At 36.5% G+C, this 144,179-nt stretch overlaps 1 protein-coding gene and 2 pseudogenes across 1 annotated transcript; 2 read left to right on the plus strand and 1 right to left on the minus strand.

The window, feature by feature from the left end:
• Window positions 1-53,115: 53,115 nt before the first annotated feature.
• LOC150040232 (ribosome biogenesis protein NSA2 homolog) lies at window positions 53,116-72,943 on the minus strand (annotated as a pseudogene).
• An 18,569-nt stretch (window positions 72,944-91,512) lies between these two features.
• LOC150040233 (peptidyl-prolyl cis-trans isomerase A pseudogene) lies at window positions 91,513-91,824 on the plus strand (annotated as a pseudogene).
• Window positions 91,825-94,268: 2,444 nt separating this feature from the next.
• Window positions 94,269-95,270, plus strand: LOC150040234 (igE-binding protein-like). The gene has a single exon (XM_090327316.1). The coding sequence runs from the start codon at window positions 94,269-94,271 to the stop codon at window positions 95,268-95,270; it is 1,002 nt and encodes a 333-aa protein (XP_090183442.1).
• The last annotated feature ends 48,909 nt before the right edge of the window (window positions 95,271-144,179 follow it).

The raw sequence follows: 144,179 nt of genomic DNA on the forward strand, positions 1-144,179 counted from the left end.
AAGAAATTTATCACTTTATTTGATTCTGTCATTTCACTGATTTTGTTTGATTTGATGGATTGTCATTATAGAAAATATTATTAAAAGTATGGAAATATTTACACAGGGCAACTCCAGAAGCATATTTTCAAACAGTAGCTTGATCAATTTGAAATGTTCAGTTCTTTCCTATATAATTCAAAATATACTGCATAAACCACTCTATATCCTTTACCATTGACAATAAAACAAAGGAAATTTAGGTTAGAATAATGGGCTGCATCTACAAAGCTATGTAGATATTCAAAAAGACAGATAAATAGATGAAAATACATATTCAGATGAAGCTGTCTGTATTTAATCATAATGTGAGCCTCTCTTTTTTATTCTTTAGTTTAAGAAAGATGCTGAGAAGATTAGTTAAGAAAATACTAATCTGATTGTTTGTTACTTTATGTGATGGCAATTAGAAGATATGTGTTAGGAAGATATATACAAATATTAGGGAAATATGCAGGTAAAGAAACACCATGATTTAATGAAGAGTTTACATAAATGTTCATCTTCTGAGGCTGGGAGTTTGGCCTAAGACCCGGGTTCAATTCCTCGGTACCACATACATAGAAAAAAGCTGGAAGTGGTGCTGAGGCTCAAGTGATAGAGCTCTAACTTTGAGAAAGTTCAAGGACAGTGCTCAGGCCTTAGGCTCAAGCCCAGGACTGGTAAAAAAAAAGTGTTCATTTTCTAATGGAGTAAAAAGTTATCCCAGTTGAATCTTTCATGGTGAGATTGGTTTATCCCCTTGCATTAATATCATTGTTCAAAATGGAAAGACTTGGAAAAAAATATTAAATAAAGTAAGCCAGACCCAAAGAAACATAAGGAACTTATAAGATCAATGGTTTCCACCAGTGGCAATGATTAGTACACATCTAGGAATCTCCTATCAGAGCATTACAATAGCGGAAATCCTAGATTCATAAGGTCATATAGGATGAGACTAAATGAATGTATCTCTCAGATATGTGAATGATTGTTGTTCTTAATGTACTATGTTACTTCTCCTCTCTTTTTTTGCCCTTTGGTCTACCAAAGGTATATTGTTAATATACCTGACTCTCTTACCTGATACATTATATATACATTTGATTATTTGAAATAGGAAAGAGTGGGGGAAAACCAGATGATTGGGATAAGTGGGGGAGGCAAACGGTGAAAAAAATCCTGAGAAGGAGTATCAGTGTGTGAGAAATAATGCTCCTACTATCTGGTGAGTGTAATCATAACCCCATTTATACGTTATTATTAAAAAATTGAAAAAATTTGTCTTTATTAGGCACTTTTCTTGGTCTAGAGGAATTTAATGTACAATTGATTCACACACAAACTGTTCTTAATCATCAAAATTCAGTGTTTTTCAAGATATCGTGCTTTTAAAATTGAACAGATGAAATTATGACTCAGCATTGAATCACTGACGAGGTGTGTGCAAAGAAAGCATACAAAGATGTGGTCAGAAGCAATTAGAAATAATGGGTGGTGTGGGGATGAAGTGGGGTTGCATACTGTATGAAAACATTTCACAGCATTCCTCCACTGAATTCTGGCATGTGTCTATTAAATTGTTCCCAAGAACAGAGAGTCAAATGAAGAAGGATCTTGTTTTCTGACTTCCCAGTGGAAATGAGTCTGTCCACGGAGTTATGCGGGAGTGGGCCAAACTTTCGGGCTGGAAACACTGGAAATGAGGTGTATGCTTTCTTTGCACCCACCTGGTCACGTGAGCTGCATCACAATCACGGTGACCCAAAGCAGAGGCAGCAGGACAGAGGGAAAGGTTGCTAGGGGAAAGCCTCCTGTGTCTTCTGCCTTGGCGGTGAAGAATGGTCCTCTACTTCCTTGGTGAGTCCAGTGAGCTCTCAGAGACCTCTAACAGCCCCTTCCCTTCTCTGCCTTCTTCTCCCTGCCCGCCGTATATGTTAACTGCTTGGCACATGGATATTACTTGATATTTCTGTCCTGATCTTGACTTTTCCCTTTCCATCCCTAAAGTCCCACCAGGTAGTACCCAGAGTTTCCTGAAAGTAGTTGCTCGTGTACAGTGGACAAATTAACCAGAATCCATTACCTCTTCAAACTTCAGAAAGTACCAATTTCCTTCCTCTTTGACATGATATGTATAATTCTCTCAGACATGATTATGTGTTTCACAACAAAAACGTACTATGTTCTGGCTCTGGTTCATGATCAAAAGACACTTTATGCTGAAATTTTCTAACAAATGAGTTAGAATAACAGAAAATTCCACATAAATATAAAGTTCCTGAACCTCTTTTAATTTAACTATTGAAGGAATTATTAAATTAAGTTATATTCTGAGATAAGCATCAAATTTGATGTAGAAATTATGTGGGATTTGTTTCAATTTTTCTTCTGAATATGTAATACTCTAATGTAATCCTATTTTTCATGAATAAGAGGGGAAATGTTACCTCATAATCTGCAAATACTGTGGAGAAACCAGGTTCACTATATTTCTAATATTAATTTCTAAAAATACTTCCAGTATATATGAAATAGAGAAATGAAAGTATTTTAACTATGTGTACTTCGGGTGAGGAGTGTGGCTTTTTGATGGAGAGATAGAAATCTGTGCATACAGCCCTGCTTCTGTTGCTTGGAACCATATAAGAAGTGAAAGACAGAAGTGGTACTTTGGTTCAAATCTCAGAACTCAAATCCTTGAAAAGGCTCAGAGTTGAAATTTCCGAAGCTGAAATCCGTCCCAAGGGGGGCATCAAAAATGTGACTAAGAATGAATAATGAAATGGCTCAAGGCTAATTAAATCTATTGGTTTTCAGACTACAACAGTGATAATGTCTCTAATATCTGGTTTTGAAGCACTTAGTCATGGTTCTACTAAGAGAATTTTTATCCCCACAGGATTTGTGGAAACTAACTTACCTGTCAGAATGAAAGAATGTCCATATTGTTCCCATATCACTTAAACAAAGCACTTCAGTTAGTATTATAAATGTTCTTTTTCTTTTCTTTTGGTGAAACTTAGTGTACACTGTCAAGAGCCCACAAACGATGTTTCATAAAATAGCATCAGAAATTTTAGTGTTTGATAATGAATTTGAGCTTCATATGTGAATTTTGAAAGTAAAAAAGCAAGTAAACTGAGAACCTTTATGACATAATTAAATGAGTGAAGAAATATCCAAAAATATTGAAAAATGAACTCCCTAATAGGAGATGGCTGTATCTCAGAAATGAATTTCTAGTACTATTGTTTGTCCTACTCATTTCCTCTAGTGCTGTTCTTTGTCCTGTTTTAATTCTTGTCATTCTAGACATTCTAAAGTAATGCAGCATTGTAGTAAGTAATAATATTTAAAGGATTGTATTGTCCCAAATAAATTTACTGCTTCATCATAACCATTTCTTTTTTGGAGGAATTATGAAAGGTTATTGCATTGACTGTATGATAATTTGGTGAAATGCAGAACGGTAATACATCACCTGAAAATGGTGGTGTGACACAATTTCTCAAGTGTCTGAATCAATTAGTATATTGTTTTTAATTAGTAGCATATGTTAGTAAAATAATGGTATAAATATCCAGACATAAAGAACAATGAGATTTTTTTTGCTTCTCTGACCATGCTGTCTATATTGGATTCTAAGACAACTGCATTCCACTCAGTGTATAGAGTGCTACACTACAGAGCCTAAATAAGATGTTTTGTATTAGACAAGTTATTTCAATGAGACCCATATTTGAAAGTATTACTTCTGTTTTTGTATAATATTTGGCTATAAGAAAAGTAAAATAATAGTAAATTTGAAGTCATATGTTAGAACATCTACTGTGTTTTCTTATGACTGGTTATTGTTATAGAAGTGTTTCTCAGTAAATGGTCCCAAAGTGAGGACAAAGAGAGATCACATGTATCTCTTTTGTCTCCTTAAGAGAGTGACTTGGTAGTTGTGCTTCATCAAAAACTACATAGTATTTGAAGGTTGGCAGCAATTTGGGAACTTAATCCTCTTTCTCTTCAATTAGCATTTCTAAAGTCAAACTCCCTTGCACTTTTTATGGATGCCATAAATATGGGAGGCACAATGATTGGAACCTTTACAAATATTCTATATTCTGTAGATGCAGTAGACATTTATCTATGGTATATAATTAATTGGCATTTGAGAACAGGGTCATTGAAATGAGTGGCTAAATCTAAAATAAATGCTAATGGTAGTTTGGTGTATTTGAAAATTTGTGGCACATAATCATTCTGTTATTCCAGCCAAACTGGCTTCATATCCCTTCAATGCTTGCTATTTCCCTGAGATTAATTCAGTACCCCTATCACAACTTGTATGGAAAAATCATCTGTTGAAGACAAGCTAGGTAGCGTTGATATCTAAAACACAATTCAAATCAGTGCAGGCCATTGAAGATTATGAACTTCATTTTGATGTGACATATCATGTTTCTAGTAGCAAACATCACTTGGATGGAGAGATATTAAATATCTTCTAAAAATAAAGGGCAAATTCTTTTCTCAGAGGAAGATTGGGATAAGGGGAAGAAGTTGGCTCTATCTCTCATTTTGCCCTTCCTTCGTCCTACTTTAACTAGTATTACAATACTGTATTATTATCTAGAGAAGTAACATGTAAAATATTTGATAAGTATGAATTTCCCTTGTGGTAATAGATACATAAGGGCATTCATTATTAGACAGGAAGACTTGCGGTCTTAAATGTAGTAAAAATACCTGTCAAAAATCCAATATCACAGGGCAATGAATTTGGCTGACTGATAGATTGCTTGCCTAGCATGCATGAAGACCTAGGTTCACTTCCTTGGTATCACATACATAGAAAAAAGCCAGAAATGATGCTGTGGCTTAAGTTGTAAATCTCCAACCTTGAGAAAAAGAACCCAAGGACAATTATCAGCGTCTGAATCCAAGTCCAGGATTGGCAAAAACAAAAAATACAATATTTCTGTACCAATTATTAGTAAATAACATAGCCTATTGAACTTCTTGATTCTTTAAATTATTAATGAAATCTAACAATATGCAGTGCATTATAAGTTCTTCAATAGTAGAGAGTATGAATTTTTATGTAAGTTTTTTATGAGAGTCTTTGGGATGACTTCAAGAAGTCATATACAAAATAAATGCATACGTGAATGTCCTATTTCATGATACTGAGTCAAGGGTAAAATAGATATGATACAAGGAACTACAAAACACAAAAGTAGTCAGTAGCATTAGAAGTGATATTGTATTACTATATGACAGTAAAATTTATGAGTGTGTTTTTCAGAACATACGTGAATTAGCTGTGCAATAGAAAATTGTGCACAGGCATTTACACATTATAAAACCTTAACACAATATGCCACTCCTAATGGCAACATTAGCCAATATTATAGTAACAACTTTGTCATGATATTTTTCTGCATTGTTTAGAGAATTTCAAGTGTTAGCATCTACAATCATTTTTTAGATGTTACATCAATTAGTTTTAAGTGCTAAAATCATGTTTACATTTATCACTACTAGGATTTTTCAACACCAAGAAATATTTAACCTTCTTCATCTGATATTTGAATCCCCTATGTTATTTGCCTGCCATTAGTCACTCTATATACATTATAGAAACTCACTGTAATGTATATAACAGAATAGAAATGCAGTTTTTCTCTGCATTAGGATTATATTTAGAGTCCATCAGTGGAAAAACAATTGCACATTCATTTATATGTGTATACTTATACTTTATTTATGTATTCTGACATGGAAATTATTGTGGAATTATGTGGAATAAGTGCACTTACTTCTCTGAAATCCCTTCAAACTGTGATTGTCACTTCCTTATACTCTTTGTGATTTTCACACATACAAATGAAAAGTAAGGTGATGTTTTGGGGGGTTTTTTTTGTATGGACCTGACAGTCATGAGAAATGTCTCATACTTTACCTAGACACTTTTGCATTCCATCCCCTCTAATTGTCTATACCTTTATTTCATTATTTTTTCTTTTTTAGAGTATTTTATTGTTGTGGTGATGAACAGATGGATTGCAGTTACATTTGTTAGGTAGTGGATATATTATACCTTGATCCTAGCTAACACATCACCGTTTTTTTTCTCCCACTTTCCCAATCATCCTGTTTTTGTCCTTCCCTTCCTAAAATAGTTTTGTATAATTGTCTAGAACAATTATCAAGAACAAACATTCAGTAACCCAGCATAGTATGAACTTAGAACACAAAGATGATTCATTTTTTCCTCATATATTTTTATTTTAAGTAATAGAAGGTTTACATTATATTCACCAGATAGAAGGTGCATTAATTCACAAACATTGATAAACTTTCTTATATCTTGGTCCCTATTTACCTACCCCCACCCTCACTCCTCATTTTGTTTCCCCCCCTTTCCTATCCTATTTCAAATAAATAAGCATAAGTACAATATACCATATATCAAAGTAAAATAACAATATGAGATAACCGAGGGTAGCAAAAGAGATGAGAGAACATAGTACAATAAGGACAACAATAACTCATTATATGGCTTTTGTTTCTATATCCTAAAGGTCTTTCATTTAGCATCATTCTATAGGTTTTGTTCTATTGTAAATCTCTTCCAGGAGAGCCCAAAGTTTCTACTGATTATGACAAAAGAGGGAAACCATTGAGTCTATATTGCTTTGAGTCTGGCTTACTGCACTTCATATGATTTTTTAAGTCTTTCCATTTCCATACAAATGGGGCAATGTCATTCTTTCTGACAGAAGCATAGAATTCCATTGTGTATAAATACCACATCTTTTTGATCAACTCATCAACTAAGGGACATATGTGTTAGTTCCGTATCTTTGCTGTGGAAAATAGTGCTGCCTATATTTAAATAAATTGTAACGTGGGCTGTTCTTTCATATAAGAATACAAAAAATGACAAAAATAAAAATACAAACTCTGGGAGATTATGGTCCCTCTTGCTAATAAAATAGAGCATTAAAAAGCAGTCTATTTCTAGTCACTAATTCTTTAGTTATTGAATACCTAAAACATATCACCCATGTACAAATAAATACATTTGGGGGGTTACATTACATTCACCAGATGGAAGGTGCATAACTTCACATACATTGATACCTTTTCTCATGTCTTGGTCCCCATAGCCTTTCCCCCTACCCCCACCCTCATCTTGTTGTCCCCCCTTTCCTATCTAATATCAAATAACCAAATATGCATATATCCAATATATCAGATAACAAAGTGAAATACTGTAACAATATGAGATAAAAAAGGGACAGCAAGAGATGAGAGATAACATAGTACATTAAGGACAACAATCACTCATTATAGGGCTTTTGTTTCTATATCCTAAAGGTCCTTTCATTTAGAGTCATACTGTATGGCCTTATGTATCTAGGTTTTGTTCTATTGCAAATCTCTGGTAGAAGAGTCCAAGGTTTCTACTGATTATGGCAAATGAGGAAAACCATTGACCCTATGTTCCTTTGAGTCTGGCTTACTTCACTTAATATGATTTTTTTCTAAGTCTTTCCATTTCCTTACAAATGGAGAGATGTTGTTGTTTCTGAAAGCAGCATAGAATTCCATTGTGTACAAATACCACATCATGTTGATCCACTCATCAACTGAGGGACATCTGGGTTGATTCCATATCTTTGCTATGGAAAATAGTGCTGCAATGAACATCATTGTGCTAGTGGATTTAGTATGCACTTGTTTCTGGACAGGTGGGTAAATACCAAGTAGTGGAATTGCTGGGTCATAGGGGAGCTCTATGTTAAGTCTTATGAGGAAATGCCATACTGCTTTCCATAGTGGCTGAACAAGTTTGCACACCCACCAGCAGTGCAGTAGTGATCCCTCCTGGCCACATCTCCTCCAGCATCTGTTAGTTTTCTTGATCGTGGCCATTCTAACTGGAGTGAGGTGGAATCTTAGAGTTTTTTTGATTTGCATTTTTTTTTATGACCAGATACATTTCTTCATGTGTCTATAGGCCATTCTTATTTCTTCTTCAGTGAAGAATCTCTTTAAGTCTTTGGCCCCATCTTTTGATGGGATGGTGGTTTCTTTGGAGATTAGTTTTGCAGTGATTCAATTTTTTTGAGTTGTTCATTTATTTTAGATACGAGGCCTTTGTCCTTTGTATGGTTAGTGAAGATCTTCTCCCATTTGGTAGGCTTCCTAATTAATTTACTCGCTATGTTCTTTGCCATACAAAAGCTCTGCAGTTTAATGAAGACCCACTTATCCAGCCTTTTTCTGATTTGTTGTGATTCTTGGTCCTTACTAAGAAAGTTTCCACCTGTGCCAAGGAGGTCTAGTGTATCTCTTATTACTTCTTGTAATGTTTTCAGTGTGTCAGCTTTTACCTCGAGGTCTTTGATCCATTTGGAGTTAATTCTAGTGCAGGGTGACAAAAAAGCATCCAACTTTAGTTTTCTACAGGTTCTTAACCAGTTGTTGAAGAGGCTCTCTGTCTTCCATTCTATTTTTTTGGCTCCTTTGTCAAAGATTAGTTAGTCATAGGTCTGTGGTTTAATAACTGAGTCCTCAGTTCTATTCCACTGATCTTCTGGCCTGTTCTTTTGCCAGTACCAAGCTGTTTTGATTATTATAAGGCTGTAATAGTCACAAGTTTGGTATTGAAATTCCTCCTGTGCTATATTTTCTGCTAAGAAGTGTTTTTATCTTTTATTATTCTTTATGAAATTTTGGATTGCCTCTTCTATTTCTTTAAAGAATGACATTGGAGTATTGATGGGTATTGCATTGAATTTGTAGATAGCCCTTGGCAGGACTGTCTTTTTCTTGATGTTGATTCTTCCACTCCAGGAGCATGGGAGGTTTTTCCATTTCCTCATTTCTGATTTAATTTCCTTTTTCAGAGTTTTAAATTTTCCGTCAAAATGTCCTTCACATTTTATGTTAAAATAATTCCTAGGTAATTTATTTTCTTTGGAGAGAGCGGCAGAAGATGGCAGTGATTCAGTTTGGTAGCATAGGGGACAGTACATACCTCAAATTGATCCTAAGTAAGCTTTAGTGACACAGAGATCTCAGAGGAAAAAGGCAGAAATCCAACACAAAGAATACAGAGGGGACTAGTGGCAGCCACTCGTAGTAGCCGTGGAGACAAAGCTGCTCTTCTGAATCTGAGCAGCAGTGCTTCTCGATGCCAGTGACCCACCGTCTGCAGACAGAGCCACACAGAGCCTGCATGACCCCAGAGCCGACGGCCATGCATGGACCAGCCAGCTTCATGGAACCAGAGAATACAGCAATTTGTGAGTACCTCTGAGGAGCAATTTCCACGTCTGATCATGGAACTGGCATTGGGAGGGAGCCCCTCCCCCCACAAGCTGAGAGCAGCGCCATCTTGACTGCTGGCAAGGCCTGGCCAAAGCAATTGGATCCTGAAAGGTGTTGCTGACATTGCCATCAATCTATACAGCAAAGGATTTCCCAGAGATACCTTAGCTGGATATCCAGCCCCAGGACTGCTGAAGTCCATCCCCTACACCAGGCCACAAGCCTGGTAAACAAAACGTTCCACAAATCTTTCAGCTTCATTTTCTCAAACAAGCAATCAGATCCGAAAAAATCTTAAACAAAATCATAAGAGAAAAAGACTTTCTGAAGTATTCGGATGCCAAATTTAGTGGAGACATAAGTTTCCTATCCTGCCCTGACCCCCCCCAATAAAAACCCCTGAAGAATTCCCCTTTTTTCCTTTACTTTGATTTTTTTCTTTTTTTCTTCTACCCCTTTTTTATTTGCATTTTTAGATGTTCTTATTTTCTCTTTACCATTTTACCCCACATTTTTTTCATGTTATGATTCTTTTCTTTTCTTTTTTCTTTTCTTTCCCACATCCTTCTGTCACTGTGGATGTTCCTGGAAACATAGTGACAGCTCTGGGTATATTGATACACTCACCTGCTTTTTAATGTCCTGTTCTCAACCCTAGTATTTCTTACATAAGAGCTCACAATAGTGAGGAATCTCCCCCGACCTTTTTCTTTTGTTTTTTTTTTTGTTTTGTTTTTGCATTTTTTTTTGTTTTTTGTTTTTCTGTTTTTTGTTCTGCATTTTGTTTTTTGTTGTTGTTTTTGTCTTACTTTGCTTCTTCTTTTTCTTTCTTTCTTTTTAAAGTTTTTCATCATTGAAATCTCCTGTATCTACCTCTAGTCTCAATATATTCTTCTTATTACCCCTCTTACTTTCATAAGTTTTATCTAATCATTTCGAAGCTTTGTACTCTAATACTCTACCTGCTTATCAACTTAGGTCAGTTATCCTAATGCCATATGTTTTCTTCATTACTATAATAATTTTACTCTCCTATGTTATTCTTTTTGTACCTCCCCTTTTTTTCTCTCATACTATTTTTCTATCTCTGGCCCTCTGTTCATCCTTCAACTCTTATAATGCACGGATCTACATTTGATGGTTGTTGAGCAATACTGTATATCTAGGTATTCAATTATACTCTAGGTCCAGAGGGACTTAATTTCAATAGAGATTGGATTGAGAGGCTTATTGTTTTGGTCATAAATAGGTTATCAGTTGTTGTATTAGACTGGTTTGTAAGAGCACAAAAAGAGAGAGTGATAATACCAATCAAAAATTGTGAACATCTAGTGTCTGCCAGCTAAAGAGGTCTAGGTTGGCTATAACTGAAAAATTATAATATTGTTTAGTATTAATCTTACTTCCATTTCAAATGGGAAGAACAAGAAACTCAAGAAAAATGTCAAACCATGAATAACATCTCCCACCCAATATAAACAGACAATGGAACCATCTTCCAAGTGCTATACAAATGCAATTGATAGACATCATTAATGAAAAGTGTGAAAACATAAAGAGATAAGGGAGGAAGCCATAGCTAAACAAGAGGAAACCATAAACAAGGTGATATGTGAAAAAGGAGAAGCCATAAAGGAGGCTATAATAAAGGTTTTTCAAAGAAAACTGGATGAATTCATAGGATCCACAAACAAAAAGGTGACCAAACACCAGCAGACGTCCAAAGAGAATAAAGCTATTGAGCTAACTACTCAAATGGAAATCAAGGAGTTAAAGAAATCCATACATGATCTAAAACAAGAAATGCAATACCTCAAAAATGAGCAATTAGAAGCAGGTTAAACAATGCAGAAGAGTGAATTGATGGGCTGAAGATAATTTAGTTGCTATAGAGAAAGAGCAGAAAATGAGTCAATCCAAATCTAGGAAATATGAGAGAGTACTTCAGGAGGTCCAAGATGCAATTAGGAAGCCTAACTTAAGGCTAATTGTTATAGAGGAGGATTTGGAGAAAGAGTTCAATGGTATTGGAAATATATTTAATGGAATCATCTCAGAGAACTTCCCAAATATGCAGAAGGGCAGGCCCATCCAGATACAAGAAGCTTTTAGAACCCCAAACAGTCCTGACCAGAAAAGAACATCCCACTGCACATTATAATTCAAACTGGAACAATAGAGACCAAAGAAAGGATCCTAAAGGCAACCAAGGTGAAGGGATCAATCACCTAAAAAGGCAAACAAATCAGAATAACCCTAGATTTCTCAGCAGAGACCATGCAAGCAATAAGAGATTAGACGCATATATGTTATGCCCTTAAGTCAAATAACTACCAACAAAGAATACTGTACCCACCTAAGCTTTCATTCATAGCAGAGGGAACAAATAATGTATCTTAAGTGCACATTTTTCTCATTTTTATGACACATACATTTTTCTTTTCATCTCTTTCTCACAAAAGTGCAAAGATTTAATGGACAGTACAAAAATGATAAAAAAAATTTTCTTTCAAGTCATATAAATGATGTCTTCTTAATATGAGTGGTTTTCTTTTACATTTTTTTCATTGTCAAGGTCATAATCATTTAATTTTACAATGAGTGTTATACTTTTTCCTCCCAGTTCTGGGCTTGAGGTAAGGGCCTGAGCACTGTCCTTGGACCTTCTCAAGGCTACACCCATTTAAGCCTCAGCACCACTTCTGGCTTTTTTCATCTATGTGGTCCGAAGACTCAAGTCTTCATGGATGGTAAGCAATCACTCGTTCAAATTCCCAGACCTGGAATGCATGTTTTTCTAAAATTTTAATCCTTTAAGGAGGATAAAACAAAGCAGTTGCTTTATGTCTAGCACTGTATATATGCTAAAAAATCTAAGCAAACTGAATATGATCTCTTTCTTATACAATTTCTAGTATTTCAAGCAATCAAAATATAAATTTAAAAATAGAGAATAAAAATACTACATGAACACTTCCAGTAATCCAATTAATAAGATAAGAAATCAATACTTCATCCTAAATGAGAAGAAAAATCGCTGAACAAACACGGATTCATTCTGATTTTATCTATTAGAAATATGAGATCATAGGTCATAGCAAAAACTAGAGGGTGATAGGTATCAAAAATCACATCTCATTCAGAGTATGGGAGAGAGGAAAGATACAAAGTTACTGTCTAACTTATAGAAGCACTAGTATTTCCTTAAAATTCCATTACATTCATTTTAAAGGAATAGCTAAAAGAAGCTGTTACTAACACATGAGTAATGATTAAAAATACTTATAATAGAAATGTGTAGATATAACACATTTATTCTTTTTTTTATTATTGAGGTAATGCATGGAATGATTACAGTCATGATCAACAGATCGTGAATGCATTACTTCTCACTACTCAGGGAAACCATAAGCCTATGTTCCTTTTGGTGTGCTTTATTTAATATGATCTTTTAAAAAAAACTTTCCATTTCCTTACTAATGGGGAAACATCTTTTCTGTCATTTGTATGGTTGCTCAATCAGAATATATTCTGCATACATTAGGAGACATTTTGAATCACATCATGAACAGATGATTTTTCTCACATAATTTTAGAAAACAGAAATTTTCACTAATAAAATCTGATTACAAACTACTTTCTGTTTCAGACATCTCATGTAAATGAAGGTGCTTTGCTTTGCTTTGCTATACTTTAAAATGCATTTTGTTGGGAAGGTTGATTCAATTTGTGCGACACATAATTCATTGGGCATAATTGAAATATAAGATTGTATTAGGAAGTAATTAGAGTTAATTATGTTCAATCACTGCATTGTTCCAGAAAAAAAAGTAAAAAAAATTAAAACACCTAGACTACACTTTATAAAACTAGTATTTCCATTGAAAATACACAATTTCTAATTGAAAGTTCCATGTCTGTGTTGTCAAATGAGGAATCCACTTGGTTCCATAAATAAACTAGATCCTTTTTTCAGATGTGATAAAGATAGCCTTGAAGTCACAGACACACATACATACACCACACACACCCCACAAAACCTTAATATTATTAATGACTACATACAATGACCTCTCTCCATCTCTGTGTGTGTGACAGAATGCATCACTCTTTCTGTTGTTTCTCTCAATGGATTGACCTCATTCTCTTTTTGCTTGATTGAATTGAAAATAAAATAGGAAATATGTATAATAACTTCTATTCTGTGATGGATCTTATGAAACATACAAATCTTCCCATGGTAAAGAATCCAAATTTTGACCTAACAAGAGTTTCCCTTTTTTGCCATTACCATGAAAGTTAGAGCTCCTCTTTTTCCATTACCACGTGAAATAAGCTGCTCATTGCCATGAGCTTAACATATGAAGATTAGTTTATTTTTTGTCATTCATGGGACTTGAACTCTGCTCCTGATTTCTTCTGTTGAAGGCTACAGCCCAACTGCTTGAGACACAATACCATTTCCTGTGGGATTCAAGTTCTATTCAACCCATATTTTCCAAGAATTTATTTGAATTTGGCCACTGTTACTTTTTCCAAATTTAGGGAAAGTCACTTACATTTTATTTCAGTTAATGGTATTTTGGTTTTGTTGTGAAAATTAAATCAATCTGATTTCTGTATACACAAGAATATAGGTTTCCAAAGTTAATTTCCAGTCCTGTTCCTAAATTGTATCTTCTAGTTGAATAAGGAGTCTGCCAGAATATTACTGCTTACAGTTTAGGGTTATTGTGGGAAAAACAAAAACATTGAAATGTAGCTATGATAAAGAGTAGAATAATACAGCTTACCAATGTTAACAGAACTCAGCAATGCATATATGGTAAAGGCTTTTTGTAATACTCTGGAGAGCTCACAAATACAAAGAAAATAACTATGATAATTTAAAGTATTGTGAAGTAGGCACTCAGAATTGATAACATTCTTTCAATAAACACTGGCAGTGTTATAAATATTTATTGTTCAAATCATAGAAAAAATTCCCCTACAATTTGAAAGAATGTCTTTGCCATGTAAGCCAAACTTTCTTGAATTTTAGTCTAGCAAATTCTAATTTCACTGACATTTTTTGATCTGCAATAACTTGACCAATTTGTTGGGATTTCAATTAAATTAAGAGGGAACACAGTGATCTCTAGAAAACTTCACTGGCATGTAACAGATGAATTCAGAAAAAAATGGATAAACTAATAAGTACATTTGGAATAAGCTTCAGTATTTTTGGAAAATTTACATTTGGATGATCAATGAGTCCTTCTCTCTGTGTGTGTCTGTGTGTGTGTGTGTGTGTGTGTGTGTGTGTGTGTGTGTGTTGTTTTGGAAGTAGTCACTAGTGACGGAAAAATGAGAACACTGCCATGTACTCTCTCCAAGTTGTTGATGTCAAAATAAGAAAGTTTCTGACAGGGGACATACTGCCTGGAATTTACTAGATTTTACATTGATTCTTCTCCAAAGCAGTTTACAGGAGAAACTCAAGATAATTCCACATACATATTCTTACACTGTCCTTCACTCAGAAACTACATTCCATGTGTGGTCTAACAGGTTCTAGAAAAATAGAACTTGTAGAACCAATATATATTCATTGAAACTAAGTTCCAGTCAGATCTAAAATTTTGATGTGAAGTGAACAAACACATTTCAGAGAATGGGACAATTTCTGTGATTGGAATATGCAGAAGTGTGATTAATGGAATTATCCTCCATGGACACCATTTTTCTCCTCACATTTATAGACAGAAAAATCACTCCAAGGACAGGCCAAAACTGTTCGTACAATAATGATCAACATATGAAATAAGCATATAACATTCAACTTGCAATTCATGCAAACCTGCCACCACTATGGTTTCTATGGTTTCTGAATTCCTAAAATCTTAAAACAATATTGTACAGTGCCAGAACTTGTCACATCTGCACTGCACATATTGGTAAGATCTTTTTGTTGTGCATTTCCCCCAGGTTAAATGGAAAAGTAAACTTTTGTGGATTAGGCAAATCCTTTGTCTTGGTAAAGCACAGGAATTTCTTTAATCACATTGTGCTCCCTGGGCATCTTTTACCTTGAATTTGCACTAAGAAATTCACCACTGCACAAGACCATTTGTCAAGAAGTATAGAGGCTTGAAATTATGTTCATGTGGCTTAGGAACTTTTTGAAATGATTCTACCTATATTCCTGGCATTTATCTCAAAATACTTCCTTCCTTTCATTGTTGAAGAGAGGAGAATTTGCTTGCCATTCTGCAAGTTGACTTTCATTGCCCCGCATACCTGAAATTTTGCTTGTATATGTCCAGACAATTGTTTTAATTATTCAAGGCATGAAGACACCAAGGCATTTGTGTTTGCATATAATGCTCTGTAAAGGCAGTTAATATGCTTTAACCTTGCCAAGAATCTCGCTTCTACACATTACCATTTTTTTCTTATATAGCCAGTTTTAAATTTAACCCTTCTGTGTAATACACTGACAGTAACTTTTTTATTAATAGACCCCAATTTCCTAAAGGCCTGCAGTGAATAGTAACATCAGATATTGAATTCAAAAATGTTATAATTGGCAAGATTTCCAATCTGAGACAGTACATGAATAGTTCACTTTGACATCAAATAAAATGTGTTATCTTCATACAAAATGTAAGATGCTATTCATCAGTGTGAATATTTTGAAATTTCTAACCATTCTTACTGTGAATGCCTATGCAAATGGTTTTCACTCAATACATATTCCAAGCATTAATTACATCTAATTATTACAATAAACAGTTAGTTTAGATAAAGCAGTCCTATATGTGTAGAATAATTTATAATTTGTTTCTTTAACTTTTCCTCCAATTATTTGGTTTTCATTTTTCCAATGAAAAAATGTTCAAATACAGAAAGTATTACTTTTCATTTCTCACGATTTATATATTTTCATCACATGCTTCAGAGTCAGGAAAGCATCTTCTACTTATGTCTATTCCCCCTAAATGTCTCTATTGTTCTTAAAAATGAAAGTTGATTAAAAGAAATTCATGATAATATAGGTAGTGGCTCTTTTATGCAGTAGAGCCTCATTATAAGTATCTTACTATTCTTTACAAAGTAATGTTGTAATGTAATACCGTAGATTTATGAAAGGTATTGATTGGTAGAGCAGGATAGAGAATCCAAACTATCATGCCATACAGTCCAATATTGGGATAGTTACAATAATCTGGACGTAATGAGTTTAATGAGCCTAAGTTACCCAGTATTATGAAATCTCAAAAAAGTTTCCAAATTATTTTACCTGTTCATGAAATGGTGTGCCATTTCTCATAGAAAGAATTCCATGACAATTCATGGGCAAATATCTAACATGTGACACTTCCCTGCATTTCTGGAGGGAGAAGATTTGATCCCCATTATGAGCATTCAATACTCTGCTTTTCAAAGGTAACAAAGCAAGTGAACTGCATGGTAATTAGTAAGAAATAGATATTCTGTAAAAAAAAAAAGATAGTACTCAACAATAAAAGGAGTGATGCCATGAATTGTAATGATTCTGTTGGTAGGAATAACATAAAGGAACAATTTTGGAAATAATTTCATCTGTAATGTTTGAAGAACCTAGGTTTGGCCAAAAGCACCAAGGTACCATTTTTAGCACAGTGGTTTAGGTTCAATGGTTCTTATTTGATTTAATACTAACTGGAGTTTCCAGTTATATAAATATTATGAACAGCAATTTCTCTATGAATCTAGGTTTTATCAATATTAATGTGTTATAGGAATTGCAAATGTCATATGAATATGGAAATATAAGACTGATTTGAGCAATTTTCTGAAGCATATAATCATTAGATCATTTTGTATTTCTGTAGAAGCTTTCAATATTTATATAAAAAGTGGCATTCATGTCTTTCTGTAATTAAAACATGTTTTACACTGTTACTGTATACACTTCTGTTTATTGGCATTACTTATTTTCAAAAAATGAGTATTTTATTAGCATATAGTAACACACATAAAGATGTTCTTGTACCAGAAGTTTATATAATTGCACATTTGTGTATTCTCCTTTCCTTATGCATTGTTGAATTCTTCTACATGACTTGTCTAATGTCAATAATTCTTATCTCTTTGTAGCTTAGTGCAGGCATTTTCACTTCAGGAAAGATTTCAGAAAAGGAAAAATCAGGTTTATTTGCTTTCAGTATGTGACAAATTACTTTGATTCAATCTGTAATGATGACCCTTCCCTGGTGAGTATTTACTACATATTTCAGAAAGTGTTTCAATGTTAAATAGGACCTGGTGGCCTGGCAGTAATAAGACAATTTCTAAAAGTGGACTAAAATAATTATGTGCCTGATGTACTGGATGGCATTTCATATATTCATTTCAGTTTAAATATTTTCAAATGAAGTTAGATTTGCCTATGGTAAAATTTCACATGATCACCTAAATTGTTTTGCCCTGTTTGGGCCTTGAACTCAGGGTGTGAGCATTAATTATCCTTGGACTTTCTTGGGGCTAGAGCTCTACCACTTGAGCCACATCACCAGTTGTGGCTTTCTTTCTATGTATGTGATACCAAGCAATGCAACCATGGTCTTTGTGCATGCTAGGCAAGCACTCTACCACTAGGCCAAATTCACAGACCTTGATCACCTAACAGTCTACACAGTGCTGAGAAGCTGGCCATTCCATAACAAATTTCCTTGGAATGGAAGTTCATAAAGTATTTTTTTCTTGGAAAATGGCAATTTGCCTTTAACATTGTAGGTATATCTACAACAACTAATGAAGTTGTTTATTGGATAGGAAATACAGAGACAGATGTAAATTTCTTTTCCATAGGAATGAATAATTGAGTTATTTCTTATTCCCTTGTAGAAATGATTTGTAGGGCAAAACCCAGGAGTACAAAACTTTCTTGCACTTTTTATGCCTTTTTATGACATTGTATAGAGGGTGACATTTTCATATTCATTTGCAAACGATGCTCTGCACAACATTATGTACATTAAATGTATTACTGGAAATTGACAACCAAATTGTAGTGCAGAAAATTTGTATATTTTAAAGCATAAGGTTTGAAATAACATGCCAATTTTGAGTATTTTAATGTGATTCCACACACAGATGTACTTCATAAATGTGCCTCCTATTTTTTTATTTTTTGTTTGTTTTTTATTAAAGAATTTTTACATCACATTTCAAATGACAGGTTGAACAAACAATTGTTCAAGAAGGGAATATCTATATACAATCACTGGGACTTAGTTTTTAGCACTTAATCCAAATTAGGCTTAGGGTTTGTATGTCATAGAAACATATTAATTTATAAAATAAAACATTATATCTATACAGTCATAGGTTTTTATGTCTATGTGATTATGTTTATATTTTCATTGCCATGTCCATAGCATTTTTACAAGTATTCATTGTTATCAATTTTACAGGTTTTTGCCAAAAGCACTATTGCTATGATAAAAAGATTTATATTTTTGCAGGCTTTTTTGAGCCTTCTACCATTCTAGAGAATTAGAAATTATATATATATATAACCTAAAAGAAATGAATGGTGTTTTGTTTACAATATATATTAATCCTCACTAATTTTACTGAGAAATACATGGCTCACAGAAAATCCTTATTGGAAGCAGGGCCTTGGGTGATCACAAGCATAATCCTAGCTATTCAAGAGACTGAAATCTGATTCTTAAATTTCAGAGTCAGGTGGGGTATCCAAGTTTTTGAGCCTCTTATCTCCAGTTAATTGTCAATAATTTGGAAGTTGCTCTGTGGCTTCACTAATAGAGTGGTGGGTTTGAGTAGTCAAAATCATGGACAGTGCCCAGGGACATAACAAAAACTATAAGTGAACATCTTGAATGATAATTTTTGATATGCTATCCATGGTGTTAACGAACACCCAAGGCTGTAAAATTTAACTGACACTGTGTAGAGGATGACTTTTTCATATTCCTTTACAAAAGATACTCTGTACTTCATGGTATACATTAAATATTTTACTGGAAATTGAAAACCAAATTGTAGTGCAGAAAAATTATATATTTTACAATAAATTTTGAACTATTATGCCAACTTAGTTATTTTCACGTCCCCAAAACACGAAGATGTACTTCATAACTGTGCCTCACTATTTAAGACTGATTTTTATAACTATCCACTATTGCCATAAGAACTATGGCTGTGGTAATAAGATCATGTTGAAGAATGTACACATTGATTGTTGTGTGCTTTCTCAGGCAACAAAATAGTATTCACAATGTAGTATCCAAGAGAGACAGAATAGTATAGAAATTTTGGCCAGAGTGGAAAAAGTTACTTTAAGAGAACAGTTTTCAGCACAGCTTGAAGGGAAGGTGCCTCAAGTCCCAGCTGTGGGGATGGCAGCCATTCCTAGAGCAAGGCCAGTGAGATAAAGCCACAGGATCTCCTATGCAAGGCTCTCATCGTTACCTACAAGTCAGACAAGGTGACTACAATTAGAAATAACTATCTTGCTGCCTAATATCAGACACACATTGTAGGCAGTTCTGAATACCAAAGGAAAGTGAGTATTCCACAAAAGTCATTGTCACTTCTCCAAGAACTGTGAAATCTAGAATAATTAGGACAAGTTGTCATATAAAGATGTCATTGCTTGGTATGTGCCTGAGAGTAGTGACACATATTAGTAAACCAGTTGTGTGCAGCTGAATAAAATCAAGTGGCAAAATATGTTCTTGAAACCAGCTAGGAATTAGTCCACAACCCACCAAGGTGAATTCCTGGATACCAGGGTGGAGTGCAAATCTGTATAAGGGAAGAGAGAGGTTCCACGGACAATAACAAATGAGCTGATGGAGGTGGGTAAGTGTGGGAAAAATGAGGAATGAAAAAGGAGAGAGCTGCAACAGGAGGAGCTGAGGGGGTGAAGCTGTGAAATGTCCTACATAGTGCAGTGAAGACTTCAGAAAAGCCATTAGAGTGGTCATGCACCAAGGAGAAGAGAGCAGTACAACATGAACAGCGTGTGGTTACTTCATCTGGAGCTCCATCTGTGTCATCACATGACATCTGGTCTGAGTCAATGAGAAAATCCCTCATCTGTGAGTGCCTCACCACTCAGGGAAGGCTGCTGAGTGACATATCATGGCCCTGAGATTCCCTGAGCATTGTATATTTCGTGAGGATCAAGTCATTGGGAAAGACTGTGAGCATGATTTGTGCAAGCCTGCATCTGGGGATCCTCATTAGAAAGTTGGACATAACACTACTACCTTGAAAAGTCATCTGGATCATGTGTAATGTGTGGGTTGAATATAAGTGGCTAAATGGCTGTTCATTTCTAGATCAATCTGTATTCTCCTACGGTCAACTTACTATACTTTACCAGGGTGAGGAAGTGCAAAATCTTCATCCCTGGTGTTTCAGAATCACCAGGAAGTCATTTTCTGATGCACACAGTATATTTCTATGCCATCAGTGCCTTCAATATTAAGATCCTCCTATACTAGAAGTGGTTCATTCTACAAGGGTACAACTAATGAAGATGGAAAAACTTGGGATTGTGTGTGGCTATGTCCTAAGTGTATCCTTTACACTTAGTGACCTCTGTGTATAGGGGTTGTAATTTCCAAGGGGGAAAGATTGCTCCTTATAAAGGAAGAAAACTAGAGACATAAAGGTGGAAAGCAGAAAGGGAAAGATACATGGAGATAGCAATGGCAGGAGCTGTGAGAGTGTAGCTATGTACAGCCCTGAAGAACAGGTGGACTTGACTGCATGGATTGAAGATTGCCAAGGAGAAGAAATCAGTACCTAATGACTTTCCTGTGATTATTACAAAAGAGAACCTGGAAGGTAGCTCATACTCCATCAGCTGAGAACAGTTCCATAATGTGGACTGGCAAGGAACTAGTCACATAAGCTAGGAAATACTGCTAGTCTGAGAAACAGGTTACACAATCCCATTGCTCAGTGGAGCAAAACAAGCTAACTTGTGTCAGCTCTGCCCTGGTAATGGGAATATGCATTAAATAGAGACATATCACCCAGGGTAAGACAGCTTTTCTCACTTGGTAAATAAATCCAGAGGCCATCCCATCCATCAGATAGTGTGAGATGAGTAGGTTCTAGGAAACAGAAGTGAATAATTGCTACAATCTAAGCCTTAGATTCAGTAGAACAATCACCTACAAAGGAAAAGCAACCAGAAGAACCACAGATTCCTCATCACAGACCAATCAAGCCAGAATAGCCTGGATTGAAATATGCCATTCATAGACAAGTATCTACCAATCAAGAATCCTGTACCTATCTCATGGCTAAGCCTCAGCTCATGACTGAAGAGAAAAAGGAAAACCTTTCAAAGCAAGGAAAATTGACCAAATCTGCATTCCAGAAATTTCTCAAAGATATTTTACACATTGAAACCAACAAAATATGATAATGAGAATGAATTGGTTTATAAATAGTATACCAAATAATTAGAGCAACTAGTGACAAGACACAGTCCCTAATGAAACATAAAATGGTAGATACTAACAATCACCTTCCAATTCAAACCCACAACATCAAGGAGATTAACACTTCAATTAAATCACATCGAGAGACTAATTGAGTCAAAGCTGATCCGTCATTTTTCTGTCTTCAAAAGACACATAAACTTTCACTACCCCCACAAAAAAATACTTGAAACGGAAAAGCTGCAATAAAATCTATCAAGCAATAGCACTATCACAACTAGATATATAGCAATGCAAAACTTCAACAGAATAAGCTTAGAAATGCACAACTGTAAAGAAGAATTAGACCTAGGAAATATTTACAGATCAATTTCTGAACAAAACAAAAATAATTTTTCTCAGAAGCACATAGAACACTTTCTAAAAGAGAAAACATTTTCGAGCACAAAGAAAATCTGTATAAATTCACAATATTGATTTTATCACCTGCATTCCATATGAACACAATGGTATAAAATTGGAAGCTACCATCAAATGACAACATTGAAAATCCTGTCACTCATGGTGATTAAACAAAATATTGTTGAATGAACAGTGGATGACTGAGGAGCTCAGAATAAAATTCAAAACTTCATTCTATTTCAAAAAAACCCCAAAACCCCAAAAACGTAGCTATGCAGTTCCTGCTATCCCTTGTGGTTGCTACCTCCATGCCATGGTCAACCTTACCATACTCTCCAACATTGCAGCTGACCACCTCCACGTGGATCTAGTTGCACATGAAGTTCCAAAGACTGCAGAGAATTTTCATGCTCTGAGCACTAAAAGAAAGAATTTGTTTATAATGGGTCCTGCTTTCACAGGATTAACCCAGGATTTATGAGCCCAAGTGATGACATAGCATACTATAATGGCACTGGGGCAAATCAAGGTATGGAGAGAAAGTTGAACCTGAGACTTTTACCCTGAAGCATAAAACTCTTCATATCTTGTCCCCGGCTATTGCTGGGCCAGTCAAAAATGGCCCCCAGGTTTTCATCTCCGTTGTCAAGAGTGATAGGTTGGATCACAAGAATGTGGTCTTTGGAAGGGGAAAGCAGGCATGATAGTTGTAGAAGCTTTGTACCTGGAAATGGCAAGATCAGCAAGAAAAACACCATTACCCAATGCAGATGGCTCTAATATTTTTTTACTTTGTTTCTCTTAACCATCAGAATATTGCTTCTGTAGCTAAGGAAAGCACCCTTCTAAACAATATAATTTTATTATTTATTTTTTCATATGTTTTTGTTGTAATTAATAGGAATGTTACATGATATTTTCCAGATAGATGATGCGTTAATTTCCATACATTGATAGCCTTTCACATGTCTTGGTCCCCATTTCCCTCACCCCCAAACCAACCCCTCACCTTGTTTTCCCCCATTCCCTATCCAATTTCAAATAACCAAATACAAATATATCCGATATATCAGGTAACAAAGTGAGATACTGTAACAATATGAGATAAACAAGGGACAGCAAAAGAGATGAGAGATAACATCATACCTTAAGAAGAACAATCTTCATTATATGGCTTATGTTTCTATATCCTACAGATCCTTTCATTTAGCATCCTACTATATGGCCTTTTGTAACAAGGTTTGCTCTCCTGCAAATCTCTGCTAGAAGAGTCCAAGGTTTCTACTGATTATGGCAAATGAGGGAAAACATTGAGCCTTTGAGTCTGGCTTACTTCACTTAATATGATCTTTTCTAAGTCTTTCCATTTCTAACAAATGGGGCAATGTCATTCTTTCTGACAGCAGCATAGAATTCCATTGTGTAAAAATACCACATCTTGTTAATCCACTCATCAACTGAGGGACATCTAGGTTGGTTCCATATCTTTGCTATGGTAAATAGTGTTGCAATGAACATTGTTGTCCTGATGGATTTAGTATGCCCTAGTTTCTGGATGGTTGGGTAAATGCCAAGTAGTGGAATTGCTGGGTCATAGGGGACCTCTGTTTAGTCTTTTGTGGAAATGCAATACTGCTTTTCATAGTGGTTGAACGAGTTGGCCCTCCTACCAACAGTGTAGTAATGTTCACTCCTGGCCACATCCCTTCCAGCATCTGTTATTAGTTTTCTTGATCGTGGCCATTCTAACTGGAGTGTGGTGGAAGCTTAGAGTTGTTTTGATTTGCATTTCTTTTATGACCAGAGATGTTGAGCATTTCTTCATGTGCCTATAGGCCATTTTTGTTTCTTCTTCAGAGAAGACTCTCTTTAGGTCTTTGGCCCATCTTTTAATGGGATGGTTGTTACTTTGGAGATTAGTTTTGGATTGATTCCATAAAGGGGATCCAAATAGGGAAAGAGGGAGTAAAACTTTCCCTCTTTGCAGATGACATGATCCTGTATTTAAAGAATACTATAGACTCTATTCCGAAGCTCCTTGAGCTGATTCAAAACTTTGGAAAGGTAGTAGGGTATAAAATTAACTCTCAAAAATCATCTGCCTTCCTCTACGCCAATAGTGAGAGGAATGATGCAACAATCAGGAAAGCAACTCCTTTTTCAATAGCCTCAAAGAAAGTAAAGTACCTAGGAATTACCTTAACTGAGAATGTAAAGGACATTTTTGTTCCAAACTTTAAAACCCTGAAAAAGGAAATTAAAGCAGAAATGAGGAAATGGAAAAACCTCCCATGCTCTTGGATTGGAAGAATAAATATCGTGAAAATGACAATCTTGTCAAGGGCTATCTACAAATTCAATGCAATACCCATCAATATCCCAATGTCATTCTTTAAAGAAATAGAAGAGGCAATCCAAAATTTAATATGGAATAATAAAAGACCCTGTATACCAAAAACAGTTCTTAGCAGAAAGAACAGCACAGAAGGAATTTCAATACCAAACTTGTGACTCTATTACAGAGCTATAATTATCAAAACATCTTGGTACTGGCACAAGAACAGGCCTGAAGACCAATGGAATAGAACTGAAGACCCAGATATTAAACTATGGCCACCTAATCTTTGACAAGGGAGCCAAAAAAATAGAATGGAAGAAAGATAGCCTCTTCAACAAGTGGTGCTGCAGAACTGGTTAAGCACATGCAGAAAAGTAAAGTTGGATCCTTCTTTGTCACCCTGCACTAGAATTAACTCCAAATGGATTAAAGACCTGGAGGTAAAAGCAGATACACTGAAAAGTTTACAAGAAGGAACAGGAGATGCACAAAACCTCCTTGGCACAGGTGGAAACTTTCTTAATAAGGACCAAGAAGGGACCGGGAGTTTGGCCTAGTGGTTAAAGTGCTTGCCTAGCATGCATAAAGACCCGGGTTCGATTCCTTGGTACCACATACATAGAAAAAAGCTGGAAGTGGTGCTGAGGCTCAAGTGGTAGAGTTCTAGCCTTGAGAAAGTCCAAGGACAGTGCTCAGGCCCTGAGCTCAAGCCCAGGATTGGCAAAAAAAATAAGGACCAAGAATCACAACAAATCAGAGAAAGGCTGGATAATTAGGACTGCATTAAACTGCAGAGATTTTGTATGGCAAAGGCATAGCTAGTAAATTAATTAGGAAGCCTACTGAGTGGGAGAAGATCTTCACCAACCATATAACAGCCAAAGGCCTCATATCTAAACTATATCAACAGCTCAAAAAATTGAGGGTTAATTTTGTACCCTAGAACCTAAATATATATAGTTTTGTACCCTAGAACCTAAATATATATAGTTTTCTTAGGTAAAATGCTTGAAACATCTTAATCCAAATTTGATTTTACCACAATAAAAAACTGAAAGAACAACAGGTAAAGTATCACTGACTTCTGACAATATGACTCCATCAAAAATGAAAGTAAACACACAGGGTAAATGAACATCAAGGATGTTAATTTGCAGTCAAAAATGCTGGGATTTTCTTCCTCTCCCATTCTGTGGTTAATAATATGATTCACGTATGGATTCAATATATCTACTAAGCAACAACATTATCAAAAGTAGTGAATATCTAGGGCTCAAATTCCTTTTTTCTGAATGCTATATTGGAGTTCAAAAAATTGTTGGATAATGTCCATTCTTTCAGATATACTAATCATTATGTTGTCATCTTTTCATAGTCCACATTGCATAGAAATCTTATTTTGTTTGATGTACTTCATAGTCTTTGGCTGAAAAATCTTGGGATGGCCAATGTTACCTGAGCTCCTCAGCAGAAGGCTAGTGCTGTCTTTTTTGGCCACAAGAGCACCTTCCAGTTTCAGGAGGATAATTATAAGATACTCATGGGCTGGCTTTGATCCATGAGCCCCATATTTCAATGTCCTACGTATCTATGACATCAGTAGTGAGACTCTATGGCCCAGCTCATTGCACAAAATTTTAAAAGGAAAATAAGTATGCCACCAAGTATTATTATTCTTTGTGTTAGTCCTGAGCTTGAGCTCAGGTCATAAACATGTCCTAGGACTATCTCAAGGCTAGAGCTCTACCACCTGAGCCTCAGCACCACTTCCAGCATTTTTCTGTGTATATAGTACTGAGGGATTGAAACCAGGTCATCATGCATGCTAGGCAAGCAGTCTATCACTTTGACAAATTCTAGGCCGCTCTCCAAGTGTTATTAAACAATATCACCCATTGTAACCCATGGAACTATTCAATTTAGAAAATAACTTCTGAAATATGATAATATGAATTGAATTTAAGTTCTTCACTAGTGTATACTCTCTGCATTTTTATGTAAATTCCTTATGAGTGTCTTTGAGATGATGTCATATTTCCACTAGAAGAAGAGCCATATGAATCAAATACACACCAGAAAATATTTTACCAATAATTTCTACATGCATTACCTATTTGGTGATATTGAATGAAATATGAAAATATTTATGGAAAGTAGGAAACAAAAATGTAGTGAGCGGTATTGTGAATGTACATGGAAATACACAACACCAAAGGAATGGGGAGTACGCTGTGTGTGTATAAAGGTGAATTCATAAGTACTAGACCTTAAGTGTGCATTAGTACAACATATACACAGACTCAGAGAAAAGGAATGAAGAGAAAAGAAATACAATATTAACCTCAATGACCCAATCATCATAACTGTTTGAAAGTATCTTAATTATTCACAACCTCTGAACGGCTTTAAAATCCTCAAGGTCTAATCCAAATTTAAATACGTTTTTTTTGCATGAATCCACACAGTTAACAAATTGTTTTTAATATGATGGCATGTCAAAATAAACAGGTAACAGATCTGTGAATGAAAAAAATGAAAGTCCTCAAACTGCAAGACCAGTGCAAGTGATAAACATGATCAGTGATAAATAAGTTTGAACGCATGAAGAAGGCTATGTATGACTATGTTGAAGCTAAACAAAGATGAATGGAATTCATCATATTCACAATCAGAAAGCAAAAGGAATTCCAACAAAACTGCAACAAGAGTGCAGCCACCAAGCTAAATGCCATCAAAGGGACTTTCAATTCTAAATCAAATCATGAAGAAGTCAATACAACATCTCAAGAGATGCAAGCCATCAAAAAGGATACAGAACAAGGTAGAGAAAGGAAAAACAAAGTAGAAAGCATTGATAGCAGGTTAGAAGGTGCAAAAGAAATGACTTGAAGATCAATTGCAATTTGTAGACAAAGAACAAAAAATGATTCAGAACAAGTAAAAGAAATATGAAAGATTTTATCAGGTGATCCGAGATACAATTATGAAGACGGATTTAAAATTAATTGGCTTTGAGGAGGGCCTGGAGGAGGAGGTTAATGGATTTGGAAATATACTTAAGGGAATCATTTCAAATTCCAAAGATTAGGTCTACCCGGATAGAAGAAGTTTTAATAACCCCAAACAGACCTGATCAGAAAAAGAAATCCCTCTTCTACACTGTAATCTATAAAATCAATACCAAGGAAAAGATCCTTAAAGTAGTCAAGGACAAATGTAGAATCACAAACAATGGAATCAATCAGAATATCCACAGATTTATCGGCATAGACCATGTAACAAGAAATGTTGGAATGATGTGTGCCTTTGTCTAAAGAAAAAATAACTTTGAACCCAGATTCTGTACACAGCTAAGATTTTATTGAGGAAAGAAAAATTAAGACACTATATTGACCAAACCAGCATTACAGAAAATTCTCAAAGATGTTCTTCACATTGAAAGCTGCACAAATATAGTACTGAGAGAGAAATCATATCTTAAAGGAATGCCCGGTAATTATAGCAAGAATTGACAGGTCACAGTTCCTCAAAAAGTACAAAAAATGGCAGGAACTAGAAAATGTTTTCTACATTAAACCCTCAATATCAATGGACTTAACTCTGCAATTAAATGACACAGACTGTAGTTTGATCCAAAACAAAATCACATTTTGTAATCTTCAAGTGAGACAACATTCTCACTAAAAATAAATATTCTGAAAATGAGAGGATAGAATAAAATGTACCAAGAAAGTGCTCCCCATAAACAGGCTGGAGTTGTGAATCTTACATCAAGTAGGGTGGATTTCAACCTAAAATTCCTGAGAAGACACAAAGAACGTTGTAACATACTACTCCAGGATCACTACTTCAGGTGATAACTATTCTAAATATTTACAGACAAAATGCTAGAGCTTTCAACTTCACCAAACTTTTCACACACTAAATATGTATATGAGCCCACACACAGTGGTTGTTGGTGACTTTAACAGTAACACTACTGTTACTTCTGGATAGATCAACAAGGCACAAACTGATCTGAGTAACCTCATAATTGAACAATTGTATACATCAACTAGACCTAACAGACATCATCTGCTAACTATTCCATTCAGCAACATGAGAGCATACATCTTTTTTTCAACAGTAAATGGAAGATTTTTCTGAAATAGCTCACACTTTACAAAGGAAAGCAAATTCTGTACTGACATTATAATCTATATTCTATCAGCCAAAGAACTTTTTCTTGATTAAATTTTTATTTATTCCTTCTTCACCAATTATTTTCTCCATCTCCCCCACCCCCTCTGTTTTTCCTTGTGGATCTGCTTACTGCTAGAAACAATGTGAAAGCATTTTGTAGATATCCTCATTCATTGTGTGCTCACATGATACAGAGTATATTTTTGTTAACTCAATGCAATGATTTTCAATCTTAGTTTATAATCTTAGTATTTCTTTTTTAAGTACTCATAATTGTGAATTTTTTCTTGTTCATCTGTTTAATATGTTTTTCCTCTTTTATATATTTAAAAATTTTCATTTTTTTTTATTGATTTCTGTTTTCTTTCTCTCCATTTAAGTTAGTTTTCTTCACTCTATTAATTAAATTCTCTACATTTATCTTATTTACTCCTATTAATTTTCACTTTTTATCACTTGTCTTCTTTTTCCTCCTTCTTGGATATTCATGGTTTGTGGCACAACAGTTGACCATTGAGCCACACTTTATATGTATTCATTGCCTCATTGTAGGTGCACAGTGATTAAAATCTCATAGCATTTCATTGTTTCTCTTTTGCCTTAAAACTGCTCTGTGGTAGTGTAGGATTTATTTGTAAGCTCAAAAAAGGTGAGTGCAAGGGAAAATACCTGTGTAAGATTGTAAACCTATGTAGTCTGGGCAGCTACAGAGCACTAGGTTGGTTCTTCTCCTTAACTCAGAATCTTGTTTAGCATGTCTTGCTCTCATTTCCAAATGGGCAGAAGAAGAAGCTCAAGGAAAATGGCAAGTCAATGAATCCCATCTCCAAATAAGCAAGTAAAAGAGCAGTCAATGGAAAAACTTAGATGAGAGTCCTCAAGTCTAAAATGACAATGGTAAATATAATCAATAAACCTTTGAAGCATGAAAAAGAATATTGGTGAACCAGAATATGAAAATCAGAGAGTAATGAAGGAATTCATAGTCTGCACAAACAGAAAGCTAAATGAATCCCAACAAAATTGCAAGGAGATTAAACCTTCTAAGCTAAAATAGTCCAAAGTGAGCACTTAAACTTAAACCAAAGAGGTAAAAAATTCCATACAAGATCTAAAGAGTGACAACCCTCCAAAATGACTGACTTGAAGGAAGGAAGATGAAGAACAAAGTAGAAAGTATTTACAGCAGATTAGATGATTCAATAGAGAGAATCCTCAGAGTTGAAGAGTCAATAACATACAAAGAAAACCCAGAAAATGAATCAGGACAAATGCAAGAAATATGATAAATTTGTTTTAGGTCTTCCAATGTGCAATTTCTAATTTCCTAATTATTGCTCATCTGGATTGATAAGGCCCTGGAGAAAGGCCTTAGTAGAATTAGAAATTTATTTTAGAGAACCATATCAGACAAATTCCCAAATATCCAGGACAGGGCCATTCAAAATCAAGAAATAGACTTTAATAGAAAAGGACATAACACTGCCATTATAATCGGTACAGGATTAATAGAGATCAAAGAAAGGATCCTTAAAGTGGTCAGGGAGAAGAGAACAACCACCTACAAGGAAAGCCAATCAGATAATGTCAGATTTCTCAGTAGAGACCATTCAAACAAGAAGACCTTGGAATGATTGTCATGCCTTAAATCAAATGATCCACCAATCAAGAATACTGTTCCCAACTAAGCTCTCATTAAAAGCAGGAAGGAACAATAAAAATCTTCCATACCATGAGAAAGATACAACATTATATAGTGACCAAACCAGCATTAGGAAAAATCCTCAAGATGTTCTACATGTTGAAAATCAACACAAAGTGGTTACTTACTGTTGGGGACTGACTGTGGGGTCAGTGATAGACTGTGGGGTCAGTGACCTTAGACCCACACAATTGTGTACACAAGGAAGTAGTTCTTATCATGATTACTTTAGGCAATGTCAATCAGTTCTTATCATGATAGCGTTAAGCAATGTCAATCACTTCTTTTCAAGATGACTTTAGGCAATGTTAATCACTTCTCATTTATCCTATTTGTGACTTGATTACTATTTTGAATGAATGTAGCCTCTGGCAGTTCCCTAGTTTTAAGAAGACCATTTAAGGTCGGAACATGAAATAAACTGGGCTACAATCTTAGACAGCAGTCTTGAGCTCCCAGCCTTCTTGGGCTGCTGACTGGGCTGTAGTCCTCCCGAACCCCATCTGTTTGTCTCTCTTCTATTTTTTCCTAGTCTCTGCCCCCTATTTCAGGAATCCCAATATGCAAACCCTGGTTTGCTGCCAGCTGGCTCCAGCAACTTACAGAGAAATGGAATCTTAAAATCCTATCAGCTAAATACAGTAAGAATTGACAAGTTGCAGGCTCTAACCAAATACAAAAAATGGTGGGGAATAGTAAATATTATCATCTGGACTGGAACAATAGAGACCAAGGAAAGAATCCTTAAAGTGGCAATGGAGAAGAGAACCATGACTTGCAAAGGAAAACCAACTAGTTTCAACACAGGTTTCTCCACAGGGACCATGCAAGCAAGTAGAGCTTGGAACAATGTATGCCATGCCCTGAAGACAAATAACTACCAACCATGAATACTGTACAGAACTAAGGTCTATTATAGAGTGAGAGAAAAATTACTTTCCACAGCAAGGAAAAATTGAAAGTGTATAATGACCAAATCAGCTTACAGAAAACTCTTAAAGATGTACTACACTTGGCAAATCAATGCAACCATGATATTCACAGAAAAAAATGAGACCTTAAATGCATACCAGGTAATTACAATAAGAATTGAAAAGTCACAGGTCTAATGACATAGGAAAAATGGCAGGTACTAGTATTTTCCAAATCAGACCCTCAATATCAATGCACTTAACTCTGCAATTAAATGACATAGACTGTCTACTTGTATCAAAAAGAAAGATCCATCTTTCTGTTGTCTTCAAGAGATACCTCTTGCCTCCTAAAAGAAACATTCTGAGAGTGAGAGACTGGAATAAAATCTATCAAGCAAGTGGTCCCATAAATTGGCAGGACTATTCATATACCAGATAAATTAGACTTCAAACTGAAATTAGAAGAAACAAATAAGTTTATTACATACTAAAGAAGGGAATTCTCCTTCAAGAAGTGCTAACCATCCTTAAGTACTACATACTAGAGGGTACATCCAACATCTTCAAACAAACTATTTACATTAAAAATGCATGGATTGAAACAGAGTGATTTTAACCCATCATAGTCACCTCTGGATAGATCAACAGCAGAGAAAGCTCACAATTTAAGAACTGCAAGACTAACTAGACCTAACAGACTTATGCAAAGTATTCTATCCAGCAACACCAAAATATGCATTTTTTTCACCAGCTCATGAAACATTTTCTAAAATACTCTGCATTTTAGGCCATAAACCAAACCTGTGTAATTTAGAAACACTGAAATTATTCCCTGCATTCTTTCAGACCACTTTGCCATAAAATTAGAATTATCATTCTCCACCAAGGAAAACGCTGTAACTCATGGAGATTAAAAAACACATTGTTGAATCACCAGATGTTGATTGAAGAGATTAGAAGCATAAAAAGTATCAGCTGCTGTGAGACACAGAACTATATTCAATGGAAATTTATATCACTAAGTATTTACATTAAAAAATACAAAAAATCTCAAACAATTGAATGATGCACCTTTAAGCTCCTTGAGAAAGAGCAACAAACCAGTTCTAAATCCCTTAGGAAACAAATTATTAAAATCAAGGCATAATTAAATGAATCAGAGATAAGAATCCATTGAAATAATCTACAAAATGAGGAGTTAGATATAATTTTTTTTAATAAAGGATCCTAACTTACCTGAGCAAAAAAAAATAAAAGAGGGCCCAAGAGTATGGTCTACTGGTAGATTGCTTGCCTAGCATGCACGAAGACCCGGGTTCAATTCCTCGGTTCCACATACATAGCAAAAAGCCAGAAGTGATGCTGAGGCTCAAGTGGTACAGTGCTAGCCTTGAGAAAGTCCAAGCCCAGGACTGGCAAAAAAAAAGAGAGAAAGAATATAAAAGAAAAAAATTGGAGCATAAATAAATAAAATCATGTATGAGAGTGGAAATATCATGACAGAAATTTCCAACAACCAGAGCAACAAAAGGGAATACTTTTCAAATCTAGAATAGATGAACAAATTTCTAGCAAATATTGAAAAACCCAAATGGCACCAAGAAAATCAGACCTATTTCAAGTAAAAGCAAGGAAAAAACCCAGGATCTGATAGGTTCAGAGCTAAATTCCAAAAGGCCTTTAAAGCAATACTCCTCAAACTCTTTAAAGTAATTTGAAGAGTAGGATGTTTATCACAGTCATTCTATGAAGCTGGTATAATCTTCATACCAAAACCAGACAGGTGACTCATAAAGGAAGAGAACATAGACCCATATTTTTAAAAGTAATACATCTGGTTATCTTTTTTACTTACTATGTTATGAATGCAAGTCTAAGCAATCTATAAATTATCATGAAAATAAAATTTTAAAGAAAGGAAATATGAAATAATGAACAATATTTTTACAAAAAGAATGTGAAGCAAATATAATTATTGTGATTTTATTACACTCATTTCTGTCAAATGGATCACACTTTTATTTACCTTCAAACACTTGATATTTTGAGAAGGAAAATTTTTGTATGCAAGCTTTCCTTCATGGATAGTACTTGAGTTAAATGTTATAACTACACTAGTATCGATAGAAAGAAAATGTCCATAAGCTCACTTTTCCAAATATTATTCCAATATGCCTAGTTTTCTTGAGTGTTGTCACTATAAATTCCACCTGATTCAGTATCAATGAAGTGTGATGACTAATTTTCATCTTTCCTCTGCAATTACTTCATGAATTATTTCTACTTTGATTTGTAAAGAACTTTTGTGCTATCATAGTACCCTCTCATTAAGTAGGAATGCAAGATTGAAATGGATTTTCTAGAGACCTAACATTGTATACAGAGTTAAATATCAGGCATTTGTTGAATATTTTAATGTGCCCAAATAATAGATGTTCAAATAATACTGCATTGCTTGAGGGGCAGAATTTATAAAAAAAACTTACACTTATTATTATGGACCAGACATATAAACATTTTTGCCACTATTAGTCGAAGTGGACCTCCAATTAGAGAAAAAAACTTGGACTTCAGATTCTCCTTTGAAGGTCAAACCCTTATACTATGTTTAAATATTTTTAGTTCACTGGGATGCTATTCATTCTTTCTTTAATTATTGGAAATTGGAATTTCTAGTAGAAAAGCCAATAATGTGAGAGCTGGTAGTACTATTTTATTATGCATTTACTGGACCCACCAAAGAAACATATTTCAATAAATAGACAGAGGAAATGATATAATGTAACCCAAATAATCCCTCATCTAAAATTTCACCTTGACTTTATGTTGCAAAATCAGATGGAGAAATGGAGTATATATGGCGATCATAAAGTGACTTTTAAGCAATTCTTCTTTCCAGGACTTCATAATTTTTTTCTATCCATTTATGTATCTATATATTTAATAGCTGTGTGTTATGTATTCTTAATATATGTTCATTTAACTTTAAAGATACATATTTATAATAACACTTGTAAACATTGTGAATATACATTGGTGTACCATTTAAGTCATTGAATTAAAATTGCTTTTTAGACCATTCCTGAAAGAAAGCAGGCTTTTGCATTCCTAGAAACAATGTAACACTCACGTTTGCATAATATTTTCATCATTTTCTTCTTTTTTTCAGTCACTGAAGTTGAACTCTGGGCCTGGGTACTATCCCTGAGTTCTTTTGTTCAAGCCTAGCACTCTATCATTTCAGCCACAACACCACCTCTGATTTTCTGAAAATAAGAGTCTCACATTTTTTGGATTTAAACCATGATCCTCAGATATTAGCCTCCTGATTAGCTAGGACTAGAGGCATTTGCCACCAGTGTCCATTGGTATTTTCATTTGTATGTAGTTTTCCTTTTGATCCCAGAGCCTGGTTTATCTCTTTGAGGGTTCTCATAGTTTGAACTCTATAGCTTGAGGCACATAACCAATTAAGACTCTTAATATATATGTTATATAACATATAATATATATGTTACTTGCTTTCACAAACAGTAGGTAAATACTGTACCAGGATTTTATAATACATGGACATGCTTATTTACCATCTGAATTTGTAAAAAGTCACATTTAATATATAACTGTGCAGTGTGCAAACCAAATCTTATCTTTTGGCATGAGGTTTAAGTACTTGAACCTAGGCATTCATTATTGAATCAATGAATAAAATGAATAGAATACAGGATATATATTTCTGCACATCTTAAATGTGCATGTGATAAGGTATTAAGATGATCATAAATAACAATGGCAAAAATATTTTTATAAAAGAATATAACATTGATATTTACATCATATTTCAAATGACATATTTAACACAAAAGTATTCAAGAAAGGAATCTCTATATGCAATCACTGGCACTTATATTTTAGAACATAATTAAAATTAGGCTGATGGTGTGTATGTCAGATACATATTTATCTATGTAATGAAACATTGTCTATAGAGTCATAAATTTTTATGTCTATGTGGTTGTGTTTATATTTCCAATACCATGTCCATAGCATTGGATTCAAAAATATTGACCTCTCTCTTGTATCGTTCAATAATAAATATTTCTTAAATTTCAAACTGAGTTAATCAGGTGAAAACATAGAGGGGAAAACATTTGTAAATAGAAAGAGAAATAAAAATTACTAGAGTAACGACTTTCAATGCATTTAAAATAATGTCTAAGAAGCCACTACTGAGTGAATATCAGAAACAATTTTCTCAACAAAATAAGAAACTGCATAAAACATGTCAGGGAATTTACTTCAGACAATATGGTGGGAGTTTTGTTTTCTCTGAATATTTCTTTTTTGTTTTTCATATTTATTATGGAAATTTAAATCAAAGAAATGATGAAATATACGATGTAATATAGTATTACATACTATATTACATAATATATAGTTTAATATTGGGATTGAGTACATATTATATGCTATTAAGGTCACTGCAAATACTTATTTAATATATCATACAATAGAGTATTGCATATATGAATACTACATATTAGAAAAATATTATGTAATAGTACTAGTAATCTAACAGTATTACATATACCAATACTATACAATATATTAAACTGTAAATGCACCTATTAAATATACATGTTTTATATTATATATAAATGATATATTATGCTATATATAACATTAAGGTTCTAATTGTGAATTGATCTTTTTTCTCATTTGAGGTGTGAAATAAGCCATTGTCTTGTTTTCCTACATTCTTTTTTCACATATTTTTAATATAATTAATAGAAGGGTTATATATATTCACCAGATAGAAGGTGCATTACTTCAGAAACATTGGTACCTTTTCTCATGCCTTTGTCTCCATTCTCCCTCCATTCCCACCCCTCATCTTGTTCTCAGAATATTTTCAAGCATTTATCACACTTTGTCTCTTGACATTTCATGCTAATTTGGGCCTATTGAAATGAATTATGGAGAACATTTTTACTCTGATTAAAACCACTCGTAGTTGAGAGCACAAACCTGTTGTTTTCAATTATAGACGTCTTCAGTGAAAGAATATCAGAGCAAACATTTCATATCCAAGAGACTTTTCCTTCCAAATGTTCTACATTGACTTCTTGTATGTTTGATGTGGACTTTTTACTAGTTTAATACACCCTAGTCTGTGCTAAGTGGATAAGCTAGCAAATATACCTTTTTAAAGAATTTATTAACATAGATCTTTACATCATATTTCAAATGACATGTTTAACAATGAGTATTCAAGAACGGAATATCTACATACAATTTCTGGCACTTAGAACATAATCAAAATTAGGCAAAGGGTTTCTATATCATAGATACATATTGATCTTTGTAATAAAACATTATATCTATGGAGTTATAAGTTTTTATGTCTATGCAGTTGTGTTAATATTTCCAATACCATGTCCATAGCCTTGGGTATACAAATATTGAATCCTTGCTCTTGTACTGTTTGGATCTAATAGCCACATATTAAGATAGCTTTACTATTAGAATTATCCTACATTTCCTCCATTGTCAAATGTTGTTCACAAATGTAATTCATATATAGCACCTGTGGGGAACCCAATGAAAGAAAAGAAATCAATGCTACCTAAGTAATAATAATAAGAACTATTGATAAGGTTAGGTTGCAGGCTGCTAGAAAATAGGAATTCCTTCCAGGGAATAATCTCCTGAATTGTAGCTCAGTTGTTATGAATTCCAGTATAGAAGATATCATTGTATAAATTTAACTTTACTTCAAATTTGAGCCCAGAATTGCACATTTCAATGAACAAAAGCAAAAGTTGGCCTAAAATCCTCATATCCTGAATACAAACTGAACTTAATTTGTCATCTCAAAAAAACAGGAACATAGGCAGAAGAGGCAAAACAAGTCATTTTTTGAATAGCCAATTTTATTGACTCCTTGGTTTCTCCTTAAAGAAGGCATACAGCTCTCTTTTATGGTATTTGATTAACTTACTCAAATATCAAGAATATCCTTAACTTCTTTTCAATTTTAAACATACGTATCTGTGATTTGTTTGTCAAAGCCATGTGACCAGATGATTTCTTTGCAAGATACATGTTCATCTCCTAATTACTCATATTCATCCTGACTTTGTTAATAATGTTTACAACTATAGTGATATATTGGTATTGATATGTTGCTACTGAACTATCTGAGGGCTACAGAAAATTCAGTGGAGATGCTGAAAGTCACATTTTATCTATATAAATATTTATTTTTATATGTATTTAGTTTTACTGTCCTGAGCTTAGGTCCTGAGCACTGTCCATGGATTTTTTTCTCAAGGCTAAAACCCTACTATTGAACAGCTAATGGAACAGTTGATTTTCCTTTCTATGTATAGACACTGGGAATCATAGCCAATTTTATGCAATTCAACCTGGAGGTCTTTGCATTCCATCCTTCCTAATTTCATTGCCCTTTTGTTTCATTATAATTTTAAACAATTTGTTGTAGCTGAATCAGCCAGCTTTCTGCATCCTTTATTCTTTCCATGCCTTCAAATAGGAGTCCAAAATTGATCATAGAAGTTTGAAAGTGAAGGAAATCCATTCTTCTTTCAGATGATAATATGATAATATCACTATATTTTTATAAAGTGTCCAATTCATTTCTTTACTTGTTCTACTTTTCTTGCTGGAGAATGAATAGTCACATTATTTTCATTTCAGAAACGTTTGTGTCTGAACATAAAATGGCATCTTATTTTTTCATCTTGTAGTAAATGGCAAAATATAATGATACTTATGCCCTTGCACAAATTTCCTATAAATTTCTTATTTGGAAAGTTTATAAATATCTAAAAACCATATAGAACTTGCAAAATGGTCTAAAAGATTCTGATTTGCATGAGTAGTCAATTCTCTCCCCAAAATCAGTTACTATTTCTGAATAGTAGTTACAGGGAAACATCAGACATTCTATGTATACAAACAATATCATCTAAAATTCATAAAATGTGTGGCAATGTGAATTTCCTGAGATTTCATTTTTGCTGACAGCCTGACAAGTGAACAGCATTGATGGGACAAGAAAAAGAGTGTTGTTTGATAATTCATAGGTATCGTTCTAAAATGTTTAGAGTAGACTCTCTGTAACTCTTTCATGAATCTTTGTATGCTGACTTTACTTTCATTGTCAACTTTTCTGTGATTTTGCCCACATATTTTATCTATATTTAGTGTAGGAGGATTTGAGATCCTCTCATACTCACTTGTTACTGCTAGCAAGGATAGCTTTCAATATGTTGTGGGAAGTTCAAAATTGTCAGAATATAAATAAATCTTAAATTTGATAAATTCATCTGTAATCATTATTGGTGAATTACTGGAATTCAGATGAGGAATATACATGTATGAAAGGCTTTATCACATTCATCATTGTTAAAATGTAATTGCTTCTTTGTATGATCGTATTTGGCCACAAAGATTTCTTGGTTTCTGTGACTTCACCTACGTTAGCAATCTCTCAGTATGTATGATCATCTGTTGTAGATTCAAGGATAGAAATGTGGTGCTTCAATGATGGCTTGGTACCAGTAGCCTGAAAATGAATCATCTGCCATTTCTACTACTGTAGGAATATACACTACAGAATAATCATCATTCAGCTGGCATGGAATCAATGTGGAAATATAGAGAAATTGAAAAGTTTATATTTAAATTTCTGTTTGTCCTTTAGGCCAGTATCCAACAGACATACATATCATTTCACCCAACATATTACCTATTGAATGCTGCATGTGATTAATAAATCTTATTTACAGCTATTTGTGCACTCACACAAAACCATATCAAAAAAATTATTGCTTTTTCAACTTCAAGCCGTTTACATGGTAGAATCCTGAATCTATTTGGTATTGAAGTGACATCTACATGAGTTGAAGAATTGGAATTCAATTTTCTGAAACAAGTTGAACGACATTCAGACTTGAGGAGGAATGCAGTTTCTCAATCTTCATAAAAATATTTCTTCAGAACAAAATAATCAGGCAATTTTACGGTTAATATTGGTCTCTACTTACTGCAGCTCTATTACCTTCAGTCTTTTTTACCCCTCATATAGATGTTCTCTCAGACAATAGGTACTCACTGGGATGTCAGGGTAAATGTTCATTGAATTTTTCTGAGTTGAGTGTCCTTAGAAGCATAGACTCCCATTATTTCTAAGATATTCTTGGGTTCAAACTTAAACAAGTATGTGAAAATATATTCAAAGTGCAACCAAACTTCCTAAGATTTTCTGATAAGAAGACAGTTCAATGAAGATTGAAACAATGTCTCTTCTGTAATTTGTATGATACCACAAGCAGAATCCATTCTGCATACATTGGTAGACATTTTGAGCACCATCACATACAGATGATTCTTCTTGTACTCTTAGGAAATCAAATTTTCCCCAGTAAGTGTGGTCACAAGTAACTTTATATTTATGATAGGTAATCCCATGGTTGATGAGAAAATGAAGGTTCTCGATACTTGATTTGCTGTGGCTTTAAACACATTTTTCTGGAAAACTTAATTCACTTTTCTGAGGGAAAATTCACTAGGTATAAACTTGAGTTAGGAAATTTAGTGGGTTTAATTACATATGATCACTCCATAACAATACCTTTTGGGAAATAGAACATTGAAATATGATTGTGAGTGTTCCTGAAAATCAGTAAAAATAAAACAAACAATAATCCCTAGAAAATACTTTAAAAAGAAAGTATTTCCATTGAAAACACGCAGTTTCTCAATAACATTTCCGTATTTGTGAGTTCAAATGAAGAGTACACGTTTGAATAAATAAAACAGAACATTTTTTTCAGATATGAACAAGTGAGGCCTCAATTATGCACAACACACAGACACACAAAAACTGAACAGTATTACTCCATATTCTCTAAGTAGTTACTAAGGAAATACCTCATTATCTCTCTCTGTCTCTGTGTGTGGATGGGGCAGGAGTCTTTTGATATTTTCTGCACTTTCTCTCCATGGGCTTGACCTCAATCTATTCTGGCCTAATGAAATTGCAGATATGATAAGAAATGTGCATACTACCTGATATTCCTGGATGGGAACTAAAGAAGGATAGAATATTTATTTCCAATCCAGATATTAACCTACAGACCTATGGCCACCTAATCTTTGATAAAGGAGCCAAAATATAGAATTGAAGAAAAACAGCCCTTTAAATAATTGGTGCCTAAAGAACTGGTTAAGCACCTCCAAAAACTAAAGTTGGATCCTTCTTTTTCACCCTGCTCCAGGATTAACTCCAAATGGATCAAAGACCTGGAGGTAAAAGCAGATACACTGAAAATTTTACAAGAAGGAATAGGAGATTTACTAGGTCTCCTTGGGACAGGCTGAAAGTTTCTTCATAAGAACCAAGAAACAACAAATCAGAGAAAGTCTGAATAAGTGGGACTGCATTAAACTGCAGAGCATCTGTATGGGAAAGGACGTAGCTAGGAAATTACCAAGAAAGTGTTCCAAGAGGGTGAAGATCTTAATTAACCATAAGATGGAAAAAAGCCTCATATTTAAAATATATCAATAGCTCAAAAAATTGAATCTCTCCAAATCTAATCTCTAAAGAAACAACCATCCCATTAAAAGATAGGCCACTATGACCCAGCAATTCCACTACTTGGCATTTACCCAACCATCTAGAAACAAGGACATACTAAACCCACTAGCACAACAATGTTCATTGCAGCACTATTCACCATAGCAAAGACATGGAACCAACCTAGATGTCCCTCAGTTGATGAGTGGATCAACAAGTTGTGGTATTTGTACACAATGGAATTCTATGCTGCTGTCAGAAAGAATGACATCGCCCCATTTGTTAGGAAATGGAAAGACTTAGAAAAAATCATATTAAATGAAGTAAGCCAGACTCAAAGGAACTTAGTCTCAATGGTTTCCCTCATTCGTCATAATCAGTAGAAACCTTGGTCTCTACTAGCAGAGATTTGCAATAGAGCAAAATCTTGATACATAAGGACATATAATGTGAAGCTAATTGAAAGGACCTCCAGGATAGTGAAACAAAAGCTATATAATGAATGATTGTTGTTCTTAATGTACTATGTTGTCTCTCATCTCCTTTGCTGTCCCTTGGTTATCTCATATGGGTATAGTATCTCACTTTGTTATCTGATATATTGAATTTATTTGTATTTGGATATTTGAAATTTGATAGGGAAGGGGGGAAAACCAAGACGGGTGGGGGGGTGTGGGGGGGAGGAGGGAAACGGGTACCAAGACATGTGAAAGGGTATCAATGTATGTGAATTAATGCACCTTCTATCTGGCAAATATCATGTAACCCTTTTACTAATTACAATAAAAAATTTTTTTAAAAAGTAACTGGAAATGGACAAAGAGAATCACTATAGTAACAATTAATGTTAGCAAATCTAGCAATGAATGTAAAAGCTGAAGAAAAGCAGGCTATTTGTCTTCAAATATCTCCCCTACACTTTAAACACAAAGGAGGAACTAGTGGATTTTCAGTGGAGAAAGCATCAGACATTCAGAGTTACTACCACCAATAAGAAGTCATGTTAATGAGATGTGATCAATGAGAAGTCACATTAGTCATGAAGAGATGAAATAAGAAATGTGGGTTGTGTTCTTCGCAAACCATCACACATGCCATATGGAGGATGGAGGACAAAACACCAGACTGTCACAGACTGGGGAGTCCACAGAGATGGGAATGGATTTCAGGACAAAAAAGAGACATAGGTTATTTATAGACTCATGCTAATATTAAGTTCTTGATTTTTGATCCTTGTTGTGTGGTTGTGCATGATTCACCATTACAGGAACACGGTGTGCTCCCTTTGGAGTTGTTATATAATTCTGAAGACTGCTCAAACAAAAAAGTCTTAGTTAAATGGGAGACAATACTTTTGAGCTTCACATCTCATTCCCCATACCAGACTTTTGAAGAACCTCTACAATCTAGTGCTAAGGGTGGAAAAACCCTGCTTTTGAAAGGATGAACAAACAGAGATTCTTTTCTTGAATATTTGTTAAACATGACATTTGAAATATGATGTAAAAATCAGTATTAATAAAAATCTTTTAAAAATTTAAAAAATAAATAAATAAATAAAAGATAGGCCAAAGACTTAGACCCTTCTCTGAAGAAGAAATGGGAATGCTTATAGACACATGAAGAAATGGTGGACATTTCCTCTACACTTTACAATACAGAAAAAGAAAATATGAATACCAGGTTAGATTATGCAAAGCAAGTCCTGAAATCCTGCTATTCTGAAATAGAAATTAGCTGCTTTTGCAAACTCACAATAACATGAACACTGGCAGGACAGACACATTCAAGTTGTGATCATCATTTCTGGTGACTCAGTTTTGTGGACTCTGTTCTGTACTTAAGGAAGGATTACTTCTCTGTTTGGGTGGCTCTATTTTTCTTCTTCAGATACCCCAAATTCCCTTACCTTCTTTTCAATACATTTGTGTCTAACTTTTTGTATAAGGGATTTAGCCAGATTATTTACTAGACCTAGGTTGGCATCCTTATTCCTAACTCCTGTATGGTTTTTGCTAGGAGTGCTCAGAATATTTTCTTTGCAACTTTAAATATTGATACTGAAATATCTCTATGCTTCAGTTAACAGAAAATGCACAATTCAGCCAGCGGAGATGGTGAAATCCACATTCCTTTGCTCTCCATTATGGATATACAAGTACCCATTTTCCCACAGCTTTCTTGGTTGGTTTGTATAGAGTAAGCATGTAAATGTAGAAATAAATTGGGAAACAGACAAACCCTAGTACCAATATCATAGGTTCATCTCAAAATTTCCATTTCTTTTTATTTAACTAAAATAATTTCAATGAAATTTCCCATTTAATGTGATTTTTATTTCATTATTTCTATTTGATTTGATGAATTATTTCAGAAAATACAATTCACACTACAAATCAAGTGATATAAAGCAACTTTTGTTATATATATCTAAGAAATGGTTTCATATTGGGAGAATATTTTGAATAATCAAGTTGAATTGGTCAGTATGTTCTTAAACAACTAAAAAATGTTATATTAACCTCCGCATGCCCTTTCATATTGATAATATCTAATTTGATAATTTCTGGTTTAAATAATACACAACAATGTTTAGGTGAAGTTTTCTGTATTTAATCATTGTGTGAGCTTCTCTTTGTCATAATTTTTATAGAAACAGTCTGAGATGATTTGCTGGGAATATCTTAATCTGATTAGATATTGCTTTACATGATGGTGATTCAAAGCTATGTTTTAGGACGATATATACAAATATGCAGCTAAAGACACAAAATGTTTCACTGCAGAGTTTACATGAAGTGTTCATCTTCAAACCGCACTAAAAAGTTATTCCATCTGAATCTTTCATGGTAAGATTGGTTTGGGCCTTGTATTAACATCATGGTTCAGTAGGCACTTTTCATGGTCTAGAGAAATTTACTAATGTACAATTTTTTCACACATAAACATTCTTAGCTATTGAATTTCCATGTTTTCCTATATAACTTCCTTTGAAAACTGAGAAGAAAATATGACTAAGCACTGACTGAATCAATATCCATATGAGTGTCAAGAAAGCATAATGAGGTGTGGGAAGAAGCAAATTAGAAATAATACGTGGTTTAAGGATGCAGTGTGCTTGCACACTGTGTGAAAAACGTTCCCAGCTTTCTTTCACTGAATTCTGGCACGTGTCTAATAAATTGCTCCCAAGAATGGAGAGTCAAATGAAGAAGGACGCTGTCTTCGGCCTTCACAGTCTTCCCACAGAGTTTTGAGTGAGAGTGCTGAACATCTGGCTGGGCGCACCGGAAGTGAGGGTGATGAGCTGTGTCACAATCACGGTGACCGGACGCAGAGGTGGCAGGACAGAAAAGGAAAGTTTTCTAGGGAAAAACCTCCTTTTGGTTCTTCTGCAGTGGCGGTGAAGACGGGGCCTTCTTAAAGCCCCTTCCCTTCTTTGCCTTCATCCTCCATTTCCATGTGAACGTTAACTACTTCTCACTTGTGAACTAGTTTTAAGTTGGATATTTCGCAATAGACTCTTCTCCCTTTCTATCCCTAAAGTTCTGGATGGCAGTGCCCAGAGATTTCTGAAAAGTACGGAAAACAGCAATTTACACCATTCCTGATGTAATATAACTACTTCTGATTTGATTATGTGGTGGTAGTAAACACATTGCTAACATGTTCTGGATGGGTTCATGCACACGAGACACATCATGCTGAAATTTTCTACCCAGTCACTTTGAAAACCTCTTGATATCCACTTGAAAAAAAAAGTTTTCAAGAAATTCTTAATCATAACTGTTCAAAGTAATATTCAAATTAGTTCATGCTTTTTGATCAATGACAAATTTAATACTAATATTTCTTATATCAAACCACCCATACCACTTTTGGTTGGTTCTATTTCTAAATATATTTTTTATTTGTAATATTTTGAAGTTACTTGTACTTTCCTTATATAATTCGGGAAATGTTATTCCTTCATCTTTTGAAGGGTGTAGAGAAATAAGATTTATTAAGTTTCTATTAGTTATTATGAAATGGACACTAGTATCCAGGGAGGGATAGCAATTCATGCATGAAGTCCTGGGTTCCACTTTTTTGAAGCCTATAAACAGATAAAGCCAGAATAGAGTTATGGTTTAAATATGAGAACTCTGGCTTTTAGCATGCTTATGGACAATGCCTAGAAACAGAATTCAATCCCTTTGGGTGGCCAACTTTGGAAAGTAAGTAAATTCTATTTGCATCTTTGATTATTAAAATGAAAATAGTTCTAACAACAGGATTTGAAGTTCATAATAATTGTTTTACTAAGAGAATTTTTATCCCTACAGGAGTTGTTGAAAGTAATTTGCCTGTCAGAATGAAAAAGGTACACATTTTTTTCCAAGTTCACTTATATAAAACACTTCAGTTTACACCACATTTTTTTCAGAAACCTAGTGCATATTGTCAAGAGCTCCCAAGGAAAGTAGGTTTTATAGGGACAGTATCTGAAAGTTAAGGTTGGTAAAGTATTTGATTCAATTTGATTCCAAATCATATACAACTTTGGAAACTTACAAAAGCAAGTAAACTATCAGCCATTATGATCATATTAATGTAAAATGAGAAGGAATTTTCTAAAATAGTGAACTACGTATTATCAAAGTGAAAAGGATTATCTCATAATTTCCAGGAATATTCTTTGTCCTGGTTTGTTTCTTGTCATTATAGGAATTTTAAAGTAATAATAAACTTTAAAATGGAATGGTGGTGGATGGATTGCAATTCTCAAATATGTTTTCTATTTTGTTAGATCCACTTGTTTTCTGATGAATCTATGGATTCTGAAATGTCTGTGGGTAGAACTGGTCAGATCTGGCTGAGTCAGGTAGAGGAGCAGTAGAAGCACACTTCCTGCTCTTAGAGACATGACCCACAGGCATGCCTGCCTACCTGAAGGGCCATGATCTCTCCATGCTCCCTACACTGCCCCCACATACAAATCGGTACCCATCTCAAGTGCCTTACATCAGCTCCCTGCTAGGAAATTGGCTGGGAGAGACTCAGGAGTTTAGGGTGCTTGAACAATATAATTCCTGATCTGTGTAATAATAAAAGAGGCTTGCTTAGGCTTGTCCTCCCCGTATGTGTATTTCGTTCATGTTTACCTCCTGCCAGAGATATAACCCCACAAAAGCTATTGTATTTCCCCTGTGATAACAGTCTAAAATATATTTTAATTTCAGAAACTCATGCATTTCACACTTTTTATATAATTATTGACAGCTTGTATAGAAATACAAGGACTGTAAATCTTTACAAAATAGATTGCTGAAATTGGTCTCACATTTATAATCCCATTTATATGACACATTAATATTTTTGTTTGTCTCAGTTTATTTAGCAATAGGTAATATGAAACCAAATTTAACAGTCTATAAAGTGATCCAAAGTTCATATTTATAAATAATCAACTTTAATTTCATGCTTTACAGAAGTTGAGAATTTTTACTTTGTATATCCAAGTTTTACAGAAATGTTTCCTATGTGTGTGTGTGTGTGTGTGTGTGTGTGTAAAAATCATGTAAGAACAAATGAATCTAAACATGTTGCCTTGAGGCTTTTGCCACTCCCAGGGTCCTCAAGAATCATGGATAAAATTATGCACAGAAATGATTCTTTTTTCATTGCTGCAAAGAGAAACACAGACTGCAATTTTGACATCTCTTTTTTTTTTCAATGAGTAAAACAGGTTATTTTTTGTTTTGTTTTACCACGTATATAGTTCTTACTATTGACTATGCAATTTGTTTTCCTTGAAAAGTAGAACATTCAATATTCATGACTGACATTGAAACTTCTCTCCCAAGAAATGGTGGGTTGTGTTCTATGGTACATATTAGCTTCTGAATAGTAATGGAATTCTTTGTACAACAAATTGCACAACCATTCATAAACAGGTAATTTGGAAATGTTCTTGTGAGAGTCCATAATAATTGGAAACCTAGGCCCATTAAACTAATTACATACAGGTTATTGGATTCTATGGCCTGATATTTTGGATTCCATGTACTGCTGTCCACACAAATGCCATTCATAAATCTAAGGCACTAAATCATAATATCATAAAGGTAATTAAGAGTCTCTACTGCATCCAAAAGCACTACCTACATTACCATGGAATTTTTTTATGAATTTATCATTTTTGAGAACCACAGAGGAATTTTGAGAGGAATGTACATGGATAGAAAACAATTTGCTGATTGGCAAAATGTAATGGATATAACAGATGTAGCTTCAGAAATGGAAAGAAGTGGTTTATGAATTTGAACATTTTTTTCATTTGAAAACTGAAAACTAAAGTGAAATTTCAGGAACAGTCATAGGACCAAGGTGTAAATTATTCTTCTCATGTAAGAGTACTTTATATGAACTATGCACTTATTGTAATAATTAGAGAAAATATATGCCTGGAATTCATATTGAGTGACACACTGCCTGGTTGTAGTGTACATATTTACTTTATATAAGACTTTTTAAAGTCATCCCAATAACACTCATGAATCACTTACATAAAAATCATTCAGGATCCAATATTGAAGAACTTACGATACACTTCATACGATTAAATTTCATTACATTAGTTCTCAGATTTGAGCCATTGACTCTAATGGGCCATGTTATTTACTAGTACTTAGTAGCATTCCATATTCACTTTAAAAACCATTGCAATAGGTTGCAATGCAGAGTGCTGAAAACTGAGGATTATGGATTAAAGCCAGCCTTGGTAGGAATAACATTCACTGAACTCCTTTCCTCAATATAGCCTAAGAAAATTGGAAATCGCTCTGTGGCTCAAATAATAAATCCCCGGACTTGCATTGAGATCCTCCGGTACATGGGCCATGCCAAGAGTTGAAGTCAAAGAGGATGAAAAACAGAAAAAAATTCTGTGAACTTAGAGAATAAAAACTGAAAAGAAAAAACCAAGCTAATTATATCCAATGTTTTCCTCGAATCCAGTTGAGCAATAGACAAGAAAAGGACTTTGCCCCTTCTTTTGATGATGGTGATTTTTAGTAGCCATTATGAATCCACAAGAAAACCACTTACTGTGCTGGTGAAAAATGGCTTTTTTGAGAGGATATTTTTTGGTTTTTTAGGAAAGGAAATTCATGTGCATTTGTCATCCTATGCTTACTAATTTCTTTTTGATTGTTAGGATAATATGTAGGGAGTTACAGTTGCATTCCCCAGGCTAAGCTCATTATTCTCACACATTGATACACCTCATGTTTTTGTCCCCATTTTTCCCCCTCATCTGTTTCCAATCAGCTTTTCCCACATTTCCTTTATTATTTCAAATGAATATATATATATATATATATACATATACAATACACCTGGTTACAAAGTCAATATCCTCATGAAATTAACCATAAGGGCACAAAAAAGAGAAGAGAAATTACATAGTACTTTAAAACAAGAACACTGGAGAAAGCTCTTGTTACCATATCCTAGACTTTCTTTCATTTAGTCTCATCCTATATGACCTTATATACTGAGGTTTTGAGCTATTGTAATCCTCTACAAGAAGGGTCCTAGAAGTGTACTATTTATTAGAAATGAGAGTAACCATGGAATATATATTCCTTGGCATCTTTATTTAAATGTGATTAGTAGAGTCACATTGTTTACAGTTTTTCCTGCAGGAATGAAACTTGGACTACCAAATAAGAAAATATATATTTAGTTGAGATTCAAGAAGAGATTATCTTTATGTCTTTAAAAGAAAAACAAACACATTATATATCCATCTTAAGGCACAGACAGCAAAAGGATCTTTGAAAAATGAACATAAAAAAGAACAGGCTCTCTAGAATGGAGAGAATAAAATGGGATTTGTAACATGTATTTTTAGTTCATTGTAAACTGAAAGTCTTCATATTTAATTATAAGTAAATTTACTTCCTCATTACTGAACAGGAAAAATACTTATTTGTTGGAGACATTGCTTTCAGCCTCCTGAGGAAATAAGATTGTAAGATGGCACCTGGAAACTCACCAAAGACTCAGTACTTGCTTACCAGGAAAATTCTTTCCATTGGTTGATTTGTTTCTTCCATGCTTGTAGGTAGAGCGAGATCACTAGATTTTTCCATGTATGCCTGCTGCGTGCACAGATGACTTTTATTGTGATTGGCTGCTGTATGATATAAATGGTGGAAGATTTCTGGGGGAGGAGAGAGAAAGAAGAAAGGAGAGAGAAGTAAAAAGACCTCTGCCTTTCAGCTACTTGAGTCTGTGATCATTCCCAGTCTGCCTCCGAAGTTCCACGGTGTGCAGCAGGCAGCAACATTTCTCAAAATATTTATTTATTTTTTTCATATATTTTTATTGTAATTAATAGAAGGGTTACATGATAGTTGCCAGATAGATGGTGCATTAATTCCCATATATTAATACCCTTTCACATCTCTTGGTCCCCATTTCCCTCCCCCACACTCCTACCCCTCATATTGTTTTCCACCTTCCCTATTCAATTTCAAATAACCAAATACAAATATTTCTGATATATCAGGTAACAAGGGAGATACTGTAACAATATGAGATAACCAAGGGACAGCAAAAGAGATGAGAGATAACATAGTACCTTAAGAACAACAATCATTCATTATATGGCTTTTGTTTCTATATCCTAGAGATCTTTCATTTAGCGTCCTATTATATGGCCTTTGGAATCAAAATATTTAACATGTTATGTCTCTAGATAAAAATAAAATATTTCAATCCTAGTTAAACTAGGACTCTGGCAATACAAGAAGAAATGTATATCCAACTATTTAGCTTTATCCCTTTTTCCTCAGAGGAACGAAACTGCCATGTATTTTCAGGTGACCTTTCATGTCTTTCTGTCCATGTGATGTTTGCCAATAGAAACAACATATACTACATCAAGAGTAAGTTATAGGCCTCAATGTCCCACGCTGATCTGAATTTTGTGTTGGCAGGTTTACCTAGGTCATACAAGTTGTGATATTGTTTCTGAGTTGATCTCAAGTAAATAGGTGGTGAACATTGAAGGGACAAGTAGTCAGTTTGGCTGCAATATCAGGGTATTTATGTGAAAAAAGCTTCAAATACAGAAGCATCATAAGTATTTATTTTAGATTTGGGGAATTATTTGTACTCAAATCCCAATTATTAATGTATCATAGATGAATGTCTACTGAATCTAAAGAAAATAGAGTATGTGAAAAGGCTCCCATGGATATGTCTTCCCATATTTATGTCTTCCTTAAAAATGCAAAGCAGATTGTGTTGGCCCAAAAATTCTGGAGTTGACTATTGGAATGTTAGTAGAAGAAAAAGAGAAGTTAAGTCCCAAAATTCTGGCAACTTTCAAATATTATGTAATTTTTGATGAAACGAAAGTAGCTACTATAAATCACTCTCAAGTACAGAAAGGACATATATGGGATTGCCTCTTTTTCCTCACTTTGTATCCATTTCTGAAATGGAAACACTTCTGTTCAAATAACCAGACTTACAAAACTGTAGTAGATGTCTTAACTTTTTACTCTAATAAGGTTATTTTTATCTTTCCTTTAAAGACTAGCCAAATAGAGAACAAAAAAACATGAATAATACTTTGAATTATGGGTCCACTGTTAGAAATCACTGTGCAAAAAAATCTTATTTGTGCTCTGTATTGCTGAGATCAATTTATGCACTACAATTGTCAAAGAATCCAAGATACACAGGTGAGAATAAATAAAAAAAACTCTCATTTGCCCTTTCTATCTGGACCTATTCACCACTATTTTACTCATGTATGCTACTACTTAAAAACAATATACAAGTTTCTTCATATACTTAAGAAATTGTGATACTTCATCATTTTCAGACAACGTATTACCTTTTGCATTTCCTCAGATAATATGGAAAGCTGGATGATATGATCTTGTGAGATATGTGCACTGCAAAAACATTTAAGTACCTTCTGAAAAAGAAAAGGTTCAAAGATATTATGTTATCTCTCATCTCCTTTGCTGTCCCTTGGTTATCTCATATTGTTAAAGTATCTCACTTTGTTACCTGATATAGTGGATATATTTGTATTTGGTTATTTGAAATTTGATAGGAAAGGGGGCAAAATAAGATGAGGGGTGGGGTGGGGAGAGGGAGATGGGGTCCAAGACAGGTGGAAGGGTATCAATGAATGTAAATTAATGCACCTTCCATCTGGCAAATATCATGTAACTCTTCAATTAATTATAATAAAAATATATAAAAAAGAAAAGGTTCTAATGAAATGGTAAATATATTTGGGCCAATAAAACCTTTAACTATTATTGCATTTTAAACCTCTGCCTTACTTGAGAATCTGTATAATGCAAGCATCAAACAAGAAAAAAGAATAGCACTAGACAAATTCAGCCAGATAAAAATAGTAGTGGAGAAATTCATTTCTATGGTACATTCATCTCCTATTAGATAATTCATTGTTCAATATTGAAACTTACGTCATCAAGTTTCGCAATTTACTTGCTTATTCACTTTCCATGAACACATACTAAATTAAAATTAATTACAGAAATTTTAAATTTGAGACGCTATTTCTCTGAAACATACTTTCTTTTGTGAGCTCTTGACAATATACATGTGTGTTTCAGCAAAGCAAAACTAAAAAATATACAAACTAAAGTGCTTTGTTTAAGTAAATTTGGAAACATGTACCTTCTTCCATTTTGTCAGGCAAATTAGTTTCCATAAGTTCTATGGGGAAAAATTATCTTAGTAAAACTATGACTAACTGCTTCAAAAACAGATGTTAGGTACATTTTTATTTCTATAATCAGGTTTCATACTTACTCACATTTTTGGTCAACCAAGGGATTCACTTCAGCTCCTGGTCATTATAACTCAGAGCCGTTCAAGGACCAGAGTTCTGAAATTTGAACCAACGCACTTCTGGGTTTCTCTGGTATATGAATTGAAGCAATAGAAGCTGGGGTCTGTGCATGCATTGCTATCACAGTATGACAAGGCCTCACACTGGCCCAATTTACACATCCTTAAAATACTTCTATTTCACTATTTAATATGTACTAGAGTCATTTTCAGGAGTTAATATTAGAAATACAGTATATCTAAGTTCTGCACAGCCTTCGCAGATTAAATCAGGTGACATTACCTGTGTTATTCAAGGAAAAGGGGTACACTTCAAATATATAGAAGTAAAACTGAAACAAATCCCACATGATTTCTACATCAAATTTGATATTTATCTCAAAACATGACTTCATTGAAGAGTTCTTTCAATAGTCATAATAAAAAGAGGATCAGGAACACTGTATTCATGTGGGCTTCACCATTATTCTAACTCAGTTGGTAGAAAATTTCAGAATAATGTATCTTTTACTCATGAATCAAAAACAGAGAATTAAAATGGATGGAAGTTGGTACTTTCTGAAGTTTGAAGAAGTAATGGAATCTAGTTCATTTGTCCACTGTACATGAGTGACTACATTCAGAAAATTCTGGGTACTACCGTGTGGACCTGGGGGACAGAAAAGGAAATTCCAAGATCAGAGCAGAAATATCAAGTAATATCTATGTGTCAAACAGTTATCATACACAGTGTGCAAATGTAAGAAGACCCAGAAGGAGGCTTTCCCCTAGGAACTTACCCTGTCCTGCCGCCGCTGCATGAGGTCACCATGATTGTGACACAGCTCAACATTCTTACTTCTGGTGTGTCCAGCCAGAAGTTGGGCCCACTCCCGCAGACTCTGTGTACAGACTCATTTCCACTGTGAAGGCAGAAGACAAGATCCATCTTCATTTGGCTCTCCAATCTTGGGAACAACTTAGTAGACATGTGCCAGAATTCAATGCAGGAATGCTGTGAAGGATTTTCACACAATGTACAATTCCACTCCATCCTTTCTTTTTTTATCATTCAACTTTATTAACATAGAAGCTCTTAACAGTCCTACAAATAAATATACCTTTGTAAAAATAGGCCATTTTAATTTTTTTTACAACTTAGTCACTATTGTTGATTTCAGATAAGTAAGCCTCCTTGATAGTACTCAAGAACAAAACAGTGATGTCAGATTTCCTGATTAGTGTGCAGTCTTTAAAAATTGTAAGGAATTAATTGTATGAAATGTCTGTCAAACCAGTGATTCTGCATGTATGCATCTATCATTTCAGAATTGTTGGTAATCTGGGCATATTTACCCCAAATCACCTTGCCATTTTTTATCACTAAGACCAGCTCACTCACATTCTCTTTGGGAATGACACCCAAAGTTGTAAAAGGCAGACATGAGGGGTTCCTTTTACACCAAGTATCACCATGCAAAAAGTGGCTTTCAGGTCAGGATGTTTTATGCAGGCCTTCTTAAAATTTAAGCTCATTGGCAACCAACCTTAATCCCAGTAGAAGGAAGCAAATTATTAAAATCAAAGTAGAATTAAATGAATTGGAATCCAAAAAAACTATAGAAAGAATCAACAAAACAAAAAGTAGGTTCTTTGAACGAATTAACAAAATTGACAAACCCTTAGCAAATCTTACCAAAAAAAGATAAGGGAGCATACCAAAATAAACAAAATCGCAGACGAAAATGGTAATATCATGGCAGAAATTACCAAGATCCAGAGTATAATGAGGGAATATTCTTAAACCTTTACACCAACAAATTTGAGAATCTAGAAGAAATTGATGAATTCCTAGCCAATATTAACATACCCACACTGAACCAAAAAGACCTAATTGAACTAAACAGGCCTATTTCAAGCTCTGAAATAGAAATGGCAATAAGAGACCTTCTACCTAAGAAAGGCCCAGGGCCAAATGGATTCACAGCTGAATTCTACAAGGTCTTCAAAGCAGAGCTCACACCAATACTCCTCAAGCTCTTCAACAAAATTGAAAATGAAGGCTCTTTACTGAACTCATTCTATGAAGCCAGTATAACCTTCATCCCCAAACCAGAGATTCATCGAAGAAAGAGAGCTATAGACCTATTTCTTTGATGAACATTGATTCAAAACTTCTCAACAAAATACTGGACAACTGTCTACAACAACTTATAAAAAAAATTATACACTATGATCAAACAGGATTCATCACAGGGAGGCAAAGCTGGTTCAACATATGCAAATCAATTAATATAATTCAACACATCAACAGGAGCAAGGACAAAAATCACATGATTTTCTCAATAGATGCGGAAAAGGCATTTGACAAGATCCAATACCCCTTTAAGTTAGAAGCTCTGCAGAAACTAGGAATCCATAGAACATTCTTCAATATAATAAAAGCTATGTATGACAAACCCACAACTAGTATTATATTTAATGGTGAAAGGCAAAAGCCATTCCCTCTAAAATCAGGAATGAGACAAGGAGGCCGATTCTCTCCACTCATCTTTAACATAGTGTTTGAATTCCTAGCCAATACAATACGACAAGAAGCAAGCATAAAGGGTATCCAAATGCCGGGGCCAACCGGCAGCAAATCAGGGTTCGCAGATTGGGGTTCCTGAAATAGGGGACAAGGACTAGGAAGAAAAAGAAGAGAGACAGACACACCGGGTCCGGGATGTCCGCAGTCCAGGCAAAGACTGCCGAGACTGCCGCGTTTATTTTCCACTCCCCCTTCTTCCCTCCTCCTCTCCCAGGGAACCTCCAGGTGTTACATTCATATGGTAATTCTCAGGTCATTTACATAGAATAGGGCCAGAAAGCAATAAGACAATATAGCCATCATCTGATGCAAGTCAAGGTACAGTTTGATTCCACTCTGGCTCCCAACATGTCCCCCGTTTTTTATTTTAAAAGAAACACAAGTGCAATTTTTACTCTTTTCTATACCCCTAATTTATCCTGTCACATTTTCCAAAAATGACTTTGGTCCCTTGGTCCAACGGGGATTTGATGGGCGGAGATTCAACTTCCGTGACTTCTTCAAGCTGACTCAGGGGCGCCGTCTCCACGCTTGACCAGGGACCTTAAGAAGCCCAGCCTGTTTTATCAAGGGGTTGCAAGGATTAGACACCAGGAACAACAATCTACTCCAAACTAGAAATCATACTTGACATTCAACAACTGCACAAACCATCCTTGGCCACAACAGCGCAGCCTACCTAGCACCCATTTGCAAAGGCTTTTTCTTGATTGTCTGGGGAACTAAATTTCTGCAACCTTAACAATGCTTCAGTTGTCAGATCTAAACAGATTAATAGAGACACAAGCCTCAGATCCACAAACTTTTCCTGAATTTGTGGCTGGTGTCAAAAATAAAAAATAAAAATTTTACTCAATTAGGACTTTAAACTACCCGCTAACACAGAAGATTGACAAGTTCCTGCCCAGTTATGAAAGGCACGGGCATTAGTAAGGCATGCTTACAAACTATTCTATGACCTCCCGGCTCTGATTAATTTGATTGGCCAAGCACAAGTGATTAAGATCTGACACCATCTCTGCCATCCAAGCAGAGGCTTTCGTGTCCCAGTAGTGTCTCTCCACACAGGGATAAACATGCCATTGGCATTTCACTTTGTTGGTTGCTGTACTTGAACTCGGGGCCTGGGTACTGTCTCTCAGCTCTCCAGCTCAAGTCTAGCACCCTACCACTATGAGTCCCGAGCTTGGTGCTTGAGTGCTTCTCCCCAGCTTTTCAGCTCAGGGCTAGCACTCTGCCACTTCAAGCTCCAAAACAACTCTGTCCTAGCATCCTGCTGGCAGATTAGACACCATAGTCTCACAGGGACTTTGCTTTGCCCGGGCAGGCTCAAAGCTGTGGCTTTCAGATCAATGAGTCCTACAAAAAGCCACGTTACTCCCAATTAAAGCAACAAGGTGGTCAACACAGAAATAGTCTCTAAGCATGAGCTTACCTAGAACCTGGTAAAAGCCAAAGTTACATCTGAATAAGGATTGCTGTCCTTCTCCATGGGCTAGCTGTAAGTTGCTATAAGGTAACTTACAAGAGCAAGCTGAAATAGCAATTAAGCAATTACTTTGGTAGTCCTAATTTTTCCTTTTTTCTCTTTCTTTAAACATTTAAGACAACTTCACTTTCAAATATTGTTTAGAAACCCATTTCCAATGTTCTTAATAACTTCTACTGATACTGGCTTAAACAATTAACACCTTAGCCTTTATTTGCAATTGAAAAACCTTTAAGAGCACAAAGAACTCCTTCTGCCTTCAGGCCCCCTAAGGCTCAAGGCACTCCTCTTGCCTTTTAGAAAAACGGGCTCTTTTGCAGTTTAGATTACTGTCTAGAACTCCAACAAGAGTTTAAACTCAAATAACAGTTTTTCCCTAATTCAAGAACTATAGACATCAGTGCACCAAAAGTCTAAGTCTGGACTTAGTTTCCTCTCTTTTTTTTTTTTAAATACACCCAATAGCATGGAGATAAACCTTTAAACATTCCTTTAAATTACTAATCACATTATCCACATTTTACCATCAGATTTCTAGTGTCAGTTTGCAAGAAAGGACAGGCAAAATTTCTGACGTTAATGAACAATTTTACATTTAAATCTCTAATACATGTTTCCAAACTTTAACTTAAAGTAATAAATCCCAAATTCCCTAACACCTCTGTGCTGAACAGGATACAATGTTTAGAATGTAAACAGTTGTATGTATTGCAATACCAGATTTTTTTTTAAATGCAGATTTCAGGATCTTTAGAAAAATACTTTTTACCAGTTTTTCTTTAAAACAATGCAATAATACTTTTAAGACATAGGAAACATTCAAGCATAATAATTTTCTTGAAGTTTAGACTTAGATTTACCCAATTGCCTTTGTTTCAAATGAGCTCAACCATTGTTTTATACAGCATGCTGACAATTTAACCTTGAACATGTTCACTCACTCATTCACACACATTCATACTCAAAGATCATAAAGCGCGCAAAATTAATATCGGCCGTTCGTTTTCCGGAAGTTTGTGTCAAGAGAGTTTTGCCAATTTTACTCTTACAGGTGAGAACCAGGTTCAAAACAAAACTTTTTGCAAGGCAACTTAGCTGGAATTTATTTTTCCAGGGCTTGTCACAACTGCAGACATGGGGGAGCGGCCATGCTAGGCCCAGAAATGTTCAAATAAATAACAAGGATGTGTGCTTGAGTACGCACAGAAAAACCATAAGGATCCATACTTAGAAATGGTACCAATTTTTAAAGACAAAACTGGACAAGGAAAAATATGTAACACGAACAAGACAGAGAAACGGAGACTTTTAAATAATCAGACATTGACATATAACAAGAAAATTGGACTCAATCAGATACACTTAACACAAAAAACATGAGCTCAAATGAATGTTTTCACCAAACAGTTATTTTTAGATTTAGACATGTCTTGCTGGTGGGACTCTCAGGTATGCCTTGTTATCGACAAGAAACTCAGAAGGGGAGGGGGGGTCAAGGCGTCCCTTGACCACCCAGGCCTCTGTTTTAGGCCCACAGTGCACCTTTTCAAACAAACAAACAAAAATAAAATAAAATAAAATAAAATAAAATAAAACGCAGACATACAAGGGGGTAGGCTGACTTCTACTTACCTCTGGAGGCCTTTGCTTTTCACCTGGGCATCTTTTACAAAAAAGGTTATTAAGAAGAGGACTGGTAAAGACAAAATAATGTCACATATTGAATTGTGTAGAGTCAATAAATATGTTAAAAGGTCCCTACATAATAGTAAAAGGAGGAGAAACACAGCTCATATGAATGTGTGGAACAAGTGGATCAGTAGCAGTCCCGATTGACATGCACAAATAACTCAGGTCCTTCCCACGTCGCAGGATGCACCACTGGAGGGTTGGGGGTGTAGGCCCAGTGAGTCGCTGCTTGGATGGCCACTGTCACTCTCCATGATCCGAACGCAGTGTTCAGGCAGCCAGCGGGCGTCATTTTCTCCTTGTGAAAAAACACATACATGCCCTCGACCCCAGGTTAGAACAGGATCGGGTCCATGCCAAGCACCAGTTAGGGGATCCTTCCATTTTACTAAGGCAAAAGGACGCTGCGCTCTTTTTTCCCAGAATCGCTGAGCAGCAGATAAATTATTTGAATCCAAATTCAAAAAATTTAAAACAAATAAAGCATGATTAAGTATATTCACAGGAGTAGCGGGATATGACTCTCCTTTCTGTATTTTAGCAATTTGATGTTTTAATAATCCATTAGCTCTCTCCATGATGCCTTGACCTTGAGGATTGTAAGGAATGCCTGTAATATGAGTGATATTATAGGAATGGCAGAAGGATTGAAATGCTCGGCTTGCATAGCCAGGGCCATTATCTGTTTTTATTTGCGAGGGAATCCCCATCTCAGCAAAGCATCGAATGCAGTGAGAGATACAATGTTTAGTGGCTTCCCCAGCAAGGGGGGTGGCCAAGATAAAATTAGAATAAGTATCTACAGTAACATGAACATATTTTAATCGGCCAAATGATGGAACATGCGTGACATCCATCTGCCAAATGTGATTAGAAAGCAGTCCTCGTGGATTTATGCCTAAATGGGGGGCTGGTGAAAAAGGGACACAGTTGGAGCAAGTCTTAACTATTTGTCGTGCTGCTTCTCTAGATAATTTAAACTGTCAGCGCAAGGCTCGACTGTTTTGATGGTGGATGGCATGTGACTGCTTAGCAAGTTCAACCTGAGTTAAGTAAACTCTGGTGGCGGAGTCAATAACCGCATTGCCCTCACTTAAAGGGCCAGGAAGATTAGTGTGAGCTCGAACAAAGCCAAAAAAACAGGGGTGGTTGCAAGAACAAAGCAAAGTTTGTACTTGGCGAAATTGGGTCTGAATAAAGCCATAAAAGTGGGCCATCCTGCCACAATACAGCAGTTGGGGAGTGAGAAGTAGCTAAAATATAAACTCCCCATGGTTTAGAATAGTCACAATAGGTCACTTGTTGCTGGGAAATTGCCTTTTCTACAATTTGGATGGCCCTCCTGGCGTCAGGATTTAATTCGCGCAAGGATGTAGGGTTGGTATCTCCTTTTAAGAGATCAAAAAGGGGTTTTAACTCTCCTGTGGAGAGCTTTAGATAAGGCCGAAGCCAATTTATATCTCCTAAGAATTGCTGAAAATCATGAAGAGTTCTTAAGTGTGAAGTTTTTAATTGTATTTTTTGGCTTTTAAAATAGTGTGGGCCTAATATATGGCCTATATATGTAAAAGGGGGGTGTTCCTGAACCTTTTCAGCTGCTATTATAAGGCCAAAGAGGCTCAGATCTTGCTTTAGTTGTCCAAAGGCTTGTCGTACGACGATAGGGTCAGAACAAGCCAACAAGATGTCATCCATATAATGAACAATATAAACAGAAGAAAATTTTTCACGAGTGGAAGAAATGGCTCTAGCTACAAAACTTTGACATAAAGTTGGGCTATTTGCCATGCCCTGTGGGAGCACAAGCCAGTGATATCGCTTCATGGGTTCTTTAAAATTAACAGAGGGGACGCTGAAGGCAAAGCACTTACAGTCTTGAGGCGCCAGGGGTATAGTATAGAAACAATCCTTCAAATCTATAATAATCTTATAAGTATCCTTTGGGATTGCCATGGGTGAAGGCAAGCCAGGCTGTAGGGCCCCCATCAGTTCCATTGTCGCGTTAACCTTTCTCAAATCCTGTAACAGCCTCCATTTACCTGACTTTTTCTTTATAACAAAAATTGGAGAATTCCATGGAGAGTTAGAAGGGGCCACATGTCCCAAGTCCAGCTGTTCCTGTACCAGCTGCAGAACTGCAATGATCTTTTCTAGAGAAAGAGGCCACTGTTCAACCCATACTGGTTGTTCAGAGAGCCAATTTATGGGATCAGCATTAGGGGGAGGGCAAACGAAAGCTCCCGTCAAGGGATACCCTAATCCTTGTCTCGTAGGGTGAGACTGGGGTTGGAGTGGCTCTAGCTCCCCCTGTGCTGCTCGGCCTAGTCCCCTAAAGGGGAGGAGGCCTTGATCAAGTAACTGCTTAGTGACTGCAGCACTAGGACTAAACATATACACTCCCATTTTTTCCATGATATCACGACCCCATAAATTAATTGGCAGATGATCCAAGACAAATGGCTGAAAATGACCAGAGTGCCCTTCCTCATCTCTCCAAACAAGGATCGCACTGCTCTGCTGTGGATCAGTTGCTTGCCCAACCCCCTGTAGGGAAGTCATAGAGGTTGTCAGGGGCCATTGGGCTGGCCAATGTTTTTTAGATATCACAGACACATCTGCTCCAGTGTCTAATATTTCTTTAAAGGGCTTTTCTTGTATAAATATAGTCATCTCAGGCCTCTCTTGTTTTATGCTTTGTACCCAATAGATATCAGAAGATCTAAATCCTCTCTGTCCACATGGGGAATTAGCAGTCTCCCCGGGAGGTAAAGGCACAAGTATTAATTGTGCTAATTTTTGACCGGCTGGGATCGATACCACGTGTTTCGGGGCAGAGGCCATAACTTTGATTTCTCCAGTAAAATCCTGGTCAATTTTGCCAGGTGTAATCTGTATCCCTTTAAGGGCTGAGCTACTTCACCCTAACAGCAATCCAGCCAGTCCCGGGGGAAGGGGGCCGAAGACCTCTGTGGGGAGAGCTTGTGTCCCCATCTCTGGGGTCAATACTGAGCAGGTGGAGGAACAGAGGTCCAATCCTGCACTTCCTGGGGTGGCACGGAGGAGGCCGGAGACTGATCTTGGGGGGTTGTTAGAAGATACACTTGTGGCCGAGAAGAGGGAGGGACTGCCCCATGGTTTTGCGGGGCCAGGGGCTGGCCCCTTCTCCAGTTTCCCAAATACGGGCGGCCATTGCGATTTGTTGCTGACTTGCAATCTTTAGCCCAGTGCTTCCCTTTACCACAGCGTGGACATGTGCCAGGTGATTTTTCTCTCTTTTGCCTGGCCTGGCGTGGGCATTGCGTCATCCAATGTCCTATTTGTCCACAAGAAAAGCAACGCCCTGGGGGTCTAGCATCCCGAGAATGCCGCTGACCTCTATATTTTAGAGACTCAGTAACAGTCTTTCCTTGAGGAGCGGCGGCTAATGTAAGGCCTTGTACATGGGAGGGTCCAATATCAGCACACAGTGAAATAAAGTCCGTGATTCCTCCCTTATTCCTATGGGGTCTGATAGCCACCTGACAGGCGGCGTTGGCATTTTCATAGGCTATGTGTCTAACTATACTCTTCCTTGCATTCTCATCTTGTACTAGGCAGTCTGCAGTCTCCATTAATCAAGACAAAAATTCTAGATAAGGTTCATTCGGTCCCTGTTTAACTTCTACTAGATTTTTTGTACGATTGGAATTGCGTAACTTTTTCCAAGCCTCTCTCGCCACAGCATTTATTTGTAAATAGGCCTCCTTTGCATAACCCAATTGATCTTTGGTGTTTTTATAGGTTCCCTCTCCTAACAACTGATCAACAGTGTAAGGCAGGTTCTTAGACCTATTTGTTTCAATTTTAGCCCGACACTGTGCAGTGAACTCTGTCTCCCATAATAAGTACTCTCCTGCACTAAGGCATGCTCTGGCAAGCCGCTTCCAGTCATTTGGGCATGCAATACCAGCACATGCGGCCTCCAATATTACTTGAGTAAAAGGGGCAGTTGGCCCATATTGGGAGCAGGCATTTTTTAAATCCTGTAATAGTTTAACAGGAACAGGTTGATGGTATACTTGTTCATCATGATCAACTAAACTAGGGAAGCATCGAGGCCCTGAAATACCTTCCCTCTCTCTAGCAGCCTGAGTCAGGTTTAATTGCGATGCACTGTGCCTGGTTGTAGTGCCTGTTAAAAGGGACTTGTTGCTAGGGCCTTTAGGCTTGCCTAAAGGTTGAGAAAGGGATTGAGGCCGTAAGGCTGCAGCCGGAGGCGGTGGGTGTGAGGGGTAAGGTTTAGAATCAGACACCATAGTGGCCTGAGGGTCATATTCTTTCCTACTTCTGGGGGGGCTCTCTGGTCTGTCTGAATTTTCGATAGAAGATGTAGCATTTCTTTTAACTTCTCTATCGTAGCCACCCGGCCCTCCAATGACTCATCATAACTTTCCTCCTTCGTATTCAAATCTGAATTCTGATACTCAATATCTACTGGTTGTTGTTCCCTTTTCAAGATCTCACTTAGACTCTCTTGGGCTGCGGCATATGGCTCAGCCTCAGGTTCTTCAGAAGGGTCCTTTAAGTCATAAAGTTCCCTTAATTCAAGATTAAGTTCAGCATTTTCATGTAGAGGATCTATGTATTCACTTACTAAATTCCATACAGTAGTAGCCTCTACTGGGGTCTTTTCGGGGCCATATCATCATCATAATCTTGAATTCTTTTTCTTATCCGCTGCCTGGCTTTTTGGAATTCCTCCGCTATAGACCTCGGGCATGCCTCCTCGAAAAACTGTAGGAAGCTCTGAAGCACCCCTTTTTCCACCCGTGTTCCGTGGGCTTCAAATAGGCCTGTTAAGATCGGTAGAAATAACCCATGGCTATTAGCTTGACCCATAATTTTTACTCCTGACTATACTCTCTTAGTAGTCCTATGATGTGTTACTCACCACAGGGAGGGGTCCTTCACCTTCGTCCCAGATTTTCAAGTCCCTGTTCGGGCGCCAGATGCCGGGGCCAACCGGCAGCAAACCAGGGTTCGCAGATTGGGGTTCCTGAAATAGGGGACAAGGACTAGGAAGAAAAAGAAGAGAGACAGACACACCGGGTCCGGGATGTCCGCAGTCCAGGCAAAGACTGCCTAGACTGCCGCGTTTATTTTCCACTCCCCCTTCTTCCCTCCTCCTCTCCCAGGGAACCTCCAGGTGTTACATTCATATGGTAATTCTCAGGTCATTTACATACAATAGGGCCAGAAAGCAATAAGACAATATAGCCATCGTCTGATGCAAGTCAAGGTACAGGTTGATTTCACTCTGGCTCCCAACATCCAAATAGGGAAAGAGTAAGTAAAACTTTCCCTCTGTGCAGATGAGATGATTCTGTATTTAAATAATCCTATAGACTCCACTCCCAAGCTCCTTGAGCTGATTCAAAACTTTGGAAGCGTAGCAAGCTATAAAGTTACCCTCAAAAATCAACTGCCGGGAAGAAGGAAGATGACGCCGAGACAATAGGGACGCTGCCAGCTTTCTCTGACAAAAAGAGAGAACCAGGGAGTCCCACGAGCCAACTTTCTAAAGAAATCCACAACAACAAACTCAAAAAGCAACGGAGAAGGACTCAAACCAGAAAAAAATCCAGATAAAGCTCACATCCAACTTTCTCAAAGAATTCGGAACGCGAGGACCCCTCCCCCACCTCTCGCCCAAAGCCGCGGAAAGCCGCGCCAGACCAAGCTGCGAAAAGCGGCTTGAGCGGGCACCGGCTCCACACGGGGCAAGTGGGAGCCCGCAATGGCTCTAACCCATGAAAAGCGGCGGCAGTGGAGGGCACCAGGCTGGGAGCCCAACGGCTGCAGAAACAAGCACAGAACCAGGCCAGGGAACGGCGGAAGCAGCGGAACCCAGACGCGGAACCAGAACAGCAAGCAGTGGAATTCAGATGCAGAACACAGGTGGCGGTGGAGACCCGAGGGGAGTGAAAGACTCCCCACCACCATGGAGTTCCTGCAGACGGACGCAGAGGCGTGAGTAATACAGCGCATCCCCAAACACATCGGGAAAGCAGAGTGGGTGCCAAGCAATAGAACTTAACTCAGACCCCAACACCCCGCCCGAGAAAGACTGGCGGGAGCAGGGGGGCAAGGAATTTAGAATCCTGTCCCTCTCCTCAACAGCCCCCTCCCTCAGGCCATTGACTGGAGATTGACAGGCGGGCTACCCATAAGACCCAGCACCCCACCAAGGGAGGCGGGGCTGCCCCAACTCACACCCGCCCAACGGGCTCAACCCCCAGCCCTCTGACTGGAGACTGACGAGCGGACGGACCCTAAGAGTCAGCACCCCACCAGGGGAGGCAGAGCTATCCCAGCTCCCACCCGCCCACCAGGCTCCTCACCCAGGCCACTGGATCTGGAGAGTGGAGCGCTTTGGGACCCTGCCTTACAACAGTGGGTAGGGGGTGCGGGTAAATAGGAGCCAGCATCTGCCCCCCCTCAATTCTCGAGCGGGGCATCCTCCAGCTGGGAATCCTGAGCAAGACACCACCGAGGACTCCGCCCCCCACAGTCACAGACTCTGACAAAGCAGTGGAAACACAGCAGGGATCTGAAGGGCCGACCAGCAGCCAAGCTCCCCTTCTGAGAACCAAAGAGGCGCAGCTCTGCCCTTGGAGCCCATGTCCCCAGCTGGGCTCCGCCCCTGGGAACAGAGGGGCCTCCTGCAGGTCCTGCTGAGAGCTCCTGAAACTCTCAATCCCCACACCCTTGGCTTGGGGCTGCCCCTGGAAGCAGCACAGGAAAACATCCTCCAACCACGCTCAGACGGAAGCTCGCAGATCCATCCCATGGTCCACTGTGAGGCCACTGGTTGGGCTAAGAGCTAGTCGTGCAGCAACACATAAGTTTTATTCTAATACTTTCCAAACTTTGTACTCAAATACTCTACCTACTTACCCCCTGACCTCTCTCATTCTATTTCTCTATCTTTGGACCTCTGCTCCTCTTTCAACCCTTATACTGCATGGATCTACACTTGATGGCTGTTGAGCAACATTGTATATCTAGGTGGTTAATCATTCTCTAGGCTCAGAGGGACTTAAAGACAATAGAGATTGGATTGAGAGGCTTATTGTTTTGGATATAAATCGCTTATCAGTGAATAATTAGACTAGTCCATAACTCCACAAAAAGAAAGAGAGATAACACCAATCAAAACTTGTGAACATCTAGAGTCTGTCACCTACAGAGGTTTAGGTTGGACATATCTGAAAAACTATAATCGTGTTTAGTATTAATCTTGCTCCCATTTTCAAATGGGCAGAACAAGAAACTCAAGAAAAATGTCAAATCAAGAAACAACATCTCCCACCTCCCCCACCCAATGTAAACAGCCAATGGAACAGTCACTGGCAAACCTAGAGGAGAGTCTTCCAAGTGCTGTACAAATGCAATTGATAAACATCATTAATGAAAAATGTGAAAATATAAAGAAAGAGATAAGGGAGGAAGCCATAGCTGAACAAGAGGAAACCATAAACAAGGTGATAAGTAAAAAAGAAGAAGCCATAAAGGAGGCCATATTAAAGGCTGCTCAAAGAAAGATGGATGAATTCATAGAATCCACAAATAAAAAGGTGACCGAACTCCAGCAAATGTTCAAAGAAAATAAAGCTACTGAGCTAACCACTCAAATGGAAATCAAGGAGCTAAAGAAATCCATACATGATCTAAAAGAAGAGATGCAAGGCATCAAAAATGACCAATTAGTAGCAAGGGAGATGAAAAATAAAGTAGATAGCTTTGATAGCAGGTTAGACAATGCAGAGGAGAGAATTTCCGGGGCTGAAGATAATTTAGTTATTATAGAGAAAGAACAGAAAACGAGTCAATCCAAATCTATGAAAAATGAGAGAGCGCTTCAGGAGGTCCAAGATACAATTAGGAAGCCTAATTTAAGGCTAATTGGTATTGAGGAGGGTCTGGAGAAAGAGGTCAATGGTATTGGAAATATACTTCAGGGAATCATCTCAGAGAATTTTCCAAATATCCAGAAGGGCAGATCCATCCAGATACAAGAAGCTTTTAGAACCCCAAACAGACCTGACCAGAAAAGAACATCTCACCGCCACATCGTAATCCGAACTGGATCAGTAGAAACCAAAAAAAGGATCCTAAAGGCAGCCAGGGAAAAGGGTTCAGTAACCTATAAAGGAAAACCAATCAGAATAACCCCAGATTACTCAGCAGAGACCATGCAAGCAAGAAGTGACTGGAAGCATATATGTCATGCCCTTAAGTCAAATAACTACCAACCAAGAATACTGTACCCAGCTAAGCTCTCATTCATAACTGAGGGAACAATAAAAACATTCCATTCCAGGGAAAAGCTGCAACAATATGTCGCAACAAAACCAACACTACAGAGAATTCTGAAAGATATTCTAAACATAGAAAACCAAAATAAATGCAATATAGGGAAAGAAATGGCACCTAAACAGCATACCACCTAAGGACCACAAGAACTGTCAAGACACCGGCCCAAATAAAAGCTTTTAAAAATGGCAGGACCTAATAAATATCTCTCAATCCTAACTCTCAATATCAATGGACTCAACTCTCCAATTAAACGGCATAGGCTGTGTAGTTGGATCAAAAAGCAAGAGCCATCGGTCTGCTGTCTTCAACAGACACATCTTACCCAAAAAGACAAGCATCTTTTGAAAGTGAGAGGTTGGAATAAACTCTATCAAGATAACGGCCCCCATAAACAGGCTGGAGTTGCCATCCTCATATCAGATAAAATAGACTTCAAACCAAAATTAGTAAGAAAAGACAAAGAAGGTTACTACATACTACTAAAGGGATATTTCCTCCAGGAAGACATACCGATCCTAAATATTTACACACCCAATCCCGGAGCTCCAAACTTCATCAAGCAAACTTGACTTACACTGAAACCATACATAGATCGAAATACAGTGATTGTCGGTGACTTTAACACACCGCTTTCACCTATGGACAGATCAACAAGGCAAAAACTCAACAGAGAAACCTTAGAACTGAACAACTATATAGACCAACTAGATCTAACAGACATCTGCAGAATATTCCACCCAGCAACAACACAATATACGTTTTTCTCAGCAGCACATGGAACACTTTCAAAATAGATCACATCTTAGGCCATAAAACAAACCTGGACAGATTCAGAAACACAGAAATTATTCCATGCACACTCTCAGACCACAAAGGCATCAAACTGGAACTGAACACACATCTCCACAACGAAAACCCTGTAACTCATGGAGACTGAACAACACATTGTTGAATCACCAATGGGTCATCGAAGAGATCAGAACACAAATCCAATAGTTTATGAAATTTAACAGTAAGGAGCACACAAAATACCAACTCCTTTGAGACACAGCAAAGGCAGTACTCAGAGGAAAATTTATAGCGCTGAGTGCCTACAACAACAAGTTGGAAAAATTGCAAACCAACAAGTTAATGTCTCACCTTAAGCTCCTGGAAAAAGAGCAACAAACCAACCCTAATCCCAGGAGAAGAAAGCAAATTATTAAAATCAAAGCAGAATTAAATGATTTGGAATCCAAAAAAACTATAGAAAGGATCAACAAAACAAGGAGTTGGTTCTTTGAAAGAATTAACAAAATTGACAACCCTTAGCAAATCTTACCAAAAAAAGAAGAGAGCATATCAAAATAAACAAAATCGCAGATGAAAAGGGTAATATCACGACAGAAATTACCAAGATCCAGAATATCATGAGGGAATACTTCTCAAACCTTTACGCCATCAAATTTGAGAATCTAGATGAAATGGATGAATTCCTAGCCAATATTAACATACCCACACTGAACCAAGAAGAACTAAACCCAACTAAACAGACCTATTTCAAGCTCTGAAATAGAAATGGCAATTAGAGAACTTCCACCTAAGAAAAGCCCAGGGCCAGATGGATTCACAGCTGAATTCTATAAGGTCTTCAAAGCAGAGCTCACACCAATACTCCTCAAGCTCTTCAACAAAATTGAAAATGAAGGTTCCTTACCAAACTCATTCTATGAAGCCAGTATAACCCTCATCCCCAATCCAGACAGGGATTCATCAAAGAAAGAGAATTAGAGACCTATATCTTTGGTGAACATCGATGCAAAACTTCTCAACAAAATACTGGCCAACCGTCTACAACAACTCATCAAAAAAATTATACACTATGATCAAACTGGATTCATCACAGGGAGGCAAAGCTGGTTCAACATACGCAAATCAATTAATATAATTCAACACATCAACAGGAGCAAGGACAAAAATCACATGATTGTCTCAATAGAAGCGGAAAAGTCATTTGAAAAGATCCAACACCCCTTTATGTTAAAAGCTCTGGAGAAACTAGGAATCCATGTAACATTCCTCAATGTAATAAAGGCTGTGTATGAGAAACCTACTGCTAGTATTACACTTAATGGTGAAAATCTAAAGCCATTCCCTCTAAAATCAGGAACGAGACAATAATTCTCACTCTCTCCACTCCTCTTTAACATAGTACTAGAATTCCTAGCCAGTGCAATAAGGCAAGCAAGCATAAAGGGGATCCAAGTAGGGAAAGAGAAAATAAAACTATCCCTCTTAGCAGATGACATGATTCTGTATATAAAGAATCCTATAGACTCTACTCCCAAGCTCCTTGAGCTGATTAAAAGCTTTGGAAGAGTAGCAGGCTATAAAATCAACCCTCAAAAATCAACTGCCTTCCTTTACGCCAACAGTGAGAGTAAGAAGGCAATAATCAGGAAAGAAACTCCTTTCACAATAGCCTCAAAGAAAACAAAGTACCTAGGAATTAGCTTAACTAAGAATGTAAAGGACCTTTTTGATGAAAACTTTAAAACCCTGAAAAAGGAAATTAAAGCAGAACTAAGGAAATGGAAAAACCTCCCATGCTCCTTGATTGGAAGAATCAACATTGTGAAAATGACAATCTTGCCAAGAGCTATCTACAAATTCAATGCAATACGCATCAACATCCCAATGTCATTCTTTAAAGAAATAGAAGAGGCAATCCAAAATTTCATATGGAATAATAAAAGACCCAGTATAACAAAAACACTTCTTAGCAGAAAGAACAGCGCTGGAGGAATTTCAATTCCAAACTTTAGACTCTATTACAGAGCTATAATTCTCAAAACAGCTTGGTACTGGCACAGGAACAGGCCTGAAAACCAATGGAATAGAACTGAGGACCCAGATATTAAACCACAGACCTATGGCCACCTAATGTTTGACAAGGGAGCCAAAAAAATAGAATGGAAGAAAGACAGCCTCTTCAACAAGTTGTGCTTGCAGAACTGGTTAAGCACATGCAGAAAACTAAACTGGATCCTTCTTTGTCACCTTGCACTAGAATTAACTCCAAATGGATCAAAGACCTGGAGGTAAAAGCTGACACACTGAAAACTCTACAGGAAGGAATAGGAGATACACTAGGCCTCCTTGCCACAGGTCGAAACTTTCTTAATAAAGACCAAGAATCACAACAAAGCAGAGAAAGGCTGGATAAGTGGGACTGCATTAAACTGCAGAGCTTTTGTATGACAAAGGACATAGCTAGTAAACTAATCAGGAAGCCTACAGAGTGGGAAAAGATCTTCACCAACCAAACAACGGACAAAGGCCTCATATCTAAAATATATCAACAACTCAAAGAATTGAATCACTCCAAAACTCACCTCCAAAGTAACAACCATCCCATTAAAAAATGGGCCAAAGACTTAAAGAGAGTCTTCTCTGAAGAAGAAACAAAAATGGCCTATAGACACATGAAGAAATGCTCCACATCTCTGGTCATAAAAGAAATGCAAATCAAAACAACTCTAAGATTCCACCTCACTCCAGCTAGAATGGCCAGGATCAAGAAAACGAATGAGAACAGATGCTGGAGGGGATGTGGCCAGAAGGGATCACTACTACACTGTTGGTGGTAGTGCAAACTCGTTCAACCACTATGGAAAGCAGTGTTGCAGTGCCTCAAAAGGCTAAACATAGAACTCCCCTATGACCCAGCAATTCCACTTCTTGGCATTTACCCAACCACCCAGAAACAAGGACATACTAAACCCACTAGCACAACAATGTTCATTGCAGCACTATTCACCATAGCAAAGATATGGAACCAACCTAGATGTCCCTCAGTTGATGAGTGGATCAACAAGTTGTGGTATTTGTACACAATGGAATTCTATGCTGCGGTCAGAAAGAATGACATCGCCCCTAATGTTAGGAAATGGAAAGACTTAGAAAAAATCATATTAAGTGAAGTAAGCCAGACTCAAAGGAACTTAGGCTCAATCATTTCCCTCATTCGTCATAATCAGTAGAAACCTTGGGCTCTACTAGCAGAGATTTGCAATAGAGCAAAATCTTGATACATAAGGACATATAATGTGAAGCTAATTGAAAGGACCTCCAGGATAGTGAAACAAAAGCTATATAATGAATGATTGTTGTCCTTAATGTACTATGTTGTCTCTCATCTCCTTTGCTGTCCCTTGGTTATCTCATATTGGTATAGTATCTCACTTTGTTATCTGATATATTGAATTTATTTGTATTTGGACATATGAAATTTGATAGGGAAGGGGGGAAAACCAAGACGGGTGGTGGGGGGTGTGGGGGGGGAGGGAAACGGGTACCAAGACATGTGAAAGGGTATCAATGTATGTGAATTAATGCACCTTCTATCTGGCAAATATCATGTAACCCTTTTACTTACTAATTACAATAAAAAAATAGTTACAAAAAAAATCAACTGCCTTCATCTACGCCAACAGTGAGAGGAACGAGGCAACAATCAGGAAAGCAACTCCTTCAGCAATAGCCTCAAAGAAAATAAAGTACCTAGGAATTAGCTTAACTAAGAATGTAAAGGACCTTTTTGATGAAAACTTTAAAACCCTGAAAAAGGAAATTAAGGCAGAACTAAGGAAATGGAAAAACTTCCCATGCTCCTGGATTGGAAGAATCAACATTGTGAAAATGACAATCTTGCCAAGGGCTATCTACAAATTCAAGGCAATACCCATCAATATCCCCATGTCATTCTTTAAAGAAATAGAAGAGGCGATCCAAAATTTCATATGAAATAATAAAAGACCCCATATAGCAAAAACAGTTCTTAGTAGAAAGAACAGTGCAAGAGGAATTTCAGTACCAAACTTGTGACTCTATTACAGTGCTATAATTATCAAAACAGCTCTGTATTGGCACAAAAACAGGCCTGAAGATAATTGAATAGAACTGAAGACCCAGATATTAAACCACAGACCTATGGCCACCTAATCTTTGACAAGGGAGCCAAAAAAATAAAATGGAATAAAGATAGCCTCTTCCACAAGTTGTGCAGAACTGGTTAAGCACCTGCAGAAAACAAAACTTGGATCCATCTTTGTCACCATGCACTAGAATTAACTCCAAATGAATCAAAGAACTCGAGGTAAAAGCTGACACACTGAAAACATTACAAGAAGGAATAGGAGATACACTAGACCTCCTTGGCACAGGTGGAAACTTTCTTAATAAGGACCAAGAATCACAACAAATCAGAGAAAGGCTGGATAAGTGGGACTGCATTAAACTGCAGAGCTTTTGTATGGCAAAGGACATAGCTACTAAATTAATTAGGAAGCCTACAGTGGCAGAAGATCTTCACCAACCATACAGCAGACAAAGGCCTCATATCTAAAATATATTAACAGCACAAAAAAGTTGAATCACTCCAAAAGTATTCTCCAAAGTAAGAACCATCCCATTAAAAGATGGGCCAAAGATTTAAAGAGAGTTTTCTCTGAAGAAGGAACAACAATGGCGTATAGACACATGAAGAAATGCTCAACATCTCTGGTCATAAAAGCAATGCAAATCAAAACAACACTAAGATTCTATCTCACTCCAGTTCGAATGGCCAGGACCAGGAATACTAATAAAAACAGATGCTTGAGGGGATGTGGCCAGGAGGGATCCGTACTACACTCTTGGTGGGAGTGCAAACTCATTCAACCATTATGGAAAGCAGTATGGCAGTGCCTCAAAAGGCTAAACATAGAACTCCCCTATGACCCAGCAATTCCACTACTTGGTAATTACCCAACCATCCAGAAACTAGGGCATACTAAATCCACTAGCACAACAATGTTCATTGCAGCATTATTCACCATAGCAAAGATATGGAACCAACCTAGATGTCCCTCAGTTGATGAATGGATCAACCAGATGTGTATTTGTACACAATGGAATTCAATGCTGCTGTCAGAAAAATTGACATCGACCTCTTTGTTAGGAAATGGAAAAACTTAGAAAAAATCATATTAAGTGAACTAAGCCAGACTCAAAGGATCTTAGGCTCAATGGTTTCCCTCATTTGTCATAATCAATTGAAACCTTGGGCTCCACTAGCAAAGATTTGCAATAGAGCAAAATTGACAGGACCTCTAGGATATTGAAACAAAAGCCATATAATGAAGGATTATTGTCCTCAATGTACTTTGTTATCTCTCATCTCTTTTGCTGTCTCTTGATTATCTCATGTTGTTATAATATCTCACTTTGTTATCTGATATATTATGTATATTTGTATTTGGTTATTTCAAGTTGGATAGGGAAGGGGGAAAAACCAAGATGGGGTTGGGGGGGAGGATAATGAGGACCAAGACATGTGAAAAGGTATCAATGTATGTGAATTAATGCACCTTCTATCTGGTAAATATCATGTAACCCTTTTATTAATTACAATAAAATATTTTTTTAAAATGTAAGCTTATTGGTTTGATGAACCTCCCATATTTAGGAGGCTTTCCTGTAAAACCATATCCAACAAAGCAGACTTTAGTGATCATCTTCTTCCATGCCTTCCTTTTTCTCTTCCAAGTACGAATAAATTTTAATACTTCTATTTCTCCCTGGACACCAACTTTGAGCAGAGGAACTTCCCACCTTCTCTTTCCTGCCTCCTTTTTCCATTTTTTTAAAAAAATAGTGTTGGACAGTAGTTTTGCTCGTGACTCTTTCTGTGTCCAACAGATAGGCAGGTACTGCTCCATGAGGAGTCTTTGATTGGTGTTTCTCTTGTCCTGTATCTTGATGATCTTTTTCATTTGTATTTTGCCAGCATGGTGCTATTTGTGGTAGAGCTTAGAGATTAGCCTTCAGGTCAATCTTTTTATTTTTTTTTATTTTTTGCCTTCTTTAATCCTTAATGAGCCTCTCTGCTCTCTTTCTCTTTTTCTCATTGTAATCCAACACTATACTCATTGCATTTACAATGTAATTCAATATATTCATTTTGTGCCATGGGGAAAGGCACGGATTTGCTGGAGAGAAAAGAGTCTGTCAAGTTCGGGGTCTCGGATACCCAGGAGCAGCCCCTGCTCAATCCAAGACCAGAAAGAGTGACCTTGTATCTGCATTCATTATTTCCATTACATCCACCCATTATTTCTAATTGCTTCAGCCCACATCTCTTTATGCTTTCTTTACACACACATGTTTAGTGATTCAATGTTTAGTCATATTTTCTTCTCATTTAAAAGCAGGATATTTAGGAAAACATCGAAATTTGATATTTGAGGAAATTTGTGTGTGAATCCATTGTATAGTAGTAAATTCCTCTAGACCATGAAAAGTGCCAACTGAACAATTATATTAATGCAAGTCCAACACCAATCTTATCATGACAGATTCAGTCTGGATAAGTTTTTATCGCACTTTAAGATAAACTTTTCATGTAAACAGTACAGTAAAACATTGTGTTTCTTTGTGCATATTTCCCTGGTATTTGTATATATCATTCTAAAACATATCTTGGAATCACTGTTATGTAAAGTAATAGGCAATTTGATTAGGATTTTTTCCAACAAATCTAATCACTCTATAGTAAGAGAATGAGAAAGAGAAGATCACACAATGATTAAATTCAGATAATTTCATATGTGTTTATATATATTCATAGCTCATTTTAAGAATTAATAACCATTGTGTTACTAATAATGGAAAAGTATATGCTGAGGTATCGTTTCAATTGTGGAAAATGATGTGAACCATGAAAATTTATTATTCAAAATATTCTGCAAATATGAAGCAATTGCTTAGAAATATGTACTGAGTTCCTTGTATAAGTTATTATTGTAGTGTTATGTTTTCTAAATCCAACCAAATAAAATGAGTAAAATGATAACATCCAATAAAGTGAGAAATTTCTTTCAAATTATTTTAGTTAAATAAAAGGAAATGGGAGTTGTGCAATACATCTATAGGTATTGGATCTAGGTTTTGCCTACTTTCCATTTTTGATATTTATGTGTTTCCTGTATACAAACTAATGCAGTAAGTTTAGGGGAAAATGTATATCAGGTACCCCCATAAGCAGAAAAATCATTAGGATTTCAACATCTCTGCTGAGTAAATTTTGTGGTTTTTGTATTAACTGAAGCATTGAAACATTTCAGGAACAATATTTATAGTTGTAAATAATATATTTTGAACTACTTCTAACAAAATTGTATTGGAATGTGGATTAAGGATCTCTAGCAATTTGATAATCTGGCCAAATCACTTAGTCAAACAAAATAGACCCATATATATAAAACAGTGGAATAGTGGGTAATGGGATGGTGGTTGTCTCAATAGGAAAAGGAGGGCCACACAAGAAAAGAAATAACCCTTCCTTCATTAGAAACCAGCTTATGTAAAAGAATGATCACAACTTGTTTGTGTCTGCTCTGCCTCTATTCATTCTTTCTTTGGCACACCCATGGTCAGTGATTCAATGCTTGGTCATAATTTCTTCTCTTCAATTTTCAGAGCATGATATCTAGGAAAACGTGGAAATTTGATGAGATTACAAATAAAGCTCATTTCTTCTTCAGAGTACCAAGATTTCAGGGCATGCTTTGCTTTGGTCATTAAAATGAATCCTTCTTGAATCTAACTGGAAAATAAAGTCAAACTCCTAATATGATGCAACATTATTTACTAAAATTCATAACACTGTGCTACAATTCAGGACATTTCTTCTTTGGAAGGAATTTCTTTTTTTCCACTAGCTACCTGACCCAACCAACAGCGCTCATTATGCTTGCTTAGGCATCAGTAATTTCCTTTCTTCCATTGTTTTAGAAACAGCTGTTATATGAATTCCATTTATAACCAGAACTTGACATGGTAAGAAACACAGTCTATTTAAAAGTGTTATTGGTCATCATGAAATAGCTTGTCCTGATAGGCCTAATCTCATTTTAAAGTGGTAAACAGTCAACATCAATGAAATCAATGTAGACTATTTGACAGGAAAAATGATACTGACATGTAATCTCTTCAATCTGAATCCTTGCTACTCATTATATTCTATGTTGGGTTTTTCCTTTGCATATTCCCTCCTTTTTGGGAGATGGGGATAAAGTTTATTTTTATTATCAGGATAATATACAAAGATGTTATAATTATATTCATCAGGTAGTGGGTATAATACTTCTTGAACATTGATACCCCTTCTCATTTTTTTTTCTCCCTAGATCCTTCATACAACACCGTCTAAGCATTTTGATTACTTTCTTTTCCTTCCCTAATTCAAATAAAAAAATCTAAAAACACTACATCAGGAACCACCTGAGATTAATCATGTGGGGGAAAAAGAGAAAAAAAATTGCACAAGATTTTCAGTACAATGGCCACAAAGATAAACCTCTCACTTCCATTTTCTACAGTTCATTTCATTTAGAATCATCCTATGTGAATTTTGTACATAGGTTTTGAGCTACTGTAATCTTCTGGTAGGAAAGTCCTTGATACTAATTATTTCAAATGAGGTAAAGCATAGAGCCTATGTTCCTTTGGGTATGGCTTCATTCTCTTAATATTATTTTTTCCAAGTCTTTCCATTTCCATATATTTCCATTGCATATAAGTTCCACATCTTCTTGATCAGTTCATGTGCTGAGCAGCATCTAGGTTTCTCCCATATCTGAGCTATGGTAAATAATGCTGCAATGAATTTCATTTGGCTTACCATTCTTACAGTTAAGAACTTAAAAAGTAAATAAAACACTTTTCATCCCCTCTTCTACAAAAGTGGGCTTAATTAGTAAAAATATGGTCAAAATAAGGCCTCTCACTGGATCCAAATTCACATAAAACTAAAAGTCAAAAAGTGGAAAGAATGTAGGAAAATAGTTTCTGAGTTCACTGTCCCTAATATATTCACTGAAGTAAATTCTCTGATGAGACTCATGCCATTAGTAAAATTGTCAAGGGAATTGTGCTTCAGAATCACAGAATATTTGGTTCTTAGAACTAACTTGAACTCCAGTCTTGTGGGTTCTCAAAATTCTCAGTCTACTGGGAATTTTTTGTCCTCATACATTGGCAACTCAACCAAATTTGAATTTTAAGAAGTATGACATTGTTACTTAATATGATGGCATGGAAACATTTGCTAGATATATACTTAAGATCTGTTAAAATATATATCTTATACTCTTTTTATTTTATTTCATGTTTGAATTTTAGAGGGATAACATACTAGATGTGGTCTGTGGGTGGCTGTCACCCACCATGCAGAGTCCAAGTAAAGCTTGAATTTCTTCTCTAACATGAACGCACATTCTTCAAGACTCAGAATAGATTATATTCCCTCATCTGAGATTTTTCAGACAGAGATAACAAATCATCACATGCTATATCTTATGTCCTTTTCCTTTCTTTAATTTCCATTGAATGTTCTGACTCAAAATCCTAAGAAATAATTCCAGAATAAAATATCTGGTATGCAAAATAACCCCTCACATATTACATGTGATTTGTTTATAAATGAAGCTGGGAAATATTTGTCCTGTTAGTCTGTCTTACTAATAACAGTGCTTGCCTGATGTGACAGATGTGGAAAGACATAGAAACAGTGCTGTGACTCAAGTGGTAGAGTACTAGTAATGAGAGCACTCAGAGGCTCTGTCCTGGCTCTGATTTACAGGCTAGTTTATGCACCAATACATACATACATACATACATACATACATACATACATACATACATAAATGGCAGAGATGCAGTGGTCCGAAGTTTTCAGTCTGGAAATGTTCCAGGCCCTTTAGGCCGCAGCGAACCCATGTGCCCCCTCTCCCCTCGCATGGCCAAGATGCCAAGAAGGAAGGTCAGCTCAGCTGAAGAAGCAACGAAGGACAAGTCCAAGTGGCAGTCAGGATGTTGGCGAAGCCTGCTCTAGCCACAGTGGAACCCAAGGCCAAAAGCCCGCGGGAAAGGACAAATCTTCCAAGAAGAAAGTGCAAACAAAAGAAAAGGGGGCAGCAACCAGAGATCTGCAACCAGGAGACAAAAGATTTGCCTGCAGAAAATGGGGAGATATAGACCAAGGAGTGTGCAATCTCTGAGGAAGCAGAGGAGAAGGAAGCCAAGTCTGACAAACCATGCAACATGTCTTACTTGTTGTCCCTGACTTGTACAATCCAGAGGAATGTTTTAATCAACTCTACTTTTCATACATTGTTACTGCAATTAAGAAAGGGTTACATTATATTCACCAGATAGAAGATGAATTACTTCAAGTACATTGATATATTTTCTCATGTCTTGTTTCCCATTTCCCTCTCCTCACCTCTGCCCCTCATCTTGTTTTCCCACTTCCCTATCCGGTTTCAAATAACCAAATGTGCATATATACAATATATCAGATAACAAGGTGAAATATTGTAACAATATCAGATAACCAAGGGAGAACCAAAGAAATGAGAGATAAAAGTCTTTATTCAACTATTTTGTAAATGCAAGTTTTTGAGGTTTTTAGTAACTCTAGAATCAGTTTTTTTTAAGGAGGAAATCCCACCTAAACTCATTTTTTTCTTAAGAAGTGAAATGATTTTTAGGTTGTTAAGTTTTTGGTACAACGAAGAAACAGTGGGCTATTGAATTAACATTACATAAATTAGACATTTACTATTAAGTAATACAAATTGTAGAAAAGGGAAATTTTGGAGTCACATTTGAGCATTTTATATCTTGAATATTTGAAATTCTACTCCCATGTTGTTTGCTTATAGAACTGTTTCCTGAAAGAAAACCACTCCTTGATCTTTCTGTGAGAACTGTGTGTTCTCTGCCACAACTCCACTAGTAGGTGTCGGATTTTCCCAATTGTTGCTCTGCTGTGAATGATGTTGAAATGTGAGTGTGTCCTGCATACACTGATGATGTGACATGGAAGTTATATCATAGGACCAACGTTTGGAATATGGATTTCTTCCTGTTAAGGAAAGTTTGTATCCATGTCTAAAACTGTCACTCCTCTGCAATACTTTTAAAAAGAGTTCATGGGTTTCAAATTTGGTACTTGTGGTAAGAATTTTCTTCAAGTTGAAATGTCTGTGTTCTGATCCTTGACATAACCAATAAAATATCAGTTATGAAAAAAAGAAAGAAGAAAGCCATGTTCTATGGATTTTGCCTATATTTCTTAGCTACTCAGAGGATTGTGGTTCAAATCCAGCCCAAGCAATACAAACCCAAGAGACTCTTATTTCCAGTTAAATTTAGAAAATTGGAAGTGGGACTGGCTCAAGTGCAGAGTGGTAGCCTTGAGCCGAAGAGTTCAGGGACTGTGCCCAGGCCAGAGTTCAAGCGAGATGACCACCCACATCTGAAAATAAAAAAGAAGAAAAAGATAGATAAAATGAGGTAAGAATGAGAATATTGTTCTTAATGCACTAATATTTATCTTCTCTTTTGTTGCCCTTTCATTAATTTCATACTGTTACAGTATCTGACTTTGTTACCTGGCATGTAGTATAAATGTGTATTTTTCCATTTGAAACAGGAAAGGGAAGGTGGAAAGCAAGATAATTGGGAGGAAATGACACATGAAGAAATGCTCAACATCTCTGGTCATAAAAGAAATGCAAATCAAAACAACTCTAAGATTCCACCTCACTCCAGTTAGAATTGCCAGGATCAGGAAAACGAATGACAACAGATGCTGAAAGGGATGTGGCCAGGAGGGATCACTACTACACTGTTGGTGGGAGTGCAAACTCGTTCAACCACTATGGAAAGCATGTGGCAGTGCCTCAAAAGGCTAAACATAGAACTCCCCTATGACCCAGCAATTCCACTACTTGGCATTTACCCAACCATCCAGAAACAAGGACATACTAAATCCACTAGCACAACAATGTTCATTGCAGCACTATTAACCATAGCAAAGATATGGAACCAACCTAGATGTCCCTCAGTTGATGAGTGGATCAACAAGTTGTGGTATTTATTCACAATGGAATTCTATGCTGCTGTCAGAAAGAATGACATCACCCATTTTTTAGGAAATGGAAAGACTTAGAAAAAATCATATTAAGTGAAGTAAGCCAGACTCAAAGGAACTTAGGCTCAATCATTTCCCTCATTCGTCATAATCAGTAGAAACCTTGGGCTCTACTAGCAGAGATTTGCAATAGAGCAAAATCTTGATACATAAGGACATATAATGTGAAGCTAATTGAAAGGACCTCCAGGATATTGAAACAAAAGCCATATAATGAATGATTGTTGTCCTTAATGTACTATGTTGTCTCTCATCTCCTTTGCTGTCCCTTGGTTATCTCATATTGGTATAGTATCTCACTTTGTTATCTGATATATTGAATTTATTTGTATTTGGATATTTGAAATTTGATAGGGAAGGCGGGAAAACCAAGATGGGTGGGAGATGTGGGGGGGAGGGAAATGGGTACCAAGACATGTGAAAGGGTATCAATGTATGTGAATTAATGCACCTTCTATCTGGCAAATATCACAATAAAAAAATTAAAAAAAATTTGGAAAGGATTGGATAAAACTTATGAAAATAAGAAGGGTAATAAGAAGAATATATGAAGAAAAGAGGGAGGTAGATATAGGAGATTTCAATGAAGAAATTTTTAAAAAGAAAGGAAAAATAGCAAAGTAAGACAAAAACAACAACCACAAAAAACAATACAAAACAAAAAACAGAGAAACAAAAAAGCAAAATCAATAACAACAAAAAACAAAGCAAAAAAAGATAAGAAAAAGAAAAAGCTGGGGCTACATTACTCACTATTGTGAGCTCTTACTTAAGAAATACTAGGGTTGAGACCAGGATATTAAAAAGCTGGTGTCTGTATCAATATCATTTTTTTCAGACTGTACCTAGATCTGTCACTATGTTTCCAGGAAAAACCTCAGTGACAGAGGGATGTAAGAAAGGATAGAGAAAGAAAAAAAAAAGGTGTAGGTAAGATGTAAAGAGAAAATAAGAACACCTAAAAATGCAAATGAAAAAGTGGTGGAAAAAATATAAAGAAAAAAAACCCAAAACAAAGAAAAAAGAACAAAAAACATTAAGAAAAAAAATAATAAAAGGCTATTCTTCAGGGTTTTTTTTTTGGGGGGGGAACCACAGGGCAGGATAGGAAACATGTGTCTCCACTGAATTCTGGATCCAAACACTTCAGAAAGTCTTTTTCTCTTGTGATTTGTCTATGAGGTTTTTTGGATCCAATTGCTTGTTTAGGAAAATGAAGCTGAAAATCCGGGGGCAGAGTTTACCAGGCTTGTGGCTTGTACAGGGGACGGACTTCAGCAGCGCTGGGGCCAGATTTCCAGCTAAGGGTTCTCTGGGAAATCCTTTGCCCTATAGAATGATGGTGCTCTCAGCAACACCTCTCAGGTTACAATTTCTTTGGCCGGGTCCTTGCCAGCGGTCAAGATGGTGCTGCACTCTGCTTGTGGGGGAGGGGCTCCCTCCAAATGCTGATCTGTGAGCAGAAGTGGAAAGTTCTCGTCTGAGGTACTCATAAATTGCTTGGTTCTCCAGTTCCGTGAAGCTAGCAGGTCTGTGCACGGCTGGGTGACAGCTCGGGTGCAGGCTCTGTGGCTCTGTCTGCAGCCGGCAGGTTGTGGCACCAAGAAGCACTGCTGTTCAGATTCAGAAGCGCCTCTTTGTCTCTGCGGCTGCTCCAAGTGGCTGGAACCAGTCCCTGCTGTCTTCTTTGTGAAGAACGTATCTATTTAAACCAATATTCTGTGTATCTGCCTATCAGAATGGATTCGTGTAGACAACAAGACCAATGTACCATTAAATAAAGTCAAATATAACTGTTTTTCCCTATATTTGGGAAAAGTGATAGTGGCAAAATTCAAATATATTTGTGGAAAATATATTCTGTATATAATATGTTCCTGAATCATCAGGAATTGGTGCTTTGACTCAAGAGGTAGGGTTGTAGCCTTCAGCTGACAACTTCAGGGAAACAGCCAGGCCCAGAACTCAAGTTCCATGTCAGAAAAAATGAAAAGAAATAAGTTGAACTCAGGTCTTGACCACTGTCCTTGAACCTTCCTGAAGGCTACTAATTTACCACTTGAGTGACAGCACCACTTGCAGCTTTTTTCTACTTATGGGGTACCAAGAAATCAGAACCTAGTCCTTCATGGATGCTAGCCAAGCAATCTACTTCTAGGCCAAACTCCCAGTCCCAGGAAAGCCTTCTTATCAGAAAAATATTTAGAAGCCTCTCTCCAATACTTTGTTGCCCTTTTAACATATTTTTTTATTGATCATGATTGATTCTAGGAGCGTCTTAAAAATCATGTGAGTCTAATAACACTCAAAGTAGAGAAACTCAAATTTTATGAACACTTGTACTGAAAGGTTTAAGGTAGAATGTCAGCCCAGAAATGCTCTGTCCATATTGTCTAAGAAATCATCTATATCAGGGCAATAGAACACTGTGAATGATATTGAGCTGCATTAAATAGAGCCCCAAATTATCATCCAAATTTTCTGATTATTTTATTCTGAAGTAATATTTGCATGAAGATTGAGAAAGTGTATTTCTCTCAAATGTAGGATAATTCAACTCTAGTTTAAGAAAAGTGAATTCCAATTTTTCAACTGATATTGAGGTTATTTCAACATGAATGAGGTTCAGAGGTTTCTGTTGTTATATCTGCTTAATCACATACTACATTCAATAGGTAATATGTTGGGTGAATTGATATGTCTGTGAGTTGGATACTGGCCTAAGGGCAAATAGAATTGTTAAACTAAACATTTCAGTTTCACCAAATTTCCACCTTCATTTTATGTCAAATGAGTGGAGGTTGTGCTGTGGTGAATATTCCTACAATGACCAAAAATGCAGATATTTCCTATTTGGGCTGTTGGTTCCAAGCCATCATGGAAGCATTAAGGTTAAACCCTTAATCTATAAGTGATCAGATCAGATATTCCGAGAGATCCAAAAGTACTTGAAATCACAGAAACCAAGAAATATTGCTGATGAAATATGATCAAACAAAGATGCAATAGCGTTTTAACAACTATTTCCATTGTGTGAACTCTCGTATATTTATCTTCCTCATCTGAAGTCCAAAAATTCACCAATAATGATCACAGGTTAACTTACAAATCTTAAAATTCCTCAATTTTCTCAAATCTTTGAACTTCCTAATATATATGGAAAGCAAATACTTTTTAACAGTCAAACAGTGTATAAAAGGATTGCAAATTAGGTAAATATAGAAAAAATATGTTGGGCACTTTACAGAAAAGTTGACAATAAAATTAAAGGCAGCATGAAACACTCCTGAGTCAGAGATTCCATTCTACCTTGAACATTTTAGAACTATACCTGTAAATTATTAAACAACACATCTAACCTAGTTCCATCAGTGCTTTTCATTTGTTAGACTTTCAGTATATAAATGTCCCCTTGTCAGGAAGTGCAAATTTCCACACACAATGGATTTTAGATGGTATTTTGTGTATACATAGAATGTCCGGTGTTTTCCTGAAATTCCGAGTCAGGGGGGAATTGATTACCCATGTCAAATGTAGTGATTGGTCAGTATCTAGCAGAGTGAGAAAATTTTGACAGTTCTATATAGTTTCTAGATATTTTTAAACTTTCCAAGCAAGGAATTGATGTGAAATTGTATAAGCGTTAAAGTATATTTTATCATAGCCTGTAGGAGTAAAGATTAAGATGCCATTTGATATTAAAAAAACCAATTGAAATGAAAATAACAGGATTGTTTTCTCCTGAGAGAAACCTCAGAAATTTTTTATTTCTTTACTGAAGTTTCCTCATTTCTTCTTTAACATGCATGGTGAAATGAGTGAATTATTAGAAACACAAACCCACATGGGTTCCTTTATGGATTCATTGTGAACAATGTATTTCCCAATGACATTAGTGAGGATTGATACAATACACTTATTATTTTAACTCATAATAAGAGCAAAAAAGTCATGTGTTTTGCTTGACTAATAATTTCTTCAAGGGAGTAAGAAACAAGGATATTATTCACTTCAGTGAAATGGAAATAAACACATATCACTGTTTAATTCCTAATACTATAAGTAGCTTCATTATGGGCTGTAGGTTTATCCACAATTTTTAAATAGAACAGTGCCAATTACCATAGGAAAATGTAATATTCTATGGAACTTCCAATCTTAGGAAACTTGTTAACTGTGGGGACGTCTTCCAAGAATTGTACATGGACACTCTCTGACTGGGCCGATTTAAAATAGGTGAACATGTGAAATTTGACTGTAGTGAAAAAATACCTTAATTTTAAATTTCTTTTAAATTCTTCAAAGATTACACAAATACATCCCAATAAGATTCACTATCCTACAGTTGACATTTTCTGAAGTATCTAAGATACAAAATCATCACTGATGTACAGTGAATTAGGAATAGAACAGACATGAGTGAATTGTGAAAACATGAAATTGGAAACATATGTAACCTGTAATATTCTGACAGACTGTTTAGTTTTAAAAAGACCCATGGAGAGAAAAATTCTCTTAGTAATACCAGGACAAATGACTTCAAAACTAGATGTAGGTACACTTTGATTTCAGTAATCCAAAAACCAAGTAGAAAATAAGGACCTTCTGAAGATACATTTTTCATTCATCCTCACATTTTTGGCCACACTAGGACTTGATTTCAGATCCTTGATATTTCAGCCCTGAGTGTTTTCAAGGTTGAGAGTTGTGAAATTTGAACCAAAACACGACTTTTGGCTTTCTTTCAATATGTGATTCCAAACAATATAAGACATATTGTGTGTATGCATTTCTATATCTCTACCATAAGTCCATGGTCCTGGCTCAATCTACACATCCTAAAAATACTTTCATTTCACTATTTAATATATACAAGAGTCATTTTTAGGAATTAATAGTAGAAATATAGGAAATCTAGTTTTTCCACAGCCTTCACAGATTAAGTGAGGTAACATTTCCCATTTGATTCAAAGATTACTTTGGAATATTTAAAATAAACTGTCTTTAGAAGCAAAATAGAAACAAAACCCACATAACCTTTACATCAAATTGGATATTTATCACAAAACAGGACTTCATTTGAAGATTTTCTTGAATAGCCATCATCAAAAGGAGCTCAGAAATATTTTATATTCAAGTACAATTTACATTTTTCTAACTAAATTGGTACAAAATTTCAGCATAATATGTCTTTTGCTCATGAATCAGAGGCAGAACATAGTACCGATGTGTTTGCTGTGACCTACAAAATCATGTCAGAGAGAATATTCATGTCAAGTCAAGGGGGATGGAAATTGGTACTTTCTGAAGTTTGAAGAAGTAATGGGTTCTACTTCGTTAGTCCATTGTACACAGTGACTACTTTAAAAAAAACTTTGGTTACTACCTGGTGGAACTTTAGAGATAGAAAGGGAAAAGCCAAGATCAGAACACAAATAAGTTATATCCATGTGCCAAACAGTACAAAGGGAAGCAGGCAAAAAGGGAAGGGGCTGTTAGAGGTCTCTGAGAGCTCACTGGACTCACCAAGGAAGTCAAGGACCCATCTTCACCACCAAGGCAAAAGATCCAAAAGGAGGTTTTCCCCTAACAACCTTTCCTTTTCTCTCCTGCAGCCTCTGCATGGGGTCACCGTGTTTGTGACGCAGCTCATCATCCTCACTTCCCATGGCCCAGCCTGGAACTTCGGCCACTCCGGCATAACTCCGTGGTCAGACTCATTTCCACTGTGAAGGCAGAAGACAGGTAAGTCTTTCTTCTTTTAACTCTCCATTCTTGAGAATAGTCTACTAAACAAGTGCCAGAATTCAGAGGAGGAATGCTGTGAACGGTTTTCACACAGTGTGCAAACCCACTGCATCCCCAAACCACCCATTATTTCTAATTGCTTCTGCCCACACCTCTCTATGTTTTCTTTGCACATACACGCACACACACACACACACACACACACCATCAATTATTCAATGCTTAGTCATATTTTCTTCTCTTCCATGTTCAAAGCAGGATATCTAGGAAAACATGGAAATTCGATATTTGAGAAAGTCTGTGTGTGTCAATCAGTTATAAATTAGTAAATTCTTTTAGACCATGAAAAGTGCCTACTGAACAATGATATTAATACAAGGCCAAAACCATGCAAGATTCAGTTGGGATAACATTTTACTGAGTTTTAAGATTAACACTGCATGTAAACTCTAGTGAACAATGTGTTTCTTTAGCTGCATATTTCCCTGGTATTTGTACATACCTTCCTAAAACATATCTTGGAATCACTATCAGGTAAAGTGACAGGAAGTAGATGAGGAAAGCATCTCACACTGTTTTATAAGAAAAGAATGAAAAAGAGAAGCTTACAGCCTTTTTTATGTATATGCATGGTATATATATATATTTTTGATGGTCATTATTTTAACCATAAATTACCATTGTTATTGGCAATGGGAAAGGGTATGGAGAGATTACTGCACTATTTTCTGAATTTTTAAAGAATTGATTATTCAAAATATTCTCCAAACATTAATCAATTCTTCAGAAATATGTATTAGTACTTGTCATGTATCAGTTATTTTTGTAGTGTTAATTATACTTTCTAAAATGATAATCCATCAAATCAAATGAAATCAATATAATTGAAGAAAGTGATAAATTTTTTTCTAATTCTTTTAGTAAAATAAAAGGAAATGGGAATTTTGTGATACAATTTTAGATACTGCTTCTACTTTTGCCTACTTTCAAATTTTTACATTTATCTGTTCCCTGTAGAAAACCAACCCAGAAAACTGAGGGAAAAACTTTTGCTTGGTAAAAAAAAAATTTGCTTGGTAAAAAAAACTTTTACTGAAAAATAATTAGGGTTGCAACATCTCTGCTGGCTGAATCTTGCATTTTTATTAGCTGAAGCATTGAGACATTTTAGTAACAATAATCATAGTTGTAAATACTACATTCTGAAGCACTTCTCACAAAATCCATACTGAGTGAAGATTAAGGATGCCAATGTGTGTCTAGCAAATCGATGATCTGGGAAAATCACTTAGATAAGCAAATTAGAGTAAAAGCAGTGCCATCTGATCAAAGAAACAACTCTTCCTTCAATAGAAAGGAAAGTTCACAAATCAGCTTCTGATAAACAATGATCAGGACTTGTGGTTTCTCTGCCTGTCTCTATGTTATTTTGAGACTGCAAATAAATCTCATTTCTTCTTCAGAGTATCAGGATATTAGGGCACTCTCCTTTTGTCATTAAAATGCATCCTACTGCAATCTAATTGGAAGATAAAGTCCAACTTCCTGAGAAGATGCAGTCATCTATACTGGAAGTCATAACACTGTGCTACAATTCAAGAAGTTTCTTCTTTGGAACAAATTACTTTTTTCTAGCAGCTGGCAACCTGACCTAAACAATAGCTCTCCTTACTCTTACTTGGGCAACAGTGATTTCTTTTCTTCCATTGTTCTCCAAACAGATGCTATCTGAGTTCCATTTGTGAACAGTCCTTGGCATGGTAAGAAATAGTTTATTTCAAAAGTTATATTTACCATCATGACATATTTTTTCCTGATTGTATAGGCCTAGTGTCATATAAATGGTAAACAATCAACATCAAACATTAATAAAATCAAAATAGACTATTTAACAGGAAAAGTGATATTGACATTTAGTCTCTTGGATTTCAATGCTTGCTACTCACTATACTTTGTTTTTTTTCTTTTCCTTTGCTCATTCTCTTCTTTTGGGGGAGTGAGGATAAAGTTTCTTGTTTTATTGTCGAGGTAATATATAGAGTTTACAATTACACTCATAAGGAAGTGGGTGTATTAATTCTTGAACATTGATACCACTTCTCATTATTTCCTTCACATATCATTTCCCCCAGACCTCCTAATCATCTTGATTTCCCTCTTTCCTTTCCCTATTTCAAATAAACAAACATATTAACACTGAACCAGGTAACAAACTCAGATATATTAATGACCTGAGATTAACCATATGGAGGAAAAAAGATAAAAGAAAACACTGTACATAGTATATTGAGTATGAAAATCACAAAGATATACCTTCTGTTTCCACATTCTATAGTTCATTTCATTTAGTCTCAGCCTATATTAGTTTATGTACATCGGTTTTGAGCTATTAAAATCCCCTTGAAGGAGCGTCCTTTATGTGTACTAGTTATTACAAGAGATTTAAAGCATAGAGCCTATGTTCCTTTGGATCTGGCTTAATTCCCTTAATATGATTTTTTTCCAAATCTTTGCATTTTCTTAGGAATGAAGAGATGTCATTTTTTTAGGGCAACCTAGAATTACATTGTGTATAAGTTTCACATCTTCTTGAACAATTCATCTACTGCAGGGCATTAGGGTTGCTTTCATACCTCATCTATGGTAAATAATGCTGCAGCAAATATCGTTGTGCTAGTAACAACGAAAATCTCAAATAGGAAATAAAGCATGCGAGGAGTTTGGCCTACTGGTAGAATGTTTCCCTAGAATGTACGAAGTCCTGGGTTCAATTCTTCATCACCACACACATAGAAACAAGCCAGAAGTGGTAGAGTTCTAGCCTTGAGAAATCTCAAGTACAGTGCTCAGGCCCTAAACTCAACCCCAGGACTGTCAAAAAGAAGAAAAAAGTTAATAAAGCATTTTTTACACTCTTGTCAAAAAAGTGGGCATAATTAGTATAAAATAAGGGCTCTCACTAAAAGTTACAAAATGGAATAAATGCAGGAAAATATTTTGAGAATTCACTGTCCCTGACATAATCAGTGAAGTAAATGCTCTGATGAGACTTATGCTGCCAGTAACATTATCAAGTAGATGGTGCTTCAGAATCACAGAATATTTGCTACAAAGAAGTAATTTAAACTCCATTCACAGTTACTTTTGTAATTTCAAAATTTTCATTCTACTGACAATTTGTTTGTCTTCATATATTGGCAGTTCAATTTAATTTGAATTTTAAGAAGAGGTACACTCTTAATATGGTCAAATTCAAACTTTTATATATGGGGTAAATCTTCATTTTACTGTATTTTTCTTTTGCTGTTTGAATTTTAGTGGGATAATACACTAGATATGTTTTCTGGGTGGCAGACAGCCAGATTGTTTTACATGATGTCTTTAGAAAACAAATATTCAAGAAAAGAATCTCTATATACAATCATTGGCACTTAGATTTTAGAACACAATTAAAATTAGGCTGAGGGTATGTAATAGATACATATTAAGCTATGTAACAGAATATTATGTCTATATAGTCATAAATTTTTGTCTATGTTTTTGTGTTTATATTTCCAATACCATGTCCATGCATTGGACATACAAATATTGAGTCCTTGCTCTTGCATTGTTGGGATCTAATTGTTATTTTTTCTTTTATAACTTCATTGAGGTTCTATTAATCCTAGAGACAGAGATTAAGAGATATTACCCTTTATTGTGTGCACATTTAACACAGACTATTATTTTTGATCTCCAGACTTTTGTTTTCCCCATTCTATTGTATTTTTAGTTAATTTATATTGCTTTTATGTATTTTATTTGTTTCTCATCTTGCCTCTACTCCTTTTCTTCCCACAGTCCTATTCAGTTATCCTCTTCCCTTTCATTATAGCTATTTCTATCTCTGACTTAGATAGTACTGCTCTACGGGGGTGGAGTGTAATCCTAGTTCTGGATCTGATTGTATAGCATTTGTTCATGTGTCCACAAGTTCCCAAAGGTTGCTTGCAAGCAGACTCTGAGGTGTTAGCTAGCATGATCAGTGCTAGTTTGCCTGCACTGTTCCCATTGGCAGGCTCAGCTGAGGATGTGCTTTCTGGGTGTTTCCATTGTAGGAAGGAGTAGCTCCTTTCTGGTTCTCAGAGTGCAGGCTTGGCCCTTGCCTTTCTGCCCTCTATTTCCCTGCAATGTTTCAATGTTGTTGTCACTGCTCTTTCTGTTTTTATGTACTAGAGCAAAGTGCACCCCTGATTTCTGCTAGAAGTGGGCCATTTTTGGCTCTGCGTCTTTTAGTATCTCAGTTGGGTAGGACCCTGGTCCTGGCTTGCCGTAGGCTTCCAGCAGTAGGGATGCCCACTAGGTTTTGACTCATTAAGACACAAGCTCACACACTGCAGACCACTCCACAAAAACCCTAATGCAAGAAAAGCTTGGAAAAATACCATTCTTGCCTGAAGACCAACAATTGCCAACCCAGACTGATACATCCAATGAAACCAGAATTTACAACTGAAGGAGAAACAAGAATACTTCATTGCAAATAAAAGCTATATGAATTTATGCACACTAAACCAGCATTACAAATAATATTAAATAATCAAGAGCAGAACATAAAAAATCCCATCAATAAGTTATCGCCTATACATCAGTAAGCACAAATGAAATAAAGAAAGAAGGAAACACAGAAAAATAATGACAGAGGACTCTAACCATTTCTTCTCTCCCACCCCCCAAAAAAAACAATAACTAAAATGAGCAAGGAAACTAAAGGGAGATTTATTAAAGGTGTTAAAATGTCAAAAAATGAGAAAATGTCCATCATCCATGGTCATAAAGGAATTGCAAATTAAAACAATCCTAAGATACCACATTACCCCAAACAGAATGGCCAATATTCTGAACTCAGATAAGGTGGGGTTGCGTACAAAGAGGAACCCTACTGCAGTGCTGGTGAGAATGTAAACTATTACACATCCAGGCAAGATATAAAAGAGGATATATATTTGATCAAAAATTTCCCACTATAAGAAAGACAGAAATAAAAATAAAACACAAAACAGAGACATTTGACAGGAGTTCCATAGTTTATAATATCAAAGCTCTGCAAAAGAGTATAGTCTAGATGACTTCAAGGCTGGTTAATTATTGGGAACAAATCTCAGATACATGGCAGATCTCCAGGGCTCTAAGGTAAAATCATAAATCCTAATTTTGAGTCTAATCAGTTTTGAGGAGGGCCTCGGGGAAGACACTAATGGAATAGAAAATATATTAAATGGAATCATTGAAGACAACTTGCCATATATACAAAACATTAAGCCAATCCAGATAAAAGACCCTCAAACAGACCAAAGCAGAGGAGGTCATCTCACAGACCATTAAAATCCATAAAGGTCAACAGATATCATGGAATGGATACCAGGGAGAAGAGAACATGCACTTACAAAGGAAGAGCAACCAGAAAAAGCAAAGATTACTCAGCCATGACCACACAAGCAAGGCTGGAATGATATATGCAATCCTGCGTAGCGAAATAACTACAAACCAAGAATGCTACACACAGTTAAGCACTCATACATCCCTAAGGGAAACAAAATCTTTCCAATGCAAGGAATATTGGAACAAAACCTTTGACCCCCACTTGCTTTATAAAAAATTCTCAAAGGTGTTCTACACATTGAAAACCAACACAAACATGATATTCATAGAGAAATAGCACCTAATCAGTACATCAAGGAATTAGAGCAAGATTTGAAAGAGCCAGTCCTTAAATAAATAGATATAATGGCAGGTACTAATGAACACCTTTCAATTCAAACCCACAATATCAATGATCATAACACTTCATTAAAATGATATAACCTGAATAGTTGAATCAAGATCCATCATTCTCTTCTCTTAAAGAGATACATATGCCTCCCTCCTCTTCAAAAGTAATCTTGAAATTGAAAGGCTGGAATAAAGTCTGTGATCTGCACGAATAGGAAAGAGTTGCCATCCTTTTACCAGATAAAGTAGGCTTCAGACAAAAATGAGGCAGAAAAGACAAGAAAACATTTAAAATGAGAATAAATGAGGCTAAACCATTTTAAACAGATATACACAGAAAGACAGAGCACCCAATTTCATCAAACATATAAATTACAGTTAAAATAAAGGGTACCACGACATGTGAAAGGGTATCAATGTATGTGAATTAATGCACCTTCAATCTGGCAAATATCATGTAACCCTTTTACTAATTACAATAAAAAAATAAAAATAAAAAAACCCTCACCTTTATCTAAACACAGTGATCATTTGGTGACTTTAACCCAGCACTATCACCTCTGCATATATTATAATGCAAAAATTCAACAGATTAACCTCAGAAATGTGTAATTGCATAGAACAATTAGACCTAAGAATCATTTGCAGATAAGCTCATTGAACATCGTGAAAACATTCTTCTTCATCAGCACATGGAACATTTAGATCATTTTTAGGGCACAAAACCAATCTGAGTAATTTCAGAAATACTGATATCACCTGCATTCTCTCAGACCACAGTTGTATAAAATTCAAAGTCAACACAGAAAATCCTGCAAGTAATAGGTATTGAAAAACACATGAATGAATCACCAGTGGGTCACTGAAGATCTCAGAACAGAAATTCAAAACTTCATTTTTTGAAGGAGGCTGTGCAGACCTGCTTAGAGATACTTGCAGATCAAGTTCCAAAGACAGCAGAAAATTGTCATGCTCTTATCACTGAAGTGAAAGGATCTGGTTATAAGGGTTCCTACTTTAACATTATCATCCCAAGATTCATGTGCCTGGGTAATGACATCTCATGCCATACTGGCACTTGTAGCAAGTCCACCTACAAAGAGAAATTTGAAGGTGAGGATTTCATCCTGAAGCATACACGGCCTGGTATCCTGTCCATGACAAATGTTCCAAACACAAATGGATCCCAGTTTTTCATCTACACTATGAAGAATGATTGGTTGGATGGCAATAATGTGGTCATTGGGAAGGTGAAAATGGGCATGGAAATTGTGGAAGTCGTGAAGGGTTTTGGGTCTGTGAATGCCAAGACCAGCAACAAGGTCACCATTTTCCCCTGTGGACAACTCTAATACAATTTGACTTTAGTTATCTAATCCATCAGACCATTCCTTCTGTAGCTCAGGAAAGCACCCTTCGACCAAATCTATTTGCAATATCCTGGAATATTTGTGCTCTCGTTGCAGTTCTTTGGGTCCTATGATTTCTTTACTCCTCTCAAAATCTAGCTGGATTACAATGTGAAGTTCACAATTATGAATAAAAAGTAAAGAAAAAATTAAATCAAATTTTTAAAAAGGATCACACAATAGCCCAATTCATTTGGGCAGAGGAAAGGCAGCACTCAGCGGAAAATTTATCGCTCTGTGTGCCTACCTCAGCAAATTGCAGAAATCTCTAACCCAAAATTTAATGATGTACTTTACGATATTGGAAAAGGGCAACAAGCCAAACCTAATATGGAAGAAGAAAACATATTATGAAAACTAAATCACAATTATGTGAGTTAAAGTTCAATAAAAACAAAGAATCAAAAAAACCAAAATCAAATCACTATGTTGGTTCTTCAGAAATTTTAATAAAATTGACAGATCTTTCACAAATATTATAGGAAAAAAAGAAAAAAAAAACACCAAAATTAAGAATCTCAGACACTAACAGAAGTAGAAGGACAGAAACCAGAAAGATCCAGGATCTACTAAGGAAGAATTTTTTTTCTTTTTTGTAATTTATTTAGTTTTTTCTTTTGTCAGAATTATGTAAACAGGGACTACACTTATTTCATCAGGTGGTAGATGTATTATTTCTCACATATTGATAGCCCTTCTTGCAAAAAAATGATTATCTGGACGTAATGGGAAATTTTCTAGCAAATATTGATATATTTAGATTAAACTGAAAAGATCTAAAAAAATCTCAGCTCACGCTTTTCAAGTAATGAAATACATATACCTGTGAAAGACCTTCCATGTAAATAAGGCTCAGGATCTAATCGTTTCATGGCCCAATTTTAAAAGACCTTCAAAGCAATTAATGAATTTGAAAGTAAATATTCTCCAGCAAACTCTTTCTTTGAAGGAAGCATAACCCTCATCCCAAACCAGAAAACAACTCATCGAAAAAACACAAGTGTAGATTCATTACTCAATGAACATGGAAGTAAAACTTCTCACCAAAATCCATGGAATCAACATCTACATACCAAACATGTTCATTGTTATCTAACATGACTCATTGCTACGTTGCATCACTCTTTTAATTTGCTCAAGTCACCAGAAGGAAGGGCAAGAACCACATCATCATGCCAATTGATACAGAGAAATTATTTTATGAAATCCAACAAGCCTTTATATTAGGTATTGTAGGTAGCCAGAAAATTGCCATTACAAGATGGCGCCGATTTCTGCTGTTTGCCTTGTTATTTTGTATCTGTTGATCCGTGAAGTTAAGGAAATAGAATGCTTAGTCACGCTCCTCCTGCGTGAACGGAAGTCTGTCTGCTGCCATATTAGGGTCTGCCCAAAGTGTGCTATATGCGTGCTGTTATATGATTGGCTTGTTTATAAGAGCAAGCAAAACTGATTGGTTAAGAGAGCCTTATAAGGCGAGGTTAAGAGGAAGTGGGAGGAGAAACGAAAGGAGAAACAGGAGAGAGAGGGGAAGAGAGAGAAACTGCGAGCGGGCTGAATAAAACGTGGCTTGAGAAGAAGTCCTAATTGTTGCGTTTTTCCTTGCCGGCCAAGGGGATCGCAACAACTGGTGGCCCGTACGGGGACTTCAGAACTCAAGGTGGTGCACTGGTAAGTCCCAGGTAAGAGGGACCAATTTATTTTGCTCTCTGCTGTAGGTAAAGAGAGAGCGGGGAAAGGTTCTGGAATGGGGGCCTCAGAATCGTCACAGTTAGTGACTGCTCTTGACGCGCTACTGCAAGCTAAGAATTTGAAAGTAAAACAAAGTATCTTGAGACTTTTCCTCCTTAACGTTGAGGAGGTAGCCCCTTGGTTCTCTGTGTCAGGTAATCTGTTGTTGCCTACTTGGGATAAATTAGGGAGAGACTTGGACGCCGTGGCAGATCAAGGACGTCTAAGGCCCGGAGTAAAACCCATTTGGAAACTAGTTAGGAGCTGTTTGTCTGATGAGCGCTGCTCCGGCGCGCTAGTGGAAGGAAAAATAGCATTGGAGGAATTTAAGGAAGAAAGGTCAGAATCCAGGAGCGAGAATTCAGGGGAGGATCGAAAGATTCCTTCTATTTATCCCCCCTTGCCACCTGAAAATATGCAGGAGGAGTCTGACCCGGAAGAGCCTGCATTAGGTGCAGTATCCCGGCTTAGTGCTATCTCAGACTGGAAAAGGTCGCATAAGAAATTGGACCTTAATACAGGGTAGGAAGCTCCTGATTTTGAGGCGCTGCCCCGCCCCCTCTTTTTCCTCCTCCTTCTACCCCACCTGTTGCGGGAGTTGGACGCTCCCAAGCTCCAGAAGTGTGGAAAAAAGTACAAAAGCAACTCTGTCTCAGATGCCCAGTTTTGAAGGACCCAACAATCAGAGATATCATGAGCCTATAGACTTTAAAACCATTAAAGCACTGGCCGAGTCAGTCCGTGCCCACGGAGTGGGGGCTTCCTTTACTGTAGCTCAGGTAGAGAGCCTGAATAGACACTGCATGACCCCGGCAGATTGGGCTTCGCTTGCTCGAGCTTGTTTTAGCCCCGGGCAATACCTGGACTGGAGAGCTTTTTTTATGGAGCATGCCACTGAACAAGCTGCAATTAATGCAAATGAGGGAAGGCCCTATTGGAATAGAGATATGCTATTGGGATTGGGAAATTTTGTTAACAATCAGAACGGATTTCCAGCTGATGTCTATGGCCAGATTAACCAGATAGGCATTAGGGCATGGAAGGCTCTTCCTAATAGAGAAGAAGTTGCAGGAAATCTTACTAAAATTATTCAGGGACCTTTAGAACCTTTTTCAGATTTTATCGCCCGAATGGTTGATGCAGCTGGAAAAATCTTTGGGGACGCAGATAGGGCCATGCCCCTTATTCAACAGTTAGTATTTGAGCAGTGTACCAAAGAATGCAGAGCAGCAATCACCCCATACAAAGGAAAAGGTATTGAGGTATGGATGAAAGTATGTAGGGAAATTGGAGGACTCCTTACCAATGCTGGTTTAGCCGCCGCCATAGTACAAATGACAAGACAGGGACAAAAGGGAAGCAATGCCTGCTATAAATGCGGTAAGCCAGGTCATATGAGAAAAAACTGCCCGGAGAAAAATAGTAAAGGGAATGCAGGAAATCAGCCTCAAGGGCACCCTTTACCAGGTCTTTGCCCCCGGTACAAGAAAGGTAATCCCTGGGCCAATGAATGCAGGTCAATAAAGGACAAAGAAGGGCGGCTTTTACCTCCACTCAACCAGCAGGATTCAAAAAACGGGTACCGGGGCCCACGTCCCCAGGGCCCTCAAATATATGGGGCAATGACATCTGCCTCCAGGCCAGTAACAGAGACATAGCCAACCCTTCGGCATCCGAGCCAGCAAGGAGAGCCACTCCTGGGTCAGCAGGACTTGACCTCTGTTCCACCACCAGACTCATATTAACCCCAAAAATGGGAGTCCAATTAGTGGACTCCGATTTCAAAGGCCCCCTCCCTACAGGTACGGTGGGTCTTTTAATTGGCCGTTCCTCTTCCACCCTAAAAGGCATTAGAATTCACCCTGGAGTAATAGATTCTGACTATCAAGGTATCATCAAAATCATGGTGGAATCCCCCCGGGGAATTTCAGCCATCTCGCCTGGGGACCGCATAGCTCAATTATTCTTACTTCCTAGCTGTCATAAACTATTCCTTGCAAAAAAACATTAGTCAAGGAAATTGAGGCTTTGTTTCCTCGGGAGGCAATGCAGCCTATTTATCCATGGATCTTGAGGAACGACCTGTCCTACAACTATTAGTAGATGGAAAGCCTATTTTAGGATTGCTAGACTGGAGCAGATAAAAGTATTATTTCTAATCAGGATTGGCCAAGAGCCTGGCCAATACAGGTCACTTCGGAGTCGTTACAGGGATTAGGCTATGCATCTGCCCCAAACGTGAGTGCAGCTATGTTGCACTGGCAGGATCAGGAGGGACATAGTGGACTTTTCCAGCCCTATGTGGTCTCCATACCCATATCCCTTTGGGGTAGAGACATCCTAAGACAAATGAAGTTCAAACTTACCAATGACGCTCCTAGCAAAGCACAAAAAATCATGTCAAATATGGGTTACCAACCGGGTCTTGGATTAGGGAAACAATTACAGGGATGTACTTCCCCTATCCCAGTGAAACAAATTTCTAAACACCAAGGTCTGCGTTTTTCTTAGGGGCCACTGAGGAGACCACACCCATCCAGTGGAAGACAGAGGACCCTGTGTGGGTTCCTCAGTGGCCACTTCCCTCTGAAAAATTACTTGCAGCCAAAACCCTGGTACGTGAACAGTTGGAGTTAGGACATGTTCGTCCCTCAGTGTCTCCCTGGAATACTCCCATATTTGTTATCAAGAAAAAATCTGGAAAATGGTGACTATTACATGATTTGCGAGCAATCAATAACCAAATGCAAATCATGGGGCCTGTTCAACGAGGACTGCCTTTACTTTCTACTTTGCCTCGAGAACGGCCCATAATTGTTATTGATATAAAAGATTGCTTCTTTTCCATTCCGCTGAATAGTGTGGACACTTGTAGGTTTGCATTCACCCTACCCTCTATAAACCAAGAGACCCCGGATGAGTGTTTTGAATGGGTTGTACTGCCTCAGGGAATGGCCAATAGCCCCACCTTGTGTCAATTGTATGTGCATGCAGCTTTAGTTCCTGTTGGGAGAAGTTTCCATCGGTGCGGTGCTTGCACTATGTGAATGATATCTTGTTAGCTTCCAAAGATCAAAATATATTGGATAAGACTTTTGCCACATTAATTAATTGCCTGGAAAATAGAGGATTATTTATAGCCCCAGAAAAAGTACAGAAAGATAAAATAGTACAATACTTAGGAAGTAAAATAACATCCCAAAAAATAAGGCCTTTGAAATGGCAATTGCGAAAAGACCATCTTAAGACTTTGAATGATTTTCAGAAACTTTTGGGAGACATTAATTGGATTCAAGCCTCCTTGCCTATAAGTAATAGTGAATTGAAACCCTTATATGATTTATTGCAAGGTTCATCTGCCTTGGACTCACCGAGAGAATTGACCCCTGCGGCTAGAAAAGTTTTAGAAATTTTAGAAGAAAAATTAAATTTGACATTTTTACAAAGAATAGAGCCAGGGCGAGAAATTTCTTTATTTTAGCCTCATTCCAACAACCCACAGGAGTGTTATGGCAGGATGGACCTTTAGCATGAATCCATCCGAAAATGTCCCCCGCCAAATCTATTGAATATTATCCCACGGCAGTTGCCAATTTATCTATTTTAGGAATTAAATTTTGTATACAACATTTCGGCAGTCAGACTAATTTTCTTATAGTTCCATATAATACCCAGCAAGTTTAAGCTTTAAATGCCACCATTGATGAATGGGCTATTTTGAATTGTATGTTTATTGGGAAAATTGATAATCATTAGCCCAAAAGTTCTTTTTAACAATTCTTTAAGGAACATCCAATTGTTTTTCCAGTAATTACTGCCAAGCAACCCATACCCAGAGCAGTTAATGTTTTTACTGATGGTTCCAAAAATGGGTTGGGAGCCTATTTGGTTGAGGGTCAGGAACCAGTATTATGTCAGTTACAGCCTGGGTCAGCACAACAAATAGAATTCCAGGTTGTTATTTCTGTATTTAGAAATTGTTCCTTTTCTTTTAATATCATTTCTGATTCTGCATATGTAGTTAATGCTTTGCAGTTTTTAGAAGCTGCAGGACCCATAAGTAAAAGTAGCACTGTATGTAATTTGTTTATGCAATTGCAGGAATTAATTTGTGCTCGCAAAGCCCCTTTTTTCCCATTGCATATACGTGCCCACACAGGTTTGCCTGGGCCCCTAAGTCTAGGCAACGATGTAGTGGATATATGTACGCGTATGCAAATGGCCTTTGCTGTATTTACCCCAGAAGTGCAGGCCCAAGAATTTCATAGTCAATTTCATGTTAATGCTCGCACCCTGCAATCTCGGTTTAAATTGTCTTGGCAAGCCGCCAGGCAAATTATATTAAGTTGCCCAAAATGTGTTACCTATCTTCCAGTTGTGCCATTAGGTGTCAATCCCCGTGGCTTACTTCCCTTAAAAATTTGGCAAATGGATGTTACTCATGTCACAGAATTTGGGAAGTTAAAATATTTACATGTTTCAGTTGATACATGTTCAGGAATTATTCATGCTACCCCTCTGGGGGAAGAGACTACTCATCATGTAATTAGTCATTGTTTGGAAGCTTGGGCTTCCTGAGGTATGCCTTATCTTACTAAAACAGATAATGGTCATGCCTATACTAGTAAACAACTTGGTGCCTTTTGCCAAATCATGGGAGTGCAGGTTTCCCATGGATTGCCTTATAACCCTCAGGGTCAGGGTATTGTGGAATGAGCTCACCGCACCCTAAAAATTTATTTACAAAAACAAAAAGGGGGAATTGGGTATAAAAGGACACCAAAAGAAAGAACTTCATTAGCCCTTTTTACTATAAATTTTTTAAATTTGGATATTCAAGGCCATTCTGCTGCTGAGCGGCACACCACTCCAATTATAGGGCAATTCAAGTGATTGGTAAAGTGGAAGGATATATTAACTGGCCAATGGAATGGGCCAGACCCTGTACTCTCATGGGTACGAGGAGCAGTTTTTGTATTTCCACAGGACTCACAGGATCCTATTTGGGTGCCAGAACGACTGGTGTGAAAAGTGCAAGAAGATGATCACAAACAAGATATTGCTGATAGCATTAATTTGCCCACTGGTGGAGCCTCGTCTACTATGGGCCGTGATGAAGACGTTCCCATTACTGATGCCCGTGACTAGTACCTCTAGAGTTTTTCCATATTTGTTTACTACCAATGGTTCATTACAACTTCCTTATGTCCCTTTTAGTTCAGAGTTAGGAAATTATAGTTTAGCCGTGCATTTGGAGGCGACATTATGTTTTGTTGTATCTCAAAATGTTACTAATGGTGATTGTATACAGCTGGATAAGCAAGAGATAGGAGTGTTTGCAAAAAATTTTTCTCAGGATAAACGTGTAGTAAGTCTTACTGCCCTAGCTCCCTTAGCCCCTTATTCGGAGTTTTTAGGGAATGCCAAAGTACCTTTATTGTATCCTAGGTGTAAGTCAAAATTGGTATGGCCGTGGGAGTGGACAGAATGCCAGAGTTCCAGAGCGGTGGGATTAAAACCTGGTTTTGCTTTTACCCCTTTTATTGCTAAATTTGCCAATAGTACTTTTGTTAGTAATTAAAATTTTACCTATCATTTACCTCATTATTCTCATCCTGAGAATCCCTTTAATATTTGGTTAACTTGTGGAAAATATGCTTGTAGTAGTGCTAATGCCTTGGCCTTTTTGCAAGATGGGATGATTAGTTATTGTAATTATACTTGTACAAATTCTAATTGTAGGATGTCAGATGGTTCAATTTATAATGATTATGTTAGATATAATTCTTCCCGCAAATATCAGGCCAATTTTGATGCTAGCCCTGTTTGTGTTTGGCCTCCTTTTATGTTTCTTGTTTTTGATTATAATATTGTTAATGGTCCTTTTTTAAATTGTTCACAAAATCGATGTTATTTGAGCCAATGTTGGAATGCTAGTCTGTTTAATGCTGCTGTGGTTATGAGATTGCCAGCATTTGTTCCTGTTCTGGTCCAAGTGCAAGAAAAGGACTTAGTTGTGAAACTAAAGTGACCGAGGCGTGACCTTGGGGTCACTGCTTTGGTTGTCTTGATCTCGTCTTTGATCGCAACAGCTGCTGCTAGTGCTGCTGCCCTGGTGACATCGGTTCAGACTGCTGCGACCGCAAATAGACTATCTGAGGCTGTTTCTCAAGCGATGGACACACAGATACAAGTTAATCATCACCTTTATCACGGATTTATGGTGTTAAATCAGAGAGTGGACTTACTGCAGGAACAGTTGGATCTTGTATATAGTTATGCTCAACTTGCTTGTGTGGGTATGGGTAATGGATTATGTATTACTTCTTTGACTTATGTTAATTTTTCTCATGCTGCCAATTTGTCTAGAAGGTTAGGGAAAATGTTGACAGAATCCTGGTCTTTGGAATTTGAAAATCTTACCAATCAGTTGTGCTACGAAATTATGATTGTTAATACCACGTGGGTGAATATTGCCACTGTGGAAGATTTTGTAAATTGGGTTTCCAGTTCTTTTAATTGGATTAAGGAATGGGCAGGATGTGAAAAGGGAGAGAGACGGGAAGAGAGACGGGAAGAGAGAGAAACTGCAAGCGGGCTGAATAAAACGTGGCTTGAGAAGAAGTCCTAATTGTTGCGTTTTTCCTTGCCAGCCGAGGGGATTGCAACAAGGTATGAAGAAACTAGGAATCCATGAAACTCCCCCTCAATATAATAAAGCCATAAAACCCAAATTTAGAGTTATGTTTGTTGATGAAAATCAAAGCCATGTCTTTTAAAATTAGGAGTGGTAAAAGGATGATTATTTATTCCAGTGTTCTTCAATATAGTATTAGTATTTCTAACTAGAACAATAAGGAAAGAAGCAAATACAAATGGTTTGGAAACAGGGAAAAAGAATTTACAGGTTTCCTCTATGTGGATGACAGGATCTGTACTTAAAGAGCTGTATAGACCCCACTCCCAGATTGTTTGTGTTGATATAAAATGTCCGTAAAGTAATGGGAAATAAAATTAATCCTCAAAATCAGTGTCTTTTCTATACGTCAACAATAAGAAGAGAGAAAATGAAACCAGGAAAGCAACTTCTTTTGCAATAGACTCAAACACTTCTGATGCATTCACTTGAACTCACAAATCAATCTATTACCAAGAATAGAGAAAGGAAATGATCTAGCTATCTAATTATCAATCTCTCCACCTCTATACAATTAATGCAGTAGATCTATGTGTGTGAGTGTCATGTATCCATCATATACATATATATATATATATTCCTTTAAATTTAAAATAGAGGAATGAAAGTATATAATATCACAAATTATTATTACCTGCACAATAAATAAAGACAATTCATTTGATCCAAGATTGCTGATGATGCCTTTTCTACATGTTATCATATTTTTTAATTCTTTTAATCATATATAGGATGATAGAAATTTTAACCTATCTATTTAACACCTGGACAGAAAATGAATATTAAACCCTAATTTCCTAAACATACAGAATAATTGCCTGTTTGCTTTTTGAAGCACCAGTTTTTGAATTTATCAATTTAACAAGTGGCAAAAATTCCAATCCAAGGCAGTATATGAATAGTTCATTTTACTTTTCTTGTTAAAAGAAGTTAATAACATTGATACTTACATCATATTTCAAATGTCAATTTTAACTACAAATGTTCAAGAATGAAGTTTTTATTTGCAATCAATGGCACACAAATTAAAAAACAAAACAAAAATTGAGAATTAGTATGTAATAGATACATATTGGTTTGTATATCAGTAAGAGGATAGAATATAACCCCATGATTGATGTATATGTCTATATAGTTTTCTTTATATCTCCAAGTTCAATGAAATTGAGTATTGAGTCATTGCTCTTGTACTGTTCGCATCTAATATCCACATATCAAAGAGACCTTGTGCCTTTTGCTCCTATATTCTTGGCTTATCTCACTCAACATGATTTGATGTAATTTTATCCACTTCCCATAGAATTCCATTGTTGTATCTTGTCTGGTGGCTATGTATATAAATACCACAATCTTTATCCATTCATCTTCAGTGTGGCATCTGGGAAGATTCCATTTTTTGGCTATTTTGAATACTGCAGAGATGAATGTAGATATCGAGGTATCCTTGTCATTTCCAGGGTTACAATGCCTAGGAGTGTTATAGATGGGTTATAGGGAAGGTCTATTTTCAGTTCTTTTAGGACATTCAGACTGCCTTCCAGAGATGTTGTAATAGTTTATATTTCAACCAGCAATTCAGTAGTGTTCCTCTTTCTCCACATCTGCACTAACATTTTTCGTTGCATGAGTTTAGGTCATTCTGATTTGCTAAGGAGGAATCTTAGGGTAGTGTTTATTTGCACTTGCATTATAACCATGGATGATGAACATTTTCCTATGTTGCTTTGCCATTTTACCTCTTCTTCTGGTAAGTTCTGTTGCCCATTTAGCAAATGGGTTTGTTGGATTTGGGGGATAACTTTCCTGACTCCCTGTATATATTGGCCACCAAGCATCTGTGTGATATATAATTGGTAAAAATATTACCTTAGTTGGTTGGCTGTCTTTTTACATTAACAATTATCTCTTTTTCAGTGCAGAAACATTTTTATATTTAGGCAGTCACATTTTTGAGTCTTTCTCCAATCTATCATGACCCTGGACTCTGTTCAAGAATTTTTTTGCCCGGTCCTATGAGTTCCAGCATCTCTCCTACTGTGCTGTGTATCAATTTCAGAATTTCATTTGAGATATTGAGGTGTATGATCCATTTTGAGTTAATGTTTATGCATGCAAACAGACTGGGATCAATTTTAGTTTTTTGCATGTGGCTCCCCTGTTTTCCCAGCATCAACAATAGAACAGACTGTGTTAATTCCATTGTATATCTTTGGTTCCTTTATCAAATATAAGTTGACTATTGGTTTGTAGTTTTATTTGTGGAAGTTCTACCTGTTTCCTTGATCTTCTGGACTATTTTGCGGCCAATACCAAGCTATTTTTGTTATTATGGTTCTATAGTAGCGATTGAAGTCTGGTATTATTATACCATCTGTATTGGTCTTTTTGCCTGAAATATTTGGTTGAAATTTTTTGTCTGTTTTTGTTCCATATGAACCCTTGGATTATGCCCTCAATTTCAGTAAAGAAATGTCCTTGTGATTTTGTTGGGAATTGCATAAAATTGTATATCAATTCTGGGAGAATATCCTTTTTCACAATGTTGATTCTCCCAAACTATGAGCATGGAATATCATCTTTGATTTCTTTCTTTAGGCATTTATAATTTTATTAAATAATCAGTTTGTGTCCTTGTTTAGGTTAATTCCTGTACACTATTTTTTGGGGGTTTATTGTGAATGGGATTGCTTTTTTTTTTTAATTTCGCCTTCTGTTTGGGTATTGTTGGCATACAGAAATACTACTGACTTGTGAAGTTTAACTTTTGAGTTTAATTTGTTTAATTTTTAGTTTAATTTGTAAGAGTTTGGGAATGGAATTTGTTGCATCATTTGAAGAAAATATCATGTCATCTGCGAATAGGAATTTTTAATTTTCTCTTTCCCTTTTAATGCTTTAGTTTTGCCTTACTAATCTGTGGGGTTCTGCACTATATTGAAGAGAACTGGAGAGAATGGCCATCCTGGTCTTGTTCCAAATTTTTAGGTAAATGTTTCTTCTCCATTTAGTATGCCACTAGTTTTAGGTCTGTCATATATGGCATTAAATGTTTTAAAGAATGTCACTTCTATTCTTATTTTGCTAGTGCTCTCAACATGAATGGATGTTATATTTTCTCAAATACCTCATCAGCATGCAGAGAAACTATCACATAATTCTTAACCTTAGCTCTTGTAATATGATGTATTGCATTATTTGATTTGTGACTGGTAAACCAGCCTTGCATCTGTGGGATGAAGTCTACTGTATTATTTTCTTATCGTGACTCTGAATTCTGTTGACTAGTATTTTATTGAGGATCTTTGAGCTGTGTTCATCAGAGAGATTCGTTTGTATTTCTTTTTGGTTAGATCATTTCCTGGTTTGGGGATGAGTGTGATATTACCTTCATAGAATCAGTTTGGAGTTGTTCCTTTTGCCTCAACTTCTCAAAGTGTTTCAAGAGTGTAAGCATCAACTCACCTTTAAAAGTTTTGTAGAATAATACAGTGAAACCATCTGGGCCTGGGCTCTTCTTTGTCTGCATGTTTCTGATTGCTTCTGCTATCTCATTGTTTGAAACTGGTTTGTTCAAGGGAGTAGATGTGTAGTTCATTTTACTTTCAATGCATACTGTAAGGTGATATTCATCAGCAGGAAATTTTAAGATTTCAATCCATCAGTAATTCTTTTTTGTCTGCTTACCAATAGGGCTTATCTTGAATGCCTATGATGATGGTCTTCATTCAACAAACATTCCAAAACTAAAGGTCATCTAATTTTTACAATAAGCATTAATGTAGATAAAGCTCTTACATTTGGAAGAACAGTTTATAATTCATTATTTTGACCTTTCCTGAAATTTAACTTTAGTTGTCAGTTTTCAATGAAATAAAATGTGTAAGTAAACAAACCATTAGTTTTCACCTCTTAGATTTTACAAGGGTTATTTTCATTACATTTTTAGGAGTAATAAAACTGTCTTCTACTGATGGACATTCCTATCAAAATTCTCTGTAGTTCCTAAAAATGAATAGGTAATGAAAAGAAATGCCATCGTAATATAGAAAGTGGTTTTTTAATATAGTCAACTGTACTATTACAGTGCTTTTATTTATATCCTTGGAGGCTTGAATAATGATATTGGTTTATACACTGGGTATGAGGTCCAAATTATCAGGCCATAGAATCCATTATTGTGACAGATATAATAACTTGAATATAACGACTTCAATGAGGCTACAGTTCCCATTGAATCACAGGAAAGTATTTCCAAATTCATCATCTGTTTACTTAATGATGTTCCATGTGTTGCACAGTTCCATTACAGGTCATATATCGATATCTAGCATATAACATTTCAAATATTTCTGGGGAAGATGCTTCAATTCTAATCATGGGTATTAATTGCTCTGTTTATCAAAGAAAATAAAGCAAATGCATCGCACATTAAATAGATAGAAATAGATGTGCAATGCAAATGGATTGCATTCAGTAAAGAAAAGAGAGATGTTAGGAAATGCAGTACATGTCTATCTTTGAAAGAATGACATAAAGAATCAATAATTGACACAATTTCATTTTAATTGTTGAAGAATCTGGATTAGGCATAAAGCAAATAGATAAAAATGTAGCTTCATTGTTTGGTTCATTTGTTCTTAGCAATTTTAATACTAACTAGTGTTTCCAATTATGTAAAGATTACACTCAATAGTTTGTGTATGAACTCTTCAGTTTTTCAAAATTTGTGGGCCATATGAATAGGATTGTAAACTGTGGGACTGAGTTTTGGATTGTGCAAAGAAAACAAACTTTATGATCATGTCCTTTCAAGATGTAAAACAAGAGTTTTAGACCATCAAATATTACCAACTAGAGGGAATATAAAAATACAAATGCTAAAGAATTGATAGCATGTTAGAATATACAGAAGATAGAATCGATAGAATTGAAGACAGACTGAAGTTAATATCCAGAGCACCATAAGGGAATATTTTACAAATCTTTAAGTCAAAGAATTAGGGAATTTAGAAGAGATGAATGAATTTGTACAAAATATTTATATACCCAAAATAAACCAAGATGATGTAAACTAACTAAACAGATGTATTTCAAGTAATGAAATAGAAAGGGCAATAAGAAAATTCACATCCAAGAAAAGCCCAGGACCTGATGGATTCACAGCTCAACTCTGTAAGTTATTCAAAAGAAAACATCCACAATCTATTCAATTAAATTGAAAGTGAAAACTCATTTTAGGAAGCCAGCATAACCCTCAACAAAATCAGATAATGGGTTCCCGGTGTTTGGCCTAGATGTAGAATGCTTGCCCAGCATTCACAAAGACTGCGTACAATTCTTCAGTACCATATAGAAGAGAAACCCTAGAAATGGTGCTGTGGCTCAAGGGCTAACTTTGACCAAGTCCAATGACAGTATTGAGACCCTGAGTTCAAGCCCTAGGAGTGACAAACATAAGACAAATATGCAAAAAAAAAAAAAGAAAGGAGAGAAAGACTACCTAAAGAAAGAACAATCTATCTATTTCTTTGATAAACAATGATTCAAAATGATAACAAAATACTGGCTAACTGATTTCAAGAACTCAGACAAAAATTATACACTGTAATCAAAGATTATTCATCTCAAGGATGTAAACCTGATTTAATAAATGCAAATCAATTAATCCAATTCATCATAACAACAGAAGCTATGATAAGAACCCCAATGATCATCTCAGTAGATGTAGAAAAAACAATTGACAAGTTCCTACACACTTCCATGCTTACAGCTCTGGAGAAACTCAGTTTCCATGGATGTACCTCAGTAAAGTAAAGGCTGGTTATGACAAAAGTACAGCTAGTTTACACTTAATGGCCAAAAGCTAAAGCCATTTCTTCTAAAACCAAGAATAAGACAAGACTATTGCTATTCACTGCAGTATTCACGTTCCTAGCAACAGCAATAAATCAAGATGAAAATGGAAAGGGAATCCAAATAGGGAACGTTGTCATCAAACAGTCCCTCTTTGCAGATGATATTATCCTACATTTAAAAAAGCTATGCACCCAATATCTAATTTACTCAAGGTAATTCAAACTTTTACAAATTAACAATGAATAAAAATAACCCTCCAAAATCAATCATTCTCTTGTAACCAACAACAAGACCACCTAGGCTGAAATTAGGAAAACAACTCCTTTTGCAATATCTCATAAAAATAAAATACCTTGGACAAAGAGTTTGGCCTAGTAGTAGAGTGCTTCCCTAGCATGCACAAAGACCAAGGTTCGATTCCTCAATACCACATACATAGAAAAAGCTGGGATTGGTGCTAAGGCTTAAATTGTAGAGCTCTAACCTTGAGAAAGTCCAAGGACAGTGCTCAGGCCTGGAGTTCAAGCCAGAGCTAGCAAAAATAAATAAATGAAATAAGATAAAATAAAATAAAATACCTATGTATTAAATTCACTAAGGAAGTAAAGGACCTGAATGAGAAAAACTTTTCCAGAAAACACAAATTAAAGCAAAAGGAAGGAAGTGGAAAAATGTCCCATGCTCCTGGAAAGAAGAGTTAATATCGTGAAAATGGCAATGCTGCCAAGGGCTATCTACTAATTCAATGAAATACCCATCAATAATCCAATGTCATTCTTTAAGGAAATAGAAGAAGCAATCAAAAAATTCTTAGGGAATAATAAAAGACCTCGTAGAGGTCTTTCTACTAACATTCCTTGGAAGAGAGGAGAGGGCTGGAGGAATGACAGTACCAAACCTAAGACTCTATTACAGAGCTAAAGAAATGAAAACAGCTTGTAGCACAAGAAGGGTTCTGAAGATCAGTGAAAATGAACTGAAGACCCAGAAAATGAATCCCGAGACTTAGTGGTCTTTAATGAGGAGGCTAAAAGATCAGATCGAATAAAATCAGACATTTTCACAAGTGGTACTATCAGAAGAAAAATCCTGAAGAAAAATCATGTTGGATGTATAGGTCATCCTGCATCAGAATTCACTCTAAATGAATCAAAGACTTTGAGGTAAAGGCACATATCCTGAACAATGTCCAGGAATGATGGGGAAATACACCTTGAAACAAGTAGAAATGTTCCTTAATAAAATCCCAGAAATAAAATGAATTAATGTTTGGATAAATGGGATTGCATTAAACAGTAGAGATTTTGCATGACCAAGGACATAGCTAACAAGGCAAATAGGAACCCTGTAGTGTGGGAGATGATTTTCACTTGCCATTCCACAGACAAGAGCTTCATATCCAAAATACTCCTAGAGCACAAAAATTCAATCTCTCAAAAACAAATTATCAAAGAAATAACAATCCCATAAAAGGTGGGCTAAAGATTGAAAGGCCTGTCTGAAGAGGAAATAAGAATGCCCTATAGATACATAAAGAAATACTCCACATCTCTGGCCATAAAAGAAATGCAAATCAAAACAATTGAGATTCTTCTCCCACAGCCAGTTAGAATCATCATTATCCAGAAATCTAATAACAACAGATGCTGGAGGATAGGCCACTAGGATGGATCAATACTATACTGTTGTTGGGAATTTAAACTAGTTCAACCAGTCTTGAAAGCACTATGGTGCAAAAGAGCTCCCCTATGACCTAGCAATGCCAATTATTGGCATTTACCCAAATCCCCAGAAACTAGAGTATTCTATGGCTACCAACATATGATTTATTGCAGCATTATTTACTGTTTCATCAACCCAGATGCCCTCAGTAGATGAATGGAAAAAGAAGATGTGACATTTTTAAAATATTTTTATTGTGACTGATAGAAGGGTTACATTATATTCAGCAGATAGAAGTGCATTACTTCATTGATATCCTTTCTCATGACATGGTCCCCATTTCCCTACTACCCTACCCCCACTTATCTTGATTTCCCTCTTCTCTATCCAATTTCAAATAACCAATTAAGCACCTATAAAAGATATCAGATAACATGGTGAAATATTGTACCAATATGAGATAACCAAGGCATGGCAAAAGAGATGAAAGATAACATAGTACATTAAGGACAACAGTCACTCATTATATGGCTTTTGTTTCCTTATCCTGGAGGTCCTTACATTTACTGTCATACTGCTTAGTGTTATGTTTCTAGATTTTGTTCTATTGTAAATCTCTGGTAGGAGAGCTGAAGATTTCTACTGATTATGACAAATGAGGGAGACTATTAGGCCTATATTCCTTTGAGTCTGGCTTATTTCACCTAATATGATTTTTTCTAAATCTTTCCATTTCCTTACAAATGGGGCAATGTCGTTCCTTCTGACAGGAGCATAGAATTCCATTGTGTATAAATACCACATCTTGTTGATAAATACCACATCAACTGAGGGAAATCTGGATTGGTTCCATATCTTTGCTATGGTAAACAGAGTGGCAATTAAGATGTGGCATATTTTATACAATGCATTTCTATACTGCCATCAGAAAGAACATTGCCCCATTCATTAAAAAGCAAAATAAAATTGAATTACATGGAAAAAATCCTATTAAGTAAAGTAAGCCAGACCCAAAAGAACATAGGCTCCAGTGGTTTACCTCATTTGTAATAACTAGTGCACATTTAAGACAATCCAAGCAGAGGATCACAATAGGATAAACATTATGTAAAATTGGTCATATAGGATGAAACTAAACAAAATGAACTCTACCATATGGATGCAGGAGGTTTGTCTTTGTGATTGTTGTTCTTAATCAATTATGTTATTTCCTCTCTTTCCCCCTAATGGTTAATATCAGATGGTTGCTGTTATCTGATGCTGTTATCTGGCGTGTTATATATATTTTCATCTGCTAATTTGAAATGGGGAGGGGAAGGAGAAAACAAAGAAGATTGGGAGGAATGAAGAGGGGAAGGTGGTAGAAAAACATGAGGTCCATCAATATTCAGGAATGATGCACCCACTCCCTGATGTATATAATTGTAAACCCTTAATACAATATCTTGACAATAAAAAAGCTACACATACATGACCATATAGCTAAGACTAAGTGAACAGAAATTCTAGGATATAGGATTATGTTGGGGACTGACTGTGGGGTCAGTGACCTTGGACCCGCACAATTGAGTACACAAGGAAGTAAGCTCTTATCATGATTTTGGGCTGTGTCAATAGCTTCTCATTTAACCTGTTTGGGACTTGATAGCTTCTCATTCAACCTATTTCAGACTTGATACTGTTTGTATGAATGTAGCCCCTGGCAGTTCCCTAGTTTAAAGAAGTGTATTTAAGATTGAGAATTGGAAATAAACTGGGCTACGGTCTTGGGATACAGGCTTCTTAAGCTGTGGCCCCTGATTTGGGCTGTAGCCCTCCTGAACCCTATCTGTTTGTCTCTCTTCTATTTTTTCCTAGTCCTTGCCCCCTATTTCAGGAATCCCAATCTGCGAACCCTGGTTTGCTGCCGGTTGGCCCCGGCATCTGGCGCCCGAACAGGGACCCTGAAAATCTGGGACAAAGGTGAAGGACCCCTCCCTGTGGTGAGTAACACATCGTAGGACTATTAAGAGAGGATCTTAAGAGTGTGTATAGTCAGGAGTAAAAATTATGGGTCAAGTTAATAGCCATAGGTTATTTCTACCGAACTTAACAGGCCTAGAAGCCCACGGAACATGGGTGGAAAAAGGGGTGCTTCAGAGCTTCCTACAGTTTGTCGAGGAGGCATGCCCGAGGTCTATAGAGGAGGAATTCCAAAAAATCTGGCAGCGGATAGGAAAAAGAATTCAAGAATATTATAATGTATATGGCCCCGAAAAGACCCCAGTAGAGGCTATTGATGTATGGAATTTAGTAAGTGAATGCATAGATCCTCAACATGAGAATGCTGAACTTAATCTTGAATTAAGGGAACTTTATGAATTAAAGGACCCTTCTGAAAACCCTGAGGCTGAGCCATATGCCGCAGCCCAAGAGAGTCTAAGTGAGATCTTGAAAAGGAAACAACAACCACTAGATATTGAGTATCAGAATTCAGGTTTGAATATCAAGGAGGAAAGTTATGATGAGTCAATGGAGGGCCGGATGGCTACGATAGAGAAGAAGTTACAAGGAATGCCACATTTTCTATCGAAAATGGGGATGGAGCAGAGAGCCCCCCCAGAAGTAGGAAAGAAATATGACCCTCAGGCCACTATGGTGTCTGATTCTAAACCTTACCCCTCACACCCACCGCCTCCGGCTGCAGCCTTACGGCCTCAATCCCTTTTTCAACCTTTAGGCAAGCCTAAAGGCCCTAGCAACAAGTCCCTTTTAACAGGCACTACAACCAGGCACAGTGCATCGCAATTAAACCTGACTCAGGCTGCTAGAGAGAGGGAAGATATTTCAGGGCCTCGATGCTTCCCTAGTTTAGTTGATCATGATGAACAAGTACACCATCAACCTGTTCCTGTTAAACTGTTACAGGATTTAAAGAGTGCCTGCTCCCAATATGGGCCAACTGCCCCTTTTACTCAAGTAATATTGGAGGCCGCATGTGCTGGTATTGCATGCCCAAATGACTGGAAGCGGCTTGCCAGAGCATGCCTTAGTGCAGGAGAGTACTTATTATGGGAGACAGAGTTCACTGCACAGTGTCGGGCTAAAATTGAAACAAATAGGTCTAAGAACCTGCCTTACACTGTTGATCAGTTGTTAGGAGAGGGAACCTATAAAAACACCGAAGATCAATTCGGTTATGCAAAGGAGGCCTATTTGCAAATAAATGCTGTGGCGAGAGAGGCTTGGAAAAGGTTACGCAATTCCAATCGTACAAAAAATCTAGTAGAAGTTAAACAGGGACCGAATGAACCTTATCTAGAATTTCTGTCTCGATTAATGGAGACTGCAGACCGCCTAGTACAAGATGAGAATGCAAGGAAGATTATAGTTAGACACATAGCCTATGAAAATGCCAACGCCGCCTGTCAGGCAGCTATCAGACCCCATAGGAATAAGGGAGGAATCACGGACTTTATTTCACTGTGTGCTGATATTGGACCCTCCCATGTACAAGGCCTTACCTTAGCCGCCACTCCTCAAGGAAAGACTGTTACTGAGTTTCTAAAATATAGAGGTCAGCGGCATTCTCGGGATGCTAGACCCCTAGGGCGTTGCTTTTCTTGTGGACAAATAGGACATTGGATGACGCAATGCCCACGCCAGGCCAGGTTAAAGACAGAAAAATCACCTGGCACATGTCCATGCTGTGGTAAAGGGAAGCACTGGGCTAAAGATTGCAAGTCAGCAACAAATCGCAATGGCCGCCCATTTTTGGGAAACTGGAGAAGTTGCCAGCCCCTGGCCTCGCAAAACCATGGGGCAGTCCCTCCCTCTTCTCGGCCACAAGTGCATCTTCTAACAACCCCCCAAGATCAGTCTCCAGCCTCCTCCGTGCCACCCCAGGCAGTGCAGGATTGGACCTCTGTTCCTCCACCTGCTCAGTATTGACCCCAGAGATGGGGACACAAGCTCTCCCCACGGAGGTCTTCGGCCCCCTTCCCCCGGGAGTGGCTGGATTGCTGTTAGGGCGAAGTAGCTCAGCCCTTAAAGGGATACAGATTACACCTGGCAAAATTGACCAGGATTTTACTGGAGAAATCAAAGTTATGGCCTCTGCCCCGAAACACGTGGTATCGATCCCAGCCGGTCAAAAATTAGCACAACTAATACTTGTGCCTTTACCTCCCGGGGAGACTGCTAATTCCCCATGTGGACAGAGAGGATTTAGATCTTCTGATATCTATTGGGTACAAAGCATAAAACAAGAGAGGCCTGAGATGACTATATTTATACAAGAAAAGCCCTTTAAAGGAATATTAGACACTGGAGCAGATGTGTCTGTGATATCTAAAAAACATTGGCCAGCCCAATGGCCCCTGACAACCTCTATGACTTCCCTACAGGGGGTTGGGCAAGCAACTGATCCACAGCAGAGCAGTGCGATCCTTGTTTGGAGAGATGAGGAAGGGCACTCTGGTCATTTTCAGCTATTTGTCCTGGATCATCTGCCAATTAATTTATGGGGTCGTGATATCATGGAAAAAATGGGAGTGTATATGTTTAGTCCTAGTGCTGCGGTCACTAAGCAGTTACTTGATCAAGGCCTCCTCCCCTTTAGGGGACTAGGCCAAGCAGCACAGGGGGAGCCAGAGCCACTCCAACCCCAGTCTCACTCACAGAGACAAGGATTAGGGTATCGTGGAGAGAGCTAATGGATTATTAAAACATCAAATTGCTAAAATACAGAAAAGGAGAGTCATATCTCGTTACCCCTGTGAATATACTTAATCATGCCTTATTTGTTTTAAATTTTTTGAATTTGGATTCAAATAATTTATCTGCTGCTCAGCGATTCTGGGAAAAAAGAGAGCAGCGTGCTTTTGCCTTAGTAAAATGGAAGGATCCCCTAACTGGTGCTTGGCATGGACTCGATCCTGTTCTAACCTGGGGTCGAGGGCATGTATGTGTTTTTTCACAAGGAGAAAATGACGCCCGCTGGCTGCCTGAACACTGCGTTCGGATCATGGAGAGTGACAGTGGCCATCCAAGCAGCGACTCACTGGGCCTACACCCCCAACCCTCCAGTAGTGCATCCTGCAACGTGGGAAGGACCTGAGTTATTTGTGCATGTCAATTGGGACTGCTACTGATCCACTTGTTCCACACATTCATATGAGCTGTGTTTCTCCTCCTTTTACTATTATGTAGGGCCCTTTTAACATATTCATTGACTCTACACAATTTAATATGTGACATTATTTTGTCTTTACCATCCCTCTTCTTAATAACCTTTTTTGTAAAAGATGCCCAGGTGAAAAGCAAAGGCCTCCAGAGGTAAGTAGAAGTCGGCCGACCCCCTGTATGTCTGCGTTTTATTTTATTTTATTTTATTTTATTTTTGTTTGTTTGTTTGAAAAGGTGTACTGTGGGCCTAAAACAGAGGCCTCGGTGGTCAAGGGACGCCTTGACCCCCCCTCCCCTTCTGAGTTTCTTGTCAATATCAAGGCATACCTGAGAGTCCCACCAGCAAGACATGTCTAAATCTAAAAATAACTGTTTGGTGAAAACATTCATTTGAGCTCATGTTTTTTTTGTGTTAAGTGTATCTGATTGAGTCCAATTTTCTTGTTATATGTCAATGTCTGATTATTTAAAAGTCTCCGTTTCTCTGTCTTGTTCGTGTTACATATTTTTCCTTGTCCAGTTTTGTCTTTAAAATTGGTACCATTTCTAAGTATGGATCCGTATGGTTTTTCTGTGCGTACTCAAGCACACATCCTTGTTATTTATTTGAACATTTCTGGGCCTAGCATGGCCGGCTCCCCCATGTCTGCAGTTGTAACTAGCCCTGGAAAAATAAATTCCAGCTAAGTTGCCTTGCAAAAAGTTTTGTTTTGAACCTGGTTCTCACCTGTAAGAGTAAAATTGGCAAAACTCTCTTGACACAAACTTCCGGGAATTGAACAGCCAATATTAATTTTGCGCGCTTTATGATCTTTGAGTATGAATGTGTGTGAATGAGTGAGTGAACATGTTCAAGGTTAAATTGTCAGCATGCTGTATAAAACAATGGATAAATTTATACTTAAACACAAAGACAATTGGGTAAATCTAAGCTTAAAACTTCAACAAAAATATTAGGTTTGAATGTTTTACAATGTCTCAAAGAATTATTGTGTTGTCTTAAAGAAAAACTGGTAAAAAGTATTTTTCTAAAGATCCTGAAATCTGCATTTTAAAAATCTGGTATTGCAATACATACAGCTGTTTACATTGTAAACATTGTATCCTGTTTAGCACAGAGGTGTTAGGGAATTTGGGATTTACTACTTTAAGTTAAAGTTTGGAAACATGTATTAGATTTAAATGTAAAATTGTTCATTAACGTCAGAAACTTTGCCTGTCTGTCTTTTCTTGCAAACTGATACTAGAAATATGATGGTAAAATGTGGATAATGTGATTAGTATTTTAAAGGAATGTTTAAAGGTTTATCTCCATGCAATTGGGTATATTTTAAAAAAGGAGGAAACTAAGTTCAGACTTAGATTTTTGGTGCACTGATGATGTTTGTAGTTCTTGGATTAAGGAAAAACATATTTGGGTTTAAACTGTGGGAGTTCTAGGCAGCAATCTTAACTGAAAGAAAGAAAGAAAAAAAATGCCTCTTCTAAAAGGAGGCCTGAAGGCAAAGGGCATTCCTTGAGCCCAAGGAGACCTGGAGAAAAGGGAGTGCCTTGAGCCCTTAAAGGTTTTTCAAATGCAAATGAAGACTAAAATGTTAAGTGTTTACGTTAAAAAGTGTAAACGTTTTAAAGAACATTAGAAATGGGTTTCTGAATAATATTTGAAAGTGAAGTTGTCTTAAATGTTTTAAGAAAGAGAAAAAAGGAAAATCAGGACTACCAAAGTAACTTCCAGCTAGCCCATGGAGAAGAACAGCAATCCTTATTCAGATGTAACTTTGGCTTTTACCAGGTTCTAGGTAAGCTCATGCTTAGAGACTATTTCTGTGTTGACCACCTTGTTGCTTTAATTGGAGTAACGTGGCCTTTTGTAGGACTCACTGATCTGAAAACTGCAGTTCTGAGCCAACCCCGGGCAAAGCAAAGTCCCTGTGAGACTGTGGTGTCTAATCTGGCAGCAGAGTGCTAATTGATGCAGAGTTGCTTTGGAGCTCAAAGTGGCAGAGTGCTAGCCTTGAGCTGGAGAGCTGAGGGACAGTACCCAGACCCCGAGTTCAAGTCCAGCAACCAAGCAAGTGAATTGCCCACGGGATGTTTATCCCTGTGTGGAGAGACACTACTGGGACAATGAAGTATCCAGATGCAGAAAGCCTCTGCGTGGATGGCAGAGATGGTGTCAGATCCTAGAGTCACTCGTGCTTGGCCATTCAATATTAATCAGAGCCGGGAGGTCATAGAATAGTTTGTAAGCATGCCTTACTAATGCCCGTGCTTTTCATAACTGGGCAGGAACTTGTCTATCTTCTGTGATAGTGGGTAGTTTAAAGTCCTAATTGAGCAAAATTTTTATTTTTTATTTTTGACACCAGCCACAAATTCAGGAAAAGTTTGTGGATCTGAGGCTTGTGTCTCTATTAATCTGTTTAGATCTGACAACTGAAGCATTGTTAAGGTTGCAGAAATTTAGTTCCCCAGACAATCAAGAAAAAGCCTTTGCAAATGGGTGCTATGTAAGCTACACTATTGTAGCCAAAGATGGTTTGTGCAGTTGTTAAATGTCAAATATGATCTCTAGTTTGGAGTAAATTATTGTTCCTAATATCTAATCCTTGCAACCCCTTGATAAAACAGGCTAGCCTTCTTAAGGTCCCTGGTCAAGCACAGAGACAACACCCCTGAGTCAGCTTGAAGAAGTCACAGAAGTTGAATCTCCGCCCATCAATCCCCGTTAGACCAAGGGACCAAAGTCATTTTTGGAAAATGTGACAGGAGAAATTAGGGGTATAGAAAAGAGTAAAAAATTGCACTTGTATTTCTTTTAAAATAAAGATGGGGGAGATGTTGGGGACTGACTGTGGGGTCAGTGACCGTGACTGTGGGGTCAGTGACCTTGGACCTGCACAATTGAGTACACAAGGAAGTAAGCTCTTATCATGATTTTGGGCTGTGTCAATAGCTTCTCATTTAACCTGTTTGGGACTTGATAGCTTCTCATTCAACCTATTTCAGACTTGATACTGTTTGTATGAATGTAGCTCCTGGCAGTTCCCTAGTTTAAAGAAGTGTATTTAAGATTGAGAATTGGAAATAAACTGGGCTACGGTCTTGGGCTACAAGGCTTCTTAAGCTGTGGCTCCTGATTTGGGCTGTAGCCCTCCTGAACCCCATCTGTTTGTCTCTCTTCTATTTTTTCCTTGCCCCCTATTTCAGGAATCCCAATCTGCGAACCCTGGTTTGCTGCCAGTTGGCCCCGGCAGGATTATGTTGTTTATTTTTATGATTTTTCTTCTCAATGTACTAAGTGAAGTTATTTCTTGCCCCTTTATTCCCCTGGTGTTTTTTCTCATGTTGTTATTGTATCTTCCTTTCTTATGGATATTTTATATCCATTTATTTGTTAATATGAAATAGGGAAGGAAAGGGGGAAAATAAGATGACTAGGTCTCAATGCGGGGGAAAGAAAGGGGAACAAACCATGGAAAGGGACATCAAAATATTCCTCTGGTTGCCGCTACCAGTGGAATGTCACTGCCAAATTCAATGCAATACTCATAAATAGTCCAATATCCCTCTTTAAGGAAATAAAGTGAAGTATGACAGTTTCAAATAAATATAGGCTCCAATGTTTCCCTCATTTTCTTGAATATAATTACCCCTTCCCTTGCTTTTCTTGCACTTCCCCTCCACACACCTCTCCCATTCATCTTATTGTTCCTTTAATTTTCCATTTTCACATTCACAAATATACAATTATGTATGTATTTGAAAGTTATCCTTTATTAAGAAAGTTTCAATCTAGGCAAAGGAGCCTTAGATTATCTTCAATTCCTTCCTGAAAAGTTTTCAGGGTATATGCATTAACGTTAACATCTTTGATCAATTTGGAATTAAAACTGGTACAGGGTGACATGTAAGGATTCAACTGTAGTATTCTACAGGCACTTAACCCATTCTGCCAGCACTATTTACTAAAGAGGATTTCGTTTTTCTATCCTATTTGTTGGGGATGTGTCCTTTTTATGAGATGAGTTGTCTTTAGGTTTGTCAGTTCATTTCTGGGTCTTCATTTCTTTTCCATTTTACTTTAAGTCCTGTTCTGCTGCAAGGACCAAGCTATATTTACATCTACAGTTCTGAAATACAGTCAGAAACTTTGTATTGATATTCTTCCAGTGCTGTTTTTCCTGGCTAGCTTTAACTATATAGTGTCCTTTATTATGCCAATGAAAGTTTTAGATTGCTTTTTCTATTTTACTAGGAAATGACATTCGGATATTGATGTATAGTGCACTGAATTTGTAGATCGCCCTTAATGGCATTTCCATTTTTAAGATAGTAAAGCTCCAAGTCCAGGAATATTGGAGGTTTTACCACTGTTTAATTTGTCTTTAATTTGTACTGAGGAGGGCCTGGAGAAGGAAGCTAAAGGAATTGTCAATATATGGAATCATTGGAGAGATATTCCCAGTTAGGCAGAAGGACAGGCCCATCCAGATACCAGAAGCTTTTAGGAGCCCAAAAGACCAGAGCAGATTACATTACACTAACACAAGAGAATCCAAACAATCACTAGAGGCCAAGAACAGGATCCTTAAATCTTCCAAAGAAAAGACAAAAAAAATACCTCCAAAGAAAAGCCAATCAGTGTAACCACAGATTTCTAAGCAGGGGTCTTGGAAGGATAAAGAACTTTGGATAATGGATTCCAGGCCCTCAGACAAGTAACTATTAAGTAAGAATAATGCATCCCGCTGGGCTATCATTCATATCCAAGGGAAAAAGTAAAAACCATCCACAGTGAGGGAAAATTGAGACAAAACTAGCATTATTTAAAACTCTCAAAGTGCTATACACATGGACTCAAGAAGAAAGCCTAAGGCTAGTACACAGGCCCTGATTTCATGCCCCAGCACTGTCAAAAATTGGATCCAAAGTTTGCAAAAAGCATTTGCCATTACCCTGAATGTTATACCTCCTGTATTTCCAGTACTACAGGAAACATGCAAACTATTGACATTACTTTACTATGTGAAAATTCACTTGCCTTCAGAATGCATTTTCCAAGAATATGACCATAATCAGTATGTCCAAATACACTTTCACTCTCCCACTTGATTCACAAACTAGATCCAATCTTTAGCCTTAGCAAGTTATAAGAAAGTGAAACAAGTAGGATCCAATATATGATCAACTAGCATGAGTCCTTGTCATGTCTAAAATTTTGATATGAAGTTTAGAAATGTATCATTTCAGAAAAAGAGAATTTCTGTGCTTGAAATATTCAGCAGTGTGACTGTTTGAATTATCTTCTATGGACACCATTTCTGTGTTCACTATTATAGATATAAGAAACTGTCCAATGACAGGTAAGGACTGATTGTGTTAGAGATCTTTCTTTATATTAATGATCAATATTTAAAATGCACATATCACATTCAACTTGCAATTGCATTCAACTTGCAATCCATATAGCTTCTCAAGTTTTCTGAACTCCTAAAATCTTAGGACAATATTGCGTAGTGTGGGAACTTGTCCTGTTTACAAGAGTTTCGACTTCTCCATGGCACTTATCAATAAACTATTGCTGTGCATCTCCCCTAGGGTAAGTGATGAAGAAAACTTTTCTGTAGCTCTAAACAAGTAGATTATGAAATAACTATGTCTTTAAAAGTAAGGATTTTCTTTGACCATGTTGTACAACTTGGGCAAATTTCACTTTGAAACCTACACTAATATGGAACGCACATCTGCAAAACACCATTTGTCAAGAAGTGCAGAAGCTTGAGATCAACTTCATAGTGCTGAGTATCTCATTTAAATGATTCTGGGTTTATTCTAGGCAGTTATCACAAAAGATTTGGTGCACCCAATGCCTGTTCTGTTAAATCCTGCTCAGTTAAAAAGTGAATGTTGGCTAAGGCATTGGTACTCATGCCAGTTATCCCAGCTACTCAGGTGGCTGAGACCTGGAAATTGAGGTTCAAAGCCAGCCCAGGCAGGAAAAGCCATGAGACTTCAAAACCACCTTAAGCTCTTGGAAAAAGAGCAACATAACAATCCCAATTACAGTAGAAGAAAGAAAATTATTAAAATCAAAGCAGAATTAAATGAATTGGATTCTGAAAAACTATAGAAAGAATCAACAAAACAAGGAGTTGGTCATTTGAAAAATTTAACAACATTGACAAATCCTTATAAAATCTTACAAAAAATTGAACGGAGATCACCAAAATAAACAAAATCATAGATGAGAATTGAAATATCATTACAGATTACCAAACTCCAGAGCAGCATAGGGAGTGGTTTTCAAACCTTCATGGCCCCAAAATATGAGAACCTAGAAGAGATGGATGAATTTTTAGCCAATATTAACACACCCAAACTGAACCAAATCCAACTAAACAAATGTATCCCAAATACTGAAATAGAAATGGCACTCAGACCTTCCATCCAAGAAAAGCCTATGACCTGATAGACTCATAGCTGAATTCTATAAGGTGTTCAAAGTAGAGCTTACACCAACACTCCAATGCAATGTAAAACGAAGGCTGTTTGCCAATCTCATTCTGCGAAGCCAATATAGCCCTCATCCCCAAAACCACACAGGACCTCATCAAGAAAGAGAACTATAGACCAATTTCTTTGATGATTATTGATGCAAAACTTCTCAACAAAATACTGGCTAACCATATTAAGCAACTTACCATCAATTATACAATATGATCAAACAGAATACATCCTAGGAATGCAAAGTTGATTCAATATACACAAGTCAAATAATATAAATCCTCACAATAACAGGAGCAAGGACAATCAAATGATTGTTTCAATAGATGCAAAAAAGACATTTGACAAGATCCAACACCCCTATGTTAAAAGTTCTGGAGGAACTAGGAAACCATGAAACATTCCTTAGTAAAGTAAAGAATGGGTATGACAAACGTACAGCTAGCATTTTACATAATGGCGAAAAGCTAAAGACATTTCCTATAAATCAAGAATGAGAGAAGATGACCACTCTCTCTGCTCCTCTTTAACATAGTAATAGAATTCCTAGCTAGAGCAATAAAGCAAAGAAGCATACATAAAGGGGACTCAAATAGGAAAAGGGGAAGTGCAACTTTTCCTCTTTGCAGATGACTTCTTTAAAGAACCTTACAAACTCTACTCCCAAGTTGTTTCAGCTGATTTGACATTTTGTCAAGTTAGCAGGGTATAAAATTAACCTTCAAAAATCAACTGCTATCCTGTATAGCAATATTGAGAGGAGCGAGACACAGATCAGGAAAGCAACTCCTTCTGAAATCACCTCCAACAAAAAACTACTTAGGAATTAAATTAAGAATGTAAAGGACTGCTATGATGAAAACTTTAAACACCTAAAAAAGGAAATTAAAGCAGACTTGTGCATGTGGGGAAACCGATTGGAAGAATTAGCAACATAAAAATGGCAATCTTGCCAAGGGCTATCTACAAATTCAATGCAATACCCATCATTTCCCAATGTCATTTTTAAGGAAATAGAAGAAGCAATCCAAAACTTCATATGTAATAATAAAAGACCCCATATACCAAAAATATTTTTTTTCAGAAAGAGCAGTGAAGGAGGAATTTCAATACCAAAGTTTAGATTCTATTAAAGAGCTATAGTAAACAAAAGCACTTGGCCATGGCAGAAGAACAGGCTGTGGACTAATGGAGAAGAACTTAAGACCCAGAAATCAACCCCAGACCCATGGACAGCTTATCTTTGATAAGGGAACCAAAAAATTAAATGGAAGAAAGACAGCCTTTTCAACAAGTGGTCCTGGCAAAACTGCTTAACAACCAATAGAAAACTGAAGTTGGCTCCTTCTATGTCACACTGCAAAAGGATTAATTACAAATGGATCAAAAACCTTCATGTAAAACTAGATACCCTGAAAAATTTCCAAGAAGGAATGGGAGATGCACTGTGCCTCCTTGGCACTTTATGAAACTTTTGTAATAAAGGTGCAGAAACACAATAAATTAAGTTTGGACAAAGGGGACTGCCATAAACTGCAGAGCTGCTTTATGGCAAAGGACATAGCTAGAAAGATAATTAGAAAGCCCCCAGTGTTGGAGAAGATATTCACTCACCATACAACGGAAAAGGGCCTCATATCTAATCTCTCTCTCTCTCTCTCTCTCTCTCTCTCTCTCTCTCTCTCTCTCTCTCTCTCTCTCTCTCTCTCTCTCTCTCTGTGTGTGTGTGTGTCTCTGCTTAAAACATTGAATCTCTTCAAAACAAATCTTCCAAGAAATAGCCATCCTATTAAAAGATGGGCCAAAGACACAAACAGAGATGTTTTTTAATACAAGTGGCCTATATACACCTGAAGAAATGCTCAACACATCAGGTCATAGAAGAAATGTAAATCAAAACACCTCTGAGATTCCACCTTACTCCAGGTAGAATGTCCATTATCAAGAAATATTATAACTGATGCTGGGGCTTGAGGCCATAAGGGATTGTTAAGAGAGTAAATTTGTCAACTACTATTGAAAGCACTATTCCTCTAAAGAATAACAGATCTCCCTATTTCTTGGCATTTACACAAATGTTTGGAACAAGGACATACTACACCCACAAGCACAATGATGTTTATTGCAGCACTATTAACCACAAGAAAGATATGGAACCAACCCTGTCCCTCAGTAGCTGACTGGCTCAAGATGATGTGGTATTTATACACAATGGAATTCGATGCTGCCATCAGATAGAACATTTGTAAGAAGATGGAAAGTCTTCAAAAATTCATATTAAGTAAAATAAGCCAGACTTAAAGGAACATAGGCTGAATGGTTTCCTTGATTAAAATAGCTCAAAACCTAGATATATAGGATGAGGCTAAATGAAAGGATCTGCAGGATAAGGAAATAAGAGCTTTATAATTGTCTTATTTTATTCTTAATGTACTATTATTTATCATCTCTTTTGTTGTCACTAGGTTAATCTCATATTGTTACAATATCTGACTGATATATTGTATATACTTTTGTTTTTTATTTGAAATAGGGAAGTTAAGGGGGGAAACAAGATGAGGTGAAGGGATGGGGGAAGTAAATGGGGACAAAATCAGGAGAAGAGGTATTAGTGTAGGAGAATGAATGTATTTTTTTCTGGTGAATATCACTGTAATCCCTCTAGTAATTAAAATAAAAAGAAAAACTAAAAGAATAGATAAAGCAGTCTTACATGTGGAGAATAATTTAAAACTTGGTTCTTTGACATTTCCTGAACTTTTTCGTCACTAATTTTCAAATGAAAAACTTGTTCAAATACGTAAACTATCACTTTCAATTGCTTATGTTATAATTAAGTTATTTATCAGGGAATTATCTTCTACTCATAAAATTTTCTCTAAAAATTTCTCTTCAGTCCTTAAATATAAATGCTTCCTGGGAAAATGCAATGGCAAAGTTGGTAGTGGCATTTGGATGCAGTAAATTCTATTGGTATTTTCCTGTTAAGACATGTATAATATGATATAATGACTAAGGTTTATTAATGATACTAATGTGTACAGTAAAGAATCCAAAATATCAGGCTCTGCTTTTCAAGGACAACAAAACAAGCAAATTGCATAATGTTTAGTGAGAAATAGATATAGAGTACAACATGGCTGCTCTCACTGAGAACACAGTGATTTGCACAAAGCTTTTGATTCATTTGTTCTTCTTTGATTTTTATTCTAAATAGTTTCCAATTATGCAAATATTATGAACAGTAATTTATTTTTTCAATGTATTTTTACTTTAATTAATAGAAGGATTACATTTTATTTGCCAGATAGATGGTGCATTAATTCCCATACATTGATACCCTTTCACATGTCTTGGTCCCCATTTCCCTCCCCTCCACTCCCACCCCTCATCTTATTTTCCTCCGTTCCCTATCCAATTTCAAATAACCAAATACAGATATATCCGATATATTGGGCAACAAAGTGAGATACTGTAACAATATGAGATAACCAAGGGACAGCAAAAGAGATGAGAGATAACATAGTACTTTAAGAACAACAATCATTCATTAGATGGCTTATGAATAATAATAGTTCACTAGAAATTCAGAACAAAATTGTAGTGAACAAAAATATTCTGTATTATAAGGTTTGAACAAACATGGCAACTTTGGGTAATTTGTTGTGCCCCAGAATACTCATGTATTCATAATTCTGATTTTCATAGTTATTCATGGTTATCCAGACACATTTTAAATTTTTTGCCATGAGCATAATTGCTGGGTTAATGAGATCTATAAGCAGAATCTAGAAGTGAACATACGTGAGTTACTCCTACAAGTATATATATATTTAAGTATATATTTTTTAAATCCACATTGTAAGAATTCTTCCTTTTTCATATTTATACAGCTTATTTATCAATGCTTTTATCAGAGTAGAAATCAACCATGTGGAAGTTTCAACCTGACATTTCTTTTACTATTGGCAATTGTTTTACTTTGGGTATGAATTCCAATGTTCAGTGTATTCATTACAGAGATACTGAGGAGTTGTAAACGGACAGTTGATTGATTCTACATAAATTCTAAGATTCTAACATTCTATCCTGGTAAAGGAAGTGTTGTATTCAACTCCCAAATTTCCTACTCTGCTGATATGGTGAAGGGAAGATAGAATTATCAAAAAAACAAAATATGGAGAAGAAACCTAGGAGGAAATCTATGAAAATGGAAATTTTTGAAAATACAAACTGTAAACATGTTTTACATCATTCATTCCATTACTGATCAACTGAATAATACTGCATTTCCTAGAAATTATTCTTTTATTTTCTAAGTGTTTCTGACATAGATATATAATCAACATTTCTTCAATAGAGCTATTTTCAAGAGCCATGATTTCTGAAATTGGCCCAAGGTTTTATAAAGATACAAAACATCATACCAAGGATTGGTGACTAGGAAAAGGAAGAATTGCAGGTTGAACTAATCTGAGCTCTTTTCAAAAAGTAGTTTTAGCATTCTAGTGATAAGTTCACAGCTAAAGCTTCACACCAAGTGTGCCATAAGAGTACATATATTTGGGCCACAGATGAAAAGGTTAAACAGTCTACTTAAAAAGACAGTTTTGAGCACAGCGTGACATGAGGCTGGTTCCAGTTCTAGTAGGGCCTTCATGGCCATGCCTGGAGCAATACCACTTTGACAACTGTATCAAGGATTGAGTGGCCAGCTTTCAACTTAAATGCCATTTGATCAGATGACTACAAGTCGGAATGTTCATACTGTGGGCTACAGTTGGTCACATATGACAGTTTCCAAAACAAGGTAAAGTGAGGTGTGAGTCCCCCACAAATGTCATTCTCACTCCTACTCCTTCTCTCCCAAGTATAATTACAAGATGAAATGGCAGATCTTTCCTAGATGATTTCAACACCAGAGTGCAGTTGAGCAGAGTGCCCTATACTGTTAATTATGTCAATGGAAAAGATAAATTATGTACAGCAGAACAAAACCAAGAGATAAAATATATTGGGAATAACCTTAGAAGAAGCAGGCCTCATGCCACACAGAGGTCATTACTGGTCAGCGGAGGGGAGGGGGATCATTGTATAAATGATGGCTGAAGGCTTCTGAGGTAAAAGACAGTTATGAGAGGGGAAGCTGCCTGAGGAATAGGAGTGAGGAGGACACCAAAATAGAAAGACAGATGGAGAGAGGAACAAAAGTAAAGGCTGTGTAAGTTGAACTCTTTAGTTGTCTGCATAACTGTGGGAAGTCTTCTGAGAATCCTCCAGATAATGGAAGAGGATAGACCAATACACCATGACAAGCCTGTGTTTACTTCATCGAAAGACCTAAGTTTGTGGGCAGAGGTCATTGGCAATCTTATACGTGAGTATTTCCAACATGAAGGGGAAATTATCCAAGGAATTTTATCAGCACTGAGACTCCTTGAGCATATTTTGGGTGTGCTTCCTGGGGACCAACATAGACAGGAATCCTTTGGAATCCCTCCAGGAGTGAGTCTGGTCAGGCCATCTCTCCTGCATCTGGAGATGAAATTTTAGACGTTGTTCATATGGGACATGTAGCTTAATTATCTTTGTTTCCAAGACTGATGTAGGTTGTTACTAGAAAAAGTGATCCCTTGTGAAATATGTAATAATGTTCTTTGTCTCCTCTCACCAATTTTAGTTCAAAGTCTATTTAATGTAAAGAGGGCATCTCCAGCGTTTGTATGGGGGCTGCCTGCTCGATAGAGTATATCCCATACTGTCATTTCAGAATGTTCTTTTTGAACAAGACATAATTCTTGAAAACAGAAGAAAGCAGGATCTTGCTTTTTGATTCATAAGTCTGTGTCATTTAATTGGATAGTTTAGTGGATATGGAGGGCTAAGATTAAAAGATGTTTCTTAGTTTTAGTCATTTTATCTATTTTCTAAAGAACATGGCTTGTCAATTCTTCTTCTAATTACCTATTATTATTACCTGCCTTCTGATACCTATTTGAGGTATCACTTCTCTTCCAATATGTTTATGGTGGTTTTTCACTCTATTTACTTAAAGAATGACATTGAACTACTAATGAATATTGCATTGAATTTGTAGATAGCCCTTGACAGTATTGCCATTTTCACAATGGGATTCTACGTACAGATGTTTAGAATGATTATATTCTCCTAAAGATTTTATTAATTATTCCTTTCAAAACTTTTATCTGATATGAGGATGGCAACTCTACCTTTTCTTGGTGGGACATTGCCTTTCAATTTTGGGATCCAAATTTTTTCCATTTTTTTATCTGACTCTGGAATTTCATCTCTAGGTTTGAGCATTGTCTGTGAGCTCTGAATTCAAGACTACAGCCCTACCTCTTGACCCACAACACCATTTCTAGTTTTCTGGTGGTTGGAGATAAGTGTCTCAGAAGCTAGTATTATGAAAAATTATAAATAGGGAGAAGGAACCTATCAGATGATGTATGACAATGGCAATGTGTGAAAATACAAACTGGTAGAATTATTTTGTGATTGTTCCCTTTAACCCATAAATATAAACCAATAAATGAAGCATATCATACAAATTAGTCTCTTATTTTCTAAATGTTCAGCATGGAAATATAATCAGTATTTCATCAGTAGATCTATTATCAAGTTCTATGTTTTTGACATTAGGAAAAGCTTTCATAAAAATACAAAACACCCTGTCAAGAATTTATAGTGAGCAGTATGGAAAAAGTGCAGGTTGAGCCAATCCAAATTCTCTCCCAAAACTAGTTATAGCATTCTAGTGAGAAGTTCACAGATAAAGAACCACATCTATTAAGCCATAATATGACTGTGATTTGGGCCAGAGAAGTTCAACAGTCTGCTTAAGGAGAGTTTTTGAGCACTTCCTGAGGTGAACCCACCTCCAGTTCTGGCATTGGTAGTGGTGACCTTCCCCAGAGCAATCCTACTGGACAAATACTTCAGAGGTTGAATCCACAGCTCTCAACATACTTGCAATGGGGATGGGGTGACTACAATCAGAAATGTCCATGCTGTAGCTAGAGTCAGATACACATCACAGAGTGTCCCCAAAGCTGAGGGAAACTGTGAGTATTTCACTGAAGTCATTCTTAGTCATTCTTGCAGCAGTATGATAAGCAGAGGAAATGAAAGACCTTGCCCTATGCTGATGTTCGAGCCTGACTCATTGTTGAGTAGAGTGGTATATAGCCAATTCAAATGGAACACTGTGTACACTTAAAAAAAGAGAAAAAACACATTTTCAAATATCAGAAGGCAAGAAAACCCAACAAAACTGATGTTATTATTTGGCACTAATGTAGGGGAACTGGAGTTGCAAGTGGCAAAATCTCCCTTTGGAGAGGAAGCTATAGGAGGTGAAACAGTTTTGAGAACTGAAAGAGAAAGACAGGTGGAGAGAGAAACAATGGGAAGAATGTGAGAGTAAACCTATGTGAAGGGCTGCATAGTGGTGTGAACCATTGGAAAAGCCAGCAGAGAATGAAAAATCACCAAGGAGAAGAGATCAGTACAACATGACCAGCCTGTGCTGCAAATATTGAAGGCCCTATCTCTGAAGACATTTGCCCTAGGTTCTTGGAAAGACCTGTTAGTGCCTCAAAACACAGGGGAAGACTGCTGACAGATGTTTCCCAGCCCTGAACATATATTTAGTGTCTGTAACCTGAGGAATAAAGAGGTCTGGAATTATTTAGAGAGAAATCTAAAGAAGAGTCCTCAAAAAGCTTTGCGAATGCTGCAGGCAAACATTATGAAAGAAAAGATGGAGAGGATAAATAAGAGTATAACTAGGCTAATTATAGAACAATTGAGGAATTCAAACCATGAGACAGAGAACACATGTAAACAAATCATGGAAGCAAAAAGTCCATGTAAGTTATTAAAACAAGAAATAGAGTCCATAGCCAGGAGTTTGGCCTAGTGGTTAAAGTGCTTGCCTAGCATGCATGAAGACCCGGGTTTGATTCCTTGGTACCATATACATAGAAAAAAGCCGGAAGTGGTGCTGAGGCTCAAGTGGTAGAGCTCTAGCCTTGAGAAAGTCCAAGGACAGTGTGCATGCCCTGAGCTCAAGCCCAGGACTGGCAAAAAAAAAAAGAGAGTCCATAAAAAATTACCAACTACAACAGAAGGAGGTCAAAACAGGGAGAATTTAGAGCAGGTTAGAATATGAAAAAGATTCAATCTCTGGAACAGGACCAAAGTCAAGTGATATAGAGATCAGAAAATTCAAATATAAGATTTATGGCAGATTTGAAGGTCTCCAAAGTAAAATTTAAAAAACCTACTCAAAGGAACATAGGCTCAATGGTTTCCCTCATTTGTCATAATCAGTAGAAACCTTGGGCTCTACTAGCAGAGATTTGCAATAGAGCAAAACCTAGATACATAAGGCCATATATTATGATGCTAAATGAAAGGACCTCTAGGATATAGAAACAAAAGCCATATAATGAGTGATTGTTGTCCTTAATGTACTATGTTATCGCTCATCTCTTTGCTGTCCCTTGGTAATCTCATATTGTTACAGTATCTCACTTTGTTATCTGATATATTAGATATATTTGTATTTGGTTATTTGAAATTGGATAGAGAAGGGGGGAAAACAAGATGAGGGGTGGGGGTGGGAGGGAGGGAAATGGGGACCAAGACATGGGAAAGGGTATCAATTTAAGTGAATTAATGCACCTCCTATTCAGCAAATATAATGTAACCCTTCTATTAATTACAATAAAAATACGAAAAAAAGAAAGGAAACAAGAGCTCATAACAGAAAAAAACGAATTTAGGGCTAACTGTTGTTGAGGAGTGGGAAGTTAACATAATTGAAATATACTAGTTAATATATTACATGAAATCATTGCAGAAACAACTCAAGTATCCAAAAGCAGAGGCCTATCCAGATACAAGAAGCCCAAAATGCAGAACAGAAGTGGACATCACACTGCCATATTGGAATCTAAAAATGCTTAATGGAGACCAAGGAAAGGATCATTGAAGTGTCAAGAGAGAACAACCCCTTACAAAGAAATCCCAATGAGAACAGCCACCAATTTATCTGCAGAGACCATGCAAATAAGAAGATCCTAAAGAAATGTCAGTACTAAGAATACTGTATCCAGCTAAGCATTTACTCATTGGTGTTGGAAAATTAAACCTTCTACAGCAGAGAAAATTGAAACAGAACTTATCAACTGTTGCTTCTCTCTGGGGCAGCAACATGGGAACGGGTAGGGACATATAGGGCCAGCCTGTAGTCCCCCAGGAGTTGAGCGAGATGGTAAGTATCGATGACCCAGCCCTCCCCCAATTACTGGGGAAGAAAAAACCATGCTGAGTCAGAAGCAGTGTTAACCATGAAAGCGCATCAGATCTCTCTGCTGATCTCTGCTGATCTGATCTGCTGTTCTCTCATGCTCTCTCTTTATTGCGTCAGACAATTAGTTATATACTGTTGGGGTAGGAGAAGGTGGGAACTGGAAAGCTAGCCAATAGGAAGAGGGCCACTGTGTTACCACTAAGGGTCTGGGTGGGGCTTTCAGGTACTGGGTGGGACAGGTGCAGGAAAGCGAGACCTGAGCTGCTGCGAGACCCGTGAAGCTGCGGGGGGCTCAATAGAGTCACGTACACAGAGATGCCTTAAGAGAGGTATGCAAAGGAGTAAATGCCTGGCCAAAGCCGGAATCTGAGCCTCAGAGATGGAGGTCAGGCCCCAACAATCAACCACACCTAAATCACAGAAAATTCTCAAAGATGTTCTACACATTGAAAACTAACACAATCATGATATTGAGAAAAATGTTACTTAGAGAGGGTACTAGGTAATTACAGCAAAATTAACATGATGCAGTCCATAGTGAAATAGCGATTGAGGCAGATGCTAAAATCTTTCAACCCTAACCCTCAATATCAATGGTTCTAACACTCCAATTAAATTACATACAGTTATTAGTTGGATCTAAAACCAAGATCCATTATTTTTGGGGGAGTAAGATCCTAGTCACTCCTCAATCTGGGAGAGATGGGTTATTGAAAGAGGGCCTTCCCATGAAAAACTCTATTGTAACATGCCACCTTTTGCAGAGGAAATAAGCGGGCTGCTGGAGGCTGTGAACAAGTGCAGTATTGGTTGTGGAACTTCAGGGAGTGAGGATAAAGGAGAGGAAGTGCAGGAGAAGGCACAGAAGATTCTGCTTGTGGAGGAGCAGAGCCTTCAATGTTGAGTAGGGGATCAGGCACATTTGGGATTAGGAAGAAGCTCCAGGCTCTTAGGTGATTTGGCAGGGACAGGCTCCCCCTGTGCTAGGAGATAGGAAGTTGAGCAGAATTGGTAGAGCATAGATAGCAAAGAAAGACTAAACATATAGAACCTCTATTCATTTACCATTGTGTTGGCAATTCCTGAAAATATTACAATCTAAAGTCCTGTTTGCGACCATTGAGGCCAATTTTCTGGGTATGCTTTGGCCAGACTCAATTGCAATAAAAGATGAGCTCTTTTGGCTTCATGGAGTCCCTGGGTGAAAGAACATGTAAAGAGTGTAAATGACATCCCAATTGGGTGTCCTGCCTTGAGTGAGATTGATGGGACCCCCACTGTAATAAATACTAAGGGGAATTTAAGTCTTATGGGGATGGAGAGTTGTCAGTGAGAAGGTAGGGGAAGTTAGTGAGGACATGGTTGTGCAGTTGGTAAGGACATTAGTTGGTGGAGTTAGTGGAGACTGAGGTGGATTCAGTGAGCATGTCAGGGGATGGAGTCAATGAGGATGTTGGGGCACAGTAGGAAAGAATGACAGGGAGTGGGGTCAGTGAGGACATGTAGGTACAGTCAGTGAGATATCATGGGGTCAGAGTCAATAAGGATGTAGAGCAGGAAAGGAGATTGGGGGAAGGGGGAAATCCAATCTCAGCAGAGATTTGGGGGGGAGGGGCTTAAACTAGGCACATGGAGACAGCCCTAAGTTTAGGTGGGTTTATCAATACAGAAAAAGAGGGCCTGTAGACAGGAGGCACTCACCAGTTGCAGAGAGAAAACATTGTACACTATGTATGGCCAGCAATGGGAAAGGCAGAAGTCCAGGAGTAGAGTTTTCTTTCTCTGGTTTGAAGCAGGAGAAGAAAGTGTGGATTGACCCTTGGTGTACTGGAAGGGATCCAGTGACTCCTGACCCACTCCCCATCTGAGTCTCAGCATCAAATGTAAGTTCTGCCAAAAAGAAACTTAACACACTTCAGGTGAAGATGGTTAATTGTGTGAGGAGAGAGTAGACTTCCTGCCACCCAAAAGGGAGTCAGCAGAGAAAGAGGGCTTATGGTGATAAGTGAGAGATTATATAGGACAATGCATGAGGCCATGGCAGAGGTGTATGTGATCTAAGAGAATGGGCAAATACCTCAGACCGGGGAACCTCCTCAGGAATGTCAGATGCCAGGGTTACAGGTGCTGGACAAAGACTTCCAGGGTATAGGAGGACAGATCCAGGGGAGAAGCCTTATCTTCCACGTGGACTTAATAGGGATAAGGTATAGAGGCATTACATTTATATTCTCCAGTTATATTCACGCATTGATAACCAGTCTCATGTTTCCCTTCATCAAACCCCATCCAATCATCTAGCTTTCCCCCTTCCCATTCCTATTTCAAATAAAAAATATAAAGAATATGTATATATCTTTTATAAACATATAACAAAGTCAGACATAGTTATAATATTACATTAACCAAAGGGCAAAAAAAGAAGAGTAATCCCATAATACAGTAAGAGCAACAATATCACAAGATAAACCTCATGATTACAAATCTTAGAGATCCTTTTAGTTTCATCCTATATGACCTTACATACCTAAGTTTTGAGTTATTGTAATCTACTGCTAGAAGATTCCTAGATTTGTCTAATTATTACAAATGAGGGAAAGAGCTCAGATTGTACTTCAAACTCTACTTCTTCCACATACTTAGTCTCGTGGCTTTCATCCGTCATATGGTGTTCCCCATCTTTAGAAAACTATGGCCCAGTATAAGAAAACATAGATCTTGATAATAGGTGCACTGATGAAATGCTAATTATATTTCGTGACACAAACACTTAGAAAATCAGAAAAATTTTAATGTAGACCCAAATCAGTGAAGCCATTTTGAATTCAGACTCCATTAAATTCACCAACAATTAGTCACCAAGTGACAAAAATAGTAAATGTTTTTTCACTCCTTCATTTAAACTTGTGGCCATAGTCAATAAGATTGTGAGCTGCTTAGTTTAAATGTTAACCAATCATTTAGTAACTCAGCTGGAAACACCCAGGACCTGACAGGCTGGAGGGTTGGGATCCTCAACTCAGACCTGATGTGCTGGTGTTAGTCATGAGTCTAGGCTCGAGCTTACAATAAAGACTTGTGCTCTTACATAGGATTCAGCTCTTTGGTGGTCTTTGAGGACCCCAAATTTTGGCACAACACTATGAAACGCTGTATTTCTGGGTTTAACTCTGTAATTGAGTGCAAAATACACAAAATATTTTAATTTGTATTATCAAATTTTCTTTTTTCATAGATTGCCTCACAGTTTTCTTCTACATATTTAGGCTTTTTGATTATTTTACCTTCTCTTCACCATCACAACAGAGAAAGAAATTTGGGAATTGATGACAATTTTCTAGGCTAGCACATCAGATTTTATGTACCATTAATCAACGTTCCCACTGTACAGCTATTCAAGATCTTCTGTAAAGATTATTTTCACTGTTGCAAGTAAAAAATGGAGAAAACAAATATGCCAAATATGCCAATTGTAAGAGCAGTGGCAGTTTGAAACCACCACGTGATAGATTCCTGTTCTGAACACATACAAATGACTTATACCAATATGAATCAGGAAGAATTTTCACTATGTAGATATTCATGAATTAGGCTTGCAGATGTATGCCACATACTTGGAATCTGGGTACATAGTTTCCTTTTATTTTTTATTTTGTTTTTTATTGTCTGTGTAATGTATAGCTGGGTTACAGCTATATTTGCCATGTAGTAGGTGCATTAACTCTCACTCATTGCTACCCTTTCTCATTTTTATTTTTGTGGGTCATTGGGAATGAACTCATCCTGGTGCTTCAAAGAGCTTAAAGTGCACCATTAAATTGTTGGTTTGTGATTTTCAAATTGTTTATTAAAGGTACTTTTTATTTAAGGAATTTATTAACATTACTTTTACATCACATTTCAAATGATGTTTTTTTAAAAAAACAAATATTCTAAAAGGTAATCTCTATATACAATCATTGGCACTTAGATTTCAGAGCATAATTAAAATTAGGCTGAGGGTATGTATGTCATAGATATGCATTAATATATGTAATAAAACATTAATTATGTCTATAGAGTCGTAAAGTTTTGTTTATGTTGTTTACATTTCCAGTACCATTTCCATAGAATTGGGTAAGCAAATATCAAGTCCTTGCTCTTGTCCTGTTTGAATCTAATAGCAACATATTAAAGATACCATGTGCCTTTTTTTCCCTTGCTCTAGATTCAACCACTACCCTGTAAATGCCATTATTTTATCTTGTCTCTTGGCTATGTAGAATTTATATATATTTATATATATACATATATATATATAACAATTTTTTGTATCCATTCATCTGCAGTAGGGCATCTGGATTGTTTCCATTGCTTAGCTCTTGTGAACAGTGCAGATATGAACATAGCTGAGCAGGTGTCCTTATCACAATACATTTCCAGGAGTGGTATGGCAAGATCCTAGGCACTCAGAGCTATAAATTTTCCTCTAACAAGTGCCTTTGCTGTGTCCCAAAGCACCTGGTATTTTGTGTGCTCTTTTTATTTGTTGTTGAATTCTGTAAAGTGTTGAATTTCTATTCTGATCTTGATGACCATTGTTGATTCAACAATGCGTTGTTCAATCCATGTGTTGTAGGGTTTTCCTTGGTGGAGACTGGTGTTCAGTTCCAGTTGGATGGCCTTTTGGTCTGAAAGAATGTACGGAATAATTTCATTGTTACTGAATCTGTTGGGCTTTATATCCTAAAATGCGGTCTATTTTAGAAAACGTTCCATGTGCTGCTGAAAGAAACCTATATTGATGTGATTGGGTGGAATAATCCACAGATGTCTGTTAAAGACTACTTTTTCTAATGTAAACCCTCCTTGTAATAATTAAAGGAGGACATAGATGTTTGGAATGTGTGCTGAAGGAAGACCAGCTGCATAGTCATTCAATCCGGTATGCACTGTGAAACACATATTGATATATGCAAAGAAAAAAATATTACTAAAGGGTCAGAAATCTTGTATTCTCACTGATTTATATCACCTTACAATATGCATGAAGAAAAAAATATTTGAAAGTTAAACTACACGATTCTTATTTGAAATCTGGCCAGTTTTAATATTGTTAAATTCAAAAACATGCTAGAAAAGCAATGAATGAATGATGATGTGCCTTTAGGAAATTAGGGTATATTTGTTTTTTTTATTGTCAGTGTATCACAGCGAGGGATTACAATTCAAACGATGCTAGGCATGATTTAAAGATTTTGAAGTGATAAATTCATGTTAATATGCACATTATCATTGTGATATTGTCAGTTAGAAAGGTTATTGAAAGATTTATTGCATACATTTTGAATTATGTAAGGAAGAATTTAATAATACAAAATGATTATTCAAAGAATTCTCCAAATTTGAAACAAATTTTGCTGAGAAACATGCACCAGAAGTTGCCTTGATTAAGTTACTCTTCTAGTATAAATTTCTGACATGATAATCGATCAAATGAAATAAAATGAATTTCTTTTAAATGATATTACATAAAAAGAAATATAGGAATATGGAGAAGAACTTATCGGTTTGTTCCTAAGGTTTGCCTGCTTTCAGATTTCTACATGTAAATGTTTCCTGTTTACAAACCAACTCCAGAAGCTGTGGGAAAATGAAAGCTTGATGCACCAAAAAAAAGGAGAAAAATATATGGCTTTCAACAATTACACTAGCTGAATTTTGCATTTCTCACTTACCTTAAAGATTGAGACATTTCAGTCACACTATTCATAGATGTAAAAATATATTTTGAAACACTGCTAAGAAAATCAATATTAGAGTGATGAATTATTGGTCGTCATGTATCTAGCAAGAAGATGGCTATATGACAAACATGATCTTCTATTGAAGAACTTACAATTCACTTCATCTTGTTATATTTCTTCAATCATTTCTGGAATTGAGAAGATCCAGAGGCCGTAATAGGCCATGTTTTCAATAATTTCTACATTCATAGTCTTTGTGATGACCTGAGAGTTAGTGGTTCCCTTCTCAAATCTTAGCTACTCAATGTGCTCAAATATGAAGATCAGTGGGTCAAAGCCAGTCCAAGTAGGAAAATCCATAAGATTCTTATCTCCAAATAAGAAAACTGGAATTGGCTCCAGAAAACAGGAATTGGCTCTTTGGCTCAGATGGTAGACCCATCCTCTGCCTGAGGAACTCAATTACAGCAACAAGCTCCAGACTTCAAATGGAAGAGAATGAACAATGACAGAACTTTTGTACAATTACTGTTTTATGATAGGATGGAAATTGAAAAACCACCAGTGCATCTGAAGGAATGGACCTTATCCAACTATTGCCTCAACTCCAACTGAATGATAGACAATCAAGAGGACTTTGGATCCTGGCAATTCTAGTTTTCAATTCTGTCAAAGATGTTGCTTAGTGAAGATTTAAATCCACAAGTGCATCATTTCACTAACCACGGTGTGAGAGATCAAGAAACACAGAGCATTTCCAGTGGAAATTTTATGGATATTTAGGAAAAAATTCCTGTGTTCATTTGTCCGGTGTGTTTATTTTAATTATGACCCAATAAAATGGTTCAGGAAGTAAGTGATTCTTTACTTTTTGTTTTCTGGATATCATTGTTCTCCAAATTCCACTTAGGCTACGATGTTCCAAGAAAAAGTAACAAAAGAAACTATGTGTGTGTATATATATATATATATATATATATATATATATATATATATATTGTGTGTGTGTGTGTGTGTGTGTGTGCATTTCTAGAAGAGAATGATTTGCAAGTTTTAGATAATAAGAGAAACACAGACGTGTGTAATGTTTTACCCTTGAAGGCCTTAGTGGAAAAAAATATTTGAATGAAAATGAACATATAATAGAAAAGGCTCTGTAGCAATGAAGGGGTAAAATGGGTTGTTGAGACATATTTTTCATTCTTAAACTCTGAATTTTTCCATATTAAAGCATAGAGAAAATGATGTCAGAATATTGATATGTAAGTCTCTAAGAAAATCCACAGTGTCTAGGTCCTACTTAAGTTAGGAATATGTCATGACAAAAATGTACCAAAAAGAAAAAAACAAATTTATTGCACTAATCCAGTCTTCCTCAGAGGAAATAAATTGTCCCATATTTTGAGAGGACTAGCTGTCTCCCCTAATCCAAATGATGTTCACTATTAAAAACAAGATAGATCTCTTAAAGTCTAGGTTGTAGGCTTAACTTCCCACACATATTTCAATGATGTTTTTGATATCAAGGTTTCCTAGGAAATCTTCAACTGTCATTTTGTCCATAGAACTTGATCTTATATAAACCAAAAACAGGAACTGTTGGGAGAAGTAGTTAGTTTGGCAGCAGAATATCTGTATTTCAAACATACATTATTACACACCTTTGTTATTTGATCATTTATACTTCTATAAATTCTTTCACTGAATTTAACTTATAATATTCAAAAAAGCTCACAGTTTGCCATCTTTTTCAATTTCCAAAACCACATATGAAGTTTAAATTCATTACTAAAACTTTTAAAATTTCAAGTACCATCACCTTGTAATATATTTTCCTTTGTTAGTTCTTGACAACACAAATTATATATTTTGGCAAAAGGAAACAAATTAATTATATAAACTGAAAAGTTTTCCATGAATAAAACTGGAAACATATGTACCTTCTTCCATTTTGACAGGCAGATTATTTCCAACAATTCTGTGTGTAGAATTTTCTTGTTAAATAAAATGACTATCTACTTCAAAATCAAATATTGGTAGCACATTCCTTTTAGCAATGAAAAAACAAATAGGTAAAATCTATTCACCTTATGAAATTTTAGTTTTCACTCTTAATTTCTTTCATGGCTAGAATTAGAGATTGTTTCCAATTCCTAGCCATTGTCCTTGAGTCTTCTGAAGTCTATAAAATTCTCACATTTGAACCAAAGCACCACTTCAGGCTTTCTCTGAGTATAGAGCTCTGAACAAGTAGAACTCTGGGTTTGGTGCATATTTTCCTATCCCTCTATCTCAATGCCACAAGCCTGGCCCAATCAACATCTTTGTAAAATATATTTATTTCTCTATTTAATAGTTTGTTAGAAACTACGCAGGATAATTGAGGTAAGATCACCCATGTGATTCACATAAAGTAAGGTTACCTTCAGTGTATGAAATATAAAATATATTTAGAAGGAAAATGGAATCCACTCCCATATTACTACTACTTTATATTTGATACTTATCTCAAAATATGAATTTAATTATGCCCTTGAATAGGCATCATATAAAAAGTTCCAGGAACATTTTTAGGCATAGAATAAGAGATCATGCCATAAAGAGTAATAAATATCACATCTGGGAGGATGGAAATTGGTATTTTCTAAAATCTGGAGAAGTTATGGATTCCACATATTCTGTCCTTTGAAAAACAGCACCTTTTTTTTTTATTAAACTCCATACTACCTGGTTGAACTTTAGTGATAGAAAAGACAAAGCTTTTCTTTAGAAGGAAATAGCCAGCTTAAGCTCAAAGGACCAAGTAATGAATATACATATCAAGGCGGTGAAAGAAGAAAAAGAAGGGAAGGGCCTGTTTCAAATCTCTGAAATTACACTGAACTCACAAGGAGGTATATGATCTAGGTAAGCCTGATATTTAAAACATAATTCAAACCATATGTGCCAGTTAAACCTAAAACATAGTTAGGATATAATATATCTTGATTTTAGCATTACCAGAGTCCCAATTATACTAAGGTTAATATATTGTGTTCTTTCCTGGAGGAGTAACACGTAAACTGTTTTGAGAAGTATTTCTCTTGTGTGGAGAAAAAAGTAATGCAGTCCTAAAATTAACTGAAAGTACAGGTCAAAAAATGAGAAGACTAACTAAAGGCAGTTTGGATGTTTCTCAAATAAACTAAAAATAGACTTCTTTATGACCAAAATTGTTGGGTCTCCTGAGCATCTACCCTGAGCATCATATCCCAGAATATGGTAAGGACACCTGAACAGACATATTCATAGCTGCACTACTCAAAATATCCACAGGAAGGAAACAGCCCAGACGTCCCACTACAGATGACAGGATACAAAAAATGTGGTACATATACAATGGAATTCCACATTGCCAACAGACAAGATAAAATAATGGCATTCACTGTGAAGTGGTCGAAAGTATATCATAACATGTTGAGTGAGATACGTGAACACCAAAGAGAGAAAGGTACATGGTCTTCTTGGTATGTGGGTATCACATCCAAACTGTACAAAAACAATGACTCAATACTTGGGTACTCAGATCAGTGACATGATCTTGGAGACATAAATATAACTACAAAAACATAAAAATTTATGATGGGATATATTGTGTCTAGACATAATATTATATAGATTAATATATATCTCTGACATATGAACTCTATGTTCTAAAAGTAATGTGCCAATGATTGCATATAGATTCCCCTCTTGAATAGTTCTTTATTAAACATTACATAGGAAATATGATGTAAAACATCAATGTTAGTAAAATCCATTAACAAAAAATTAAATGATTTTTAAACTGAAAATTTAAGAAGCTTTCCTTTTAGATGTTCTTTTTTCAATCAAAGTGGTGAATGTTATGAGTCTGTTTCTTTTAAACGTATATCTACATATAACATTGAATTAATCTCATCTAGAACCTCAATTAAATATGCACGGTTTCTTTAGTAAAGTGCTTGGAATACCTAAGGTCACTTCATAATTGAATGTTCAAATGTGGATTGTAATTAGTAGCATTCTGAAAATCAGTAAAAAAAAAAAATAGCTAGGCAACACTTGCCGAAATTAACATTTCCATTCAAAAAAATTTCTCAATGACACTTCCATGTTCACATTAATAAAGAAAGTGTTCACATGCTTGTATGTAAATATAGTCTTATTTTCTTATGAGAACCAATTAGTCCTCAAATGACACAAGAAAACACTTCAATAGTTTCGTGACTTGATTTTCTCTATGTAGCATTTATGTAGAAATCCCACATAGAAAGATTTCTCTAACTCTGTGTATGTGTCTGGGAGGGAGCCTCTGACTCTTTCTCTTTTTCTCTCTTCCTTTCTCTCAAAGCCTTGATCTCTTCTTCTTCCTTGATTGAACTGCAAATATAATAGGAAATGTGTACAATAATTTCAATTCTTTGATGGTATTTAGAGAAACATAAAAGATTTATTTCCATGTTAAAGAATCCAAAGTTTATGGGATTGGGAGTTTGGCCTGCTGGTAGAGTTCTTTCCTGGCATGCATAAAGACCTGACTTTGATTCCTCAATACCACATACATCACATACATAGGAAAATCCAGAAGTGGTGCTAGGTCTCAAGTGGAATAGCATTAGCCTTCCCAATTACAATGCTTGGGCTCTGTGTTCATGCCCCAGTATTTGAAAGAAACAAAATAAGGATCCAAAGTTTGAAAAAAGTGTTTACCCTACCCTGAATGTTAGATATCCTCTATTTTCAGTATGACAGGAAAAATGCTGCTTATTATCATTACTCTCCTACAAGAAGATTCACTTCAATTCAGAACATATTTTCCAAGAATTTACATTGAATTTGGCCATGATCAGTTTGTCCTAATATATTTTCACTCTCCTTCTTAATTAACAAACTACATCCAATGTGTAGCCTTTACAAAAGCAAAACCAGTAGGACAGAATGTATGGTCAACCAACATGAGTCCTTGTTATGTCTAAAATGTTGATGTGAAATGTAGAGACATCATTTCCGAGGAAGAGAAAAGTTGTGTGCTTGGGATTAGTAGTGAGAGTGCTTGAATTGTCTTCTTTAGACATCATTTCTGGTTTCACTATTATGGACAAAGAAAATTTTCCAAGGGCAGACCAAGATTTTTTGTGGCTTTTTCCTTTTTTTATCAAAGACTTTATTAACATTGATTTTTACATCATATTTCAAATGACATATTTAACAAACAAGTGTTCAAGAAGGGAATCTCTATATACAATCACTGGCACTTAGTTTTTATAACATAATCAAAATTAAACTAAAGATTTGTTTACCATAGGAACATATTAATTTATGAAATAAAACATTATGTCTATAGAGTCATAGGTTTTTATGTCTATGTAGTTATATTTATATTTCCAATATCATGTCCATAGCATTGGGTATGCAAATATTGAGTACTTGCTCTTGTACTGTTTGGATCCAATAGCCACATAATAAGGATTCCATGTGCCTTTTGTCTCAGTCTACATGATTCGTTCTAGATTCATCCACTTCCCTGCAAGTGCCATTATTTTATCTTGTGTGTTGGCTATGTAGAATTCCATTGTGTGTGTGTGTGTGTGTGTGTGTGTGTGTGTGTGTGTGTGTATCACATTTTCTATACCATTCGTCTGCAGTGTAGCATCAGGATTGTTTTTATAGCCTGGCTATTGTGGATAGTGCTTAGATAAACATAGCTGACCAGGAGTTCCTTATCATATCTTCATAAGGACATACCTTATCATGATGTTCAGAATAAATTTTAGGAGTGGTATACAGAGATCATAGGGAAGGGCAATTTTCAATTCTTTAAGAAACCTCCACACTGCTTTCCAGAGTGGCTGAACTAGTTTACAATTTCACCAGCAATACAGTAGGGTTCCTTTTTATCCACAACCCTCCCAGTAACTATCATTGTCTGAGTTCAAAATCTTGGCCATTCTTGTTGGGGTAAGGTGTTATCTTAGGGTGGTTTTTATTTGTATTTCCTTTATGACCATGAATGATGAACATTTCCTCAAATGCTTTTCTGCCATTTTAATCTTTTTCTTATAAATCTCTCTTTAGTTCCCTTGCCCATTTAGTGAATGGTTTGTTGGGTTTGGAGGCGATTAATTTCTTGAGTTCCCTGTAATTACTGGTTATTAAGCATTTGACGGAAGTATCATTGGTAAATATCTCTTCCCAGTTGGTTGGCTATCTCTCTACTTTTGCAACTATGTTTTTATGTATGCTGAAAATTTTTATTTTTAGGGAGTCCCATTTATTGAGTCTCTCTCCAATCTGTTGTGACTATGGGATTCTGTACAGTAATCTATTGCCTGTGCCTATGAGTTCCAGTATCTCTCCTACTCTATCATGTAGCAGTTCATTGTTTATGGTCCGACATTGAGGTGTCTTATCCACTTTGAGGGAATGCTTGTGCAAGGCAAAAGGCTATGGTCAATTTTTAGTTTCCTGCATGAGGCTGCCCTGTTTTGCCAGTACCAATAATTGAATAGACTGTGTTTTTTTTACTCTATATCTTTGGCTCCTTTGTCAAATACAAGTTGAGCATAGGTAGGTGGTACTATTTCTGGGTCTTCTATTCTGTTCCACTGATCTTCTGGTCTGTTTTTGTGCCAATACCATGCATTTTTTGTTATTATGACTCAATAGTAGAGTTTGAAGTCTGGTATTGTAACACCACCAGCATTGCTCCTTTTTCCTAGAATTATTTTTGCTATTTTATGTCTTTTTTGTTCCATATGAACCTTTGGATTTTATCTTCTATTTCAGTAAAGAATGTCCTTGGGAGTTTGATGGAGATTGCATTGAATTTGTATATCAATTTTTGCAGTGTAGCCACTTTCACTATGTTGTTTCTCCCTAGCCATGAGTATTGGATGTCTTTCCATTTCCCAGTGTCCTTTTTAATTTCTTTTGTTTGACTTTTATACTTTTCATTAAATCATTCCTTTACATCTTTGGTTAAGTTAATTCCTATGTATTTTATTCTTTTGGAAGATATTGAAAATCATTTTCTTGACTTGGTCTTCTGTTTGTGTATTGTTGGTGTAGAAGAAGGCTACTGACTTTTGAAGGTTAATTTTGTATCCTGCCACTTTTCAAAAGTAGTTTATTAATTCTAGGAGTTTGGGAGTGGAGCTTATTGGGTCATTCAAGCAAAGGACCATGTCATCTGCGAACAGGGATGGTTTAATTTCTTCTTTCCGTATGTGGATCTTTTGATGTCCTTTTCTTGCCTTATTGCTCTGGGTAAGGATTCCAGCAGTATATTGAAGAGAATTGGAGAGAGTGGGCGTACCTATCTAGTTCCTAAATGGTTCTAGACTTTCACGATCTAGTATAATACTAGTTGTATGTCTTCATATATGGCTTTAATTATTTTAAGGAATGTAGCTCTTATTCCTATTTTTTCTAGTGCTTTCAACATGAATGGGTGCTTCATTTTGTTGAATGACTTTTTTGTGTCCAGAGAAATTATCATATGATTCTTATCCTTAGCCCTGGGCTTAACAAATATACACAGAGTCTTCAACCCAAGGATGAAACTTTTTACCTTTTTCTCAGAAGCACATGGAACACACTCCAAAATAGATCATATAATAGTTCATAGAGAGAACTTAAGCAAATATAAGAGGACTTATTTAATCCCATGCATTCTATTTGACCACAGGAGGTCAGACTAGTTCTGAACAATGCAGTCAAAGTCAAAAAATATTCAATAACTGGGAAACTGAACAACACACTTCTGAATACCTCCTGTGTAACAGATCAGATCAGAAATGAGATTAAAAACTTCCTTGAATATAATGACAATCAAGAAACATCACAAAGGAACTTATGGGATGCAGCAAAGGCAGTTCTAAGGGGCCAATTTATCTCACTAGGAGCCCATATTAAAAAGACAGAGGAAGAGCATGTAAATAACCTAAAAGAGGAACTGAAACAGACAGAGGAGAAATAAAATGTTATTTCTAAAACAACTGGAAGGACAGAAATAACAAAAATAAAATCAGAAATATCAGAGATTGAAATAAGATCTACTATACACAAAATTAATAAATCAACAAGTTGGTTCTTTGAAAGAGTCAGGAAAACAGACAGACCCCTGGCAAGATTAATCAAAAAAAGGAGAGGGGAGACTCAAATAAACAAGATCAGAGACCCCACAGGAACAATCACAACTGATATCCAAGAAATTCAGTCCATAATGAATAAGTACTTCCAGGGCCTATATTCAAAGAAACAAGAAAATCTAGTAGAAATGGATGATTTCTTAAATGAATATAGGCTACCCACACTGAACAATGAATAGATAAACAAACTGAACAAACCTAACTCATACAATGAAATTGTTGAAGCAATCAGGAAAATGGAGAATTCTACAAGATGTTTAAGATGAAGTAACACCTATACTCTTGAAACTCTTCTTAAAAATTAAAGCAGAAGGAGCAATACATCAATCTCATTTTATGAAGCTAATAATATTACACTCATCCCCAAACCAGGGAAAGACCCAATAAAAAAAAGAAACCTATAGACTTATCTCTCTAATGAACACAGATGGAAAACTCCTCAATTAAAATTAGCCAACAGAATCCAGAAACAAATTTAAAACATTATACAGTATGATCAAGTAGGCTTCATCCCACAGATGCAAGGCTGGTTTAACATCAGCAAATCTATTAATGTAATACATCACAACAGGATTGTTTGTTTTATATATCATTCCCTATATAAATGATCAACATGGAAATGAACATATTGCTTCGAACTTGCAAATGGTTCAAAGCTACCACAGTTTCTACAGCTACTACAATTTCTCAGATTTCTGAATTTCTAAAATCCCAGGAAAATATTGCATCGTGTGGGAACTTGTCCCATTTGCAAGAGTTTCAACTTCTGTATGACATATATCCATCTGTTGCTGTGCATCTCTAATAGGGTAAGTGGCAAAGAAAACTTTAGCAGTAAAAAAAAAGGTAGAAGTACACGATTTTCTTTGACATTGATGTTCAAACTGGGCATCATTTACATTGAAGCCTACACTAATAAAAAAATTCTCCTGTGCAAGAGACCATTTGTGAAGAAGCCTCTGTGGTTTGAGATCAAATTTATATTAATGAGTACCTTCTCAAAATGATTCTGCTTATATTCTTGGAAGTTATCTCAAAATACTTTGGTCATTTTTTCTGTTAGTGAAAAGATGACTTTGCTTGCCATTCTGTGAGTTTTCTTTCTTTGTACCGCATAACTGGCATTTTGTTTGCATGTATCTGTAAAAGTTTTCTGATTAATTCTTTGAGGCACAAAGGTGTTTATATTTATTTGCATTGTTCACAACAGGCAAGTAATTTGGTGTAAGAGGGGAGAAGATCCCTCTTCTGCCTATTTCCTAAAGCTGCACAATAATTTTTTTCCATGCTTTTTGTAGCATCAGTTATTGAATTTGTCAAACTCAGTCCATTGCAGCATAATTCATATGCCTTTGGAATATGAACTAGAGCCAGATCCTAGTAGTCCTGTGTTTGCTGTCACCCACTAAATCATGTCTGATAAAGGAAAAAAAGATCAGGGG

Source organism: Megascapheus bottae, chromosome Y, assembly GCF_031878675.1.
Source record: "Megascapheus bottae isolate mThoBot1 chromosome Y, mThoBot2.hap1, whole genome shotgun sequence".
Lineage (NCBI taxonomy): Eukaryota > Metazoa > Chordata > Mammalia > Rodentia > Geomyidae > Megascapheus > Megascapheus bottae.

Bases quoted from the DNA above. Each gene is read 5' to 3' on its own strand.
- LOC150040234 (XM_090327316.1), top strand. From the start codon at position 94,269: ATGCCCAGTTTTGAAGGACCCAACAATCAGAGATATCATGAGCCTATA.